Here is a 144179-nt window from a genome sequence, read left to right on the forward strand (position 1 = left end):
GATGTTTTCCAGTTTCATCCATGTCCCTAGAAAGGACACGAACTCATCATTTTTTATGGCTGCATAGTATTCCATGGTGTATATGTGCCACATTTTCTTAATCCAGTCTATCGTTGTTGGACATTTGGGTTGGTTCCAAGTCTTTGCTATTGTGAATAGTGCCGCAATAAACATACGTGTGCATGTGTCTTTATAGCAGCATGATTTATAGTCCTTTGGGTATATACCCAGTAATGGGATGGCTGGGTCAAATGGTATTTCTAGTTCTAGATCCCTGAGGAATCGCCACACTGACTTCCACAATGGTTGAACTAGTTTACAGTCCCACCAACAGTGTAAAAGTGTTCCTATTTCTCCACATCCTCTCCAGCACCTGTTGTTTCCTGATTTTTTAATGATGGCCATTCTAACTGGTGTGAGATGGTATCTCACTGTGGTTTTGATTTGCATTTCTCTGATGGCCAGTGATGAGGAGCATTTCTTCATGTGTTTTTTGGCTGCATAAATGTCTTCTTTTGAGAAGTGTCTGTTCATGTCCTCTGCCCACTTTTTGATGGGGTTGTTTGTTTTTTTCTTGTAAATTTCCAAGTTCCACACGACCGGGGAGACCTCACAATCATGGCAGAAGGTGAAAGACACACCTCACATGGTGGCAGACAAGAAAAGAGTTTGTGCAGGGAAACTCCCATTTTTCAAACCTTCAAATTTCATGAGACTTATTCACTATCACAAGAACAGCACTGGAAAGACCTGCCCCCATGATTCAGTTACCTCCCACTGGGTCCCTCCCACAACATGTGGGAATTCAAGATGAGATTTGGGTGGAGACACAGCCAAACCATACCAGGTACATTACACTATCTTTTCCTTCAAACTATTAAAAGCTCCTTAAGAACAGGTAATCTGTCTAAATGTCTTATTTCATTTTTAATATATCTATCTGTTGGGAACAGGCCCCAAAATCTGGCCATAAACTGGCCCCAAAACTGGCCATAAACAAAATTTCTGCAGCACGGTGACATGCTCGTGATGGCCTTGATGCCCATGCTGGAAGGTTGTCAGTTTACCAGAATGAGGGCAAGGAACACCTGGCCCACCCAGGGTAGAAAACTGCTTAAAGGCGTTCTTAAACCACAAACAATAGCATGAGTGATCTGTGCCTTAAGGACATGTTCATGCTGCAGATAACTAGCCAGACCCATCCCTATATTTCTGCCCATCCCTTTATTTCCCATAAGGAATGCTTTTAGTAAATCTTATGACTGGCTTGCTGTCAATAAATATGTGGGTAAATCTCTGTTTGGGGCTCTCAGCTCTGAAGGCTGTGAGACCCCTGATTTCCCACTCCACGCTCTGTATTTTTGTGCGAGTGTCTTTAATTCCTCTGGTGCCACTGGGTTAGGGTCTCCAAGACTGAGCCTTTCTCAGCATCTACCACATTCTGCTTTATTCTCTTCTCTAGGGTAAGGAAAATCACAATACATGGATATTCAATAAAATTCAATTAGTTTAAGTCTGACTCTCGAGAATGTGCAATTGAAGGTTATGAATATGTCACACTTAAGGTGGTGGTAGAAGTCTCTGGGCACGTAGAAAATGCCTGTTTTAACTTTTAGCTATTTTTTTCAGGTTTTTGTCATTAGAATGTTTCTTCTATTTCTACTGCAAATAACTATCAAAAAGGAAAAGAACAACCAGGATGGCCTCCCCTGTTTATCATTGGCCCTACAATTTTCTAGGAGTAGTATCTTTTTGGAATTATGTAATGTCCTCTGCTAATGACAGCGTATAGATGCTATTACATTTCCTTGTGGGACAAAGTACTGTTGTCTGGACGCTTTGAGAGTAATGTAATACACAGTAAATAAGGAAGCGTTTTGTGTATTCTTAGGTTTTTACATTTTTATTTTAAAACAGAGAATTTCATATTGATTAACACCTACTACTAAACAGGATGGTGCATTAATTAAATGCCTTGTCCTAACTGTTATAAGCTCTGTTAGAAAAATAAACATCTCACAACAAACTACAGTGTCAGCTCTTTAATAAATACATAAAACAGAAGTTAGTAGTCAGAGTTATATGAACAGGTTCATAGTATATTATGTGAAAGTATCATATTCTCTAATATTCTGCATCATTTAAGACAATTTAAGTTACGTATAATTCAAAGCCAGAAATAATAAGAAATAGGTTCAGTGATAATTTGATTCTTTCCTAGAGCTATTTTATATTCAAATATTTAATTTAAAAATATATTCTATATTAAATTTATTTTTACATACGCAGTACTCGTTAGGTGAAACAAAATAAGTTTTTATGTTACTGATAAGTTTAATACATTTCTAATTTTTTTCAGAAGCTCAAGAAACCACAATGAAGTAGCTAATAAATGTAAAATAGTTTAAAAGCTATGTTAAATATACACAAAATGAATTTCTATATTAATATGTGCAAATTTATATTTCCTTATAATTTAGAATTAAAGTATTTTATACTCAATATTCTTAATAAAATTTATGTACCATACTTGTCATTGTGTAGACTTCTTATCAAAATTTCACATTTATCTGTAGGAAAATGTAAAGTTGGTAAAAATTCTTTACACAAATCACACATTTTCCATCCTTGACAATTGCAGTGTTTTTTTAAAAATATTGTTGTATTAGACAATTTTAACTGAAGTAGTTTGTAGAGGCTAGAAACCTGATTAATAGAGTAGTGTTAGACAATTCTAACTGAAGTAGGTTGCAGAGGCTAGAAGAAACCTGATTAACAGAGTTAGCTTACAAAGATAAATTTTATGCAGAAAAGTATTCCAGGTAGATAAAAGAGTAGTGTTATTACTCTCAGGTTTACATTAACAGCTGCCCAGATAGCTGAATAATTATTTCATATAATTCAAATAATTTAAATATGCAGTTTTATAACAGTCGTTACATAAGCTTGAAGTTAAAGTGATCAGGGCCAAGGGGGAAAAACCCACAAATGTAAAGAAGAATAAAAAGTAAGAGGACTCTAGAAGAAAGTTGTTTTTCACAGCACTGATTGGTTTTATCATATTTTTCTCCTGCCATTGGTACAAGACATATAAGATGCTGCAAAACCTAACTATGACAGTTCCATGTAATATTTTTCCAGTTAATTTTGTTTAAAACTGAGATGATAATATAAAAGGATCTCATATAATGGAATAAAAATAATAAAAATTTGTTAATGAAATGTAGACATACCTACCCATTCTTGTTAGTTAAGTTAGGGTTTGCTGAAGTCATTCGCACTCACACAAAGTATAAATGGGGACCTGAAAGAGCTTTTGTAAACTCAAGATATGCGGGATCTGAGCTGATAATCAGCTAGCCTCCATGTTGAGTTGTGCGTGACTCAATTGTCCTGAAATTTTGCCTTCGTATGTTATCATAAATGGGCTCTCAAATCTTTATAAGAAAACAAAATTTGCCTAGATGCATAAACATTTAGGTAAAGTTGGATTAGTGTAATATTTATTCAAGCATAATTTTAAACACTGCGTCTGAAGTGCCAACAGTTGCAAGAAATGTCACAATTTCAGAGATGTTAAATTGAAAAAGTGATGTCTTGGAATCAATGAAATATAAATATGGATATATATAATCAGTTATACATAAAAATTTGCTATACAGGAATTATAAAAGAAAAGGAAAATTATCTGAAAGAATGTTAGCTATATCTCAGTGGTTTGCATTGCATAAAATGGAGTTCTTAAGGTCAATATAAATAAGGATGGTTGTAAATTAAATATTGAGTCAACATAACAGAATGCAGTATGCACATGATTGAGCTCCCATGTAACTGTATTTCACTTGATACTTTTACGAAAACATATATATTCCAAATCCTTCAAAATGAAAAGAAGCTCAAACAGTTGTGAAAATTTAGAATTCTTAGATTTTAATGGGTCTGTCTTTGTTCAGGGGCAAAGACTCAAATGAGCTTTAAGATCAATTAAAGATGTCTGGAAATGAAGAACTTCATTATACCATTAAATTCAGTTATTTTTCACTATTAGGCTTATTAAGCTTGAAGCTTTAGGGAATCTCTTGGGAAGAGTGAGTGGAAAAAACAGGAGTAAGAAAAGAAAGAAAAAGCCTTTGAGTCTAATCTACTCTACCAGGTTCCAGGAAGAATACAATTCTACAGAGAAAATTCTTCATAGTCTATCATATTTCAGTGTCTGATGGCTGACTGTTGTCTTACATAAGGATATCTTCAATGGATATTAAGTAAATATTAAAAACATATTTCAGATTCATTCTTTGAAGGATTGTATCTCATGCATCCACAAATTTTAATGTTGAGTTTTGGAAAACGGCCTCCAGAGATATCTACTGTGTTTAATCTTAGATTTTTTTTGTTATTTTAATAAACCAAAGATAAAATGAACATTTAAGACATAATCAGATTTTTAGTGAATTTTTAAGTCTTCCAGAAAAGTCTATGACTTAATAAATATTAGCAAGTTTCCAAAAATATAGCAAATGTTTATAAATACATGTGCACTGCAGTGCAATGGTGTCCCCAGAGAAATAAAATGCATAACAAAGCAAATGTTATGTTGTAGTGTATGTATGGCACATTTATAAATCATTACATAGTTTAGGGCACAAAAATGCTGCAGTACTAAAAGTGTTGTTCAAGTTCTCAATTCTGTTAACAATTTAAAATTTCATTAATTGTGTTTAATATCAATGAATCTCAAAAGGCTCCTGTGGCCATATTAGTTGAAAATAGACTCTATTTACATACATTATTTAACCTAAGAGTACCCTGTGTTCCCTTACCATTTAATTAATTCTAACTAGTCAAATATTAATTCTCATCTCACAAATCATTACACAGGAAGATATCAATTATTCAAGTAAACTATAAGCCCTACAATCTTTAAAAATTAGCTTTTTAAGTAAAAACAAAAAAGATAACCACAAGACTTTGCAAGCATAACAACAATCATCGTCTAACATTGAGTTGCCTACAAGGAAGTCTGTCCCTTCCTATGGTAACAGCCTTGGTCCACTATAAAGTTAGTGCAAACAAGTGAGGGTGTAAAAAAATATAAACCCTTGATTTTTAAGGATTTCATTTTGTTATACTCTTTTTGGATAATTCATTCCATACGGAAATTTGTTTACTGTTCATAAACATCATAATGTTCATTTCAAAAATTGTCACCATCTTAATTAATGGCTATCTTACACTTTTTTCTTTTGGAGGGTTGTCAGGCATCCATCCATTTTCCTTTTTAAGAAGAATGTTATGTGTATTAGGCTACTAAATCCAATTTTTACATTATTTTTAGTGATCAAAGGTTTCTTATACAAGTGACTCACAGTACTGAATTATGTCAATCTCTCATTTGAGGAAGGAAATGCAGTTCAAGTTAGCATTGAAATTGCTTGGCTGTACAGGACATCTAATAGAGCTGCTGTGTTTATTGGCCCCAGAACAACTTATTATAGGTTTTTCAGTTCTCTTTAGGATAGAATATGAGATGGAGTTAGTCTTCATCAAAATGCTGTATCTAGTACTTTAACTCAAGTGCTGGAAGACAGCAAATCTTGGAAGTTAATTATAAAAAGATATTTCAAATAGATTCCTTTGTTGTCATTGGCAAAACTGTATATCCACACAGGACTGTTAGACTGCTAGCCAATAAAATCAGACTAAGTCCATAGGGATAAGGTAAGTGTAAAGAAATTTCCACTGGGGAAGACAGGGCTCATGGCCCATGTATCAAGGTCTCAAGCTGAGCACTGGAGAACTCCAGGGAACACTGTTCATACAGGCTATGGTGCGAAGGAATTCCCCTGTAGGTATGCCATGCTTCAGTCTCTTAAGAAGCTGATTAGCATGAAAGACTGGAAGCTGATTATGGACAATTCAGTTTGAATTATTCTTTTGTATTTTGCTTTGAACTTTCCTCATACACTTAAGACTTGAGTAAATCACATTGAAAAACATTTGCCAATTGAATATTTTAAAGATTCAAGAGGTAGCATAATATTGTGCAATGAACACTGGCCTGGCAATGAGAAGATAGAAACTCCTTTCCAATGTGGCCACTTTATCACTTGAGTGTTTTTTGAGAAATCATTTAAGTTTTCTGAGGCTCAGTTCCCTAACTCACTAAAAAGGAGAATTAGCAGCCGGGCATGGTGGCTCATGCCTGTAATCCCAACACTCTGGGAGGCCGAGGAGGGTAGATCACCTGAGGTCAGGAGTTTGAGATCAACCTGTCCAACATGGCAAAACCCCGTCTCTACTAAAAATACAAAAATTAGCTGGGCACGGTGGTGGATGCCTGTAATCCCAGCTACTCAGGAGGCTGAGGCAGGAGAACTGCTTGAACCCGGGAGGCAGAGGTTACAGTGAGCCCTGATTGCACCATTGCACTCCAGCCTGGGTGACAAGAGTGAAACTCTGTCTCAAAAAAAAAAAAAAAAAAAGTAGCTTATTTCTAAGATATCATCTATTCTCCAATTTTGTACTTTTATGAATTCTGGCAAGAAGGGTTGGAGTGATTCCGGGAAAGAACATCCTTAGGCTACCTTGAAGGGAGAAGATAATATAGCTTTTCATTTAAAAAATGCTGACATCTACTTGCAATCAAAATCTAAGAAAACATTCAAAATGTGGTACTTTGCTTGAGGCAGAATTTCTAAATATCTTGTGAATTAATGATAAGATAAATGAAATGGCCAAAACAATCCCTTCAGTTTACCAGGTAAGAAGATACAAAACTCCACACCTGTGCACAATGAAGCTATTCAGGTTTTGATGATACTTTACAGTGTCCCCTATTAACATTCAGCTTTTAAAACTAGTATTCTGATAAAGTGACATTGTATTATTAGTTTTTTATGGCAGTAGTAACTTAGCACTTAATTAATCCAGTCATCTGTGACATATATAAACTTATCCTGTAAGAAAGAAAACAAAACATAAAGGCAAAGAGGAGAGAATGCTGGAATTAGTATCCATCTTGCAAAAATAAGCAAACCATAAACACACATGCATAAAACTACACACTTTAAAAAGCAATAATCTTTTAAGATTAAGGTTTTATCTGTTCACCTCTTGAAAGAGTGAAACACGAATCATTTATTCATTTAGCTGTTCTTGTCTATTCAACCACCAACTGTTGAAGTGTTTGGCAACTTTAGAATATACTTGCCAGATTATTTTTTTCCTCACATGTCCAGTGCAGGGATTACTGTACCCTTGTAGTGACACAATGCTAAACTCTCTCACAGCATTGTTCTCTCTGGGAAGCGTAGGGATAACAGGTACCTGTAAAGTGTAATCAGTGCTCTTCAGAGGATCTACATTCTATGCTGATCTAAATAAGTTATATATTACAGTAAAGTGCTACAATGACACTAGTCTCAAACAGTAGTCAGACACATTTTTCTCTGAAAAAGTCAGCAGCTATGTGAGTCACATCATGATGAGGATGCTTGTCAGTCTTCGTTCGAGTGTACAACCAGCAATTGGCATGACCATGAGCAATTTGTCTCCTCCTGTGACTTCTAAAATTATAATCTTTAGGAGCAATTATTAAAAATTCCAGTTTCCCATTAAGTGTTTAAAAATCTTTTTTTTAGAAGTTGCACCTGAAAGTTTCATGAGCATTTAATTTGCTGATATCCATTTTTATTTCTTCAGGCTTCTCACGTCGGTAGGTTACTGCTCTTGTGCAAACACTTTGCAGAATCAACTTATCCTTAATAGAGAAAAAATGTTATTATTAACTAAGGGCCCAAATATTGTAACTAGGCAAGAAAATACTGTTAGCAATTCTTTTTTAGAATTTACTGACCTTTTTTGAGGCCGACACTCTGTAATCTGATGAGGACTTAATTTTATTACTATTCCATTGTAGTATCACCTGTCTGATGATAAGGACTTTAAGCAACCCAATCAAGAATGTAACTATGAAAATGATGAAAAATATTCTCAAGTAGCTTGGGCTGGAGAAACATTCTGTAATGAAGCAAACAAATAAATGGATTAAAAATTGGAATAAGTAAATCAAGGAGTCTATCAAGTAAATAATGTTCACACCTCAATTAATAGTGCCAAAGGTATTTGCAAATCTACATTTTCAAATCAGGGGATTGAAATTACCTTTGATTCAAAAACAGTAAGCTGTCTAATTTTTCTTGCACGTTTACTATGAAAATATTTTCAATAGAAAAACCTCCTTTGGAAAATAGCCATGATTAAGATATTCAATCATATTATTCCTTTTGCAGCTGGATTCTTTAATTGTATTAACTGGAATACGTCCATGTCCCATAACCAAGCATGATTTTATCCAAGGCAGAAAGAGGAATAGTTTTTGTGGTGTGTACTGTTGATCACTAAATGGAAAATAGGATTTTAAAAAATTATTGAGCAGTTCTGGGCCTTAGGATATGTTTCTCTTGTTATGCTTGGTCTTCATTTGTTCCATGCCAGTAATGGAAAATAAAGTAAACATCTGCAGAAGCTAAAATCAAAACTACTCTAATAGGTGAATAAATATTTCTTCAGAAATTGAAGTGTAAATTTTCATTCTTATTATACATGGCTTCTCCAGGAAGTAGGAGTGTCCAATTTGGGACAACGTGAAAATATCATTCTTCATTTTCATTAATTTACTTTTTACTTGTCTGTTAACTACACCTATTCCATTTGCCTCTAAAAATGCACTGTGTATTTTAAGAACAAATAATACTTAGGACAAATAATTACTAGTGGGAAAAAGAAATGTTGTGTTAAGAGAAGGGGCATGCTAGATCTCATTTTAGCACCAGATCTTTGGCACACCCTCATTGCCAAAGATTTGGTGCTTGAAAGTCTATAGGCTCTGTTGTTGCCAGAGGCATTACCCTAATCTAAGAGGAAGATGGTTGCACAATAGGCAAGTATTCCATGGAACTCACCAGCTGCCCTAGATTCATAAAATTACTTTGTGGCTAAAGAGCCATGTGTTCCCCCACCAATTCTCCAGAGTTTGGGGACCTCATCCAAAGTTCCAAGGTCTCCCTGAGAGGGCCACTAGGGAGGTGACCTGCCAAGACTTAGCATAGTGCACCACCCAACCAATCCCGGGTGATTTGGGTCTGAATTTCCAGTGAGGACTAAATATGTTTTTGAATAAGGCCAAGCTCAGTGATAAGGGAAAGGGTTCCTCTCAAGTGAGAAGACTTAATTAAGCCTATTTTTTTTTGTGTGTGTGTGATAACGTACTTTGAAAGAAAGGTCAAAGGCTATCCCAGAGCTACAATTGGAATGGAAACACCAAATGCCAGTGTAGGTCTCTGTTGCTGCAGGTCTCACAGAGAGGGAATCCAAAATATTCTGCTCAAAGATTATGTCTTTTGAGGCTTCCACAGTAACTTCGGGCTCATAACATACAAGCCTTTTGTTCTGACAGACTGTCATTTCCTCTGGTTGATTTAGGACTACTCAGTGAGCTAAGGTAGATCATCAGAGGGGGCACGTGGCTTGATCCCACTTACTGGCTTCTCGCCTGGTGGGAGCTCAGCCAGAGAGACTGAAAGAACAGCCTTTAAGTGCGACTGAGTGGATAGATAATAGAGGTGCCTAACAAATGCCCTTTCCCTCTCCTTGCACAACAGTTGTGAAGGGGAGGGGCGGCCCCTAGCTACTGACACATTTTAGAAATATTTCTAATAGGTTAGAACAGAGGGCATTTTCAGAGCTCAAATCTGCATGCATATTTAAATGCTATGAGTGGTTAAAAATTCATGCCTAGCCCATGCTTTCCTTAGTTTAGGTCAGGCCGGGACTTTTCCTAAGGAGCTTTAAGAGAATACTTTTTGTAACAACACTTAAGTCAAAGTAGTGTTTACTTAAAATAATAAATGACATGTTGATAGTAAGGCCCTATTTATTAGAAAGGCACTTGGCTTTCTGGAGTGATCGCTGCAGCTCCAGCTGGCAGCACATGGGGCTCTTTTCAGAGCCAAGTTCGTTATGGGATAAGATCAGTGTGGATGTGAGGGAAAAAGGAAACAAAACCCTGGAGAAAGTTTACTCTTTTGTGCAGTCTCTCTAAGAGCCGGAATTTTTCTTACAGGTTGGAGAGACTTGAAATAATAGTTGCAATAGGAATGTTTAATAAAGATATAATTTCAAGGTCAGTTTCTTATGCATGTGGAGTTCCACACCTTACCCCTGTGCAAAGTAAGGTTCTGGGTTCTAATAACTTTTGTTTTGTTTTGTTTTGCTTTTGTTGTTGTTTTTTTTAAACAGCTTTATTAAGTATCATTGATATACAAAAACTGCACATATTAATGTATAGAGTATAATGAGTTTGCGATTCAGTTTTTTAAATCTCCCAGAGATGGTACCCTACAACCACTGAGTATGCTTGCTGTGGTGTGGCTGAGTGGCTAGGTTTCTCCTCTCATCCACACAGCTGAATTCCCACGCAATGTACTTCCATGGAAAGGCATCCAAATAAATTGGCTGTCAAGGCCTCAGTGAACCAGAAATATGAGTTCCCCATGTAAACTCATTTCACTAAGAGATAAAATCTGCGGAGCCATAATTTTCCTTCATAATCCAAACTTGCTTCTAGTTCTGAACTTCCTCATGTCTAATCGATATTTGCTTTCATGTTTCAAGTGAAGCCAAAAAATTCTAAGTAGTGATGATCTGCTTTTACAAAATATGTAACTTCAAAAGGACCATTCCTTCCTAGTACTTTTCAGCTTGATAAAAATATAGCTTAAGGATGAGTGATTATAAATGTGACATAATGAAAAGGGTATGGAACTTTTAGTTTGAAGATCTTGATCTAAGACATGTATCTTAACATTACTAGTTAAGAGATAGCCCTCATACAAAATTTCCCTGAGCCTCAGTTTCCCCATCTATAACATGGAGATTATACCAATCTCAAAGAGTTGTATGACATTAAATGAGCCAATGAACATGAAGGAAGTATCTAAGGTAGAAGATGACACAAAAACACACATTTATTATTGTTATAAAGAATAAAGCAATGTTTCATAATTTAAAAATGAAGCCCTCAGTCCTCTTTTTTTTTTTTTTTTTTTAATGGGTTTTCTCTCTTGTTGCCTAGGCTGCAGTGCAATGGCACGATCTCAGCTCATTGCAACCTCTGCCTCCCGGATTCAAGGGGTTCTCCTGCCTATGCCTCCTGAGTAGCTGGGATTACAGGTGCCCGCCACTGCACCTGGCTAATTTTGTATTTTTAGTAGAGACGGGGTTTCACCACGTTGGCCAAGCTGGTCTCGAACTCCTGACCTCAGATGATCCACCCGCCTTGGCCTCCCAAAGTGCTGGGATTACAGGTGTGAGCCACCGCACCTGGCCAGTCCTTTCTTTAGCATGGTTAATTATGGGTCTTTTGGGGGAGCATCATCCTCTGCAGACACTCTTCTGTGCTTTGATTATTAAGCTTTGGCCTACCTGAAGTTTGGTCGACATAATGCTGTTGTTCCATGAGAGCACATGAGGTTTTGCACTGATCAAGTACAGCCTGAGACAAATTGTGAGGGTGAAGGCATTGCATACAGTTCCTGCAAGGGGAAACAGAACTGAAAATATTTATTATTTAAAAAGGTGGTAGACTATCATATTTTCCGCAAGAAAAAAAAAAGACAAAATAACAATGCAGAAACAATTCAAATTTTGATTATGTTCATTAGAACTAACTCCATCATTACATCGAAGGATTGCATTTCCAAATGATTTAGATAAATTGCCATGGATAATTCTAAAAAACTTACTTGAGCTACTAATCTGAGAAAGTCAATGGTTTAAAATGTTGAGTAAAACAAACTGGAAGTTACAGTGTTTAGATTAGAAGTCTTTGTGCAGATCTCAAATTGTTACTGAAAAATTTATTGGCACAAAACAGTAATGTCACCTTCATTTAACGTATCACCTTTCATTTATAAATCACTTATTTCTAGGGTGCGTCACAGACACCGTTGTTCTTTATCATTAAAATATTTAAAATAAGGCTGGGCACAGTGGCTCACGCCTGTAATCCCAGTACTTTGGGAGGCCGAGGTGGGTAGATCATGAGGTCAGGAGATCGAGACCATCCTGGCTAACACGGTGAAACCCTGTCTCTACTAAAAATACAAAAAAAAAAAAAAAAAAAGCCGAGCGTGGTGGCGGGTGCCTGTAGTCCCAGCTACTCGGGAGGCTGAGGCAAGAGAATGGCGTGGACCCGGGAGGCGAAGCTTGCAGTGAGCCAAGATCGTGCCACTGCACTCCAGCTGGGTGACAGAGCGAGACTCTGTCACACACACACACAAAAAATTAAATATAAAACATAGCAGTAACAGCTAACATTTATTCTATGATTGCCATGCATCAAGTACAAGGGTGAATTTTTTATATGAATCATTTGATTCTTTCACAGATATACAGCAAGGTATTATTACTATCCTCACTTTTGATATCAGGAAACTGTGGCACAGAAAATTATAACAACTTGTCCTAGATCACACTATTACTAAATAATAAGCTGGGTAGCAGGCAACCTCTGATTTCAAAAAAAGCTAAGGTAGTGAGTGTTCAGATTTACTCTGATGCTTCCACAGCTATCCAGGGGTCAAAGATTTGAATTCAAATCTTCTAATTCATAGCATTTCTCATTTAATTCTATTTTAGCATGGTGGTCACAATGTATCCAGCAACGTTTAAGATTAAGGAAGTCAGAACAAAAAAGGACAAAAGTAGCTATTCTTTGTGTATGTTTGAGTCAGAGAAATCATACCAGTTTTCCTTGCAGGCTGTATGACAGGTGGGGCAGTGTTCACAGAAGCGGCCGATGCTCCTGGGATCAGTGCACTCACACCTTCCACACACACACGTGCCTCTTCCACTGCATACTTGGCCCTTTGAATTGACACAGTGCTGGGCTGCTGCTGAAGGGCACTGGCACCGATCTCCTTCCCAGCCACTGAAGCATTGGCATCTGCCTGCTTCACACTCTCCATGCCCTGTGAGGAAGACACCGCAGGACCTGTGTTATCTGGATCACTGACTTTGTAAAGAGTTTTCAACCATGGATTCCTGTATCATCTCCATGGAAACGCACTGACAGTCCAATGAATGGAAACAGCATCCCTTTTTTCGTTGGTCTGACACAAACAGTGCTGGATTTAGGAGGATCTGTTTTCAAAGCTGTTCTACTGTAGATAATCTCCCCATGCTAATGCACTCTGCTAACAAGCACGAAGGGCACCCCTGCTTCAGTGGCTGCCAGACTACTTGAATGTCATTGCATATTCAGTTTTACATTAAAAACACACATATCAAGAAACTGCAAATGCCGAAGTAATGTTAACTGCGTGACTTGAAATTAGAAAAAATACAGGTATTTGATATGGGTTCCATCAACTATTCTCTCAGTCTTCTGATGTTGCTGAAGGCCTAGGATAACTTTGCAGGACTGTGAGGCAAACCTTTCTAGTGCTTCAGTACTGCTAGTGCCATGTTTAAAGATCAGGTCTCTTGAGAAGTTGAACAGATGCTTTCATATCCTCAGTGCATTATTTAGTAAGTTAGCAGAGCAGATCCTCCTCTATACTGTGAGCTGTTCTTAGATGGTAAATGAAAAAAAGAAAGAAAGATGGTGTGTGTGGTGGGGGAACATTTATGCATGTGGGGTGAAGAAAACACAGTTACACATGGTTAAATGGACTTTAGACAGTAAAAGTGTCCAAAACTTAATATGCCAATGTGCACTAGAAATCGTCAAAAGGGGGTACATTTCACATGATTATATAGGAATTCTGAAGCTTATCTAGCCACAAACCAACCTTCCTCTTTTCTCCCTCTCTCCCTTCCTTTTTCCTTCCTTCCTTCTATCTCTCTCCCTTGCTTTCCTTTCTTAGCTCCCTCTCTCTCTTCTTTTATTGCTGAGTACCTCACAGGGTAATTGTTCCACAGATTCTACTGTAGGACCAGCTCAATTTGCTAAGTGTAAAACTAATGAGGTCCAGGCCAGACAAATGTCGGCCAAGCCCTCTGTGCTGTGCAGGCTTATGCTGAATCCTCGCCAGCAGGCCTGTGAACATGTGTTTTTATTCCCAAAGGAGACTAGTGGAGAAAGTACATGTCAGTTACAGTCTGCACTTACTACAGAAACAATTCAAAGCAGATTCTCAACTGCTTGTGGGTCAGTAGTATCATACTTGTATAGAAAAGCTAGTACATTCGATATTTCACTGCAAACAGAGACTGGGACAAATACTCAAATGTATTTGAAACTCTCTTGAGAGATTGACAGCTGTGGGACGTGACTTCAGAAAATTCTTTCTCTTCACTGTAAAATAATATTTTTCCTCCCTGTAAAATACAGTAGACAACTGCTGGTTCATTCTAAAGTCATCTATAATCCATCCTACCCATGATGTCAGTTACAGCTGAATAAATGTTTGTATATTAAAATATTCTATGTATGTTATAGAATAAAAAGACAATTTTCCATTGCATCTTTAGGTGATGCAGGCTAAATTTTCAGCTTAGACTACATTAAAACATTTATTTTTTATAGGTTTGTTACGTCCCATATGCTTATGATGACATGTTTCCATTCATCAATAATTTAACAAGTATTTATTTACTAAAATGCAAATACTAAAAAGATGTTTTTCTCAATGAGTAAATTTAGCATATTGTCACAGGAAAATTATCACAGAACTCAGATGACAGGTAGTTTATTTAATTCATTTAAAAACAGTATTTTGTTTTAGTTTGCTAATGTTGATTAGATTTTCTGAAATCCAACCTGTAGGTGGCAGTAAATTGAATGGCCCAAGAGCAATCTTGGTATTTTTATTTTAATTTATTTCATGTTTAAAATTTGGTCTGTGTGTGGCCTCAAGGACGAATCTTTTAGATTACTTAGTAAGGCAGTATTTTCTTGAAGAATGCTGTCCTTTGGCAGTTTTGTTGCTGGTGGTGGCCCAAAATAAACTGGAGAGGCTTAAATTACTGCCAGCTTAGAATACCATTTATAATAATGCATTAAGGTTTTTCATATGAATGAAAAGTATACTCTTATAGCTCACTCCCCATCATCCTGACAGAAATAAAATCCTCTGAGCAAGCTGGAGGGAGTGACCATTTACCAGAATGAATCAGATTCTTCTAGAAGAATACTCTGATTCTTCTAGAAAATGTGTCAGATATCATCAGCATTTCCTTTTCTGGTATATTTCTTTCCAAGATCAAGGAAAGCATGAGGATAACAATTAATTTTAGGTTTTTATTTTGAAGCATTTCCTGTATAAAATAGGTTAAAATATAAATATCAAAATCACGTACTATAAATCTGTTGCCATGCCCTAATTTCATGGACTTTGAAACTTTGAATAACAAATTCAGATTCAGTTTTGCTAATTTATAAACATGTGATTTAAAGATACTTTAACATCTATGCTGGTGTAATAGTGACAAGTAAAAGCTGCCTGTATATATTTATACTCACCAGCACACAGATTTCCATGGTGATATGGACAAGAAAAGTCATCCTTTTCACAGTATTTTCCATACACTTTTCCAAGCTTAATTTTGTGACATGAACATTTCCCACAAACACAAACTCCTCGACCACTGCAAACAGGTTGATCCTTGTGTGACTTGCAACTCTCAGAAGAAGACTGATCTTCATCAAAATGACATTTATTCTCATCACACTGGAAACACTTGGAATCTAGAAAAGTTTCATCTACACACTTTCCTTTAGGTCCTCTGTTGTCCTCACACTGACAGCTGCAGTTTCTGTGTATATGAATTTTAGCGGTTTCATTAAAACCAATAGGTTTGATTATTGCATAGTTTTTTCCTCCTGTGACATCACATTTTTTCATTGTAACTGTTACATTGAAAAGAACCTAAATTTAGGAGGAAAAAGGAAATATATTTATATACCTTAATTATTTTTATTACCAATATTATATCTGTTAATAACTGAATTGATAAGAAACCATCTTAGAGAAATTAACAATATTTGTAAAATAAACACATGTAATCTCTTTCATATATATGCAACATCTTTTTAATGTCATTTATTTTCCAGTTAATGAACTTGAGAGTTAAAGAATATAATGACTACTAATCCCTATATTGCACCATTAAATAGACTTGAGTGCAAGCCTATTTGAAGCATCTACCCCATCGCTGATGATTAATTTCTTAGCAAACATGAGAAAGAATAGGGCATTTTCTAAATTCAGCCATTAAAATGTGGGGTATTGAATATTTGACACTAGAGATAGATCACATAAACCAAAGTAAAGGGCTTCTGCTCTACTGGTTTAAAACCCTGAGATGAGGCCTGGCGCAGTGGCTCACACCTGTAATCCCAGCACTTTGGGAGGCTGAGGCGGTTGGATCACTTGAGGTCAGGAGTTCGAGATCAGCCTGGCCAACATGGTGAAACCCTATCTCTACGAAAAATTCAAAAATTAGCTGAGCATGGTGGTGCGCACCTGTAGTCTCAGCTACTTGGGAGGGAGGCTGAGGCAGGAGAATTGCTTGAACCCGGAAGACAGAGGTTGCAGTGAGCCGAGGTTGCACCACTGCACTACAGCTTGAGTGACACAGCGAGACTCTATCTCAAAAATAAATAAATAAATAAATAAATAAAATTCAAAACCCTGAGATAAGATGTTCAAATGAACAATTTTAATTTTGTTCCTATTTTCTAGGAGCCCAAGTAAAGTTTCAGAGTTAAATTTTAGTTTATACAGAGTTTCAGTGGAGGAAAACCTGTGGCTTTCTCTGACGTTACTCAAAAGAAAAATGTTTAGGACTCTCTTTCAAATCTTAAGACCTCACCACAGGTTATCTATTTGTCTCCGTGGAAGAAGATAGCCCAGAACTAAGGAGGTGTGCTGGCAGGAATTGGTCAAATGTTTTCTTTTTCTCTATTTCTTCTTTTTGCACAACACAATTGATTTAATATGTCTATTTATATTTGTTGGCTCACCTTACCATCTTTAGGTACTTTGGTAAATAAGAAGGTATATTTCTTTCACATTGGATTGAGATCTATTACAATTTAAAATTAATTTGTGCTGAGCTTTTTGGTTGGAATATATATCTATGATATAATAATATAAAGTATCCAAATTTGGCTTATATATACATGAAACATTAGAATTTGTTCCATAATATTAAAATCAATACAGTTGGTGTTATGCTTAAAATGCTTTTGTCTTTGAGAATGCTGAAGCTGAACAGATACGTAAGTTAATGTGGCCACTGCCATCTCTAACAGTAGATCATACTCTGGGGTTTCTATAATTAAGAGGTCATATGACTATTCCTGAGAGTTAAACTATTTATACTATTCAATTGAAAATGAAGGAAAGATGGCATGTAAGCAAATGAAAAGTAAAAAAACAATGTAAAAGGTAAGAAAAACCATTCTTCCAAAATGAGATTTTGAAGGAAATAACTATTTCTAAGACAGTAACCGTTTTTTCATAAAGTAACTTAGTGCTATATTTGCTAGTAAAAAGTTTTCTCTGTAGTTTTAATGAAAAGCCAAAGTGTGTTTTGCAAACTGGTTTATGATATCCTTTGAACAAAATCCATGGAGTGATCATAGAAGAAACCACAGAATTAGAAATTTGCAATAATTAATTTAAAATACACAGCTCTAAAATTCCTAAGATAGAAAAACATATTCTAACTAAAGATTCTCTTTTATTCATTTTTAGAATCTTCTATCACTTTCAATGACTTTTTCTTTTTTTCTATAGCATGACATTACATAATTAATCATCATAGCACTTTAGAGGAAAAGGGGTTGGAAATCTTCTAGTCCAAGTCATTCATTTAAAAATGAGACAATGACTCATGATGTAAATGACTCACTCAAAATCACTTCACCCAAAAAAGACTCCCTTAAAGAGTATGTTTCTTTGTGTTACTCTCTCTGTTGTGCCAATCCTTGGAGAATCTCTGTCTCCTCTGGTGCTGTTTCCTGATACTGTTACAATCTGGATCTCTCTCCTTTACATTCCATTTATTTATTTTTTTTTTTTTGGTAAATGATGACTCTTCCCATTTTGTATTGTTCTTAATAAATTTCCCTACCTCCTTCTATATAATTTAGATAATTATGAGTGTACTGGGGCAATCACAAAGTGAAAGATTTTGAAATTCTTAGCCTTTATCAACTGCTCTATCATTCCCATTCTTTTCTGTGGTATGTGACTTTCAATTTTACATTTACTTTGAGAATTTGTGAATATGAAATCAAAAAGGCATTATCATTATTATAAGCATAGACACTACTTATTTGACAATATGTGATTTCCTAATTTATACCGGTCATGACACCTAAGTTTAAAGTTACTATTGATACATAATTGCTTAATATTACACACACACGCACACACATATACATATTAAAACCTGAGAGTTGGAGAGAACAATCAACTGAGCTAAAACAAGTAGGAACTTTGAGGAGAGACAATGAAAGTTTCCTTGAAGTATAAATAAAATTCTTAGTTAGTAGTAAGTAAAATTTTTCAGAATGGTTTGCTTTTTCTGTAAGAAAGTATGCCAAACAAGTTAGTTTATTTTAAAAGGGAAAAATGCACACCCACATACTTCATCATTGCTTGTCACGTTTCTGCATCCTTCCGTGCCTGGCTTTCTGGACCCATCTGGACAGATCGCGGTAATGTTAAAATAGACGCCTTGTACCTGGTTTTCCAGCTGAACTTTCACTTCTGAAATGAGCTTCTGCAGAGACATTATTTTTAAATTACATATGAGAGTAGTTTCAAATGTAAGCAACAAAGCAGAGTCAAGCTTATTAAATCATTATAGATTTAATTTTAACTAGATCAAAGAGTCTGTTTCTATAAAAGGATGAATAAAAACAGTGTTTCCACATAATGACCCAATTATATTTGAAATACATAGGAAATACTGAAGGATTAGATTATCTGCATTCGAATTGTTCTATTTTTTTTTACATATTTCCATGACTGCATTTTGAGCCCTTCAAAGATATTTATCAGTCTGTTAACAAAATAGTCATTTTTAATCCAGTAATAACTATATTTTGTGGTAAAGTGTAATTAAACATTGAGAACACATACATCACCACAAAGGGTAAATCTTGACACCTTAAAATGTGGAAAATGCTTCTGTCATATGAAGCTGCTAAAGAAATATTTTTGTTTCAAACAATTGAGACTATCATGATAGCTAAAATGACTTATTGACACAGAATTGACAAGTACATTTTAGGGAGGCCATTTCTACACTGAAGGAGCAAGAATTACCTCACAGATATGGTTCTATAAGGCTCTCCAAGAATGGCTCAGAATTTTTCCCAAGTCCCTGGGACTTGTTTGTGTCAGTCAAGCTTGCTGCAATCCTTAATACCAAAATAGGGCCTCTTACTGGGCAGAAAACCATTCATTCGTTTATTCACCCATGTATACACTCATTCAATAAGTATCTATTTAATGCCTATTGTGTGGCAGGCACACACTAATTTCTTTCATTACAATCTTCAAATTCCAAAGGATCTAGCTACCTTTAATGTATACTTCAAATCTGTGCATTTTATTCCATACAACTAAGAGTCTACCACATGCAAAAATCCTTCACTTGTAAAAAAAAACAAAAAAAAGGAAAAATGAAGTATGTGCCTAAAGAAAGAGAGCGAGCAGCGGGTTATGAAATGAAAAATAATTTCCAGTGGCTTCTAATTCTTTACTTGAGTGATTTCTCTTCTTCAATGGTATAATCAACAAAGAAACACATGCTTACTGACAAATAATTGATCATGGAATTCTGGCAGCATATCTTTAGAACAAGAGACTTTCCTCTAATTTCTCAAAGTAAATATTATTTACAGTAGGTAAGACTATGTCTTCCAGAGAGCTCATACACACTGCAACAATTAATTGTATAATTTTGGTAAATCAATATAAACTTCCAGTGGTATACAAGGATGTTGATATGTGGCAACCGGCAGATCAGAAGGAAATGCCTAACACAATGAGCATCCTCAGTTTACCCTTCTAAAATTCTGCTTCTCTTAAGATCTTAGTTGGCCTGGTGTGGTGGCTCACGCCTGCAATCCTAGCTCTTTGGGAGGCTGAGGTGGGTGGATCGCTTGAGGTCAGCAGTTCCAGACAAGCGTGGCTAACATGGTGAAACCCTGCGTCTACTAAAAATACAAAAATTAGCCGGGTGTGGGTGATACGCCTGTAATCCCAGCTACTCTGGAGCTTGAGGCAGGACAATCACTTGAACCTGGGAGGTGGAGGTTGCAGTGAGTCAAGATCTCGCCACTGCACTCCAGCCTGGGCAAGATAGAGTAAAACTCCATCTAAAAAAAAAAAAAAAAAGAAAGAAAGAAAGATCTTAGCTAGTTAGGCCAATGTTTTTCAAGCCTGACAGGAAGACAAATCCTTAAAATTTTGCTCAGTTTGGGGATTCAGAAATCCAACCCCAGACATAATCTTAAGCTTCCCTTTTAGTATCTAATAGGTACAGAGGCAGATTCTATATAATTCTTCAATGGATTGTGAATTGATTCTGTTGGACTGTGAAGACAAAATAAAAGTTGAGAAGATTTTTGATAATATAAACATATATAAAATAATAACAGAATTCCAACTTGAGGAGAGTAGTTAGCCCCAGTAAGTTTTTGTTGGATTTAATATTATTATTCCACTGTTTACAGTTGATCAGAACTACAGTGGGCTTTACATTGCATATATATATATGTATATATAGAATATATATTTTATTTATATTTATTTTATATATATTCTTGAACCCATTTCCATTTGCCACACGCTGGTGTTCCCCCTACCATAAATAAAACAATATAAAAAATAAACAATATAAAAATAAACTACAAATAAACAATAAAAAAATATATATTTATATATTTAAAAGATATAAAAGATATAAAATATAAAATATATAAAATATATACATTGCATACCTATGCTAGGCAAAATAACCAAATGTTGCTGTCTCCTTTGCCACTGGGGCAGTCTGACACACAGGTAAAAATCTGTAAATTTATATACTTTGTTTGGAGTAATACATGGGTTCATACTAAAGAATTTAGAGTGGTTTCTTACAGCATCAGCTCTTGTCTTATTCTGGTTATTCTTGGGAACAGACTACTGATGGGAATGAATTGTAGACACATTTGATTTTCTGTGATAAGTCCCTCTTCAGTCTCACTGTTCTTTTTTGTAACAGTGAGAAAGATGTAATTTAAGATGCTCTTCCTTATTTTACTCAACGTACTTTTCAGACATAAAAAACTATCCTCAGTGAAAACAAATCAAGCAAGATTTATTTTCCTTTTAGAAGATGAAAGTTTAAACAAGTTCTTCATTTTATATCTTGTGTCTACTTCCTGCCTTTCTCTTTTGTGCCCAAGCTGAAGGAAGGTGCCGTCTGGAGAAAATGAGAAGAGAAACCAGAGGTTTTTCCACAATGCTTCGGCTACAATTTAACTATTAAACTCTACGTGTCAGGAAGAGAGTCAGATAATTTGGAAAAGCGAGACTTTATAGTTGGCCCATAAATTCAAGGTAGCATAAAGCATATCTTTTGACACACTGTAAAACAATGAAAAACAGGTGGTATCGCACAGGAGGAAGCACCTGAGGCTTGAAGTAAAGGAACACCTGGATTCTGATCCCACTTTCTTCTGCTTATTAGTTGAACAACCTTTGATGAGTTTGTTTCACTTCCTGAGTCTTGGTTTCTACTAATATACAATGTGAGTACTAACCACCTGCTTTATAGGTCAGGTGTGAGGACTAAATGAGGTCATGTATGGAAAGTGACTGGATCTTAGTGGTAAAAAAGTAGCGGTCACTATTATCGCAACATCTTAACAGAGGTTGTTCTATTCAGGAATGACCCAGGTTGAAAGAACAGATGTTTCTTCAAATTCTTTGCATTGAGGCATTCACTCTTCGTAGGACTGATGACGGCATACAACCATCAACTCAAGAAAACAGAATATCTACTAAGGTGATTCTTTTAATCAAACTCTTTTGATAAAAATGCTAAAGTGATTGTTGAACAATCAAGTGGTTGATCATAGAGACCCCAACAGAGTCCTCTTAATAATTGCTATATCCCAGATAGTTCAACTTCCATGGCAGATTATTGCCTTATGTAACTGTGGACTTCTACTTTATCATTACGGCATAGGAAATGATGCAATTTCATGGTAATAATGGACATTCTATAGCTATGACTTGATGATTCACTGAGCATTGGATGTAGAAGGAAATTTAGATAGCCTCTAGCCCAATCTCTGTTGACTGTCAGTGAGAAAAGTGAGGCACAGAAAGCAGAAATGACTTTCCCAAAGCAAAAAGCTAGTTAGTAGTAGGGCCAGGGATGAACTTCAGATTCCTAATTCCTAATCTAATATGCTTTCTACTCCTCCTTTCGAGATGACATGGCACTACTTTGTACCTTGCCACAGAAATTGGGGTAAAAATTTTATTTTAAAAATTGTATATAATATATATACATACCTGATAGGCTTCCACTACCAAATTATTGAGGTTTGCAGCCTTTGATTCTATTTCACCAGCAATGGTGCCCGGCAAGAGGGGTAGAAGATCCTATAAAACGTATCAGTAGCATTTAAACAATGACAATAGTATGTAATGGGTTAGCAACCAACGAATAGTAAATATTTTTGTAGTTATCAGTTGAAGGTGAACCATTAAATGAATGAAAACCTATAAGACACAAGAAAAATATAAGCAACCTAGTAGAGCAGCCAGAACATATACCCATGTAGTGGTTGTGTGTGTCTGTACATGTGCATGACTGTGTGTGCATCTGGAATCACTGTACATGATGACCTAAAAATCCAATCGAAATGCAGATGAGCATCTCCCAAATATCTTCCATGGAATGTAAAGCCCAAGAGATTTTAAACATACAAAAGGTTTTGAGGGCAAATAAGCTTGGGAAGTTCTGCATATGGTTTCTTCCACTTAGAAACATAAAATGTACATTTGCAAATTAAAAGGTTCAGAGTAGGCCTGCAATTTGCAAATGATTTAACACTATTTAATGCAGCATTTCCCAAAACTTCTTTAGTTAGGAAAAATCATGTCACAAGTGGAAACTTCATGGGGTATGTGTTCTTGATGGATGCTGCTTATTATGGAGAAGACTGTAGGTATTTTTAGGGAGAATGAGCAAAGGCTTTAAAGGTCTACACGAATTGAAGATGAAGCAAAAATAGAAAAAAGCCAATCTGACTAAAGGGCACATATTTATAGGAAATCAGATGGTAAAAAGTTTTGAAATCCATTTATTCTTGCATTTTATTCTATTCGCAAATATCCTTAAGTTCCTGCTGGATGCCAGCCATTACTCAGACACTAACAATTTGGTATCTCAAGTCATAAGGAAAAATTTATCATTTATAGATTTTAAAAATTCATTTATTAGACTTTTATTGAGCTCCTACTTTATACACTTTGGAGATGCCAAATCACTAGGTCACATAGTTTCCACCCTTAAGGATCTCACAAGCATATAAATGACAATTTCTTCACTAAGCACTGTACATGTGAACACGTGAAACAATAGAGATGTGCACAGACCCTAATGAGAGGGATACCTGGCCAGCATTTGAGAGCTGGGGAAGGTTGCCAAGGACTGTTTCCTGGAGGAGATGACTTATAAGCCATGTCTTAAAGTATAAGTGTTAATAAAGTAATGAGGGAGAAGGGCTTCCAGAAATGAGAAGCGAGGGTGGGCAGCAAGAACAAAGGCACAGAGGAAAGAAACAGCCTGTCTGAGTGCTTGTGCACAGGAGGATTAGAAGCATGGCTGGAGGGATGAGAAGCATCCCCGCAAGGCAAAGAACAGTGGGGCAATGAGGCCAGAAAGGCAAGCAGAGACCACATGGCCTCATGTGCCACCTTAGAGATTTGGTCCTCTAATTCAGAGGGCAACGCTGAAACCTTTTACTCAAGGGAGTACTGTGGTCACACTTGTGATTTCAACAGATCATCCTGGCAGCCAGATGGAGGATGGATTATCAGCCATGAGGTTGTTAGAACCCAGGTGAAAGGTGATTGATAAAAAAGATCTCTAGGCAGTCAAAGGAGGTGACTACAAGGGCATGCATGGGGCTCACATCGGAGCTTCCCAGGCTTTGGAGCCAGTTGATTCTGACTTTGTGCATAATTTAATTAATAATAAACCTGTTTTTATGGTTTATCAGTTAATGGCAAATTTTTAAAGGAACAGGAAGAAACTGCTAGAGCCAATAATGCTGCCAAGAAATAATGTTAGAGAAACAGCAAAGAGGAAGCAAAAGCTATAAAAAGCTGCATGGTATTTCAAAGTCAACTATTAAGCTTAGAGGTTAAGAGCACAGGATTTGGGTTGTTAGAAACCCTTGGGCAAGTATTTAACCTCCCAAAATATGATTCCTCATCTTTAAAATGGGCATATTAAGATGACTACCCTCATTTTTATGAGTTGCTAAGAGGATTAGATTAATAAATGTTTACAAACTCAATGCCTGACAATAGTTAAGTACCCAATAAGTGGAAGCTGTTACAATTGTTAATAAAGTGGTTTGGGCCATTTAATTTTGGCCAGAGTCCTACTTCTGCAGATGTTAGTTTGTTGTTACCTTAAAAAGTGGTTCCATGGTATATACATTTGGGAAAACAAGGAATTAAATAAAGTTTCACTAAGTCAGAAACTGAAAGAAAAATAGCACATGTTCTCACCCATAAGTGGGAGCTAAATAATGTGTATACATGATGTGGAATGATAGATAATGGAGACTTGGAAGGGTGAGGGCCTGGGAGTGGGGTGGATGATGAGAAATCACTTAATGGGTACAACGTGTGCTATTCAAGTGATAGATATCCTGAAAGCCCTGACCTCACCACTACACAATCTACACATGTAATGAACTTGCACTTGTACTCCATACATTTACCCTAAATAAATAAATGAAGCTTTACCATAGATTTCTAAAGGAAGAAGTATTATGATTAAAGTAGTGCTTTCAGATGATAAAGTAGGTAGGTAATAGGGAAACTGGTAGGGGGAACACCAGCTTGTGGCAAATGGAAATGGGTTCAAGAATTTATCGAAGCCAAAAACATGTAATTTCTCTGCAGTTTTGAAAAATAAGTAGAAGGCACTGGGGACTGGCCACTGAGGGGAGATGTATAATTAGGGAGTAGATGGGAGAAGCAAAGATAGCAAAGGAGATGAAGGAGACCAAGTGAACAGAGATGCACAATGAAAATTAGGGTGTCATAGCTTCATGAAAATGAGAACAAGAGAGTTTCTAGAGAGAAAGAGCCTTAAAGATTGTGAAAAGAAAGCTATAGCAGGGTTGCAGAGGAGCAGTTCTATGCTGGGGGGTCCATGGCACCTCCAGTGTGATACGGTTGCCGTCTATTTTGCGTGAGGGTCTCACCTGGCCCAAAAGACTCCAGACACCACCAAGATTATTCTTATGTGTGAAGGCTATGACTGGCTCAGACACTTCAATGGCCCCTTTTGGTCCATTATTGAATGACCTAGACCAAAGCTAGGTGTGTCAGTGCTATTTAGAATTAAGCTGATATTCTCCAACTTTAACGTATTATGAGGATATGCTCATGTACTAGAATACGAAGCAGCACTCTAGACATGCAAGATGCAACGATGGATTGTGAACTACTTTTTGCCTGGCAAGTCTTCTCCACTACTGTCACATTTGAGACCACCCTAAGCATCAGGCTGGACTCAAGTGTATCCAATACAATTCTCAGTTCTCAGATTTGGTTCTAGATGTTACAAATCTCAATAGAATTTATACTTAAATGCTAAGTTAACACATTGTAAAGGATACTTTAGTAATACAATATAGAATTTAGATTGTACAAAGTATAATAATTCCAGAATCCTTATCTGTGGTACTAAAGAAATGTCTTAATTTCAATTACCAATGAAAAAAATTTAATTTTCACATTTTCAGAGTTAACATACCTTATACCAATGAAATTGTTTTCCTTGAACTGCAAAGATGACATTAATGTTGTTGTCTATCAATTTCTCTGAAAGTTGGCCTAGTGAGGGATGTTCCTGTAATGAATAATAAAGTAAATAAGGGAGTGAAATTTCATAGCTCCATCCTATTCAAACATCTATCATGAAGAAAACTGTATGACTTACATTAAAATGTACCTGGGAAGGACTATGGTTGTACTAGAGACATTTAAATTTTTTGGAAACATAACATCAATACCCATGTATTAAACTATTTTATAGACAAAATCCCATAAAAACCTGTAACTTAAAAAGATGAAGAGAGCTGAATTCAACATAACTAACAAAGAGTGAACAGCATCTCTTTAGATTAACATTGGACTCCAAGTGATGTAACTGACAGATAATTTAATATTCAGAAATAGAGACACGTTAGTGGCGATCATATTCTAAGGTGAAACTCAGTAACAAGTATTGAACTGCAAATATATATGCATGTATATGTATATGCCTATAAACATATATATACACATACACATTCAAACATCCACATATACCTATATATACACATTTGATATATAACATGATATAGTTATATAACATATATATAACATGATACAGTAACTCTCTTTAGAAGCAGAAAATGCTCTACTCAAGTCCTAGGTTTGTCACCTTACAACAAAAGTTCTCAGTTCCATCCTCTGTAATATGTGAATGATACCTGCCTTCCATGATTGCTGGCAAGATTAAAAAGATAATAATAGTATGTGAACTATTTAGTGCGTTTTCTTGCATGCAGTAAGTGATCAAAAGTAATAGCAATTCTGATTCTTATGTCAACTGCTTATACAAGGTATAGATTACAGATTTCTCAGATTATCATTATGCTCAATATTTTTGTTGTATGATATATTTTATACCTGCTTTACTTTGATAAATAAAATTTATGTTGTGCCAACTGTGCCACTCTTTGTGGTAATGAGAAAGTTAGAGAAGAGTAGGAAAATTGAAATAAAATTTAGTTTAGAGAACATGAGAAATCTGATGATTACATAAATTGCTATCTAGAGTTATACAGTTAGATATACTATTGGTAATTTTTTTCTATAAATACTCTTCTAGAAATTAAAATGATGTCTTGAATAACAAGTTCATAGCTAGATACTTATCAGAGAGATGATGATAAAGTTCACTGTTAGTAGTCTCTCTTCATTCACTGGTGCCTAATGGCATAAGCCAAAGATTAGTATGTAACTGAGCCCAATTAGTACCGTAACATTTAAGTTTAAATTACTCCATAGTTTTTGCTTCTCACTGCACTCTCCAATGTTAACTGTATTGTCTTTAAGGAAAAATCCTGTTAAACCACATTGGTAAACATTTCTGTATTGTGACAGCTATGTGAACTTGGTAAAAGGGCTAAATTAACTAGTTTCACTTGTAAGTTCTAAGTAACAAATAACACTTTATTTCTCTATCTTCTATAATTGTTGTGATAGAAACAAATCAAAATTTCATGAGTTGCCTTTACACGTGATATGAAACCAACTAATGAAGAAGCTTAAAAAGTATTAACACATGGGTCTGCATAAGAAAAGTTTTTCTCAGAGCAGTTCTTAAGAATATAATTTTAAAGCAATGGAAAAAAAAAACTCCAAAAACACAAATTCTGCCAGCTAAATTCTTATTACTTGTTCCTAATAAAAGGCATAATCTTGAAATAGATTGATGACAGTTTGCATAATGCTAGTGAATAAAGAGAACAAGCAGAGGCAAGGTACATCTAGCTGTATTGGAAATAATTTTAATGGCAGCAACTACTTTTCAAGTATTTTTGCTTTGACAAAAGATAGTCACAGCTTGCCAAGCATTCACCCTTCTTAATTTTTAGAAACTTGTGAATTTTAAGGAAAATTTAATACATGTTTTCAACCAGCTTTTACTTAACTCACATAAAATCAATATTTAAATGGCTCTCTAAAATGTAAGCAGGTTTTGAAGACTTCTTAATCTCTTCCCCTTTCCAAAAACAGGAAGTCACTTTGACCAAATGTACACAAAACTTAAATCTAGAAAGTTCTAGTTTGGTCAGAAGCTTATTAAAGAGATCAGTCGTGGTCATTAGAGAAATGCAAATGAAAACCAAAATGAGATACCATCTCACGCCAGTTAGAATGGCGATCACTAAAAAGTCAGGAAACAACAGATACTGGAGAGGATTTGGAAAAATAGGAACGCTTTTACACTGTTGGTGGGAGTGTAAATTAGTTCAACCATTGTGGAAGACAGTGTGGTGATTCCTCAAGAATCTAGAACCAGAACCAGAAATACCATTTGACCCAGCAATCCCATTACTGGGTATATGCCCAAAGGGTTATAAATCATTCTACTATAAAGACACACGCATTTCAATACTGTTCACAATAGCAAAGACTTGGAACCAACCCAAATGCCCATCAGTGATAGACTGGATAAAGAAAATGTGGCATATATATACCACGGAATACTATGAAGCAATAAAAAAGGGTGAGTTCATGTCATTTGCAGGGACATGGATAAAGCTGGAAACCATCATTCTCAGCAAACTAACACAAGAAAACAGAAATAACAAACACCACATGTTCTCACTCATAAGTGGGAGATGAACAATGAGAAGACATGGACACAGGGAGGGGAACATCACACACCAGGGCCTGTCGGGGGTTGGGGGGCTAGGGGAGGGATAACATTAGGAGAAATACCTAAAGTAAATGATGGGTTGATGGGTACAGCAAACCACCATGGCACGTGTATACATAGGTAACAAACTTGCACATTCTGCATATGTATCCCAGAACTTAAAGTATAATAAAAAAAAGAAAAAGAAAAAGATTAGTCGAATTTTCAAGCCTACAAAAACAGATTTTTTTGAGCCCTAGAGAGAAATCTCTTTTAAAAGAAAATTCCAAGTACCTCAAGGCAGATATTTAAAAATTACAAATGTATAACAGATGTTTAAATAAACCACTGTTGACAGGAGACCTGTGGATTAATGAGCATTGCCTAAGCCCCTTCCCCTTTCGTTCATGAAGCAGCCTATCTTCAACAAAGTATTTTATCTTTTATGTCTTTTATTTCACTAGCAGGAGACACGCTCCCTCTCAGCCAACTCTCCTGTTCTGGTGACATCACTGCTGCTGAACTCCAACTCCCTCTCTGTCTAACCCATTACATATTGTTTCTGTAAACTCTGAAAATAATTAATAGAGATAACAAGCTCTTCAGGGGTAAAAGGGAGAAGGAAAGCAATATGCCAAGACAGCTGCTAAGTAATTAAGGCTGTGAGAAGTCACTTATAAATGTCAGAAGGAAAGAGGAGGTAAGAAAGATTCATTGGGGGCAATTTTGGGTAAAGGGATAACTGTGTACAGATGTATGGTGGAATTTTAATAATGTGTATATCTAGGTGGATAAAAAAGCATTTAAGACTCTCTTTATACAAGTGAGATCCATAATATAAATTTTATAATAGAATATAGAATTTGTAGTATGGAATATTGTAATAAGACATAAAAACCAAACAATTTAAATAAAAACCTTTTATCTGCATGATTTTTTAGAGGAAAGAGGCAAATAGCATAGAAGTAATCAGATAGCAGAGATTTTTTTAGAGATGAAATTTTAGATGATGTGTCAGTCAACATCTGTCCTGATAGTTAATCTTTTATCTACATAGTTGTACTGTGATAACTGCATAGACCAGGGTTTCTCAAGAGTAGTGCTATTGACAGTTTGGGCTGGATATATTTTTTATTTGACAAAGGGGCTATCCTGTGCATTGTAGGATGTTTAACAGCACCCTTGTCTCTATACAACAGGTGCCAGTAGCCTCCTCTTTCCATAGTTATGATAGCCAAAATGTCTCAGGACATGCAATTGTCCTCTGGAGGGTAAAATCGCTCCAGCTGAGAACCATACCACCAGCAGGGGCTCTGAAAACAGATCATCCGGGCTTCAACTTCTGGCTCTGCGATTACTAGCTCTATGTGACACTGGGCAGCTGTTTGACCCTTTATGGGATTCAGTTTCCATAGGTATAAAGCAGGTATAAACACTAGTATCTACCATTCAGATGGTGGAGATTAAATAGGTTAACTTCGTAAAGCCTTCACTTACCATTCTGTAATTATTAAGACCAATGATGAGTAGTGGTTCATGTCAAACAGCTCAGAGTCTACTATGGGCACTGCTATATAAGGGTGTGTGACTCCAGACAAGATGCTGATCCCTTTAGCACCTTTTTCCCTCCTCATTTATAAAGTAGAAGCAAAGCAATATCTACATGTCACTGCAGTGTTGAATGGTGTTAACTGAACATAAAGAGACAAACCCCGTAGGTCTGCTCAAGAAAAGACAGTTTTTAACAAATGACTGCTTAATAAGAGAGATTTGGAGGCCTTTCCTAAAGGCAAGATATGCTCTTAGATGTGCTTTCCTTGTCCTATGTCACTTGCTTATCTTTCTTACCTGGCCCTGCAGATGTTTGAGTTTGTGGCTCCTGGCAAATATGACATCAGTTGTAATCACGATACTCTATTTACTGAAGGAGGGTATGCATTGATTTTTGTAAGTTTTTCAATGATAATGGCAACAAAAAGCTTTCTGCTTAAGCATGACTTACCTACAACATCTAATTTAATAATAATATTCCATTCTATAAAAATTTTTATCAAATTTGAATTTTATTGTGTCACTTTTGCAAACCATAATTTTACCCCATTTGAAAGGCATTACACAAGCAGAGCCAGGCTACTTTGAGTCTGGCACAGGTGATTTCTACATGCAATTTTGCTTTCAATTAAAACAATTCCAACTAAATATTGTTTGAAGAGATCCTTTCCAGGCCACTTTTTTTGAGAATATGAGAAGCATTCAAATTAGTTCTCCTATAAGATTACTATTAAAATGTTCTCAGGCCGGGTGCAGTGGCTCACGCCTGTAATCCCAGCACTTTGGGAGGCCAAGGCAGGTGGATCATGAGGTCAGGAGATTGAGACCAGCCTGGCTAACACAGTGAAACCCCGTCTCTACTAAAAAATACAAAAAAAGAAAATTAGCCAGGTGTGGTGGCACGTGCCTGTAGTCCCAGCTACTTGGGAGGCTGAGGCAGGAGAATCGCTTGAACCTGGGAGGTGGAGGTTGCAGTGAGCCAAGATCGTGCCACTGTACTCCAGCCTGGGCGACACAGTGAGATTCCATCTCAAAAAAAAAAAAATGTTCTCATGGTGTTTACAATTTGAAGCAGATCATTCAGCAAGCTGAAATCAGGTACTTTATAGTCTTTCGATGCCCCAAAAGATGGAACAATCATTTTTAAAAGCTGCACATGGACTTAAAACTTTCTAGTTGTATTCCATACCTGGCACAAAATAAGTGTTCAATGAATTTGCATTTTTATTAGTATGTGTCTGAGACAAACAAGCTGAGAAGCAGAAAAAGAGAGAGATTTAACATTTTCTGAAGTAGAAAAGGCCATGTCTCCGTTGGGAAACAGCAAACAAAATTAACAGATCTCTTTATTAAAAGATCACAATTATCTCCTCACATGGAATTCTGTCTGATCTCAACATTAGTTATAAATGTTTTCCAGACTTTGAAAATGTCAGAAATATCTCTTTCAGAAGGAATAAATGTAATAACGTTATGAACGTTTGTTAACTCAGGTAGCAAAGTTATGGATTACATTAGCAAAGTAGCTTCTTAAGCTCTTTATTCATCTGCAGTCCTGGAAAAATTAAGTATAATTCCAAGTAGTTAAGATTCATAGTAAAAGAAAGCTTCCTAAATGGCATACTTAAAAGTCAAGTACATGTTAAAGTTGCATGAGGAGAGGCACAGTGTTGACTGTTTTTGCCAGTGAGAAAGCAAAACTGTTCAGTAATGCCTAATAGGCCTTCTGCAATTCTGCCTCCATAGTATAAGATGCTGATCTACTCAGCAGCTAGTCTATCCAAATAAGCCTGGAGGAAAAGGAATGAACTATGAAGCCAGCAGTAAGGGGATTCTGAGGAGGTATATGATAGGAGGGATGAAGAATCACTGGCCATAATGTGATGACCCATATTAAAGGCTGCATGGAAAAACACCAAGCCTAAACCAGTAAATACTAGTGAATATATGGTATGCACTAGTACATACAATAGGAATGTGGTAGGATCTTGCCAGTTTGAATCTCGCTATTTAAAAACTGTGAGTCACATCAACATCTGAAAATTCCATTGATAAGGTTCATTGGATGACCTCCACATACTTGTTCCTTGGTCTTCTTTCATTGTTACTGAAGACCTTCATGCTATTCTTGGCCTCCACCAAGGGGTGGGTGAACAGTTTCTGGGAGGGCTCTGACTAAGGGTGGAAATAACCCTGGAGAAGCTGGGTGGGGAGACAGGGTGAAATTCCAAACCCTCAGTGTTAATAATCTACTACATCATTAATAATTTTTGTATTAACATCTGCCATTTTAGAAAGAATGTCACATTTCAAATTGTCATTATTACTGGATAAATTATAAAACTATACTACTGCTAAAGTTTTTTTATTGTGGCACTTGATCTTGATGAAAAAGCCGTGGAAAATGTAATTTATTCAATAGTGTAACATCATTTGCCAGCAACCATATACAAATATCACAATGTGTAAATATAAATTATTTTATATTATATGTTGTTTTGTAACTTATGCAAGTCAAATCATCTGGTTATACTTTCATAAGACTGCAACCAGAAAGACAAGAAATGACAACAGGAACATTATTTTTCTTGTTCTTCTACGTTTCAGTCGACAGACCGTGGCAAAGTAAAGAATGCAGATTTTAATATAAGATTGAGACAGACCGGGGCCAGCTCTGCAATTTATTAATGTTTTAGCTGTTTATCCTCAGGCAACTTACTTAGCTTTTATGACCCTCAGTCCTGCTGTTTGTAAAAGGAGGGTAATTATGAGTACCTTATAGAGTTGTTGTAAAGATAAATTTGATGCTGTATGCAGAGTGATTGCTACAGTGCTTTCAGTTGAATACATACTCAATAAAATGGCAGTTGTTATTAGTCTAGGGTTCACATTGACCTTCAGGAAATAGCTGTATGTATAAGCAACAGAACTCTGTCCCATGTAATTTACACATATAAAGGGTTTTTTGATCAATTATTTCCTTTTATAAATACAAAACCCAAGAATCTTGGTTCAGACTCTTGAACCAAGTAGCTCAGATACCATTCAACATTATTGGCATCGGCTGCTGGAGATAAAGCCAAGAAGCAAACTGTTTGATTACTTGTCTTAAACAAAATTTAAAATTCCTCCATAATGGCCAAATAGGGGAGGATAGAGGTCATTTTAAAATGCACAAATAAATATGCCTAGAGTCAAAGTCAAGGTAGCTTTCAATATAGAAGGTTCCAAAGCAGTAGCACATCTTGAATATATAAATCCATGGCCAAGGGATCAATCAAAATGCTTCAGCTTCTTTTACCTAATATGTAGGCAGTGACCCTACAAATGAAGGGAATGAGAATTTTTAGGAAGATAATCCCTTAAAACAAAGACCTGGGGTAAATAAAATAAAAGTATCCTTCTAAGGTGTTAACAAACACATTATTCCTTGGATTACTCAATATACTACAGCAGTGACATGCGGAAGGGTCATTCCTTTAAATACTGGGAACAGTGACCAAGAAGGTAAAAGAAATTGGATGTAATCATCCAATTTCCTGATGTCATAAGGATCCAGGCCCTGTCTAAAATTCCACTGGACTTATAACTTATTTCCATAAGGTTCTATAACATAGTATATGTCTAAAATTATGACAGCATTTCTTTGCCTAGGAAATCCTCCCTAGATGAGCAATAGTATCCTTTTAAATACAGTTATGGAGAGATGACTTCAGTGACTTGGCAAAACTTCAAAAGAATAATACAATTTGAGAATAATGTCATTCTTATTTTCTTCTTAAAAAAATAAAAACCTTCTCTTTGTCTCACAATAGAATAATTCTTCCTGTACCCTCTCCTACTCCCCAATAAATAAATTAGAACTCTACCATTGATCAAAAGAGGTTAAACAGAAGGAAGGATAGATAAGAAATGACTAAGTAGAAGTAGGTGGGTCTGTCAAAGTGAAATAAGGCTGAGTAGAAGAGAGTTATGGAAAGACACTATTGGAATAACTCCAGTTCTTGAATTTTGGAATTCAATCTCTAGTTACCTTTTAAAATCTTTATATTTTGATACTACTTTCAAGAAACTAAAATGACCAAGGGTTGAACTTGTTTCATGTGGTAATACAATTGCCGCTCTAGAATTTCAACAGATCTGGTAGGGTATTGCAGATGAACTGGTGATCTATTTAAAATCTACCCATGGGAACCACACAAATTTCAGCATAATTTTCATGCTTCTGATACTGTGATTCCCAAACTGTGTGTGAGGTGTCTTGGTGCACTGCAGCACACTCCCAAGGATGGCAGGAAATAATTTCAACCTTCAAGAGAAATACAGTGACATTCAGCATGTATCATGTACCAATGAAGAACTAGTTGGAGGGAGTTCATAGTTTTAAGATTACATTTGATTCTATTCTTTTAAATGACATTAATCTTTGCCAAGCTGGTCAACTTGAAAATCAACATGGAAGAAGAAATCAGGGTAGTGATGACCAATCTGATTTCAGGATTTGAAAATTTCCTAAGTTACTTACTAAAACTGAAACATATATCTCTACACTTGATACACTTGCATTATTTTTAAGGAGATACTAAGTTGTTAAGACATAAATAGTTGAGTTATTTGGACTTAACCACTTAAAAAACAGTACTATTAGGTATGTCTTTTGACCCACGGGTGTCATGGAATAAAATTACTGAGAGACTAGGGTCTCATGAACTGAGAAAGTTGGAGAGGTTCTGTTTTAACATATGCAAGAATATATAAATAAGTGTCAACATCAGAAGTAAATGACGCTTTGGACTGTTGATTCTTCACAACTAGAATTAGATAATGCCAGGGAAGATATGGTTCTAGGTTATCATATTAAATATATGAGTCAGAGCTTATACTAATCCTCAGGAAGCAAGCCAGATAGTAACTGATTTAAAAAGAGACCTTAAATAGATAAGATGCAGAGAGGCAAAGTACAAAATAGAGAAAGCCTGCTTTGTTTGACTCTCTTTCTCTCTTGTCTTTTTTCCCTGGTTTCTATTTAGTTTCTACCTATTGCGCTGTGAGGTTTCCTCCTTAAAATGTTTGTAGATATCGACCCCGTAGAACTGGTCTATTTGTATAAAGCAAAGGTATACGTTTTTTCCCCTGTCCTAGAATTACATAAAAAGTAGAATCTTGTATCATTTTTATTTTCAAAAATTATACAGTGCTTTGTCATTCATCAAAGAGTCAGCTACTAGAAATTGTCAAACTGTTTTATTCATATATTTTATTGATCAGTATTTATAGATTGCACTGTTCCATAAATTCTCTCTCATGGCTTATCCTTATTCTGTATCTTTCTTTTTTAGGTAATTTCCTGGTACAAAAATAGTTGAGTTGCCAATTTAAAATTGTACTTCAACCAAAAGAGTCATATCTACTAAGGGGTTACTGCAACATTACCATGGTTGTCGATTTGACGTAGACGTTGTTTTTCAGATGGCAGTTTCCGTCATTGGGCACCACTATGCCTGCCAATTTGCTATCAAGAGCAAGATGAGATGTCTGATCTGTCATCACCAGCAGCAATCTTTTAGCCTCTTTTCGCCATCCAATATGACTCTGAAAAATAAACATGTAATTAGACTTTGTACAATAACACAGATCTGTACTGTGGTTTTTACCTCAAGTAAACATTATGTTTGAGTTGACGAACAGTAAGTCAGGCTAGAACGATGTGCATGGGTACAACGCTGCTGCATAAATAGCTTTAACTTTTATTTGTACATCCTCTATTTTCCCACAGCCATGTGACCACACTAGTTGCTGGCTAGAGATTTCTAGTGTTCCAGTGGAGGAAGAATAATATAGATTAAAAAGTAGGAAAGGCCATGCATGGTGGCTCACGCCCGTAATCCCAGAACTTTGGGAGGCTGAGGCGCGCGGATCACGAGGTCAGGAAATCGAGACCATCCTGGCTAACACGGTGAAACCCTGTCTCTACTAAAAATACAAAAAATTAGCCGGGTGTGGTGGCGGCGCCTGTAGTCCCAGCTACTCGGGAGGCTGAGGCAGGAGAACGGCCTGAACCCGGCAGGTGGAGCTTGCAGTGAGCCGAGATGGCGCCACTGCACTCCAGCCTGGGAGACAGAGCGAGACCCCGTCTCAAAAAAAAAAAAAAAAAAAAAAAAAAAAAGGGTAGAAGAACAAGCTGAAGTGAGGAGGGCAACAGTCTACTTCTAGTTCCTCCTTGGAGTGTGGCGCATGAGAAAAGCAGCCCTTTTGGAAAGAATTTTCACGTGCGTAACCTCTTCTTTCTCTTTTGTCTTTTCCTATTTAAATCCCTCCCCGAATTTAGCCCCTCTGTCCCAAACACATACCGAAATGAATCACCTTGGTGAGGAGTAATAGATAGTAAGATATATTTTCTTCTACACTACGTTTTCACTCCACAAATCAAAGAGAAAATAAAAATTCTAAATTCTTTGAAAGTTTTGCATGTTAGCAAACACTCGATAATGTGAAACGTCTTACTTCACAGACAGCTGCCTGAAGCATGGCGTCAAAACCTCCTTCCGGTGTATCTATGTTTCCAGAGATCTTCTGTTTATGAACTGCTTTCTCAAACTCAGTGATGTTCTCTGTCAAAGACAGCACATGGATGTATCCATGGGGAGGCATGCAGTCTAAATTGTAGTCACTATGTGGGAAAAGAAGAAGTGTAAAGTTTATTTTGCTCTTCTTAAGCATTCTAGAATACTTAACAGTAAAATTGAACAGTTGTATGAAAAGAGAGTAATTCTTTTGTGCCAGGGAAATTTTATACGACAAAAATCTGTGCTTATAAAATTAGAGAGAAGGTCAATACTGACGACAATTTCTTTGCAAGTAGGAAATAAGACTATAAGCATTTGGTATTCAAAAAAAATAAAGATGATTAAATGTGTTTTTTAGTATAGGACAGTTAAGGGCTTTCAATATTTACTCTGCACTGTGAATTTTTAAGGTGAATATAAGAATGTGCAGTGATTTCTTATCATTGAACAGCTGAGAAACACATCTGGAAAATGCTTTTGAGGAATTTAGTTGAAATATGATATTACTTTTTTTTTTAATACTGCACTAATTTTTAAAATGATGCTTGGTGGAATTATTGATGAACATCAAAATTCATTAAAATTATTTTGAGAATCCATGATACCCAGAAAGTAAGAATGATTCCTCCAGTACATTCACCTCAAGAAGGCTTATGAAACTCCATTCATGGATGCATCAATCCTGTTCTGGTACAACAGATGACAGAGCTGTTTCAGTAAATTGGAATGTGTATTGTAAAGCAATCTAACCAATTTGTAGAAGCAAGAAAGATAAAGTCTTTCATGAAAAAAGATCCATACAGATTTATTTTTCTGAAAATTCCACAGGCTAGTGGCAATATTGTGTGAGACACTTGTATTTTTAAGGTTAATTCTTCTTTCATAGTGGGACATATATTATTTAGAATCAGAATTCTAAAATGATAAGAAAAAAGGCTCTTTCTAAACAGTCAAATTCTCATCTTTTGGCCCACTTTCTTTGTGATAGCTGAGATTTCTTTGTAGTCACATCATAGACAACATCATTATCCCCAGTCACAGTACAGTAATGGAGAGATAGACGACGTGTTGGCCCAGACTCTTTAAAATGTGTCAAATCATAATTCAGCAATTTTGGAGCAATCAAAAAATAAAAATACAGAATTTCCAAAGAGGTATTTATATACATGGCAGCCTAACTATTGAAGCTTCATTCAAAGTTACTAACATTAGGTAGGGTTTTTTTGTTTGTTTTTGTTTTTGTTTTTTTTGGTGATAAAAACTGACTAAATATTTAAAGAAATATAAAATAAAAAGCCCACTCTACAGGTGATCTCAGAAGTTTTCAGATATGAACAAACCTCCCCACCTCACCAAATATTTTTATTCTTATTTTATAAGACAAAAATATAAAATTTGGTAAGTTCTTTACGTTAAAAACACAGTGAGCTTTTATAAGCAAAAAGTTAATTTAGCATATCCACATCAAACCCTAGATACCTGCATTGATTATGAATCCTTTCGGGGTGGATGCTAATGTATGGTGAAACTGTTTTATCAACATATGAGCCAAATCCAAGACGAAAGTCACGGGAGAAAAATGCCATTTTTCTAGATAAATCGTTTCCAACAGAATTTAATTTTTCTATATTATTGTGCATTGATGCTGAGACATCAACAAGATAATAAAGATCCACAGGATATTTCTTCAGAGGATGAACTTTCAGCATAAAATTAGCTTCAGCTCCTAGTTCAATAGAAGAAAAACATCATGTAGTCTTCATTTTAAACTTTTCAGGATAAGCTCTTAATAAATTAGTCACATTCTAGCACCTAGCACAATCATCACAAATTTGCACATAAATTTTGGAATACGCTAGTATAATTATAATAATTATAGTACAATTATTATTCTAGTATAATTATAAGGCAATTTGAAAACCATACCAATTTATTGGTCTCCAAATCCTACAGTTCATTTCCCTCAATTCTATAGGCTGAATAGGGATAATAAAAAATGGGCCAGCTCCATATAAATGTAACAGGGTATTGTATCATTATATGAACCTCCATTGCCTTAGTAGCTAGAAAAACACAGTGCAAACCAGCAAGCGGCATTCGATCTCAAGACAGTGCGGGGGCTGTACTTGTGGAATGACTTGAGGAAAACTGGGAAGGTATCTTTAAAAAAAAGATGATCTCCTGTTGGATAAAGGCATAAATTTATTCCTTTGTGTTAAAGTGTATTTACACAGGAGATGAGAAAACTCTGGTACTGTGTAGTACAACAAACTATTCAAAATAATTAGTACCTCATCACTAGTTAGTTGGTAAGATTCTTCAGTTAGCCAAGTGAAGGAATGAGACAGTGGGCTAAAGAATGGTGCCCTGTAGTGCCACATGGAGGACCTGGGGAGGGTAGGGGTCAGCATTTGTCCAACACACAGTAGGTGTTCAATGAACACATGCTAAGGAGGGGTCCCATGAGCGAGGCACCCACCTTCGGCAAAACAACTGGATGAGGAGGGGGGCTGCCACAAGGACAAATGTTGGTAGTCTCCGCAGGGAACTACAATTTTATTTAGTTCTCTGTCATATTACTATTTGATACAAGGACTTGGGTTGTCCCCCCTAACCCTCTATAGAGTTGGTACCTCTACTTTTAATTTCAAGTATATGGTGAAAAGGCATCTATTTAAATGTAAGCAATTTATAATTTGTAAATTTTACTTTTTTAAACTATTAAGCAAATGCTTTGTAAGTCATTATTTTTCCATAAGAATATTCTGAATGGAAAACATTTTTAAAATAAACATTCATTTGTATACATAATTTACCTATTTGAAGAACCTTCTAATTTATCAAATTATATTTTTGGTGTTAGTATAAAACAGCAATATTTTCTTTTCAATTATTTCACAAATCAGATGTTTTTCAGCCAAATTACCTACTGCATTCAAAATAATAAGGTTTTGCTGGTATATAATAATAATTATGGAGAAAGGGACTACTCATTCCTAATTTGCTTTTTCTGTGCAGGCAACCCCTTTAGTGTAATGCTCCTAGGTTTTGGCCCATATTTGAAAGGAGAAATAGGGCACACATGGCCCAGCCCAGTCCATTCTCTCATCCCTTGCCTTCAGAAGGTAGGCTGCCTCCAGAGAGCATATCCTATATTCTGCTCTGCTTTTGGGCTTCTGTTGACAGAAAGAACTGTTCCTGTGGCAGTGTTCTGCAATTTGAGTGGAGAAATTAAATTCAGGGGAATGTTAGACACTGGTACACTGGGCCAGATCGATGAGAAGTAGAAATTTAACACTACTGGGAGAGCGGTTCATGTTCACGGACTTGAACCTTGATGTGTGGATCACTGTTTTTTTGTTTTTGTTTTTCACTCAGACAAAATGTGTCGACTCTCTCTAGGTGAACTGCTGTTGATGAAAAGTATTGCCATCTTTGTAGATTTAAAAAAGATTGTTTTTGTAAACTGGCCACATGGTATCATGGTATTTTTATGTTGGTGAATCGTTGCAGTTTATGGTGGCTCTGTCTAAAGATAAATGGCTGTTTTCAGAGGTATTGCTAAATGTAATAGATGGTCAGCATATTGTGCCAGGGACCCAGCAAAGGTATAGGTTGGTGACCTCAGCAAACAACTAGAGCCTGTACAGCATCAGCAAAGGCACAGTCCTTGGAGGTAAGCTATTCAGGGCCCTCCAACCAAATGCTAGCCACACAAGGGCCCTCAGCAGAAACCAGCTGCTCATAGCCTAGCAAGCAAATTCCAGTCTCACTGGCCTCCGCAAAGAAGGCTGTGAGAAAGCACTGCCAAATGGTTGGGGTGTGAGAGTGTGGGCTGCTGTGGCTTGATTTTGGATTCTATAAATTCTGGCCTTAGCACGTATACCGGCGTCAGCTGAGGCCTTGGTAGAGAAGTTTCTAATAAAGAGGAAAAGAGAGTATTTCCATACACAGGCCTTTTGGTAATTGCTGGCAAGAATAATAATCGATACTTTTACACTGCAAGACCCTTGAGCTTGCTGTGAGGGTCTAGCTTTAAGTAGTCAATTCAAGGTAAATAGTCCTAGCTAGGCTGACCCCAAATCGTGCTCTGCTTGATAAGGAGGAAACCAAAGTGATCAAGCTTGGATTACCATGTCATGCCCATTAGTTTGAGATGTTCCTCATAATATGCTCTCAAGTTGGCTTTGGATTGTATAATTATAAATAAAGGAGAAAACTCTTGGGGGCAGGTGTCCTAGGCATCAGTATTCCACAGTAAGAGGACATAGAAATACCTTTTGGTGGCACTGTGGATATTGTGTCCCTAGTTAACACCCCCACTTAACCTTTGTACGTGATCTCATCATAGAGCCACTTATAAACTATTTTGGACAAGATGCCTGGGCATAATTTTGGAGGAGAAATGGAATAGGGTACAAAACATGGGCTTAGAGTGACCCTGGAAATGATTTAATTAATGAAATGCTATGATCCATTTCAGGGTTTCCAGGAAAATCTCCACTTCCCATCAGCGGTTTCAGAGTTACTACCAAAGGAACTCTAGTTGGCATGGGGACATGGCTATATGAAAAGGACAGCAGAAATGTCCTGATAGACCATGGATCCCTGTCCTGACAGGGACAGCACCCTCAGTTTCATCACGTGCTTAATGGCAATATCCATTGGTTTTAAACAAAGAGCCTGGAAATGTTAGGGAGGGGAAGGAAGGGAAGGGGAATGATTGCTCCTCACTTTTCCTCCTTCCTCCCAAGTAGGACAAGCCCTATGACAATAACCCCCTCCCACATTCACCCCTCCTCAAGCATAATATATGGTTTTCAAAGCCATTTTACCTAAATAATTTTATTAATTTTGCACAAGCCATGTTGAATACATTTCTATTAATACTTTACCACTATCTGGGCTATTCCAACTATCAGGTATTATTAAACAGTTATATGTAACTGAATTTGTTATATAAAGATTAAACTTAACCTGGCATGTGCTCTCCAGATATTTTTAGTTGTAAGGCACCATGGGTTAATATTTGTATTGAATATGAATAGACAATATGTCAGTGTTCCCTTTTTAATTTCACATTAAGTTAATTATAGCTGTTCTTGTCATTTTAGGGGGTTTGGGTGTTGAAGATAAAGGGTAATGATTACTTTAAATTTCTGGTATCTTTCTTTGCCAGTCTCAGAAAGTAACCTAAGTAAGTTTCTACAACAGAAAACGGAATTCTGGTGATGCTTCATTTGTTTTTTTGTTCATGTACTTTGTTGCCATACTTCATTCTTTTCAATAGTTTTCTGTTTTTGGAATACAAGTAAATGTGAAGAATCTATTTGGGTGTGTGTTTATGTGAATGTCTTTAAAATATCATTCAATTCTTCTGAATGCAGACCTATCTAATTTTCCTTTTTTTTTTTTGGAATTCAAATCACATTATCTCGGCAATTTTAGGTCTTTTTTCCTATATTAAACAATCAATTCTTACCACTAAACATAGGTAAGGCCAACTTTTTTTGAGGAAAATAGTTATAATTGACTATAATTTGGGACCGACCATAACATTTCCTTCTTTTTTCTTTCCTTTATGGATGTAGAATTTCTAACACAAGGTAGAATCAGGTTAATTTCGACACTATGTTCAAACTCATTACTTTTGACCCAGTAAAGGGTTTAAGAGTTAAGAATCTAGTAGTTTAGTTTTCACTCACTTTCGTTACCTATTATTCATCAAGTTAAACATTTCAATTGAACTCCTCTAGCATGTCAGAATACTGGGATATTTTTCTATCCATCCTTGCCCTTCATGTCTTTTTGCCTGGATTATTTCCATAACCTCTTCATTTGTCTACCTCTGTCATCTCATTTTCCTGCCATCATTATCTATACCACCGAGTCTATCCTTTTAAAATTCAAAATTACTTATTTTTTGTCAACAGCTCTCCACCAGATGGCCAATGCCCAATGGCTAAACACGTCAGATCGAAGTTCCTACATAATACTTACTCTTGTCTACATTTTTAGCTCTAGCAAAACAAATCTGCTTTAATTCCCCATATACACCCTACAAATGCATACTCCGATGCCCTGCTTGTGGTCCTTCCTCTGCCTGTGGTGGCCCAACCTCTTCTTCTTCATGTAATTACCAGTGAAAGACACCACTCAGTAATCTGCTCCTTCCTAGACTGAGCTGAGGGCCCCGCCCCTGTGTTTCCATGGCAACTGGATCATACCACCATTTTAGTGTTTACCATATAATTATGAAACTCTAGACTGGACATCTTTATCTTTTTTTTTTTTTTTTTTTTAGCAGCTAAGAGCTACTAAATAAGGTAATCTATGTGAAATATTTACCCTAGTATTGCCTATATAGTAAATGCATATGTTAGTAATTATTACTTACTACTACTAGATTCTAAGCAGCACTGGGGTAAGAACTGTTTCTTCATCTCTGAAGCCTCTGTAGCTGGCACATACATAGTCCCCCACAAATGTTTTATAACTAAACTATATTTGAAGCACATTTTGGTACAACATTTCAAATGGCCCAGATATTTACCACAGAAAGAAGCCAGTATCTAGAATTTATTTCCCACAGTGTAGGCAGAGCTTCCACAGAGTTTCTCTAAGAGGAAAAGAGTATCATCTGGCTCCCAAATCTTCCTGCCACCACTTATATTATCTCCAGGAAAGCTTTATCCTCATGCCTTTTGAGATTCTGAGAACTCAGACACTCATTTCCATCCATTAATTTTAAAGGGAAGAAGTGAGTCTGTGACAGAATTAGAAAGAAGACTTGGAGGAGAGTTGATGGCCTACTTAGAGCTATTGCCAGTGATTGGTTTGAATACGAAGAATAAAAAGTGGTTAAAATGAGTTTTTAAACTACTCAAAGAATGGTGTGAGCATCTCTGATGTACTGGGCACAACAAACATGACTGCACACTAGGAGAAGATAAGTAAAAAAATGTTCTGCATAAGATGAAATTTTAAAACCAAGAGAAAATGTGGAAAGCTATAAGTGGAAGAATGATAAGCCAATTTCTATTCATTATACTTCAGCAGGGGAAGGAGAAGGGCCCCCAAATAGGACCAGTTTATAATGGCAAGGTACAGAAGTACATTTCCTAATTTCTGTGGGAAATAAAGTGAGGAATGTGTGCCAAGGGGTGGAGAGAAAATGTGCAAGTTCTGTTTTGTTTTCTAAATTTTGAAATTAAGAAAGAGGTAAGGCATATCTGGAAAATCTTACTAAATCTACACTAAATTAGAAGATTCTTTTTGCACATTATTAAAATGAACCAAGTTTGAAACATTTTCTTAAGTTAGTGAAATATAGGTTAAACTAATCCTTATCATATACATTGTATTATTCCTGAATTAGAATTAGAGAATTCCCTTCTCTGTCCTATTTTCCTAAAGAGTTAATATCCAGTTTCCTTAGAGAACATCAACTAGGATGAATAGTCTATTTCTGTTATCATTTTCTGTAAGATTCATAGGTGAAAATAAGAAAAAGTATATTTTAAGAAGTGAAAAGTAAAGAAAATGTCATTTTTTAATGTCATTTAAAACATTCAATTAAAATGTAGTCCTACTAACATTTTTTAAGAAACCTAGTCAGTATATGACGTAATAAATATATTCATGAAAAATTCTTAACAGATGCTACATTGGAAGTCATAAATTTTTATCAGAGAAGAATAAAGTGATAAATCAAAATTAATATTAAGAGCTCAATGCATTTGCCACTTAGGTATGCATTATATCAACCCCTTGACTCTGATTCATCTCATGGTGAAAAGGACTCTCACATCATGGAGTATGTTTCTATACATCTGGGGTTGCCAAAATTTAGCTTTATATATTATGCCCTAAGATGGATATGTCTTTGATGTCAAATTCATTTTTTAAGAACTTATTTTCAGTTTAATAAATATTTGCTATATATGGGGATTATAAACTAGTTCTGCCTCATGGAGCTCACAGCTATGTTGGAAGGATGACTTACACACGTTAGACAATTATGCTAATTTGCACATAGAAATTCAAATAGTAATGGGAAATTTAATAAAATCAAGCTCCACAATGACTGACATAAAATTATTTCTCTTTTTTTCACTCTCCTACTCTCCATGATCTCTTCCCCACTGCGTTCACTTACCATCTCCTGTTGATGTCTCCTGTTTCTCTTCTATCTCCAAGCCCTATCTCTCCCCTGAGCGTCAGCCTCATATAGCTAAGTCTCTCTCTCTCAACTCAAGACGTCCCAGTTTAAATCAACACCACTTCATTCATACAGATTTCCCTACCACACTAAGTTGCTTGCCAGATCCTGGGAGTCCCACATGGCCTATCAGTCACCAACTCCTGTGGATTCCACCTCTCCATTCTCTCTCAAGTTTACCTAGTTTTCTCCTGTGTCATTACCACTATCATTGCTTGTCTACAGCACTGAAACAATTTTCCAACTTTTGAACTGTTCATTTATAGTCTCAGAAGGACCAAATCATCATTATATCTATAAAAAAGAACAAGCTAAACTCATTGAAGTGTATAAATTATTTGTAACATATCAGTAGAAAAAATGCAACTTATAATTTTCAAACTTATGTATTTAAAAAAGAGCAAGACATTTTAAAGAACATAGTTATATTTATTAGAGGCAAATAATATATAATAAACCTCTGAAAATTAGCATTCAATTAGAAAAATAGGCATATTTGTATGGAGACACAAATCACACACAAGAAAGAGATGAAGATGATTAATAGCTTAGGAAAAATGTTCAGACTTTCTAGTTCTAGGAAAAAGGCAAAAGAAAACAGCTAATGGACTAAACAAATAGCAGACATTAAAAAGAATGAAAGCAGGCATGGTTGACTAGTGAAAGGCTAAACTGAACATCGAATTTTTTGTGTGAATAATGTAACAATCTACATTAAAAAGTAAATACATTGTCATACATTTGACCTAGCAGATCTACTGCCAGGAATGCATGCTAAATAAATATGCGGTTATATACAAAGATACATGCATAACAAGTTTCAGTGAAGATGTGTTTTAAAAAACTGCATTCAAATTTGATTGGGATTGATTGTCTTACATTTATTGATTCACTTGGACTTTGTTATACTTATAGACTATATAGAGAACTGTCATTGTTATGATATTATATTCAGGAGCATAAAATTCTTCTCCATTTATTCATATTTTCTATTAGGTAGCACAATGGATCTTATACTTTTTTAAAAGTTTATTCCTAAACAGTTTACATTCTAGGTTGCTTTTATGAGATAATCACACAATTGATCATTTTTCTTCATTATATTTAATATTACAAGGGAAATTCACTGATTTTTGAATATTTTAAAAAACAACCTGCCAGAGTAAAATTTAAAAAAATTCAATAGTTAGTTTTACTTGATTTGCTTGGATTTTCCATAGCATGATAATTTTGCTTTATCTTTTCAAAATGTTTATAACTCTTATTTCATTTTTTAAAATGTAATCATATTTATGTATACTTTCGAGAAGGATTTTAACATATCCTAAGGGAGTATTCTTCGATTTTGGTTTTGCCAGAAATGGGCACTTAGCTTTATTGAATTATTTTTTATTATCTATTGAGATAACAATATGTTTTATCTCTTCTTGGCAAACCAACATCATAAAAATACATCAATTCCAAAAATCAACTCTTTGGTTTTCTAGCTTAAGCCTATTTGTTTGGTGATATTGTTCTTCTTTTCACATATAGTTAATTTGATTTGCTAAAATTTTGTTAAGAATTTGATAATAGGGTTATGCTAACCTTGTAATAATTAAGTAGCTTCCAGGCATCCTCTAAAGTGATATAAGAGTTTAGGCCGGGCTCGATGGCTCACTCCTGAAATCCCAGCACTTTGGGAAGCCGAGGCAGGTGGATCACCTGTGTTGAGGAGTTCGAGACCAGTCTGGCCAACATGGTGAAACCCTGTCTCTACTAAAAATACAAAAAAAATTTGCTGGGCATGGTGGCAGGCTCCTGTAATCTCAGCTATTCAGGGGGCTGAGGCAGGAGAATCACTTGAACCCGGGAGGCAGAGGTTGCAGCGAGCTGAGATTGCGCCACTGTAACTCCAGCCTGGGTGACAGAGGGAGACTCCATCTCAAAATAATAATAATAATAATAAATAAGTAAATAAATAAAGTGGTGTAAGAGTTTACATACCACAGAGATAACGTATTCCTTCAATATTTGAATGAACATGAAACATTTCTGCTCATGAAAGCATTTAGACCTAATGTTTTTAGGGAGTATTTCTTATTAAGGGAGGTATTTATAATTTATATAATTATAAACATTTATAACTTTTTAAACTTCTTGTATATTAGGTTTCTTATGGTTCTCTATCTTGAGTCAATTTTAGACATATTTTCCTAGAAAATTATCTCAAGACTTAAACAGTTTATTATAGATTTTTGTGCTTAATATTTGTTAAAGTCTTCTTTCTGAATTTTTTTCTATAATTATGGTTTACATAATTAGGTTATTTGATTTTTTGCCCTCTTAATTAGATTTGCCAACAATTTATCTATTTTATTAGGCTTTACAGAGAACCAGCTCTCTGGTTCTCTGGATTTATACATCCATTTCATTCTTTTTTTCCTATTTTGCATTTCATTAATTTTGCTTTGTTTTTAAATGTAGGAACTCTTTTCTCTGTTTTTCTTATGAATTTTTTTGTTTATCTTCCTCTTATATCTTTGGATGCTTAGTTCATCTGGATTCACTTTTCTTTAATAATAAAAGCACTTAAAGTTGTGAATTTTTGTAACAACAACATCAATAACAACCCATATATTTTGAAGTGTTGTTACTGCTATTATTGGCTTATAGGACTGGAGTTTCAATTTATTCTTGGAGATAGAATTATTTAGGAGAGGCTTCTCTGAAACTTGCTGTTATTTAATATTTATTTATTTTGTATTGACTTAAAATTTTATTACACCATGCTTATAGATATTAGCATGTAAGAACAGTTTTATTTTTAGAATTGTGTTTTCCTTCCTAAAGTGTAATTCATTTCTAAAAATATTCCATGGACTTTTGAAAATATTATTTATGTATCAAATGCTATCAATTGAATTGTGTTCCAAAAAATTCATATGTTGGAGCCCTAACCTCCAATGTGACAGTATTTGAATAGGGGGTCTCTGAGAGATATGACTGGGTTTAGACGAGGTAATGAGGATGGAGCCTACATGATGGGATTAGTGCACTTCTAAGAAGAGGTACTGGAGAGCTTTCACTCTCTCACTCTTGTGCATATGTGTTCTCTCTCTTTATCACTTTCTCTCTGCCCTGTGTGGACACAGCAAGCCAGAATGAGACCTCTCACCAGGAACCATATCTACTAGCACCTTGATCTTGGACTTTCCATCCCCTAGAACCATGAGAAAATAAATTTCTGTTGTGTATGCCACCCAATCAATGTACTTTGTTATAGCAGCCAAACAGACTAAGAGACTGTTTATTATTTTTCTGTTCTATTATATAATTCCTATTTACTTCATGTGCAAATATTAAGGTGTGGGTTTTTCAATTCTGCTGTTTTGAAAATCCTGTTGAAGGAAAATGAAGAGTGAAGAGGCAGGAATTGAGAATTCTGAAAGATTTGCAGGAAAGATGATATTAACAACTTACTCTTAAATTCAGGTGTGAACTAGGAAGTATTTCCAGACTCATTTGAGTCAGAAAGCTGAAATACAATTGAATTACATGTGTGCTGAAAGGAGCGATGGCCTGGATTAAGATCCTGAAGAATCAGGTAGATTAACAACGGGAAAGGCCCTAGATTATAGTTTTGCTAGGGATATGGAAATGCATAAGAAATGGGGGATGTTAGAAGTAATCTCAGGCTCATATAGGTCAGAAAAACTGGGATTACAAACCTATTAGGATAACAGGAAAACAAAAAAAAATCATTAAAGATGGTTGGGCAACTATAACGTTAAAATACAGCTCATATTCAGTGTGCACAAAGGAGCATAACAAAAATAAATAAATAAAATGCAGCTTATAATTTTCAAATTTCAAGAATTTAAAAAAGAGTAAGATATTTTTAAGAATGTAGTCATGTTTATTAGAGGCAAATGATATAGGTTAAGCTTCATATATAAGCTGCTGAAAATTGGCATTCAATTAGAAAAATAGGCATATTTGTATGGAGACACAAATTACACAAAAAAGAGAGATAAAGATGGTTAACAGCTTAGGGAAAATGTTAAAACTTTCTAGTACTAAGAAAAAGTCAAAAGAAAACACAGGCAAGAGAGAGGCATGTGTAATTGTAGGAATATCTAAGGACAGAGTTTAGTGGATGTATTCAATTGGAATTAGGTGAACAAGAGCATATAATTTTTGTTTCACCCTCTCTCTTTCTAAAAAAGAATTTATTTACGACACTAAATAATTTTTTTGCAATGGAAGGTGGGAAGAGCTATAATCTTACCAATCTAATTACTTTCATTTTCATATATTCCTTTCCAACTGTTGCTCACAGTGTCCATACTGGGCTATGTCATTATTTAATATGGGAAAGAGCACAGTTTTAATTGGAAACTGGGAATATGCCCAGGGCCAAGGAAGTAATGGATTTTGTTTTTCTGATAATCAGAGTCTGGAAGAAATAGCACAGTTCTGGAATGGGGAAGGGAATGTGTCAAAAATGGTTATTTAAAAATTAATGACAGGACAGGACCACCCACAATGAAATGATGAAGGATTGGATACAATTGTGAACTGAGTTAAACTACATGCATCTAATTGAGTGGTGTGCATCTGTGTACCTTGATTTATCTTACTATATGTAGTTTTTACACCAGGATTCTGTAGCACTGAAGGAAAGTGAGAGTGAATAATGTCCAGTGGCCTACAACATAGGCCAAACTGTGAAATACACTGTGAAGGAAGGGGAAGTACAAAAGAGGTATAGGAGAAAAGGTGTATATTAATCTCAGGGGCCATCACAAAACTGCCCAAGGTAATTATGATAATCATGAATTGCAGCTTTGTGATTAAAAGTCTATTACAAAGGCTCTAAGAACTTTGTAATAAACTTTTAATCACAAGTTGGTTGTGATTAAATCACAAAAATGTTGATTGCTTGATTGATTTAATTTTGGAAGATCCCTTCCAAAAAGGATCAGTCAAGCTAACAAATACTTACGGAGTACTTACTACATGCCAGTGCTCTGCTAGGTATTGGAAAAAGAGAGTGGAATAAACATGTCCCCTTGCTCCTAGGGCTGGCAGTAGAGTAGAAAAACACAATTACATCACAACCTGATCAGATTATGTGAACAGAACACATAATTAGAATATAGTGTGGTCAGGTTTGCAGTGTCTGAAGACACACAGCTGGCTGCAGGCACTATGAAGACTAGAATTCTAATTTCTTGATTCTGAGTCCACTGTGGTTTCTACAGGAACAGTACTGCCTGCCACATAATATTAAAAATGAGCAAATTAAAGTAAATTGCAATTTCAAGTTAAGAATCATTATAGATTTATTTGAAAATGACCAAACCTGGACGCAGCTGGATAGACACTTCTCCTGGTGTCACCTGGGTATTAATTTCATTTTCAGTGGGTATTATAACATGCACAGATGGGTATTCTATTGAATCAACTGAGCAGCCTTTGCTTATTAAATTGGAAACAATATCACAACGTTCACTTCTTGATCCACCTGAAATGAAATCCTGTTTAAAAGAAAGAAAATCACTGATGTTTTTAGTGTATATCATTTCAATTACATCCAAAGAAAATGACATGGCAAATATTGCATTTTTGGTATTTTATATCATTTTAATTTCTTCTAATCCTTATGTTTTTACTTTTTCTACAAGAAAAACACAAGCAAAAATCCTACTCCAACTTTCTGCATCTAAAACCTATTTGAGAAGGAAAAGCTCAGACTGAAGTTTCTCTGGTTGGCTTTTTTTTTCTGTTTCGGAGACAGAGTCTCCCTCCTGATCCAGGCTGGAGTGCAGTGGCATGATCTCGGCTCACTGCAACCTCCACCTCCCAGGTTCTAAAAATTCTCTTGTCTCAGCCTCCCGAGTAGCTGGGAATACAGGCACACACCACCACGCCCAGCTAACTATTGTATCTTTTGTAGAGTTGGGATTTTACCATGTTGGCCAGGCTGGTCTCAAACTCCTGACCTTAGGTGATCTGCCTGCCTCGGCCTCCCAGAGTGCTAGAATTACAGGTGTGAGCCACTGCGCCTGACCTGCTTGGCTTTTTATTGGTTGTTATTTTCATCAATTTAATATAGTATTCTGGGGATATATATATATATGAAAAGGTTTTTTTTTTTTCCTACTCATGCCTGGGTCTTTTTGACTTCCAAACATAGCAGTTTGCACAGAAGTGAGAGAAATCTATCATATTCCCTTTGACAGTGAAACTTTTCCTATCATATATGCTGTGAAAGTATAACTATGCTCCGAGCTCTGAACTCTCACTATGCATGACACCCTGCATCAGACACAACAGGTAGGAAAGGAAGGGAATTCTTCAAGACATATCATGTCTTTCATAGATGTTAGAAAGGAACATGGGGTATTAAACTAGGTAGTATTGATGATGCCGTTTCTATCCTAATTATTTTCCAATTACTTATGTAGTGTAGAAGGAAAGAGAAAGCAAAGTATATGGAATGGCAGATTAACATGCTACATAATAATGCAAGCAAACTGGATATACATCCTGTCTAAATTTTCTAGAGATCTTTTACTTTTGACTAGCCTTGAAAATTATTCAGGCCAGGTTTACTTTGTTACCATTTATCTATCCTAATCATGAGCAGAAAAAAAAAAAAAAGGCCTGCCTCTCCCTTGCCTCTCCTTCCAGCCTTGCTGGTTGAGGAATCATTGGCATCAGTCACATCTGCACCTAAATGGTGAGGGATCTTCCAAAATTAAATAATACATTCTTCCTCTCAATGACGTCAGGTCAGCCTGCAGGGAGTGGACAGCTCCTTCTGTTAATGGCATGGATAGTGGCTGAGTCCTAAAACTGGCTGCTTCCTCTGAGGTTATGTTATTAATGCAGGCAATCCTTCTGGTTTCCTAACCCTGAATGAGTTGTTCAGAACCTTGTCAAAGTTCTATATATAGTCCTAAATCCCATTTCTTAAGCCATGCCTCTGTGCCCAATGCTTCCCACATTGCTTCATTTCATCCTCACAAGACTGTGAGGTGGGTTCAATTTGTATTTCCATTTTAGAGGTATGGAAATCTGAGGTTCAAAGTGATTAGGTAATATGTGCAAGTTTATAACATTAGGAACTGGTGGAAGTAGGATTTGAATCCAACTCAGTGTTTCTTCAGAGCCTGCTCTTCAATACATAAAGTAGGCTGCACTGCGCTATATAGAATATTTGGGGACATGATCACCCAAGTGAGTTTCTGACTGTTTTCCCTAAGATCCCATCAGAAGAATGTCGCCAACAGTGAAAGATTTTCCTTCTCCCCTCCAGCAGCCACCTCCTTTCTCCTTGACTTAGCTCTTTCTATCAGACAACTGATTCCTCTGAATACTCAAAATCCCTCCTTCTGTGGCAGGACTGACAGCTATTCCCAGAGCTGTGACTCTCCAGATTATTTCCTTCCAGTCAGAGGTGTGAGAGGGAGAAGGGGTCCCTCTGAAACCTGGTGTTCTATGGCTAACATGTTACATGTGGCTGACACTGGGCTTCTGTGCTATCTTTTGAAGGCTCTTCCAAACTACCCTCACTAAAGCATTCAGCAGTTGACAGCAAGTTGGCACAAACTTCAGGGCTCTAAGGATTTTCCTTAGTGAAGCAGTAAAAACCTAAAATGAAGTACTGGTTTGGGGTCAGGAAATAACAAGCCATGAAACATTCTTGACAGAGAAAAACCTGGAAGCAGACACCAAATTTGAGGTTATAGAGATGAGGAAAGGGAGATGCTAGAATAAAGTGAATTCTTTTGGTCATTTGGCTCACAGGCAGTGATGGGATCGAACCCAGAAACTCTTGAGTTGTCCTCTCTATGACATGCCTGGCTCCACGGGTTCTGATGAACCACTTTCTAGTTCATGAATGACATCTGGTTTTCTCACTGGTGGAGCACAGAGTCCATCTGGGAAGCCTTTAGGCTATCAGTAGGGAGACTTACTTTCAGACATGCCTACTGTTTCTTGAACCCCTCCCCTGCCTCTATTCTGACTTGCTTCCTAGAAGAAAGTGATATCCACCATCTGTTGCTACCTTTCAACTTCCTTTTTTCTCCAAGAAGTAATAAAGGAGGTTGGAGGGATAACAGTAGGCACAGTTGTTAAGTCAGCGGAGACAAAAGCTAGAGACTTATCTCCATGTCAAGCAAAAAGCCATTAAAGACCTATTTGTTTGTTCCAATTCCCAGGAGCTACATAAGTAAATGTAAAATTATTTAGGCAATCTAATACAAGAAGAAACCCCAAATTAGCAGATCACTTCTTCAGTGCAATTTACTAGATACAGGCAGTTCTAACTCCAGTTTACCGACAAAAGAAGAAAACATAAAACAACCCTAGAGCCAAGAAAGAAGGAACGCACTATAATTGTTTTACTAAGAATTTTGTTATTAGGATTTGTTTCTCTTGGTAGAACAGAAAAACACTTATTTTGAACAGGATACATAACCTAATGCCTCAAGCTGAAGCAAGAATTCCACACCAAAGCCTACCGAACTATTAAAAGTTACTAGCTGTGGTTGCCAATTCTCTCTATAGAACAGATGGAAAACATAAAATGGTTTGCACTTCATTTCAAAATTACCGTAATTTTCCTAATAAAAAGGTTATGATTTATTTTATATTCAGCCAGATATGCTGTTTCCAAGCATAAAACCAAATAAAATTTTCCTTATGTTCAGCAGTATCTTTATTTTTCCTGATGCACCTTCAAGGCACAGAATATTAGGAAAATGAAGTCATGCTATAGCTCAAGTCAACCATGAGAAAAAGAAAAAAAATGGCACACCTCTTGAACACACCATCCACATTCTGGACCGAGCGCAAGGCACCTGGCACAGGATGCTGCATTTGAAGATGCACATCTATTATCTTCTGCAATGAAGGAGAAAACAGTTATAATTTACTCTCAAAATACAAAGTATATATAATTCTAGACTAAAATGAAACAAACAAATGAACAATTGAAACAAATGAAAAACTGAAACAAGAGGACCTTTTATTACAAAAATCTGACAACAAAGATATATAATTTATTGGAAAGAGTTGACCTGCTCATTGTAATTAATAGATACCTGGATAATTATGATTTAGTTATGAATTTAGGAGAAAGAAGAGTGACAAAAATCTGATTTTGGTCAGGTTTGGGGGACTGGATTCACTTCTGCTGCAACAGTAGAGGACAAGGACCTTCCAAATTATTTAGTAAATTTAGTAAGTTTCACTGTATTTCATATTCTCTGAAGCAAATAGGTGCTTTGCATTCTAGAGTTTTTCCTACAAAAATTATTGTTTATAGACATAAATCTCAACATATAAATTCACATTAAATCACAGTGAATGAATTTTCTGAGAAACAATCTTGATGGGCATATAAAGTAATTAACTTGGGAATTCTAATTGTGTTAATATTGATTATTTTGGCTTGAGGCATACCAGAACCAGACATACTGGCATAATTTAGTATTTTAGAATTAAAGTGGTTAAACTAAATGAGTTGTTTTAGTTAATTTAATTTCTTAGATTGGAAGACTTAAGATCTAAGATCATGACCAATTCACATTTCCATAGATTCCTGCACATGTCCGTAATATTTTAATAACAATAAATAAATATTATTTATTTATTAAATAAATAATATTATTTATTATTATTTATTATTTAAATATTAAATAAATATTTATTATTATATAAATAAATAATATTATTATATAAATAAATAATATTATTTATTTAATAATAAAACATTTTAATATTTTAATAACAATAATAATATTTCTAGTTGTGCCTAGAAATTATTTACCTTTATCCCTCTATCCACTAACTGCTGAAACAATTAAAATAAGGCTCATTAGCATAGATTGAAACACAAACTATGATACAGAATGAGTCATACATCATTTTATCATGAGTTTTTAGTAGAACAAACGCATACTTCCTACAGTCTATTCTTTACCATGAGATGTTCTAAGGACACTGGAAGTCACAGTGTGATCTGTCCATCTCACTCAAAGTAAACAAAAGGGACATCCTGGATGTAGGTGGATCACAGACCAGATGAGGAGAGACATATATAAGCAAACAGTATCACATAGTAGAAGATGCACAGAGAGATTTCACCAAAGTGTTAGAAGAACAGGGAAAAGGTGCCTCTCACTCTGCTTCAGAAAGGAATGAGTAGGGGTGGAGGAAGAGGGCATATTTAAGGATTGCTCCCCAGAGGCAGTCACATTTAGTATCTCTATTTGCCATCTCATTTTCTTTCTTCTAATCCATGTTTATCTCTTTAAAAAATGTATTACATAGAAAAGTATGTGTGTGTGCACACTCATGCACATGTGTGTATGTGCCCAATCACACATGGACAAGGACATGGTAATTTTAAAGGGAATAGAGACCACAGAATCTCTAGCTAGCCATATTCCAACTGTTTTCTCTTTTTTTCTTTCTCTCTCAACTTTCCTCAACATTCTGGAAATACAAGATAAAAGCAGTTCTGACCTGGAGGTGGAAGGGGATGAGAGGGGAAGGTAGTAGGAGAAGAGTAGAGAGGGAGGAACTGTGTTTACTCCTGTGTTTACAGTTAGAAGTGCTCACTGGAGTAGTATGGAGCACCCTTCCCTGTATTTCCCCAGACACTCAATGGAGTAAGCAGAAAACATCTTTCCCTAATACCTCTAATGTTCTATTATCTCCTCTATGTATCTCTTTCTATGCTTTGTCCTTCACTTTGTATCAACTTTGTGTATACATTGTCCAAAATTTCGTCACTTCACTAATCTTTCTAGACCTGGCCTGGAACTCAAAGAACTAAAGTTAACTCTAATATTTTGTGCTTCCTTTACCACCAGCTTGGCTACCCAAAGTATGAAAACTCCTTAGCCTAAAAATTTTCCATCTGTTGTAGGCTGCCAAATTGTAAAATCTGCTTAGTACTAAAATGTTCAGAAAAGTGAGTGACCTTTTTAGTTTTGTTTCCAGAAAGAAAACCAATTTAGGTGTAGGCATTAACCACATTTGCAAACTGCTATGGTCTGAATGTGTCCGCCCAAATTCATATGTTGAACCTTAGCCTCTAATGCAATAGTATTAAGAGCTGGGGCCTTTAGGAGGTGATTAGGTCATGAGGGCCCCACCCTTCTGAACGGGATTAAGGCTCCAAAGCTTTTAGCTGTCTTTGTCCTTCTGCGCTTCCATCAAGTAAGGACACAGCGAGAAGTCCCTCACAAGACACTGGATGCTGGCTCCTTAATCCTGGACTCCCCAGCTTCTAGAACTGTAAGAAGGAAATTTCTATTGTTTATAAATTACCCAGTCACAGATATTTTGTTTTAGCAGTACAGATGAACTAAGACACAGACCTAATTTGACTTTTGCCAACTCGTAGCCTTGACTCAACTGAAACATGAAATTAAGTCTATTTCAGTTCAGACTTGACCAAGACTTTCACTCAACAGGTAAGACTTTTGTGTTGGTAGTTAAGACTGCAGTCTCAAAAAGTGGGTAAAGAACATGAACAGACACTTCTCAAGAGAAGACATTCATGTGGCTAATAAACATATGAAAAAAAGCTCAACATCACCGATCATTAGAGAAATGCAAATCAAAACCACAAGGAGATACCATCTTATGGCAGTCAGAATGGCAATTATTAAAAAGTCAAGAAACAACAGATGCTGGCAAGGTTGTGAAAAAAAAAGGAATGTTTTTTCCAAGTGATTATATACAATAGTATAATTGAAAGAACTCCAAAAAAAAAAAAAAAAAAGAAAAAAGACTGCAGTTTCAAAAGTAGATCTACCATTTGATTCAGCAGTCCTACCACTGGGTATCTACTCAAAGGAAAATAAGTCATCATATCAAAAAGACACCTGTGTGCACATGTTTATCACAGTACAATTCACAATGGCAAACATATGGAATCAATCTAAGTGCCCATCAGTGGAAGAGTGTAAAAAGAAAATCTGGTATATATATACACCATGGAATACCACTCAGCCATAAAAAAATAATAATGTCTTTTGCAGCAACTTGGATGGAATTGGAGGCCATTATCCTAAGCAAAGTAGCCCAGGAATGAAAAACCGAACAGTACATGTTACTTACAAGTGAGAGCTAAGCTATAGGTACCCAAAGACATACAAAGTGGTTTAATGGACATTGGAGACTCAGAAGAAGGGTTTGGGAGAGGGCTGAGGGATGAAAAATTATCTATTGTGTACAATGTACACAATTTGGCTGATAGAAACAATAAGAGCCCAGACTTCATCACCATACCATTCATCTACGTAATCAAAAACCACTTGTACCCCTAATGCTACTCAAGTAAAAAAAAAAAATTAAAGGACTGTAGTCTCATGGAAGAGAAGCTGTGGAGTCTAGGACTCCAGTCTTTGTTTCTAACAATTGTCTGACTCTATTCTAAGTTAACCCAGTTTCAAGCTCAGATAAGGCTCCTACTTCCATAGTACACACGGCAAAAACAAATTCACAAGTGAAAATCTGTTTTCTTTGTATTCTGATTCTTTTCTTTGAAAAGTTCTAGTTCCCATCTCTAATCTCAAATTTCAGACACCTAACGATGATGACCCAGAGAGAGAGATATGTTGGTCCTGTCAATACTTCCCAGGTTCCAGGGCTGACATTTCTCAGGGTCTACATAGCTACAGGAAAAAAGATCCCATAAATGGATCTGGAGGAGGTGGCCACATGTTTCTGCAGGACTAGAGGAAGGTCATAAATTGAACTGCATGGGAAGAGTGTCAAACATTATTTCTGGAGAGTGTCATGGTTATACTTCACAGAAGACATGCCAGATACACTTTGGCATGCAGCATTTTAAGAATTTTCTTTCTAATTTAAAAATATGCAGGTAAGTAAAATACCAAATATACCAATATCAACAATTACAGGAATTCTTTTCACTGAATGTTCAAAGTATTATGAATGCTATTAGTCAGTGTGTGCTAGGAATTTCTTCTCTCTCTCCCACTCACGCACACACACACTCTCTCTCTCCTTCCCTCCCCTCCCACAGCACACATACAAACACACCTTTCTGTGAAAGTAAAAATCTTTACACTGCATATACAACAATGCATGACTGCTGTTTACAGACACGGACAGTTTGTCTTCAGCTTCTGGGTCTACCTAGTTCATTTGCCCTCCCATCCAACATTACAGGAAAACTACTTTCCAGCAATGGTTCCCTAGCAGCCCTCAGCACTGCACTGACACCTCATTAGAGGTTGTGCCTGAGTGGGTTTTCCCACTTTATGATTGCGGTTGCTGCTTGTTCAGCTATTTGCCTAGTGATGTTGCAATATGCACCTTATTCTTTATATTCGAACACTGCATTTTAATAAGGATTATTTTTTATTGATCCCAATGGAAATTCTTAAGCCAATGGAAGAAGTATTATAATGTGCTAAAGCACAGATCCTCAGATTCTCCTCTTGTGCTCATTTGTTTTAGTTCTCAATGCCTCATAAAGCCCATGTTATTTAAAAAAAAAAAGTACTGCCTTAGTGCTATCCATGATAGCAAAGACATGGAATCAACCTAGGTGCCCTTCAGTGGTGGGCTGGATAAAGAAAATGTGGTACATATACAACATGGAACACAACACAGCCATAAAAAAGAGCAAAATCATGTCCTTTGCAGCACAATGGATGTATCTGGAGGCCATTATCCTAACCAAATTAACTCAGAAACAGAAAACCGAACAACACATGTTACCACTTATAAGTGAGAGCTAAACATTGGGTACACGTGGACATAAACATGGGCATAGTAGACACTGACAACTACTAGAGGGTGAAAGTAGGGAGGGGAGCAAGAGTTGAAAAACTGTCAAGTACTATGCTTAGTATCTGGGAGATGGGATCATTAGTACCCTAAACTTCAGCATCATGCAATATACCAGGTAACAAACCTGCACATGTACACTCTGTATCTAAAATAAAAGTTTAAAAAAATATACTGCTGGCTGGGCGCAGTGGCTCATGCCTGTAATCCCAGCACTTTGGGAGGCTGAGGCGGGTGGATCACCTGAGTTCAGGAGTTCGAGACCAGCCTGATCAATATGGTGAAACCCTGTCTCTACTAAAAATACAAAAATTACCCAGGTGTGGTGGCGCATGCCTGTAGTCCCAGCTACTTTCTTTGCCTTGCTGTAGCTGTGTGAAAATTTTCAGGAAAGAGCAGGAAGAAAATAGAAATAAAAAGGGTTAGAAAATTGACATCCATTGTGACTCACAAAAAAAAAAAAATGAAAAAAAAGATGCTAATATTTTTATCATCTGGAAATCTGAGAAAAACTGGTTTGGGGCCTAGTTCTTCAGAAGTATAACTGTACCAGCAGTTCTGGAGCCCCTGGGGTAGTTTTATGTCACATTGCTATCTTCCATCTAGAGAAAGTAACCAGGTAGGCCGGGAGCAGTGGCTCACACCTGTAGTCTTAGCACTTTGAGAGGCTGAGGTGGGCAGATCATGAGATCAGGAGATCGAGCCATCTGGGTAGCACAGTGAAACCCCGTCTCTACTAAAGATACAAAAAACTAGCTGAGTGTGGTGGCACACACCTGTAGTCCCAGCTACTCGGGAGGCTGAGGCAGGAGAATTGCTTGAACTCAGGAGGCAGAGGTTGCAGTGAGCCAAGATCATGCCATTGCACTCCAGCCTGAGCAACAGAGCAAGACTCCGTCTCAAAACAAACAAACAAAACAAAATACAAAACAACAACGACAACAAAACCTGCCTTGACAGAAATCAGAAAAAGATTTAATTGTGTATTGTCAATAAGTGTGTATATTCTAAGTAATTCTATTTGTGGATCTGTTAGCATGTGCTGTGTGTCTTATATTTTCTCATTGTCTTACAACTGTAGACAACAGGTGTGATGAGGTAGTGTTGCTAAATAGTTACTGGGAAGAAACTTCCAATGTTCCATAGCACAGCTACTTATTAAGCTAGTTACCTAAACTCTCCAAGTCTCCATCTCCTCCACTGTAACAAAGGGCTAACTATAACCATATCAAATTGCTCATGTGAGGATGAAGTAAGGTAAAGCATGCCAACAGAGTGCTCAGGGCATAGTAGGCATTCGATAAAGAAACTGTTGTAATGTCATTATAATTAATATTATCTATGATGTGTATCTTATCTATATACACATACACACACATATATATAGACACATACATACGTGTATGTTCATGTGTGTATTAAGCTCTATGTTGAAAAAAACAAAGAAAGATGTTATGTGTCCTCAAAGTTGTAAATCTAACATGCTGTCTTTAAAATGCAAGTCCCTTGGTAAAGATAAAGTTTTAAAAATACAGCTAATATATAAAAATGGCTATTAAGTAAAAAGTACTGCATTTATTTAATTAAAAAATGATTCTTAAAAGCCCATAAAGTTGAATATATACACATCCATCCAATCTGTTACAAATACAATTTTGGCATGACTACAAACTGGCTTACTGAAAATCTCTTAGAACATCTGCATTTTATTCAGATTTTGCAACATGAACATTGATTTAAGCTGAACAATTTTTAAATTATTTCCCAGAATTAAATGTTTATGACATATGTGAAATGACCTCTATAGCTATCTGTCATGAAGTATAATAAATATCCATCATCAACAGGATAGAGTACACAAAAGTCAGGAAAAAACATATTCATGATACCCACTTAGGTATTCTTTGTTTTTGATGATGCCATTCATTCATATTATTTTGAAAATATTTAGTTGATAGAAGTGACAGGGGGAAAAAATGGACCAGCAAACTCCCCAAAACTAAAAAGGACAGTAGAAGTTTCAGTGTTTAGAATGGGATCTTTCCATAAATCAAGTGATTGGATCAAGTAAAAGTTTTTAGAGATATTTCTGTTTTTTTCCTGTAGTAAAGTCAATAAAATTTCAACAACATTTAAAGGATGTTCATGGTTATCTGGCAAAAAGAACAATTACAACTGATAAAGACTGTAGTACCTGATATTTAGAATCAATTATTCTGGATTCTTCGGTTACTCCTAGACAAAATGATTTGTGAGAAATGCATTTTTTTTTCCAGGCAATATCCCTTTCCTAATTGCATTTACTATACAAATTAAATTAAATTTGGATAACCGTATAAAGCTACTTCCTTAAAAAAATAAAACAAGTAAACACTGTTGTAATAAATACATGTTCTGCTTTGATAACAGTCAAAATCAGACGAATTGAGCATGCTTAAGAGTAAAGTTTAGAGTATAACTGGGTTTTCCTCCTTCTAGATATACATATCATAGTCATGTAAATATACCTTAAAATACATTACTTGATTACCGAATCTCTCTTTTACAGAGAAATATAATATATGCTATTATTTAATATAAAAATTAAAACAAATAAATACATTGGCATTCTAATCACTTGCCATGAGCTAGTTATTCCAAGTTTTGATGTGAGGTTTCCTAAAGGCCCCTACAAAAATCAAGGGAAGGAGTAGGTGCTTAGGCCTACTTCTTTGAAAATAAGGCACAGGAAACAAAAGTCAGTTAAATGTTACCAGAGATTAAGTAAATGGGCGTGAGAGAAAAGGAGGAAACACAGAAAGCTCTCTGAAAAAGGTGGATCTGAGTAGGGAGGTTCTGAAGTGGTAGAGAAGATATATTACCGGGAAGTTAGTGCCTGAGATGATCCCTCAAAACGGGGAGCAAGGATCTACTTGTTGAAATAGACAAAGAAGCAGATGTCATTCAAATAATGATAACACATCTGTGGCAAAACTTTAGCTACTAAATACCACCAATGCTTATTTAAACTGTGTTCATATAGAATTAATTGAACAAAATTCATGAAATTCAAAATATTTGTAGTTGGCTCCTGAGTTATGCTTTCAGGAAATACTACTCTCTTGTAGTATCGCCCAGCCTAGGCTGGCACATTCCTCTCCTTTGCCTCCACCATAGTGTTTAATTTGTTTCAAACTTGTAGCAAACAAGCATTCAGACCATGGAAATGAAAATAAGTATCTTTATGGGACAAACTATTTTCTCTAAATAATTTTGTCTCTACTTTCACTTAGAAAAACCTACAATAGTATTTATGTTTAGTGAAAACCAGTTTGGATTCCTCTCTATCTTGCGTTGTCTGTTTGCTGTTCCAGTGATTAGGTATGATAGCCTGAACGTGGAAGAGAAGGAGGTGTCACAATAATGTTCAATTCTTATATAGTAGCTCAGGAGGAAGTTGGGGGAATGAGAACATTACAAGAAAAAACAATTGTTTTAATTCCCGAGAAAGACCCTGGAGTAGAGATTGTTAGCAAGTGATTTACTGGGATGGGCAGTGAGGCATGGCAGCAAGCATATACGTTGGTGCAATGGGAGTGTGGCTTCAACCTGACCCCTCCCATAGCTTTGAGCCCAAACGACAACATGAAGTTGTCCCACCTGGAAGCCTGGGGCCTGCTTTCTACCCCATATCAGACAGTCATTGGCTGCAGGCGGCCTGGTACGCGGAGGAGTGGGGTTGGAGCGGGCTGATGTTCCAGGCATCTCTGAGCAATGTGGCTCCTTTTGGTGGAGGGCAATTCCTTTGAGAAAGTGACAACTGTGAGCCATAAACAGCCAGAATGCAGAGCAGCTGGGGATGGGTGCACCAGCCCTATAAAAAGAGCATAGGTGGGGCACTAGCAATGTCTATATAATAATCTCCCCCCAGAGGGTGATAAATGATCAGAGTATTGTAGCACAGATTGCTGTTTGCCAGCCTGTTCTTAACTAACAGAATCCTAAATTTGTTGAAGGTGGCATTGAGAGGAACTGAAATGCCACAATTCCCACCTTCTCTTGTAATGATGATGATTGGATAACTAATTATGATGATTTAAATGGAAGCAGAAGTTTCTGAATGGGGCTTCTGTGAAAGTTTTCAAAAAAGTTTTTTGTTTTCCTTTTTATTCCCCTTATGCCCATCCTGCGTCTTTCTGCCTGGAACATGGATGTAATGTCCAGACCTGCAGCAGCCATATTCAGACTTGAGGGAACTTGTCTCATAGAAGCTGAGGCTAAACACAATGGGAGAAAAGGAGCCCAGGCCTCTCAGAATACCAAGGAGTCCCTGTATCTGCTCATTTACTCTCAGAACTGAGTCTGATGTGAAAGCAAATCTTACTCAAATCTTAGTTAATCCTGTTTTCAAAGACCCTCTTACCTGCAGATAAACACAATTCCTAACTGATGAATTTTCATCTGAGTTTTGAAAGATAAATAAGAGACTCTAACAGAATAAACGTAAATGTTTTAAAAGAAATGTTAAGCATAAAATTACTTTATGTGAAGTAGACCATCCATACTAAAGAGATGTATTTCTTCATGTTTGTTTGTTTGTTTTTCCTTGGAAAACTAAGAATACTAGATTATCAGTTCCTGGGAGGAAAGGTGCTTAAATACATTTTCTTTATATACCCAGTATATGAGCCTCGTACATACACTCAATATACTAGGATACACTCAATAAATGTGTAATTAATAAATAATATTCTAAGTAGAGGTTAATTTGACAATTTAATTCCTGAGTTTTTATAAGTCTTGACTGCATATATTCTTAAGTAATCTTCATTTCCAAAACCTATTTATCACAAAGTCAATGTAACTATGTTTGCATAATGATACATAACTAGATGAATTCATCTTTATGTTTCCACAAACACAGATTACCGTTTTCTTACACTTGGTCTTCTGATATTGTGTAGTTCAGCTGAACTAGCTTATTTTTAAAGAAGTTTGAAGATATAATGAAATGATACTAAGTTAAAATAGTCTTTTTTAAATGCCGCCATCCTCAGGTACAAGATCACCAAATTCACTTACTTTTCCTTATTGCACGGATCTAAACCAAATTTAAATCCATCACATGTTCCTTGTCCCTTGAAGGGTGAGTACCCCCTGACGGAGCAGAATTTTCTTGTAACACCAGTTAGGAAACAGCACTAATATCTTTGGTTCTCAATAGGTAGGTTTTTGAGGCTTTTATTATATATAATCTTTATGTTTCAGGGACAAATTTCCACTTCTCCTGTTACACAGTGAGTAATTTATGTGATTATAACAGGGCTTTATGCTAGCATAAAGATTTTTGGAGAGCAAAAGAAAAACAAACAACATGTATAACCTTGGGCAGGTTAAGAAATGTTAGGGCAATGCAATGCATTCCATTAGTCTGCCCTGCCCTGTTTAGGGCAATCCCAGCATGAGTCAGAGCTTAAAGTGGGCTAGGATGGCATAAATCAAAACTCTAGGTCATGAGGGAATTTACAAGAAGAACCACTGTGAAGCCACTAATGACACCCATGGTGTTGAAATGGGCCATCACAAGAAGCCCAGTCAGATGGGATCATATTAGAACTTTTTATTATGATTCATTTATGCCCATCATAATCAACTTTGCATTGAAAAAGCTCTGATTGCTGCACACATTGGGTGACTATATAATTTATGAACTACACTGAGACACTTTTTAACTTGAAAGGGGCACTGTTGATTGTACCAGTGCAAGACGTGTAAACTGAAACTCCTCAGGAAAGCTGAAGTCTAAGGTTACCCTAAACACAGAGTATTCCGGTGTTGTTGAATGAGAAATCAAAACAATAAACAAGGTAATTCATGATGAGTTTACAGGAAATGTGAAAGGAGAAAGAGAACACCATGAGTTAAAGATACACTCTCTCAACATAAAGGTAGACTTGAGGCTGGTTTTGAAGGATAGGCGAAATGCAGAAATCCAGTTAATAGCTGTTGGATTATCTTCAGATTATATCTTATGTACATCTTTACATGTATATTTGATGTGGAAAGAAGATGACCAAACATAAGGAATATTTGTCATTTGTGTTTGAAACTGATTTTTCAGTCCATATTGTTTCCTAGGCAAAGTAGTTTCTCTTGGCAGCCAAATGGTCACTCAACATATAAGAAGAGTAGTTCTTGAAGAGGAATAAATTCAGTTTTGCAGTTGCTCATTTAGCTGAATACTTCAGTTTGTCTTCTGACACTCACCTGCTGGGAATTTTCAAGAATGGCGGAAACAGGAAGAAAGATGGGGGTCAAAACCATATCATCTATCTGTACAGCTTTTCCTACATTAGACTTGGAACTTGAAAAAGGGATCAAAGTATCAACATTCAAGGAGAGCCCCCAAGGCCCCTCAATGGCAAATTCTGGTTAAAGCTGCATTTGTCTAACTTGGAAAAGCAGTATTAGTCATGTGCTTTGTGTCTTGTTTTCACTGGAAATTTTCCATACATTCCAACTGTCCTGTTTATGAGGCACACTCCCTTTCTATAAAAGCCAAAATATTCACCGGTTTCCCACTCTGTTCCTCTAAATAATGTTTTCAGTCTAACACACTAGAGTTCCAGGGGCTCTTCCTATTTTCATTTCCAACTCTTGGCAGGTATGGGTTTCCTTTCTCCAACTTAAAAAAAAAAGCACTGTTATTCATGTCCAAACTTCAAATGCCATGGTTAAGGAGGTTAAAAAAAATGCCCTAGGATAGTAGGAATGCATTTTCTACATTGTATCTTTTAAACTTAAAGTCACGTTGCAGGTGTGAACTTGATTACAGTAGCGAAGCAACACTCTATATTGTAAGAAATTTAGTGCTAAGTAAAGAACAATTACCGGTAAATTAAAACCCAATATGAATTTTACACCACTTAGTCCTGTAATCACATTTCAAAATTCAAAAATATATTTAATATCTTTTGACTCTGCACTTGAAAATTAAATCTATACATACAGTACAATAAAATTAGAGAAAATTTAAAAAATCAAGTATCTATTACACGATTACGCTGTGTTGGCCCTATGCCAAGCACTTTATATAAATGATCTACCTGAAGCTTCATAAAGCTCCCATGAGGAAAGTTCTGCTATGCCCATTTTACAGATGGAAAACTACAGCTTAGAGAGGCTAAGTCTCACCTAAAGTCACAGAGGTGGTAAATACAGAGACCAAGTTTGAACCCAGTTCTGATGACAGAACCTTTTCTTATAAACACTGTCTTAGGTGGAATAGAGAATAACATAAAAAAGAAAATTATTCCAAGGTATGACTGAAAACCCCTGGCTAATTAGTACTATTATTAGTTCTTAAGTGATGACTCAGCAATAATCCCTAGTACCTCCAGATAATTCTTTAATACAAGTAGTATGTCATTACTTTTCTTATCATCAGTGCTAAGGTAATCCTATTTTCCTGCTCTAAAGATAAGAATGTTAGATTCTCCCTAGTAAGATTATTTTCCATCCCTGGAGTCAGATACTTTCCTAAATACTTTGGTACCCTTTTCAAAATTCATTTTCTTTCTGTGCACAGGGAAACTGAGTTTTAGCGTGAAAGCCCTAGCCTGAAAATCTCACTGAGTGCATTAAGCAGACTGGCTGGCACTTGTTCAGCAGAGGGGAGAGCTGTCCTTTTACAACCATGTGTCTCCAGGCTCTTGCCAGGGGACAGCTCTGAGCTGCATGCTAATTAGGCAGTAGCATAGGAAGTGGTGTTCGGAGTCGCTGTTTCCATTTGTGAATTTCTAGCTCTGTCTTGAAAGCCAAATCTGGAACAGGGGAGAAGGCAACTTGTACTTGTCCTAACCCTGCCTATTCGCTGGCCTCAGCTTCATAAACTAACTGCTGAGGCTTTGCTTCCTCGTTGATGATGTAGGAAAAATGTTCCCCTCGTTGTGTGCTATGTTCGTCCACTGAGCTGAAAACAGTTTGAAAAGTAGAGTGCAACTTACAATGACATGATTGGTGGAGAACATTTGCTTTATAGCATGTACAGTTCTGTGAGTTTATGGGACTGTCTTAAGATACAATTTATAATAGGAAAGATTTATTTTAAAAGGTCACCAAATGCTGGGCGAGGTGGCTCATGCCTGTAATCCCAGCACTTTGGGAGGCCGAGGTGGGCAGATCACCTGAGGTCAGGAGTTCAAGACCAGCCTGACCAACATGGCAAAACCCCGTCTCTACTAAAAATACAAAAATTAGCCGGACATGGTGGCGGGCACCTGTAATCTCAGCTACTCAGGAGGCTGAGGCAGGAGAATCGCTTGAACCTGAGAGGTGGAGGTTGCAGTGAGCCTCTCGGCTCATGCCATTGCACTCCAGCCTGGGCGACAAGAGTGAAAGTCCATCTCAAAACAACAACAACAACAACTTCAATATAGGGAATTGTTTTTGTTTTTGTTTTTTAAAAAAGGGCCACCAAAATCCCTATACATTCAATAAAACAGTTGCCAATAATGCAGACTGATTATTCCCTGTTTTATGTTTTGGCACTGTCAGCAAAGAGGCATGAGCAAATCTTTGGTGGGTGGAAGGGTTCTGTATGTTGACTATAGTGGTACGTATACATCTGGCAAAACTCATCCACTGACATTTTAAATAAATATGATACCAATGTAAGTTTAAGTATCTTAGTAATTAGTACTATTAGGTTGGTGCTAAAGTAATTGCGGTTTTGGCCATTGAAAGTAATGTCAAAAACCACAATTACTTTAGCACCAACCTAATATTGTGATCAATAGTAATACTAATATAGCTTGAACTACACATCAATATTACACTTTATATCCTGTTCTCTAAAGTAAATCCTCTTCTATCCTCAGTGCCAAATATGACTCTAAATATTTGTCTTTTCTAAAATTCACTTTATTTGGAGACTCAGACAAAAAGGAACTCTGAATTATTATAAAATGTGTTAACTGTATCTTATAGGATAGATAATATTCCATAATACTTTAATATCTTATAATTTTCAATTAATATTTGTTCAGTTTAATATCATCGGTAGAAATTTGAAAAAAATATAGCACAGTAGAAGTGGTAAATTCAGAAAATTTTATATTGGTACTGTGTTATGAACTATAGTCCATATTGCCCTATAAAATTCTTATTCCATCTTCTCCATATTTCCCCAAATGATCCAGCTACTGTTTCTCCTTCATCAAAAGTTAGTTTTATGCAGAGTTCATCATTCCTTGGGGAAATGTTCAAACAGTGCTTTGCAAACATATTCTCCTTGTTTCCACTGGCTACTTACGAGATTCTCCCCGACTTCCATCTTGCAACACTTATCAATCTCTATTCTTTCAAAGTTCACAGCTTTTATTTATATGCTCCCCCATCTTTGTTATCAGCACCAGAAACGGCTAAATTTGCAATGTATTCATCACCTTGCTTAAGGTTATTCTGTCTTACCCAAGTCACCCCCCACACCTCACTACCTCCACCATGGACAGAGCCATTAGGAATCTCTGGGGCCAGGAGCTGCAGCAGGAAATTCTCATGAGCTATAGAGGAGTCACTGGATAACGGAACAATAAAACAGTTCTTAGGTATGAAAAACCAAAGAGAAGCAGAATAAATAACAAATTCAAGAGGAGCTAGAGGATGAGACAGAAGGCAGCCTACTGATTCAAGAACTCTTAAAACATGGAGTTGAAAGTAAACAGGAGGTCAGGCACAAATGGGGTGATGCATCGTAAGCAACATCTGATTATCCGAGGCTGCCTTATGGGCACTGCCAGAAGCCTATTAAGAATTGGGTTCCCTCCAAATTTCTTTCTCACCTCATCTAGTTCCTAGACCCTGCTTTCATTAATTTCTTGTTGACTTTCCATCATGTGTTTTCACTTTCACTGTTCTAATTCTTTCTCATCAAATCCTTTCTCATACCAAGTCCTCTCATTTAAGATATGACCCTAACTTTACCTTTATATTATCAAGAAAATCTAAATATATTCCTTCTTTTCAAGTCAAAATTGTCTTTGTTCTCTTATTAGAAAAATATCTCTCCTCATTACCAAGATCGTTTCCTCTAGCTTTCTAGTTAATTGCTCACTCAAAGGCAAATAATAATTCTTAATTACATTTAGCAACTAGCACTTAGCAATGTTTAAATGTCCTGTCTTTCAACAGTGAGTGGGCACTCTATCACTTCTCTCATTCTCAAGCAACTCCCCTTGTTATGTCTTTGGCTATTTTCACATTGCTCTCTCAACTCTACAGCTTGATGACTCTACGAACTAACAAGATTCCAAGCCTCACTTCCTTCAACATGACCACCAAATTGGTACCTTCAGTTCCAAACTCTCACCCAAGCTTCTGTCTTGAACTTTCAACAATCTGCTTGGCAACTCACTCAGATTCCTGCCACAGCTTCAAAATCTTCGAGTCTCAAACATGTTCCTCTTCCTGACTTGAATGATCTATTCCATTAATTACATTATTTTCCCATCTATTCTGATTTAAATCTTTGTGGTCAACCTTGACTCCTCTCTCTACCACAGCCTCAACAATCTGTCAGTCACCAAGACTTTTTGCTTTTACTTTAGTGTCTTTAGTATTTCTCACTCCCTCTTTCCATTCCCATGGATCCATCCTAGTTGAGGCCCTCCTTATTGATCATTTGCTTTAATGAATGTAACAGTGTTCTCAGAATCTCTTACAAACACCATTTAGCACTAAAAATCACCACATACATTGTTGCCAGTTTCTTTTGCTGATACAGTGATCACATTATTACCCCAATAAACAATCAAATCAAAACAAAACAAAACACCTGGAATTATTTCCACCACCCGAGTAGTAAAGTGTCTCAGTCCATTCAGGCTGCTATAACAAAATACCTTAGACTCGGCAATTTACAAATAACAGAATTTATTTCTCACAGTTTTGGAATCTGGCAAGTCCAAGACAAAGGCAGCAACAGATGTGGTGGTATGGCAAGGGAGCCTTCCTCATAGGTGGCACCTTCTTGCTGTGTCTTCATATGGCAGAAGGGACAGACGAGGTCCCACAGGCCTTTTTCATAAGTGCACTAATACAATTCACTAGGGTCCTATCTTCATGACCTAGTCATTTCCCAAAGGCCCCACCTTTAATGCCATTACATTGATGATTAGGTTTCAACACATGAATTTTGGAGAAGCAAAAACATTTAGACCATAGCATAAAGTTCTAACAAATCTACCTGCCATTAACTCCAAGGTGCTCTCTTTTGCTTTTCTCCTAATGTCCTATGTCATGGTCAATGTACATGCCTCCTCTCTGCCTGTGGAGCCCCCTTCAGGTATAATCCTCAGGTGTTGTATACTTCTCAGGCAATCACTTTAATCATCTGGAGTCAAGAGTGTCTTAAGACACCCAAAGAAAGTCCATGTTGCTTTTGCCAGGAGATGGGGTGGAGTGAACGACTCACATCAGAACTAAGTCAGGCTTCCTCAGACCTTGTCTCTTCCTTCCCTAAGAATCAAGAGCAAGTCTCAGAACCTCCCCTTGCTCCTCAACCACTGACAGTATTATCACCACTATCTACCTTGAGATCCCAAAGACTAATCTCACTTATCCCTGTTTATTGCACCAGTTTCTACAAGAAGCCCAGGACTCCCAGATTCACCCTTATTCCCCCAACACATTCTAATCCCTAGAAGGCTCTGCACAGCCCTCTTTTCTCCTTATCTCCTACTCCTTTACAACTCCAGAAACCCATCCCCTGTGCCTTCTGAAATTCATAGTCCATTTCCAGAAGGACTGCCCATATCCCAGTCCCTTATCTGAATGTTCCCTTTACCGTCTTGCTTGAACAGAAATCTGGCTCTCCCCTGAGAACTCGTCTTCCCCTGACCTCATGAGTAATGGCTGATGTTTCTCCCAGAATCCTAATAGCCTTGAGCTTGGAGATGTATAAGTGTCTTCCTGAGTCCTCACTGCTACTCACAGGCACTTCTCCCTCTCTCATCCCCTAATCATCCCACCCCCAGCTTTGACACTTGTGACTTACATTATATCACCCACTATCCTGAATTGTTACAGGCATTCACTGACATTTACCAACCACAGGGAAATGCTTTCTCATGTTCAGAAAATGTTTCCTCCTTGCTTGCTATAATTTTCTCCAACAATATTCCTATGTCAATTCCTGACAATTTTTGTATATACACACATCATCTTTGCAATACAAGATGCATCAGCTCCTTATTTTCTTCTCCTCTAATTATTTTGTCCTCCATCCTGATTTAGCTACTTTGCTTCCATGTTAAGAACTTTAGACCTTGTAATTACCAGTAACTGCAACTTCTCTACAATTCCACTTTCACATATCACCCTGTCTGACCACCACTTCTTCTCTTACAAGCGGATTCACTCTGCCTGGGCTCCAGGTACCAACAATCTGCCACTCCCAGTCCTTCAATCCTCCCACGCATTAAAAATTTCTCACATTGCTTCATAGCCTCTCATCTCTCTACCCTTTCTGTAGTTACCCACAAGGCTAACTCTCTTACCGTCTTGAGGGCTTGGCTCAAACACTGGTCTTTTTTCATGAGGCCTACCCCATCTAATCTACTTGAAATGGCAACTCTGTCTTCCCCCAACCCTGCTCCACTTTTCCACATAGCACTTACCACCTTTGAACATACTAGATAATTATGTATAACCACGTTTTTTTTTTATTTTGTCTGTCCTCCCCCAAAATATAAGACTTGTGGGAACAAGAACTTTTGTCTTTTAGTTTCCTAATGTTTTCATACTTTGAATGGTACTTGCCACACACTTGTTGAAAAATATTTATTAAATAATTAGCACATCTTAGATTTTAGTTAAAATTATAGAATTTATTGGATTATAATGTCAATATCCTCCTAGAAAGTGATATATTATTGAGGCAGATGATATATTGTTCATATTTCTCTCCCTGAGGCCCTGGGAATTGGCTCAGATAGCACCTTCTCAGTGAGACCTTCCTAATTATCCTACTTAAGATCATACCTCCTTCTCCAGTATTCTTGACTACCCATCTGGGTTTCTTTCTTTCTACAGAAGGTGCTAGATACTTAGTGCTGCCTGGTGTGCTATACATTCTATTTATTTAATTTGTCAAATGTCTGTCTCTCTCCATTAGAATGAAAGCTCCATGAGAGCAGATCTTTTTGTTTGGTTCCCTGCCATATCCCCGAGGCTTAGAGCAATAGCAGGCACAGCGTAAGAGCTCAGTATGTATTCAATGAAGGAGGGGATGAATGGGTGTCTCCCCTACATTGCCCAAAACATCCTATGTGCTCTCTCTCTTTCCTTTTACTTCTGTGACATTCGGGTAACTTTCTCCCAATGCTGTCCCTTCTCTTGGTCAACTCTGGAACTCAGCTCAGGGTGCGTCTCCCTGGGGAAGCTTTGTCCTGCTACTGCACTTGCTCCTCTGGCCATTCTGCACTGCTCCCTGCACACACACAAAACACTACTGTTTCCTACAGGTTGTCCCTGAATTTCGCCATTGTGATGTCCTCACTCTACTCATTTAATAAATTAATACTGACAATTCTGTTCTTCCTGTCTTTACACACACATGTAAAAGTTTCTTCTAATAGCTAAGAGCAACGCAAATAATTATATGTACTATTGGAGACACAGCCTGGATTCTGCTTTATGCTGATGCATTTTAAGACCATCTCGCAAAATACACTATGCCTAGAAAAGGTGGACCATATGTATTGTAAAATCTAAGTAGCTGGAACCTTAATTAATCAGGGCTCTAAATTTTAATTCCCTCCTAAAAAATGAGAAAAACTATAAGTATTAATCTTTAGAAAAGACTGCAATGTTCTGTCTTGCATCAGAACACATTTGACCTATTTCCTGTCTGAATCAGAAGCCTAAAGCTCTACAGCACTAATGGCCCAAACCACCCACCTCTGCCCCACAGCACTATCTCGTATTGTATGCCCACACAGTTCCTCAGGCTCAGCCACCCCATCTCCTTGATACCTTACTTCCTCTCTGTCCCCATAACAACTAGTCCAATGTGAAATGCACTGAGCAGGTGCTCAAGCAATGAATTCATTTATTGATTACATGGTAATGGTGAAAATTTGCAAATGTGATCAAAGGATAACTGCAAGGCTTTTTTCAAATATCAAAGGAAATTTAAATGATGTACTCACCAAGAAAGGAAAGTGAACACACACATATTAAAAAGATGTTCAAAAGCAAGAGTCAGAATATAAATGGCCATAGAATTTAATTAATTAAAATATCACCTTTCATAGGCACTCCAGGTGACCAGCATTTTCCTGTAACTATTTTTTACCTGCTCATAGGTACCTCTGTTAGTATTATCAAAAGCTACTTGATTAGAGGAAGAGAATGGGTCAATATTTAGTCAAAAGAGAAAGGACATTATCATCTGGGAGTGGCAAGCAGAAAACTCCACTTCTTAAGGAATTTTGAGATTGTAATAATTTTGATAGCTTCTCCATCCCTGAATTTTTTTTGTAATTATTTAATACTTGCAATTAAGTCATGGCATCGTGTTTTAGGGATAGAGCACCTGCTTATATTCCTGTTGTAGAATAACAGCAAAACTTGACATAAGACAGGACTTAACAAGAGTGGTATGAAATGGAACAGGCAGGGTGCAGCAGGCAGCAGATAACAGGACAACGTCACCTCAAGGGAGAGTGGGAGGGCCAGAGAAAACTTCCTTAAGGAATTTCCAGTGCCATTTTATTACACGATTGCATCTTTATTCTGTCTGGTTCCCAAATATACATTATCTGTTAAAAACCACACAGTATTGTTAGGTTACTACTGGGAGTCAGCCCAGGCAGCTGGATCAATAAAAACTGGCCAAACGGCAGCAAACCTGTTCAGAGACATGAAATTATCTGCCAGTATCCAACATCCCATTTCTAAACTTTGACGTCTGAACCCCTCCACTTCCTACTTAGCTTTCCCTTGGACCTCAGATCTCTTTTGTCTTCTAACATTTAACCCCTTTCAGGTTCAACTCTGCCGTGTCTACTGAAGACCCGCAAGCTGCCTTTCAAAATACATGACCAATTTATATTTGAATAGGAAATACAGGAGTTACACCCTCACCATGACTGAGGCAATAGGACGTCTCTTCACCTTGTCAGACCCACACTGCATATCCATTGATTATGCAGAGACAGCTAAGTTAATCTGTTTCTTCTGGCCTGGAAGGCTCTGCAGTATTTCCGAACAAATGACAACCAAACTCCAAACTTTGTGTTTCTAGGTTTCTGTGCTCTCACATGCAGTGTGAATATCTGTGGCCATTGATTCCTTGGCTCCTGAACAACCTAAAGTGCCCAGATTCCCACCACCTTTCACTTTTGCACACCAATAATTCCGAAAAAAAAATGAATGAAAAATTTTTTGCCAAATGTGCCATGGGTATAGAAGTTACTGGTAAAACCCTCTCAGATTCTGTAATTTCCAGCCAGTCTCCCAGTGTTTATGTGGCACCTCTTGAGATCTTTTGGATGGAAGAGTTTACTGTATATCTAGGCAACATCCAACAACCTGGTCTTGTGTAACCAAATCATTTAGACCATCCTGGGCCACTTACTGTATAGCATCCTCAGAGGCCTAGAAAGGTGAGTTTGCACTTTTAAGGATAATGTTTTTGGGAATCCAAATTACTCCTTAGGAAATTCATGTGTAAGAGTGCCACTTAGGCTGGAGAGGTAAGCTCCAAAATGTTGAGGTAATTCAATATTTCTTGGGACTTTCAGGGTATTTAGTTCCTAGATTGTCAATACAGGGCCCTAACAAAGATCTTCAAGTGGACTGACTAGTTAGTGGGTCCTCTGTCACTAGGGCAGCTTTATATTATACAACTTGGAGGCCAATTCTGGTGTCGTCTGGAGCTTGATGTTCTTTCATATCATGCTAGAAGCATCTAGTTTGTTCAAAGGGCCAGGAATACTCTGGTTCTGCACGTGGGCTTTTTTTTTTCATTAAGATTAATCCCAAAGGAATTGATAATTACGCAGTATAGGAGAAAATATCACATACCACCTGGGCAGTATCTGAGAAGTTTGCCCTGTGAGAAGGAGGAGTGTAACATCCAGTGATCGTTCTGGCTGACCCAACATTTTTACCCCACCAGTAGAAAGCAGTCAGAAGTAACACATCTTTTTTTTTTTAGCTCAAACATATCCCTAAGAGGCAGAATTTGTCCAAAAAGCCCTGATATCTGACTTTTCATAATGCCCAAAAGTCAATCTCTGCCCAGACAAGTCTATAACCAGATAATCCAACCTCAGGCAAGTGAGTTCTGGCATCAATGCTATGCTGACCCCCAAGTAGCCAACTGTCAGCCCCGGACAGCCCTAAAAGGGTGGGCGGGCCCAATCTCCAGCTGGCTATGCTGTCTTCAGTGGGCCACAGGCACGTGCTCAAGAGCCCCCTTCCCTTCTCCCATGTGACCACAGTCCCATCAGATGTTACAAAGTATCATGTGGCCTTGGATACCTTCTTTACAAGGCATCAAACATGTTATATCTTCTAAACTAAAGACTGGTAGTAATGCCATTTAGTTCTCATATTTTCAGTATCAACCTGAGGTCAGGCTCTCTGATTATATACACTGACCCTCACTTTAGGGCCCTTGTTCTAGCTGGTAGTGACTGACACGCTCATCAAAAGGGACCTTTTTAACCAAAACTGAGGATGCCTGAAACTGTAACTCCCTTCTTGAATGTTTCTTTTCTTTTCTCAGTGTTGCCACTGTCTAGATGAATTTTCTTGGAAATTGGGCCCCATCTGTCATTTCTAGAGCATTTTATTTTGCACTTTATGATCCACTTATCTTCAATTCCCCATAAAAATCCAAACCAAATGCACACAAAGACAATGGAGCAATACCTTGGGAGGTATGATTTGTACTAAGAAAGAGACCAGCCAGTCATTTTGCTGCCAACAATGCAGTTCTGCTACAATAGCGTCTTTGTTTCCAACTAGAACAGCCAGTTCTGCAGCAAGTCCTGGCCACCCCAAAACTTCTTTGCATCCTTTGTCCTACTGCAGTCAATGAATACCTTGCATGACTAAGCCTACCCAGCCTGGCCTCTTTGTACCTCTCCAGCAGGCAATTAGAAAAGACATTCTCTATTTGGTACTCCTTAATATAAATCCTGTCAATCCAGTCCTTGTAGAATTTTGAATTTTCTTTTAATTATTTTATTTGACCTCATAATATTCTAATGATTCTTTACAGTATAGTGGTAATCCCTCATTCCATAAGGATGAAGCTTTTCACCCAGCCCCCTTCCCTACCTAGTACCTGTAACAGTTGCTAAGAAATTATCCTAAATATATGGTCATTACTAAAATCAGGAAAAAAATGCCTTTAGCTGGGAAGCTGTTTGTGGTTCAATTCCAAGGAAAGAACCCTGGTGCCACATGTACACATGAAACAGCAGTACTTTTAACTGTGGGTTCATTTACTATGGGCAGATCTTGAAATATCAACCCATTTTATCCTAAAAGGAAGTTGAGTCCAAAACCATGGAAAACACCAAAACATTCCTGGCCCAAATCCACCGCACATCTCACATACCTAATATGACATATTTGGTACAATTCTTCAGAGCTGGAATATTTCTAGTTTTTCATCCTCCTGTCTTCATCACCAGCCCTTCCCTCCACTTCCAAACTTGGTCTCTTCCACGGGCTTTGACTTGAACTAGCCCTTGACAGCTACTCTGCTTTCTTACCCTGTACTATCACGAGACTGTGAAGTTTTTGGCAATCCTCTAGAATAAACAAACTATACCAATATTTATCTGGAATAGCAACAGATTCTGTCCTTAACAAATGTTAACAGTATTTGTTGATTACAACAAAGCAAAACAACGATAAAACACCTGGCAGAGATAGCGCACGTCTAAAACCATTATAGCAGTGATGGTTGGTTCATTGATGAGGTCAGCATGAAAGGCCACTTCATAAGACCCTATATGCTATTTTATAAGATGAACTTTTATATTTTATTTTATTTTAGACAAAGTCTCGCTTTTTCTCTCCCAGAGTGGAGTACAGTGGCACAATCTCGGCTCTCTGCAACCTCCGTCTCCCGGGTTCAGGCGATTCTCCTGCCTCAGCCACCTGAGTAGCTGGGATTACAGGTGTCTGCTACCATGCCCGGCTAATTTTTGTATTTTTAGTAGAGACGGGGTTTCACCATATTGGCCAGGCTGGTCTCGAACTCCTGACCTCAGGTGATCCACCCACCTTGGCCTCCCAAAGTGCTGAGATTACAGGTGTGAGCCACCACCCTGGCCTAAAATGAACTTTTAGTACTTTGGATAATAACACTCAAAATAGAAGCATCTTTAAAAATCATCTTAAAAGTATATATCTGATAAGAACACTTTAACAATGCAATTTTAAGTTAATAATCTTATTTTTGTTTCCTAAACTAATATTAGTTAAAGACTTTTTTCAATAACTGCAGGAAGATAATTTAAATATTATCTGTTTAGTATTAGTAGTTTCCTAGCAAGAATTGATCTTAGCACTTTTGTTAAAAGTGGGTCTGTTTTAATTAAATTATAAAATCCCAATGGAAATCATTCTGACTTTCAATACACTTTGTTGGTGTGTAAATCAAATAATTTACTTACCGTGAAAGAGGAAATAAGGTCACATTAAGATTGACTGTAAGTCAAAAAATAGTCCTTTTACTTCATGAATATAGTATGGCACTGCTTTTTCTATATGGTCATTCACTTACAGATATTAAATATCAAATATATGCCAACTGAATAATTTGACCAAATTAGGTCATTCATGTTAGTAAAATGTTCTTTCCTAAGTTTTTTTTTTTTTTTTTTTTTGAGATGGAGTCTTGCTCTGTCTCCAGGCTGGAGTGCAATGGTGCAATCTCGGCTCACTGCAACCTCCGTCTCATGGGTTCACATGATTCTCTTGCTCCAGCCTCCTGAGTAGCTGGGACTATAGGTGTGCGCAACCACTTCCAGCTAATTTTTGTATTTTTAGTAGAGACAGGGTTTCACCTTGTTGACCAGGCTGGTCTCGAACTCCTGACCTCGTGATCTGCCCACCTCTGCCTCCAAAAGTGCTGGGATTACAGTTGTGAGCCACTGTGCCCAGCCTTCTAAGATATTTTTTAAAATAATAGAGGGAAATAAGTAAAACTAAATTAAGACTATGCGTACATTTGACTCTCATTATAACATGATTTGCAAGAGAGTAAAATTTTGTATAATCTGTACACATCTCAAAGATTACCAAAAGGGATTTAGTTATTAAACTATAAAAACACTTTGACATGAGGTAGTCAAGACTACCAGACTACCTTATGCAATGGCCTCTGGTGCTTTCTTTATCTCCCCCGCTCAATAATATTTATTTGTTTATTATTTATTTATCTATTTTTGAGATGCAATCTTGCTCTGTTGCCCAGGCTGGAGTGCCGTGGCATGATCTTGGCTCACTGCAAGCTCCTGAGATCTAGCAATTCTTGTGCCTCAGCCTGTCAAGTAGCTGGGACTACAGGTGCGCACTGCCATGCCCTGCTAATTTTTGTATTTTTAGTAAAGACGGGGTTTCACCATGTTGGCCAGGCTGGTCTCGAACTCCTGACATCAAGCGATCCTCCCACCTCAGCCTCCCAAAGTGGTGGGATTACAGGTGTGAGCCACTGCATCCGGCCCCCAGTAATATTTAAACTAGTAGACAAGTCTGCCCCTAACTTTTTCAGGGCCAACAGCAAGAACACAAATAGCAGTGAGCATAACAGACTAAATATTTAACAGCCACAAACCAGGCAAAGAAACCCATAGGTAAAATAAGTTCTATCTTCCTTCCTTGATAAATATATATGCATAATGACCTGGAAGGCTAGGTCTGAATTTGGAATATTCACCTCCAGATTTCTAGTTAGGAAATGGGCAGTGTGTGAAGTGTTGCCTCTCCAGCCATTATCTTCCCCTCTTCTCTCCCACCTCTAGATTTACTCTGCAGCACAGGTAGCCTGTTGTTTACCTGTATGGACACTTCAGCTTGCATGTCCAAGCTCTGTTTACTTCTCCTGCATCAGTGTCCTCGGCCATCTTCACTTAGGATTTGGCACAGGGGTGACTCAGTTTACCCCCAGAAGGCGGGCCATAAAAGTAGCCTGAGGCTGTTTAGGCTAAGAATTCTGGAGATGATCTAGAGGGGGTGACAGACTTTACCTGAGCAAGCCCCATGGACTCCCTGCCCATGGTTGAGGTCATGGCCTGAGGACAGCTAGAGCTGAACCTTCCAAAGTTCAAGGTAGGGACTCCTCTCACCTTTGAAAAGCAATCTATATGTCTATAATTATGATTCAGAATGCTGACTCAAACCACACAGATGGGAATTCTGGGACCATTATTTATTAGTTAAGAGATCTTGAAGAAGTTATTCAATGCCTCTTTAATTAGTTTGCTTACCTATACAATGGGAATAACAGTATATAACTAACAGGGTCGTAAGCATTACAGGATATATTATATTTTCAAATAATGTGTCCAGGAGGGTGCCTGGCCTACAGTAAATAATACACAAAACTTAACTAGTGTTATTTTTTAACTCCAGAACTCAGTATAGTGCCTGTCATAAAGCTGTATGTGCTTTAAGAAAGTCTGAATGAATAGTCATTAAAGGAGTTAGAATAGCTTGGATTTTTTTATTAATTTTTTAAGTATTTAGTTGAAAATGACTACAAATTCCAGTTTTTGTAATCTAAATCAAAATCAATTTTAAAGTTGATACCAAGGGTAAAGAATTAGGATTACTTTTTATATTTTATTATCAACAATAGAAATCATTGTCACAGAAAGTTTGAAAACAAGACAGACTTTGAAAAATAAGATTGAAGAGTACTAAGTCTCAGCTTTTAATCTTTGCTAATGATTTGCCCAGAAGGTCAAGAGACTGCTTTCTGGTATGGGCTGGGAAAACAGAAACAAGTGTCCTTTATGGTGTAACCCACTTTTAAAAGAAAACTTTATTTCTCTGAGTTCCAATTCTAGTGAGGCTTAGAACTGATTAGGGAGAATTTGCTTAGCTGCCCAATTTTAGATTGCTCACTATTATCCTCAAGTTATCCATGGGGTCATTTACTGCAGATACTTTGTGAAGACCTACTGTGTACCAAGCACTGGACACACAAAAATACAGGCAGCTTCTTCCCTCAAGGAGGTCACAGTTGGGTGTGTCCATAGCAAGGCTGGGAGGAAGTTGTATGAGGAGCCTGACGGCAATGGGGAGCTAGGGAAAAGTTCTGAGCAGAAAGGAACATGTGGACAAAGGTTTGAAGTGATGAAGACTGCTTAGGAAGCTCATATTACGAAGCATAATTCAAGCTTTCTCTACGATGTTCAAATCCCATCTCTCCTACTTACTAGATAGGTGACATTGGGCAAGTTACTTATCTTCTCTGCTCCTGTTTATTTGTTTGAAAAACAGGGACCTCTCTCACAGTGTTATTATGAAGACTGGACAAGAAGATGGAGTTTGGTTTTGAATGAGTTAGGGTTTTTGCCTTTAGGCGTGTATTGGAGACATGGTTCACACAATTTGCTGCACCTTCTGGAGATTAGATAACAGGTCAGGATTAGAGATAAATTATTCTGGAGGTGTCAGTGTGGAAATGGTATTTAAGACACAAGACTGGGCCGGGCGTGGTGGCTCACGCCTGTAATCCCAGCACTTTGGGAGGCCAAGGCGGGCGGATCACGAGGTCAGGAGATCATGACCATCCTGGCTAACACCATGAAATGCCGTCTCTGCTAAAAATACAAAAAATTAGCCAGGTGTGGTGGCGGGCGCCTGTATTCCCAGCTACTCAGGAGGCTGAGGCAGGAGAATGGTGTGAACCCAGGAGGCGGAGCTTGCAGTGGACCGAGATCACACCACTGCACTCCAGCCTGGGCAACAGAGCAAGACTCCGTCTGAAAAAAAAAAAAAAAAACAAGACTGGATCAGAGAAGTTCTTAGGAGTGGGTCCTGAGCCACTCCTACATTTGGAGGTTAAGAAATGAGGAAGAATCAACATCAGCGATGGAGAAGGACCTTAAACCAAGAGAGTGTGGGTCCAAGAAGCCAAGAAAACTGTTTCCAAGGAGGGCAAGGTCAACAGTGTCAAGTCACCAACAGATGATACATCAAGCAGGATGGAGATTAAGAATTAGCCATCAGATTTGGCAATGTGGAGGTTACCCTGAACTTAAGAGAGTGGACTGCAGAGATGATAAAGAAAGCCTACTCACAATGGATTCAAAGAGAAGGTGAGGGAAAGAATCGGAGACAAGAGTTATGGACAACTCTTTCAAGGACTTATAGCAAAAGGAGAGAAAAAAATAGGAGATAAAAAGGCTTTGCCACATATATGGATATTGCTTTAAATGATACAGTAGATAGGAGAAAAACTAATCATGCACGGGTGGGCAGATCCTTAAAACTGAAACTTTACAAGGTATACCTGCTGTGATTCCATTGGAATAAAACAATTGACATTTGTCTGGGGAAGCAGATTTACTCATGTTGTTTTTCCCTCTTCATATACATGCATATCAAAAAGCTATTACATATCCATACTTTTAAAATAAAAATATTTTTAATGGAACTATAATAGAACTATTGAAAAGTGGTTGAAACTGTGTCTTTCCCATTCCTTGTGTCCTTCTCTTTTGCAGTTGCTTCCTTTAAAAATTGTGAACATTCTTGTTGCCCTAAGTTTCAGTTTTTAAAACAATTCATGCTTTAAGATTAGTTACAGTGTGTTCCTCCTCCAGTAGGTATTTCTATTTACTGAAATATTTTAAAATAAAATGATATGAAAAATTTCTTTCAAAATATTTAGTTGGGAGAAGAGGATGAATTGGGTACCAGTAGGAGCAGAGATGAAAGAAGTTGGCTTTGAGTTGATGGTTAATGAAGCTGGGTGATGAGTATATAGTGGTCCCTTATACCATTCTCTCTAATTCTGTATGCATTTGAAAATTTCCATTACACCATATTAAAAACTTTAAAAAATCATAGGGTTAATACCCTGTTTAACCAAAAAGAATCCACTAAATAGTGAGATTTCAGATAATTTGGTAACAAGAGAAGTTATTTTGGGGCACAGGAATTTTCCAAACCATATCAGCTACTTTGCTGTCAGTTTAGAGGGCAAACATGTATGATTTTTAATTGATCAGAAAGTGTCTCCATTGCTTCAAGATAGAATTAATTTGGGTGCTTATTATGCAAATAATTTAGAAGGCTGAATTTTTTGTTAATGATACCTTGGTTCTTTTAAATATCCGGTCACTTTAGGTAAGCATAAAGAATTCTGGGAACACTTATGCTATGCAACGTTTTGAGGGGAAGTAATGATACGGTCACACAATAATGTTAATCTAGTTGATTGTTGTTGAAAAGAATAAATAATTGACAGTTGAATAAACAGAAGGTGAAATTTCATTGCAATACACAGAAGGTGAAATTTGATTGCAATAATAGTTACCGCTTTTTTAAAAGAAACTGTGAAATCTGAAATTTGTTACACTTATATTGCTATATAAAAATTTAGGTAATGAAAGTTCTTAGTCTTTTAAAATAAGTAAATGTGGAAACAATGTTGCTACATTAACTCTTCAAATATTAACCGCTAGATATACTTTATGTTTTCTGGTTATTTATTAACCATTTTACAGTGCTGTTATTTCTCTAGCTGTGGGTAATTTTCACCAGAGATAGTTAAAAAACAAACTGCAATAATTTTTTCTACATCAGAAATCTTTGGATTTGATTAATAACATCCCCCACTGCTCACTATATATTTGTTATTAAAAGTCTCCTATGTGTTTGAGACCTATAAATTCTGCTTTAAAAATTAAACCCAAAGTTATGCTGGTCTTATGCAGCTTCTGGTCTCTTTTGTATGGCTTTATTGCCCTCAACATTTTCCTGGTGTAAACTACTGAGCAAGGGAACAAGATTTCCTTTGTAACTGATACCTAAATTTCTATTCTGCTTTAAGCATCTAATTTGCATTGTAAAGACATATAATTTGAGACTTGTAGCTATATCACAAAAGTACAGCAGTTTATGCTGATCTCTAATTTTCTTGAGCTATACTGGCTATAATTTACATTTTTTGCATGTTTTTAACTGCCATGCAAATCAGTATACATCAGAAACCTTTGTATATTGACAGAGACTGGGAAAAGGATGCCTTGTTCTGATTTCAGATAAGCATTCCCTTTTCAGGTCTGCAGGTGCAAGTAGGCCCATTCATAATATTTCCTTCAAATCAGTTTTAGATACTGGGTAGAAATGCAATGCTTTTTCACAAGAGCCTGACTAATGTTTATAAGCACAGTTAATGTTTTTTAAAAAGTACTTTTTTTTAGTAAAATGTACTTTACTATTTAAAGTACATTTAAAATGTACTTTACTATTTAAAGTACATTTAAAATGTACTTTACTATTTAAAGTACATTTAAAATGTACTTTAAATGGTAAATTTTAGAGGCAAGTAGGACTTTTTCCTTTGCCTATATGTTGGGAACAAAATATACTGTGTTAACACAAATTTTGGTCATTTTACTAGTGTGTATGTGTGTTTACTAAATCTAGAAAAGCACTTTATTACTTATTGAAACAGGATGAAATTATGCTTAGCGGAAAATTTGCTGCAACAAATGCATATTTCTTCCATTTAAGAGATAACTGATAATGAATGTTACTTTTTCCTTTGCCTTTTCACTATTTTGAAATCAACAAACAAGCCAAAAAATAACCACAAGATAAAGAGATTTACTCTAATTTCTCCATTTCAGATAACTGAGCAAATCTCCCTGAAACAAATATTAGAAAACTGTATATACAACTATTTACTAAAGATAGCTGGATGTTTCCATATATCTCTATATCTATATATATAAAACCTACTTATAAGATTATGATTTGACTGTTTTAATTAGCTTCAGGCAAAAACTTGGCACTTTAAAGTATGGGAGTAAATTTTAACCTACAAAACAATTACAACTATTAATTAAACTCTCCTTGAGCCCAAGAGGTAAGAGAAAGGCTTTAATATAATTTAAGGACTTGGTGACCAAACAGAGAAAAAGTGAAATTAAAAAAAAAAAAAAGAAAGTATGACAATAGTCACTGCATTAGCAAAAATAAATGTTGGGCCTATATTGAAAACCATTAAGCACTCATCCTAAACTCATGATTCGTCCTATTACTTAGTTGTATAATTTTCCAACAATCCAATCCGGTATACCACCTTACATTTGATTTTGTTTCATAAATCAAAAGTCCTAAAACACCTTCTCATATGCTATTTGACTTGAACTTTCCTTTGTGATTTAGAGAAGGCAGGTATTATTAATAAACCTCATTTTACAGATGAGGACAATGCATTTCATAAAGAGTTAACCTCTCCACATCAAAGTAGCTCTGACATAAATGGTTTGCCTGGACAGAAAGCTGTCAATCCTGGTCCGGAGTTCTTTCTGCTTCTCTGTCTCAGAGATTGATCTCAGTGAGGGATCAATTAGATAGTATTTTTTTTTAAGCTGAAAGGATGGTGACTTAAGGCATTAATGTCCCTCCAGTGTGGGTAATTCATTCAGATTGAGCACTAATGATAGTAGAAACTTATATGCTGTCCTTTTCTGGACTTAAAAATTGAAGACTACTCCCATTATAACCAACTTATCTACAGCCTCGAGTTAAAGGCAAGTTAGTCGTTAGTGGACCCAAATGTTAGAAAGATAGGGAGAACATTCTGTACAGACGATGCCCTTAAGAATGGACCAGGGCCCCTAAATGACTTCTGTAAACAGGACACCTTCTTTTCCAAAATTCCTTTCTATTAGGGCTTCGTCAACACCTAGGAGTAACACACAGTGTGTCCTCTGATAATTAGTCCTTGCTGTCGCTCCAGGGCAGAAATGCTTGACACCTGGCCTCTAGGCCATCTGTGCTGGAGGACGCTGCCCCGCACCCGCCCTCTTGAAGTTCTCGGATGACCGCAACTTACCTGGCCGGGATGCTCTGGCCGGGCAGCTCTTCGTGCCAGCCCAAGACCTTTGGGGAAGAGAAGAAAACAAAACAAAAGAAAACAACTTACCACCTTGGCCCAGTCCAAGAACAAGTGAAAACACCCAGGCTGCCCAGAGGAACGAGGCGGGACCTCGCCGGTCGTTTTGCAGGCAGATAAATGCAGCGGTAAAAAAAGCCAGGGCCGAGCCGCACATAATGCAAAACAGCCCGCCCCGCGCCCGCCGCCTGGCTGCCTTCCGGACGCGCGCTCGCGCCTCCTGGGCGCACCTCGGGGCCCGCGGGCCGAGTGTCGCTAGGACGTTTTCCGCAGGCCTAGCAGGCGGACCCCGCGGCTCGGAGCAAGCGGTGCAGGTAAGCGGGCCCGGGCACCGCTCGGCATCTCAGGGCCCCTGCGGCCCTCCCGGCTCGGCACGGCGGGTCCCGCGGTCTCCGCGAGAAGCACCTTCTTCGACGGCCAAGGGCCCCGGCGGCGACTGGAGAGAGGGCTCTGCAAGGGCTCCGCAGCCTGCTCCGGGACAAAGAAAAGAGCTTTTGTTTCTCTCCAGCCCGTGGGGCTTCTGCTGCATAAATCAGCTTAGCGAAGAGCCAAACACAATCAAACCCAAACAAAGCCCGAAGCTGGGGGGGAACCACCCTAATGTACATTCACTGGGTGATGCTGGATCTGTGGGAGGGGACGCCGGCGAGGTCGAGGGGAAAAAAGTCGATGGCGCATCAATCAGCGCAGTTTCTTCCACAGGTGGGCAGGGAGGCCAACTCCACTAGTTGCAGTTTTGCAGCCTCGTCTGCGGAGCAGCGGGCAAAGACAAGTCGGCAGCGTCCTGGCTGGCAAGGGAGGAAGCTCGGGATGCCAGCAACAAGGGGAGGCGGCTCTGGGAGCGCCCTAGAAGCACCCGCCGACACCCGCAGGCACAGAGCGAGGCATCGCCGCTCCCTGCCTGGCGGGGAATGGGGCCTGCGGCTGCGAGCGCAGGAGGGGAGGTTCCGCGAGGTGCCAGAGCCCGGCTTCGCGGGGCGGGGGCTGTGTGCCCTTGTCCTTTTCGCCCCAGTGCGCGGTTCAGGCGTCCCGCAGTCCAGAGCTCGAGTTGCTGGCTCGCTCTGGAGTGCACACGGCGAGGATGCGAGAGAGGCGAGGCCGGCGATGGGCGGGAGAGGGGTGGTCCTGCTCTGGCCCCCCGGGGGGCTCCAGACCTGCGGGTAGCCGGGTGCACTCAGGGCAGAGAGTTGCTAGGAAACCTCCCCACGCTACCGGAGCGCCTCGCCTCGGCTGCCCGCAGGCGCGGCTGCAGCCCCGGCAGGAGCAGCAGTAACAGCTCGGAGCAGCGTGGGCGGGACATTGGTGAGGCATGAAGTCACCGCGGCCCACACTCGCTCTTTGTTTTGCTCACTCCAGCTCTTTTTTTTCCCCCTTGGCTCTGATAGTTGCCATTCCCATCGTTCACAAGGACTCCTGAAGCGTAGCCGCGCAACAGGAATGGCACGCCTCGTTCCCTTCTCCCTCCTCCCCCGAATCCTTGCACCCCAACGCTCGCGGGGGTGGTGGGAGACTCGCTCAGCGCCAGCGGCAGCTGCGAGCAAACCCCAATCTCTCACCCCCGCGCTGCTCGCCGCTTTGTTCGGAGATACTCACTGCCCCGCAGCTGCTGCATACAAAGTGGAGTCAAGGGACCTCCCCTGCCCCCAACGCCCTCTACTCAGCACTTTGCTTGCAGTTAGGAGCTCGTCCTCTACCCCACCACAAGGCTGCCCCGGTCTCCCTAGCCTTTGGAGAGTTGGACTAGTCTGCAGGGGCTGTTCCCGGAGCGACTGGCCGAGATTTCTCGCTGCTCCTTCTCTGCTCAAAACCTTAACCCTGGACTGGACAGCCCTGTTTTTCCCCAGCGTCTGGTGGTGGCTCTGGGCTTTTGCAAGTTACAGTGGGTCTTTTGATCTTAAGCGTCACCTTCCCAGTAAACGGAACAAAAAGTTACAGACAGCAGCAAAGCGGGGAGAGGGGAGCTAAGGAGAGAAAGTGGAAGGCATTTCTGCCTGCTTGCAGCTCAGAAATTCAGGTGCAAGTAGGGTGCGGGTGTTATGCTGGGCAACTGTCCGGGAAGCAGCGCGCCTCCTCGGGTCCTGTCATTACCACGCTAAGTCGAGGGAGGGAACTCAGTCCCCCGCATTGGAAACAAGGCAGTGTTTCCAGTTTAACACGGTGATGGTTCTCTTTTCCCTCTAGGGGCGGGAGCGATTCCCATTCGAGAAGTTTGACCTCTCATTTTAATACAACACCCGCCTCTTACAGGCATCAGACCAGTCCAGCCAGGTCAAGGTGAAATATGCGGGAGTTTCCCCCATTCTTATTTAATAGTTTCCGTCTCCTTATTTGTAGTTAAAAAAAAAAAAAAGTAGGAGGCGCGGTCTCTCTCTTTCTGTTGACTGAGTGAATGGAAAGTACCTGGTTAATAAACCACAACATCGAAACTCCCCCTTTCAGGTGTGGACTGCACAACGGGGTGCACAGAATTAGTTAAGCAAACCAGGAACCCAGCTGGAAAATTAAACGCGCCGTGGATCTGCAAAGCAGGTCCCTTCGAGAGACCAAAGCCGTGATCCCAACCTTAGCAACATAATTCTACTAGAGGTGATGTACTCTAAATAAATAGAAATAAATCCAGCTCTGCTTTAATTTTTATTTCCTTTCCTTAGTTCCAAGTTTGAACAGTTATAGTTTTGTTTTTTGGTTGTCTTAACGGAAAGGCCTAAAAATTAGTTAGGATGGGTATGAGGACTTGAAAATTTGAACACAAAAATATCATATTCAATATCTGATTAGTGACTCTTCCATTGGGCAGCCTGTGTATTTTCCAGGGGTTATGACACAGACCTACTGAATGCAGCCACCCTTGAGACATGCAGTGCTTCAATAAAAAAAAAAAAAAATTAAATCCCTAATTCCCATAAGGACATGTCAGTACTTTAAAGTGTCTATCACATCACCATTCCATAATATTCTAAAATACAACTCTTGTTGCTGGGTTGTAAGTGGCAGTTACAGTAATAAATAAAATATAAATGTATGCAAACGAGAAAGGATGTAACTTTATGAAACTGATGAGGTATGCACTAATTTTTGTAACTCTGTGTTTTTAGGTGTTGATATATATACTAATCCAGACAACCATGTAGTAAGAGGAATAAAATGAAGTTCAGAAATCTGTTTTGGGAAATTTTGAAGTCCTTTAGAAAGAAAGATTTCTACATTTTGTTACATGAAATTCATGCAAATATATGTCAGGTGCCAGTGCTATGGAGTTGTTGAAGAATAAGCACAACACCATTTATTACCACTTCTCAGTTGTAAAGAGGCTGTAACTCTGGTTGTCGAAATAAAATAAAATGAAATATCCTAGATGTGACACTGTGACCCCTGCCAGTTATTTACAAACAAGTTATCTGCACATTTGGGGCGTAAACATAAAAGTAAACTCTCTGAAAGACTGCAGATCATCTTTAGGGTTTTCTTAAAGTAAATACAACTAGTGGCCCAGGAACAAAAAGTTTGCTTGTTTCCAATAAATGTCACTGGTCATCATAACTAATCCTTTTTCCTATAAGGAAATGTACAGCATATTTTAAAGAAATGCAGTATTGTTATCTTCGTCGTATTACCTGAAGAATTCTAATAAAGGAAAAATGTTTCGGAAGATGGTGACTTGATTAATTTGTTTTTCTACCATGTTCTGCTATCTTGCTTTGAAATTTCTGACAGCTAATTTTTCATCATTTGTGGTAATGAGAGGAAATGAAATTCACTAAAAATAACATTTTAGTTATTCATTCCAGGCCTCCTATCATTAGAGTCTTTGAGCTGAGTTACTAAAAAGTCATAATATTAGATGACTTAAATTTCTTCCCTACTCCTTTAAACTTGATTTCTCCCTAAGTGAGTTTATGGTGAGAATGAATAAGCAATAGATAGGTAGCAGGAGTGAGGGAGACACTCAGACTGTTTTTTAAGAAATGGGATCTTGCTGTCTCACTATGTTGCCCAAACTGGCCTTGAACTCCTGGTTCAAGTTTGAACTCAAGCTATCCTCCCACATCAGCCTTCTGTGTAGCTGGGATTATAGGTGTAAGGCACCACATACAGCTGTGGCTATTCACACTTTAACTAGATGTGGCCAAATTATTGATCTCATAGTGGCACCTACAGACACATTTGAATTTTAATGTTACATCTTTTTGAAGTTGAGATCAGAGCCATTCAGTACATTTTGGGTGGATATTCACAAGTTATCTATAAGCTTGCCTGAGACATCTCAGAAGATGATTAATGGTCAGACCAGTGAGATATATTATTGTGACTATGACCTCTAGCTTCTTCGAATGATAAAGTACATAAATTGCTTGAAGATATTTTTCACTGAATTGTTACATAAGGCAGTGTTTCTCATACTGTAGACTGAAGACTGCATACAACACAATCCCCCATAGAGTAATTCTGAGTTCTAATTCCTTGTCTCTATTCCGGGAGATTCTGAATTAGTAGATCTTGTATGGTGCTCAGCAATCTGCATTATACCAAGGCCCTCAAATGGTTTTTATATGCTCTGAAGTTTAAGAACTTCCTACTTTAATGGGTTAATACAGAGACTCCTTAAAGGCCTCATGAGTGTTTAATAACAGAGATCAGTGTCAGGTGCAAATTCAAAGAAAAATGAACTGCTGGAGCCAATGTCTCTTGCCAAGATAGTTTATGGATGACTCAATCTGTGAGATATTAATGTTTTCTGAAACAAGACTTCCATGATTAAGCTTGGGAAATGCTGAATTAAAGTCAAATTAAATCCTTTAGTAGAGGAATTTCCAGAAACTCAATAGAGCAGCATGCCATTAGATTCTCCAAAGGAAGAACCCTGTATGCAGAGAACATCTCACAGATTAATTTTCCTCGAAGCATGCTACGAAGCTAGCCCCATTTTACAAATGTGGAAACTGAGACAAAGATTGGCAAAGAAACCAACCTCACTTTTTCAAGGGAATTCATGAGCAGGCAGAAATCAGAGCTCTGATTCTCCTCAATCATCTCACATTGTGATGACTTTTAGTTTCAAGTAAAGAGTCAGATTGTGGCTGTTCTAAGTAAAAAAGGAAACTATTGGCTGGGTGTGGTGGCTCACACCTGTAATCCCAGCACTTTGGGAGGCCAAGGCAGGAGAATCACCTGAGGTCAGGAGTTCGAGACCAGCCTGGCCAACATGGCAAAACCCGTCTCTACTAAAAATGTAAAATTAGCCTAGCATGGTGGCACACACATGTAGCCCCAGCTATGCGAGAGGCTGAGGCATGAGAATTGCTTAAACCCTGGAGGTGGAGGTTGCAATGAACTGAAATTACATCACTGTACTCCAGCCTGGGTAAAAGAGTGACATGCAGTCTCAAAAAAAAAAAAAGGAAATTATTGAAAGAAAATTGGGAGCTCACAGAATCACAGAATCAGCAGGAAGCTGGGAGACTACGACTAACCAAGGCCAGAAAACACGGAGGCATAAGCAGTGGCAGGAAGTGTCTAACTCTTAAGAACAACTTTGAATCCTCCCTTTGCTTTGGATCACTTGCTCAAGATTCAAAATCCTTGTTGGGAATATCCAGTTTTCAGAATTTTCATCATATCTTAGTACACTGGCTTTCTGAGTGTGAGAAAAGGAGAGAAGGGGCTCTTGTCTTCAGCTTTCTTGGTAGAAAATATGGGTACTTTTGAATGAAACATTTTATCCGTGCGTAGTCTTATACTGTGCACAGACCCTGTGCATAGTGTTATCTTTTTATAGCATGCAGTAAACTAATGCTTGTTTAGCCTTTAACTCATCATCAGAAAGATGATGTCTGCCCTGGCTCACCACTTCATCGCACACAACTGGAAGTCTGTGTCCTAGAAGTGCTAGGGAATGAACAAAACTCCTGGGTGCTGTCTTAACTGTGCGCCAACCAGATAGGAAGTGAGATATAAATACCCCAGCTCCCCTGTTTCTTGTATGAAGTCACTTTAGGCCTTGTGTTCTACACTATTTTTGAACTAGTTTTTAATTTTCAATTTATCATGGATTGATACTTAAATAACAAAGTAAAATGAATTATTGGAAAAATAGTTATCACTAAAATGTCAAATTGCTATAAAACTTTCTTAGTACTCTTAATTTTTATGCATTCTTTGTCCTGGGCCAGTCTCAAACAGTAGAAGGACTGGTACTGCCACATATTACATTTTGAGTAATATTTAGTACCATTTTCCAAAGTTCCCCTGTAGGAGTAAGCTATACTCGGTCACAGTGATAACTGCATTCAAATAGATCCTTCATTGGTTGTCGTTCCTTCCTTCATTTCCCTGTGACCCCCAATATTTCCTGGTGTCAGGGTCTTCTTCTGGAGAAAACTACATTAAGACAAGCAATAAATGTGACTGGAAACTAACCGCTGGTGTTCTGCATGTATGAATTTAAATTCTTTTCTTGTCTAGCTATAAGACAACCACAGTGCAAAAAGCACATGGGCTTTGGAGTCTTACAAAGTAAATTTGAATCTGCTACCCAGTAGCTATAGAATCATAGGTAACTTATTTAGTTTTCTGCAGCCTCAACTCATTTATGTGATGACTATATGAAAACAACTATCAAAATTACAAATTAAAATGAAGTATCACTACACTGCCATTAGAACAGCCAAAATCCCAAACACTGGTAATATCAAATGCTGACAAGGACATAGGGCAATCGGAACCATCATCACTGATGGTGGGAATGCCACTTTGGAAGACAGTTTGGCAGCTTCTCACAAAACTAAATGATCCAGCAATTGTGCTCCTTGGTATTTACCCAAAGGAGTTGAAAGCTATGGCTACCCCAAAACCTGCACATGAATATTGTACCAATTTTATTCATAATTTCCCAAACTTGGAAGTAACCAAGATGTTCTCAGTGAGTGAGTAGATAAATAAATTGCGGTACATCCAGAAAATATAATATTACTCAGGACCAAAAATAAATGAATTATCAAGCCATGGGATGACTTGAAGGAAGCTTAAATGCATATTACTAAGTGAAGGACACCAACCAAAAAGTCTAAATGCTGTTTGATTCCAACCCTGAGACATTTTGGAAAAGGCAATCAGATGGAGACAGTAAAAAGATAGTGTTTACCTGGGACTTCGAGAAAGAGAGAGAGATGAATAGGTGGAGCATAGAAGATTTGTAGGGCAATGAAACTACTCTGTATTGTACTGCAGTGGTGGAATCATGTCATTATGCATTTGTCAAAACCCATGTAATGTACAATACTGAGTGAACCCTAATGTAAACTATGGACTCTGGGTGATAATCGCATGTCAATGTTGATTGATCGATTCTAACAGATGTGGGATGTTGATAGCAGCTGAGCCCATGTGGGGGCAGGGAGTATATTGGAACTCTGTACTTACCCCTTAATTTTGCTGTGAACCTAAAAGCGCTCTAAAAATTAAAGTTTATGAAATACAAACACCCACCACACAAAACTACCCTGTAAAATAATTGTAAAAAATCAAAAGAGGTCATGAGCGAAACATGTCAGAATTCATTATATATTATCCCAAGGATTTTTGCAATGGTAATTAGGACTATTTTAATTTCATAATATAAACAACATTGAAAATACATGAATACTTATTTCAAGACTTGCATATTGTCACAAAAATAACATCAAATATCTTTGGTTTTGCTGAATACATAACTTTTCCTTTTCTGGTAACTATACTATTCTTTACCCACATGAATAGATGTAGTGAGCATGTCTTTTTATAGAAGTCTGTAATCCTAGCATTCTTTATGACAATCTAGTTTTATGTCTCCTTAATCAAACAAAATTGTTCCACAATCTTTTTAGTCTGAAGTCATCTCTGTACAGTTTGATATACAACTGCATGAAAGCTTCACTTACTTGTATGTGCCAGAGACACATATACTTAATACTGCCTTTTATTTAAAATTTAATGTGTTTACACTAATATGTAGCTGGGGGGTAAATGAATATGCAATAAGTATTAAGTATTGCTTTATTGCTCAGATTTCTAAATGGACAGCAGTATAAAGGACCAACAGCTGGTTCTCTCAAATAGAGGTATCAGCAGACATTATAAAGACAACATTTCACCATTGACATAGTTCATCTGTTGAGCCACCGTGGAATGTGGACTGATTTGCACATCATTACACAGCTAAAGGCCTTTCTGAACTTCAATAACTCAGAGGGAGCCCACGACTAAAATTCTCCCTTTCAGCATTTTCTCATGATCACATAGCCTCTGGAGAGTGAAGTCACTACAAAATTTAAATTATTCTAATCAAATTCACATGGAATTTTTATACTTGGAATACTGCCATTCTCAGCCCCCTTCTCCAATTTCAAAATTACTTCATGTTTCACCTTGAAGAATGTGACCTTTTAGCATAGTGAGGAAATTCTTTGCATGTTAGGCACAGGATATTCAATTTAAACATTCATTTAATAAATATGTAAATATTTATTGAACATTTACTATGTGTAAAGTGATGGGCCCTATGGAAAACACAAGCATCAATAGAACCCAATTCCTTTTTTGAAAGATACTATAATCTGATTTGGAAATAATATGTAATAATAATAAAAAAGGTGACTCATTTGGTAAATTGTTTAAAGTAAGATAGCTCAGAAATAGAACCCAATATTAATAGCAATTTAATATAATATAAATCATGCTTCAAAAACCATTGAAGAGGGGATAAATAATAAATGGTGTTGGGACAATTATTAGCTACTTGGACAAAAACTTAATCTAGAAACTTACTTTATATCAAAATATATTCATGATAAACTAAAGGACTTAGTGTAAAATTAGGACACAATATAGGTCAGTATTTTCTGGCGTTGGCAATGAAAGTTCTTTCTACATGTAAAAATAATTTATCCAATTTAAAGAAAACAAATGGACACATTCGATGATACGTTTTTTAAACCTTAGGTATTTATAAATATTGCAGAAATGGGTAAAAATACACACCGTAGAATATGCTCATACAAATGTATAAGAAAACATTTATTCTACAATAGATAAATGTGTAAAGAGGATGGAGAATACAGATGCTTAAAGACATGGAAAAAGCCCAGCTTTACTAGTTATCAAAAAAATACTAATTTAAGAAATGAGATACTATTGGTACTCATCAAATGCTCAAAGACGTAAAAAGCGTGGTGGCTCACGCTTGTAATCCCAGCACTTTGGGAGGCTGAGGTGGGTGGATCATGAGGTCAGGAGATTGAGACCATCCTGGCTAACACGGAGAAACTCCGTCTCTACTAAAAATACAAAAAAATTAGCTGGGCGTGGTGGCGGGTGCCTGTAGTCCCAGCTACTTGGGAGGCTGAGGCAGGAGAATGGGGTGAACCCGGGAGGCGGAGCTTGCAGTGAGCCGAGATGGCGCCACTGCACTCCAGCCTGGGCGAGAGTGCGAGACTCCGTCTCAAAAAAAAAAAAAAAAAAGACTTTAAAAGATGACAGTATTTAGTGCTAGCTAGGTTAAAATAGGAACCCATTTATGGTGAAATTGTGAATTGGCTCTAACTTTTTTTGTAATCAGTTGGCATTATGTAATAAAATCTTCAAAATATTTGAAATACGAATCCCATATCTGGGAATTTAGTCCTCTAAAGGTTCAGAAATATAAGAAATGTATTTATAAAGATCTGCTTTTCAGCATGATATACAATTGCAACAAAAAATGAAAACAATATTTTTGGCCATTTGAACCCTTTTCAATCCAAAGTAGCAGGGAAGTTTATCAAGATTTTAAGTGTACCCCAGGTATCACTGTTCCCTTTTACAGATGTATGCTAGACAACCCCTGTCTTTCATTAGTTTACAAATTATATTAATCCCGTCTTAGTGAAGCATCTGAAATCTTTTCTATTCTCTTTACCTTCTTTACTCCTTAGTAAAACTTCTTAGTTCGGGGCTTTTTTTTTTTTTTTTCGGGTACCCTTAGCCCTCCTTTCTCCACAGTAGTAAGAGAGTTTTCCTTTGGAGACAGAAATCTAAACTTTGTCCTCTTCTTAAACCCTTCTATGGTTCATTTAATGCCACTCTCCAACCTTTCTCCTAGGCCATGAAGAGACGTTTAGCATCAGCTATGAAACCTTGGACATTCTGGCCCCAAATCACATTCCCAGTACCCTTTTCTATGAAATCTCTGCCCTTTCTCAACTGTGTTTACCCTAGCCTCTTCGGAAGAGAATCCTGGTTTTCTACAAGCACTTTCACTTACCTTTTTGTATGCTTCATTCGCAGCCAGACATGTTTTTTCCTCCACTTTTTTTTTTTTTCTCATTTGTCCTACTTTATTGTCAAGCATCATTTCTATTGCCACTTCTGCAAGGTCTTTTCAAATTCCTCTGGGCATGATTTACAATGTCTTTCCTTTTAAGTCATTAAACATTTTCTCATTAAAAAAGTAATAAGTTTTTGTTATAGAAAACGTTACATTTTCATGATGAATCTTATTTGCTTTATTTTTATGTACCTGTGTTCATACTAGATTTATCTTTTTTGTTGTATTTTTTGTGATTATCTTTCTATGTTACGTATTATTCCATAGTGGCTGTGGTGCCAAGTATACTTAAATATGCTGTGTGATTGCACCAGATTCTTGGCAGTGAAATATATTTGGTGTACTCAAACTGGGCAATTTGAGGAGAATTGTCTAATAAACGTGGGGTAGGGTGTTAGTGGTAGCACAGTATCCCTGAGTTAGAAACAGTGTGCATGGGGGCAGGGCACAGAACAGAATGCATCACTATCCTCAGGCTTCAAAAGACAAGAGAAGCATATATTACTGAACCTTAGGGAGATTGAGTTATGTGAAGAGGGCCATGTGAAAGGCTGTTTTACCATTTTACCTTTGTCCAAGAATGGTGGCCAGCCTGAGGCTATCTGCGGAAAGGGGACGGGAAAATAACTACTCCTACTTCATTCTTCTTCTCATCTTCAATTTTCTATCAAGACATACCACTAGTAAAGTTCATTCCAAAGCCAGAAGGTAGTGGAGCCACAGTCAGTCTGAGGAAGGCTGGTCTCTCATGGCGGAAGGCAATTGGAGAGAGAAGCTGGTGGGGCAAACAGAAGACACTTGGCATACATCAATATTGGAGTGTGTTCTGTTTATAGTTTTTGGCCATTTTATTAATAAACATATTTGCATGCATCTTTATCCAAATTTTTTAATATTTAGGATTCTTTTCTTAGGGAAAGTTCCTAAGGTAAAATTACTGGGTCAAAGGTTAGATACATTCTCAAGGCTCCTAACACTTACTGCCAAATAGCTTTTCTTTTCCCAAAGATTGTACAAATTCATCCTCCAACCAGAAAACCATGAAAGCACTTTTTCATTATATTTTAAACCCTGGGGAATGTAACCCTCAGGAAAAGCTTTCTGACAACGAGTAAGAAGGAAAGGGTGGGTGTGGTTGGTTTGGTTGGGAGGAGAGTTGCTAGTCTGGAGGTAGAAGAAGACAGGGCCAGCCAAAAGACCCAAAGAAATAAGAATTAAAGGACTTGATGAGACGCTTTGTCCAGTTAAGATCCCAATACGGGGGTGGATTGTGTACTTTGAAATGGCTTTTTAAGTCAGCCTTCCAGCAGGAAACAGAAAGCAGACAAACTTAAGTAGTTGAGGCCTGTAGGGAAGGTTTTAAGAAAAGGAACAACCGGTGGTGTATTCCTCTGGGACTTGTAATAGTGGGGAACCTTAGCATCCCTGGCTTGGAGGAACAGTAAAAGACAGTATTTCAAGGGACACACACATAAACTCACACATGGGGGATGGGGGGCTGTGTAAGGAGGAACTCCAAATAGGAAGAAGGGATTAAATCAATGGACCAGCAGGGGGAAAGTGGGGCAAATAAATGCCCAGACTTGCATTTCTCTCCACCCTCCAAACTCCTGCCAGTGCTCCCAGATGGGCCAAACTCAATGGAAGCTAGAGGTAAAGTAGTCCTTTAATGCAATCTATACCAGCCAGCTTCCTGGGGGCACAGAGTGAGTAGAGAAGGAAACTCGATGGGCAAATGGAAAATATCCAACAGATTTAGGTTTAAAGGATATCAGATGGCCAAGGGAAAAGCGATTGGCTTTATTAAGGTAGCCATAATCTATCTTGGCAAGGTTAGCAAAAGAAATACAAAAATTGCTACTGAGTCTAAATTTTACATATTTGATTAATCATTAAGTGTTTGTATTTTTGCTAACTAAGGTCTCTTTGCTCCCAAATATACTCCTAATTTTTCACTTGGAATCTTTGGGTCTTCTTGATGGACTAGCAAACGCAAGTCCCAGAATCAAATACAAAGAATGAAAGTGAAGGAAGAGAAACAAAGGCCATTGCATAGTTCTAAAACCCTGTTGTGGAGACTAGCAAACTGACAGTCCACAGACCAAATGTGACCAGTAGATCTTTATTTGGCTCTCATAGCATCATTCCACAGAGTGGTTTAAAAATTAATAAATTTTGTGTAAAACTTAAAAATCAGGATGTTTCATAAAATCCTAGTTTCAGCATCTCTTAATCAGGATATTGAGCCCAACTGGGCCTGCATTTCTTCAAGGCAATGAGCTGGAGCTGTTTTTCTTCCACCCGCTTAAGAAGGGGTCCGAGCTCTGCAGTTTGCTACAACCCTCACCACTCTCTGTTGTCTTCTCAAGAGTCAGCAACCATTTTTTTTTTTTGTGATCATGTTACTGCTTTTCATGTACCCAGGCTGAGTTCACTGATGTATGTTACATGCCCAAGTCCTACAGGCATTTAAGTCTGTGATCTCTGCACTAGTGGCTCATGGACAAAGGGAGCAGCGCCCAGCCTCTGATTCTTTATTTCCTTAGATCAACTCAGCATTTAGCATCAGTTCAGCAGGAATTATATTATTGTCAATGAAATGTGGCATAACGAAAATTTCTAACAACCTCTGTAATTCCTTTAGTCAAATAGTGATTGCCTGTTATCTGATCTGTGTCCTAGCTCTTATCAGTTTCCATCGTACCTCTTAACTCTGTATTTTATTCAGCCTACAGGAAGAAGTTTCAAGTTATAATAGCTTCTCTCCTGTTACATTAGATTGGCTTTTATAAAACTGAAAGTTTCCTATCTTTTTTTTTTTTACAGACTTTTTTTTATTATAATACTTTAGATTTTAGGGTACATGTGCACAATGCGCAGGTTTGTTACATATGTATCCATGTGCCATGTTGGTTTGCAAGTTTCCTATCTTTTGAGAACTCTCTTTTTCTTGATGTTCAATTGATTTTGAATCCTCCAAATATACTCTGTTGTAGCTCTATGAGACTGACATTTTCTGATTTTCAGGTGTTATTTACTGGTTCTCCTGAGAGAAAAACTTGCATTTCTTCTAGTTAATAAATTTCACTGAATCCTGTTATGACACCTGTTTTTAACTTACCCACTTGGGCCGAGCCTAGCGGTATCTTCTTGATGCTCATTATTGCCTCAACTTTTTTTTTTCTTTCTTTTTTTTTTTTGAGATGGAGTTTTGCTCTTGTTGCCCAGGCTGGAATGCAATGGCACAATCTCGGCTCACTGCAACCTCTGCCTCGCGGGTTCAAGCGATTCTCCTGCCTCAGCCTCCTGAGTAGCTGGGAATACAGGCACGCACCACCACACCCGGCTAATTTTGTATTTTTAGTAGAGACGGGGTTTCACCATGTTGGCCAGGCTGGTCTAGAATTCCTGACCTCAGGTGATCCACCCACCTCGGCCTCCCAAAATGCTGGGATTACAGGTGTGAACCACTGCGCCGGGCCTATTGCCTCAACTTTTATCAAGAAAAGTCCGACAGTCCTAGATCTTGCCCATTTGGTTTTTGGTCTCAAAACTAAGTAAGAATATGACTTTTCATCATGGACACTGAGGGCAGTATGAGAGAGGTGCTCAAGAAATGATGTATTTACAACTGGGCAAAATCAAGTTCTGTTGTTCATAGAAAGTGTTCAGTAAGACATTAGGCCTAGTACCTTTAAGAAACTATTAAAAGTACTCTTTAGAATATTAGAAAGATTATAAGATAACAATATTTTGAAGAGCTTAAGGGATCAGTTAAAATTATTTTAGATACTCTGTTTGACAGCAAACAATGTGTCTCTAGAAAAGGGAGATAAATAACAACTGGAAGCATAATTGCCATATAGCTATCCTTTAAAAGGATACCAGAGCTCAAAACACCATTCTAAACACCTTACTCTGTCTTGGCAAAATGGTTTTAGTGATAAGGAGTATTGGAGAAAAACTAATATATACTGGAAAAGATAATTTAGAAGTGGCCTGAGGAAATTCAGATGGAGACATCCAGAAGGCAGTTGGAAATACAGTTCTGAAACTTTAAAAGGGAAGTATGAGCTGTCATTATAGATTTGAGAGTGAAAATATGCTCATTCTTTAAGTACATCTTATGTGCCATGGACTAGGCAAAGCATTTTCTATTCATTATATCTTTTAGTCCTCAAAGGTAATTATGATCCCAGTACTGTTATTATCACTGTTTTTTAGAGGCAGAAACTGAGTTACAAGTGTAAAATTATATGTACAAGATCACATTGTAAATGGTGGGCTTAGGATTTAAACCCAGGCAATGCGATTCAACAACCTGGGCTCACAATTATGACTGCTTTCCAGCACACATGGGCACTTACTCTGTACACTTAGCACTCAAAACTATTACAGATATTCAGCTTTCTCTGTTGTAGATAATGAGCATTAATATGACATTAAGGATTCTTTCTGGCTTTGGCTTTAATGGGAAAGAGTTAAAAAGTTACAGTTTGATAATTATTGAGAAATTTATTAAATTGGTGTTTTCCTTCGATGACTGGATTTTGAAAACAAAAACATGGTTTTGATTTTTTTCTTTTTACCACAAATGTAATAACATGTTCAGAAAATCTCATTGTCATGATAAAATAACACATTTTACTGAGGTAATTATTATAATAACAGGCTATTTCACATTTTTTCCTCTCCACCCAAGTCATTTTGTTTTTAATGAGCCGACTTTTATCTGCTTAGCATCTGAGGCAGATGGCAGGACAGTTGCCTAACTGCTGTTTTTTTTTTTTTTTTTGGTTGGGGAGCGAGGTTAAGTCCTATGCAGAGAGAGAGAGAGATAAACCTCAGCAGAATAACTATCAGTAAACTACTGTCATCGTCTTGAACTATGTAAATATATAAACTATTTGATTTAGCTTGACACTCCAGTAGTAAAATTCTAAGAATATTGAGTAATGTTTTTATATCCGTCTTAGGTAATTAATGGAAAATCTAGTAAACAGCTTATTTTATTGGTGAAGAGGTACACAGCAGACTGAGCTTATTATGACAGAATTGTTTGTTTAGCATTTACTAAAAAATGGTACTACTTAGGGGCTTGAAAAGAATCAATTAATTTTTAAGGTTTGCTTCCATCCCAAATAAGTGCACTAGAATGAAGGAAGAGTCCAGCTCAGGTCTTTTTCTTGCCAGAATATGGCAGACTAAGAGCAGAAGACTATGTAAGGCAGAGGTTTTCAGTAGGGGAACGGAGCCAACAGAATTACCCCCTGGGATTTTTCAATTTTGTTTTCTAGATTTCCCCAATCTCCCCTTTGTGACCTAACCTGAAACGGGTTAGGAGTCACAGTCTCCAGGTGAGAAGTGGCCAGTGCCTCAGTTCTCATGCTTAGCTACTCATTAAAATAAACTAAGAAGCTTTTAAAAAATACTAGCATCCAGTATTTCTAAAATCAGAATCTCCAGAGTTGGGGATTGAGCAGTGATATTTGAAACAAACAAACAAACAAACAAAAAACAAGCAAACTAACAAAAAAAACTTGCCAACTAATTTTAATTTGTAGCCATGGTTGAACACCACAAGCTCACTTGTTTTAGTCCATTTAGGCTGCTATAACAAAAATCCTTAGCCTGGATACTTTATAAACAACAGGAATTTATTTCCCGTAGTTCTGAAGCCTGAAAAATGCAAGATGAACATGCCAGCTGATTCAAAGTCTGATGACAGCCTCCTTCTCAAAGATGGTGCCCTTTCACTCTGTCCTTGCATGGTGGAAGGGGAAAAAAAGTTTCCTTCCAGCCTCTTTTAAAAGAGCACTAATCTCATTTGTGGAGCCTTCATGACCTAATCTCATCCCAAAGGCCCCATCTCTTAATACCATCACATTGTGGATTAGATTTCAACATATGAATTCTGGAGGGACACAAACATCCAGGCTGCAGCAATAGTATAGGTTGAAAATCCTGATATTCTAACCTCCCCTTCCCCCAGCACACACTATTTCTTTAATTCGTGGTTGAGGACGTTCAACCTACATGATGATGAAGACATTCGTGAAAACCGAGTACCTCACTGCTGGGGACCAGAGCTAGGTCAGAGTCTCTCAACCTTGGCACCATTTAGGCTTGATAGTTCTTTGTTTCAGGGGAGGGGTCGTGCTGTGGATGGTGGGATGTTTAGCCACACCTCTAGCTTCTACCCATTTAGATACCAGTTGTACCATTCTCCCCAGTTGTGACAACCATTAAATGTCTCCAGACATTGCCAAATGTTCTGTGGGAAGCAAAATCTCTCCTGATTGAGAACTGCAGACTTAGCCAATTAACTAAAGCAGGACCCAGTAAGTCAGTCTGGGCTGGGGGCGGATCTGGCTGGATAGAATATGAAATCCTTAAATGCAAACTGGAATGCATGAAGGTTTACGTGGGGCTTTACATTTTATCTGAAGAAGATGGGGAAGCATTTGGAATTTGTTCTGTTATTTATTGCTATGTAACAAAACACTATAAAATTTAGTGGCTTAGAACAGTGACAACATAAATTTTATTCACAAATCCGAAATTTGGCCAGGGTTGGGTGAAAGAGCTTGTCTTTTGTCTACTGGGGTGGCCCAAAAGCTGGGGGCTACAATTATCTAAAGTCTCACTCACGTAGTGGTTAAAGGCTGGCTGTCAGTGGAGATTTCAACTGGATCTATGACTGAAAGACCTGTATGTGGCCTTTTCATTTGGCTGCTTGACTTTCTCACAGCATAGTGGCTGGTTTCCTAGGGCCAGCATCCCCAGGGAGCCAGGAGGAAGCCATATTGCATTTTATGAATTGGTCTTAGAAGTCACATAGTGTCACTTCTACTGTAGTCAAAAGTTCACCCCGGTCCAAGAAGAGGTAACGTAAATCCCATCATTTGGTGGAGAGATGTCAATGTCACCTTATAGGAAGAGCATATAGGATGGTATGTTCTGGTGCTGTCATCTTTGGAAAATACAATCTACCACAAAGTTGAAAAAGCAGATCACACAATTGCTTACCTGGGGTCTACAACAGTGTTATCCAGGATTGCTCAAAGGAACACCTGTGTCAATCAGCTGGGGTACATTCATTTGAAATGCCAATTTCTGGACCTTTCTTTCAAGGATTTTCATTTGGCAAGTCAGCCATGGACATCTGGTGTTTGGTTTTTCAACAAGCCCTCAAAATAATTTTTATTCATGTTCAGAATATTTTTTCTTTATACTGATGCCTTAATCATTTACACATTTTCAGTACACATTTCCACATTTTCTTCCAGGAAACAAGGTGGTGATACAGAGATAGCTTTGAGTAATGCAGCTATTTTGAAGAGCTACTTCAAATATTGCCTTTGGATTTGTAAAATGCACATATTACTTGTCAAAAGACACTTTGAAAGTAGTGTTGCTGATTGGGTTTCTGTGGACATTTGATCTGTTTTTGTTTCCATGCCATGTCAAAATGAAAAAAGAAAAGAGATAATATTATAGTCTGAGTCAAGAAATTTGAAATTATTTCTTGGGTCAAATTTTATATGCTTTTATGAGACACATAAATTCTACTTTTTGGGTCAATTTTTACCATAAAATGCTTTTATGTTACATCTGAAAACTATACTTTAGGCATCAAATGAAAAGTCAACATTTATAATTATGTAGTTGAAGTTGTATCACAAGGAAGGATTCTTTATAGAAACTTAAAAATGATAATGTATATGTTAATGTGGATTCAGTTTTCAAGGGGCATTATGAAACTGTGGGAAATAACATGCTAGTGTAGGGAGATTTCCCTGACTTACGTGTTGCTGATTAAGCAGCTTCAATGGCCTAAACTATACTTGAGAAAGCAAAGTGTAAAAAGGCCTTTGTGCAATCAAAATAGAATGCAAAAATTCATACCCTTTACTTGGAGTCTTTTTCTATAAACTTGCATGAATTTCTGATAGCAGGATTCCCAGCTTACAGCCAAGGTAAAGCAGTGTGTTAGAATGAGTCAGAAGTTGATAACTACAGTCAGGCACAATAAGAACTACGGGAAACTGAGGCAACAAAATAAAAATGTAATGATTTCAAAGCATAATAAGAACACACTATTTCTTAAATGCATAAAAATTTTCTGACCATTTAAAAGAAACTTGTTTAAATTGTTTTTGTGTGTGTGTGTTGAATGAATTGAAAAGTAGATATAATTATATATGCTGTTAATTTAAATACATAAAGGTGAAGAAACATACTTGAAAAAGTCTTTTTACCCTGTACTTACATAGAAACATGATGACAAAACAGCAATTTTATTATAAAAGGAATGCATAGTAGGTCTCATGTAAAATAAAACAAGAAATAAACCTTTAGGTGGCGGCCAAGAGCTATGATTATAAATTCCTTAGCCTGTTTTTATGAGAATTTATGCTCTTGTTTGAAAGTGGTCATGTAAAATGGGCTATTTAAACCACAATAATTCAGTGCAAAGCAAACATAAGGACAAAATTAGGCCTAGGAAGGACCTAGATTTGAATGTTAATATCATCAAATAATTAATCAAATTTTAATTTTGATATGATTTGGCAGTTGGTGTCTTAATTATGATTAGTAGTTAGTGACCCAGTTCTGGGAAGATAATGGCATTGATATTGAGTTACAGGATTAATTATTCTTAGCACTGAAGTAATTATTTTAATCTTCACATAAATCATCTTTAAACAAAATGGTAGCTTTGTAAGAACTCAAAGAGTGTTATAAAGATGTCAAAACTGTGCAGATGCTTATTGTGCAATTGAAAGCTCCATTCAAAGTTGACACAGGCCCCAGAAGAAAGGTCAGTTATCTAACTCACTTTTGCAACATCTGGCAGAAACTATGACTTGTTGGAGTACCAGTGTGTTCTTCTTCTCCTTTTTTACTGCTCTCTGAAATGAAAGTTTATGATTATATCTGCCATGTGCCCCTTTCAGTTCTAGAAAAAAAGAAAAGGATAAAATGTTTTTTAAAAGGCATTATGATTTTGTGATGACATGCACTCGTTTCAGCTCCTTGTTTGTTCTTTTCATCAGCATGCATCAATCTAATCAAAAAGTTTTAGGCATCACTATTAGATATTGTCTTGGAGTAATATTTATGTAAAAATTTTCTCATTAACCATTAATTCTGTTAACATTTAGATTCATGATGCACTTTTTGATAAGGCTTTTTGGCAACATAGACTAAATTTGGTAGTTGCTTCTAATTAGTCAGGGCTTTTTTGATGAAGTGTTTCTAGTTGAATTCTTGTCACCTTAAGTAGTACACATTTAGCAATGGCTGTATACACATCCAGCACCATAGAGGAGCGAAAACAAAGTAAACGACAAACTCAGTACACAAGGAGTTGACAAGCTCTCTAGATGCAGCAAGAGAACAGAAACAAATTAAAATAATTCATTAAAAACCACACATTGGTGTTGAGTAATGAAAAAGAAGAAAAGAGAAAGTGTGGGTTGATAGTAATAAAGAAAAGCTCCATAGAGAAGATGAATAAACTAGTGAAGTTTCCCAGTACACTAATGGGAAAGTAAAGATTTTAATTCTTCAGAAACTCTAGTTCCGTTATTTAATGTCAATATTCCAAAATCATACTTTCACAATATAGATGCCAGAGTAGCATGAAAAAACTCCTTTTCTAAATATTTTCCACCACATTAATCAATGAAGATGGTGACATCCTCTCTCAAAAAAAAGCCTACTTAGTATGTTGCTGAATTATATAGCAAGCTGCCCACAGAATTATCTAGAAATTATTTCTGTCCTCTAGTAATTTACAATACAAAATTGTCTAGGAAGAAAATTAAGCTAAAAACTTAGAAGGTTGTATCTATGGAATTATGTGATAGAAATGTAATATTTTCTATGTCGCCCTAAGTAGTTTTAAAACGATATTCCCAAGGCCAGGGATCAGGGGAGCCATCTCTAATCTTGACTCTTAGGGTATATATATGGTAATAAAATTGTGGTAAGGAGTCATTATTTCTGTGGGGGCATTTTCCTTCTCTGTGAAACCAAAGAGGAGAACCAGAAGATCTCTAAGTGTCCCCTCAATCCTAAAATGTTACATTTTATACTTTTACAGAGTAAAGCAAGGCTTCATTCAACATGGTCAAAGCAGAAATTTTTTTTCCATCTGATGAGCAAACTCATGGCATAGTTTCAGTGGGAACTCCAAAATGAATCCCACTATATATGAAACCCCACACATAGGTTGAGAATGGCTCCCTAGCAGTGCTCAACCTACATGATTGTGTGTGTGGCTCTATAATCATAGCAATAAAAAAAGAAGATACAGCTAGTTTCTCTCAGCTAAAATGTTGTATAATAGTGGTTAGTTTTTAAGTCAACTACACTGTCCCCCAGAAAACCTGGAGTCTTTAATCAAGGTAAAAACTTTTAAATGCAAAATCAGTAAACTAAGAAAAACTCAAAGAACTGATTTTCTTGTAGTTAAAATTTACCAAGTCTGTAAGTGCTATGAAACCAGTATATATTATGGTGCGTCAATATTTTTTTCGTAAACTTACAAGAGTGAAAACTTACTTATAAAAAATTCTAAAATAGTAGATGAGTGTGTCTTCTTAGTACTTAATAAATGTAATATGAATTAAAATTTAACTTCAAATATGCCAAAAGCATAAAGAGTCTGCCACTATGCAAAAGGACTTAGTATACATGTATATAGCCATGAAGAATTCAGATATTAGAATTTATATCTCTTTAGTTCAAAGCAATGCATTTAAATCTCAGTGGACCATTTACTTTCACATGCAATCTACTATAGCACACTTTTGAAAATTAGATGAAAGTCAATAAAAGAAAGATGAACATCCAATTCCCAAAACTTAAAAAAAAATCAATTCAAAGTATATGCCTATTTGATGATAGGAGGTTAGAGAAAACCTCCATATTGTGAAAGCTTTCATTATTTGATTTTTCATATGTAACAAGCAGTATAAAACGATGGACATGCCTCCTGTCTCCGATACCACACAAAAGTAAGTAAGAGAAAAAACCTTTCTGTTCCATCTCCCTGCAATAATTGCTTCAGAAACCATAATTAATCTTGGGATACACCATTATTCTGCTGCTTGCTAGTGGACCATACAATGTGAGAAAGTTATTTTTATCTTGAGTAGCAACAATTCAGCAGGATAGACTTGCCAATTAGAGTCCCACTCTTCACTACTTGATTGGGGTGAATGATGTCTGATGTAGACAAGTATAGGAGATGGCAGATCTCATTCATTTTATTCCCTGTGAACCTACAAATGGGACAGATATTTATTTATTTATATATTTATTTATTTATTTATTTTTAAAGGCAGACTATTTAGAATGCTGTTTTCTAAGGCAAGTTTTTTTCACATTTTACTATATTAAAGAAATACTTAAAATCGCCTTAATCATAATCCTTTGCACGAAGTCAGTGGGACTGGGATTTAAACAACTAGTGAAAAATAATACACAGAAGAGTGAGAAAAGAATGTCATCCAAGAACAATACATTTTTTTTTTAAGTTGGAGCAAAATGCCGAACTTCTAACAGAGGGGCTGCAAAGAGAAGAAGAAAAGGTGGTCAGAATGAATATGAACTAAAGGTAAATAAGAAGAATGAAAGTCAGGACAATACAAAAATGGCTAAAGACTGAAGTGGGAAGAGTGTAATGCACAAAAGTGGAGCTGGAGAAAAAAATGACGAAATGTAGAACAGGAACAGCGGCACAGAATAGAAAAAAGGAGGTCAGAAAAGCACAACGAAGGCTGAAGAACAGCAAACAAAGAAGTAGTATCAAATGGAAAGGGAGCAACTGTCTAGATTATAAAGTGGGGGGAGAAAACATCAACATTTGGCAGGGAGGGAGTGAAGAGCCAGAGCCAGGGGGGAGGGCAGTCATTTTGCTTTGTCTTCTACAAGTGGAGTTTATGCCACTTGACTCGAGCTTGCAAATGGATGTGAATTATTTTACTGGCATTCAAAGTCCTGCTGTAACGTTGTTAGGAATTTGGCATGGTAGTGTCAGCCTTAACAAAGGCTATCAACTTTCCTCACGTTAAACCAAAGCAGCTGAATTTACATCCTTTTGCAGCTTTCAAGCTTTTTTCAAATGGCATAAACTGGCAATAGCTAGGCTCGAAAAATTCTGGGCATTAAACAAAGCAAAAGAATCTGATTTTATTAAAGATAATCTTATAATCATTTGCTCACATTCTTATTACTTTATAGTTTTTTTAAGAAATCAAGTTTACTTAAATTTAGATGGTTTTATGAAAATTCCAAAAATTCTTGAAATATGGAAATACAGATTGCAACTACAAGGACCAAATTGCTAAGATAAACTATCAAATCACCATTAAAAAGGGCCCTTTGTCTAAGTAGTTACTTTTAAAATTGCTTTTGAGAAAAAAAAAAAAAAAGGTCTCCTTAAATTTGCAAATAATGACACCAAGAATGATTTGTTACGTAGCAGGTCAAAGTGAATCAGCAGTTTCTTAACTTTGAACTGGAACTAGAAACCTAGATATATTTTCTGTTCTTCTGTTTTCTCTTTCTCCTCCTTAATAGTCTCTGAGCAAATTATCTACTGAGTGAAGTTTTATATCTTCAAGTTCAGCTCTGGTTAGGTGTTCACTTTTGTTTCTCCATGGGAGCAAACACGTTACCATGGGAACTGGGTAGCACAAACCGTAAACAGTACCGAAAGCTTTTAGAAAGAACCACTCTTATAGCACAGTCTTAACTATACAATGCAAGTGCTAGCTGGCCATTCCAATACCTAGCATATTATGGCATCTCAAAAAGAATAACTTGATCCTGTGCCTTATCAAATGATGGAAAAATAAATAAGACAAAAGGAAACTATACTTTTTTCTCATTAGAGAAAATGCAAAAGTTTGTTTTCATTAAAAAAGTTAAAACCCACAAAACATATTAATTGTGATTATTTGCATTGACTTAAAAGATACAGTTAAGTTTCTTTATATGATGAGTGCTTTTTGCACACTGACATTATCTTACATACCATATCTGCTTTGACATATGCTGGGTCTTAAGTCAGGGAAAAAGAAGTAAGAAAGAACAAAGGGGTTAGCACTAAGGGTCTAAAAGTCGGGTGAGTCACCAGCATTCCAAATCATTATATCCCAGGGTAGTGGAACTATGTTTCTGGGCCAGCAATGATTTATCAGGGGTTGGAATCTGGTGGGGAGGGAATGACAACAGCAATTGCAGGCAATGTTAGGGCTTTAGTGCTAGGCAAGGGAAAGATAGGGCCCATTCAGTTAGAAGCAAAGCTCCAGCCAGTGTCTAGGGAACGGAGTGTGAAGTTCAAGGCCAAATACTAGTCATGAGGCAGGGCCCCTGTTCAACAAGTGATTGTTTTAGCTTAGGGTGTGGAGTGGAGGATGCCTACAAGGACAGGCACCCAAAAGTGAAGTTTAGGTAACAGCATTGTTGGATAGCTACAGCTTGCTGACACCCCACAGGCGCTCTGCATACTGGGCCCTGGAATACGTGGTTTATTCCAGACTCGAGTTAAAGATTGTGGCTAGAGCTTTTAATATATTGCCTGGTTTCATTAACATCATTAACATTGACTCTGCGGGTAGGTGATGCTGGCAGCAACTGAAAACAGAAAGGAGACCTGATTTGCTAAAGATCAACCCGCAATAAGACCTCCACATTTAATGTTTAACGTTGGTACACTTGTAGATAGAAAGAAGCATTTGCAATTCATTGGCAAAGGAAGAATGCTCATGCAGGCTGCACTTTTGGTTCCGTGTTCTGAATAGTATGCTATCATGGCAATTATTGCGTGTTACCTTTAGGTGAGAAAATGTCTGATGTGACATCAGTCTCTTTGATAAAAGCAATGAAATAAACTTCAATAAAAGAGTTAACATTTTTTTAAAAATGTTCTTAGGTGCCATCCCCTTACCTTGTATTTTTCAGAGTCCTTCAGTGGCTGTCTGGCAGAGGCTCAAAGCTATTGCAGGGAAACAATTTGAACTGAACTGTGTGGTTCATGAAGTTTGAGATCAACAGACTGGCAACTCTTCAGCTTTCAGAAATAATGTGGTCATGCTGTGTGTGTCTCATTGCACTTCTGGGTTATGGTTTATTTAGTTTTATGGAACAAAATAGGTTTCCATGTAAAATAGCATTTTCACCTATAAATTAGGAGCAAATAAAACAAAATTAATTTTGATGTAAAAATTTAGTCTCCCCTGTAACCCACATGTAAATTCCCATGTTATAATTAGAGAAATGCTCTTACTAATATAAGACAAAAGATATGAAAATAAAAAGGCAATTGCCATTTTAAAAGGAAGTAGAAATTCAAAAGAGGAAGGTGTGAAGTTTAACAAAACATTGGAATTAAAAATGATACCGACAAACTAAGAAAGAAGGAAAGTAAGCTGATATTTTTATTTTATTTTTACACTATAGAATTTAATGCAATGTGTAATGTCCCTCTTATGATTTGGAAGTTGAAACAAAACTAAAGCAATGTGTTAGAGTCTCTCCTCGTGACCCTGTTCACAGCAGTCAGGTAACTTAGTTCCCCTTTCTTTTTTTTTTTTTTTTTTTTTTGAGACGGAGTCTCCCTGTCTCCCAGGTTGGAGTGCAGTGGCGCGATCTCGGCTCACTGCAAGCTCCGCCTCCCGGGTTCACGCCATTCTCCTGCCTCAGCCTCCTGAGTAGCTGGGACTACAGGCGCCCGCCACCAAGCCCGGCTAACTTTTTTTTGTATTTTTAGTAGAGACGGGGTTTCACCGCGTTAGCCAGGATGGTCTCGATCTTCTGACCTCGTGATCCGCCCGCCTCGGCCTCCCAAAGTGCTGGGATGACAGGCGTGAGCCACCGCGCCCGGCCTAGTTCCCCCTTTCTAAGCACATTTAAACGTAAGTTACTTAAACATAAAGATTGCTCTTAAGAGTTATTTAAACGTAAGGATTGATCTTAAGAAAATACCACCTCAGTGGTAGATGGGTACTTATCTGACAAAATACATTGTTTTATTACTTCACTGTATTAACTTGTGAGTAAAGAGAATGTTTGCCATTTCTAATATGGGAGGCACAATTCTGGGGCTGACCTCAGCACTCGGAGTACAAAACAGAACACAGCATAGTGGGTGAGAGTGATAGTTCAATGAATAATGACAATATAGTGCATTAGAAGTAGCTATGAAATGCTGTGAAAGATAAACAATGCTGGACACTAAATAAAATGGTAAGAATTAATGTATATAATTACAATAGGGAAAAGAGTGCAACGTGAACTAAGCTCAACATTGACCTGTACAGAGGTGATTAGGTATTTTAATGGGAGAATGAAGGAGCAGGGAGAAGGTGAGTTGGGACTCCATAGTTTTTCAGGAAAATGAAAAATTACAAAAATCCAGAAAAGAGGTTGGTCCACGTGAAACTCGTCTAGCTTTGTTCACTGGTGTTTATTGAAGTTCGGCTCCTCCCCTCCCACAGAGACTGGAAACGGGATCCTGGTCTTCAGGTGTTGGCTGGAAAAACAGGAAATTCTTTATCAGGCTTGGACTTTAAGTGGGGGGTAGGCTCATCCTAAGTAAACAATGTTGAGCTGTTAGAAACTGTCTTAGTGTTTGTTCAACCTAGAAAGGTAAGCTTGAGGCCTAGTCAACAAGAGAACTCAGAGGAGCCTGACTAGCGTTTGGCCAAGGTGATAACCTTTGCTCATACTAAGGAGAAAGGTGCCTGGGTGGGGTCTCTGAAAACTTCACATCAAGAACCTCTTCAGAGGCCTAATAGGTTTCTCAGTAGACACAATGGAGAATGCCTAGGGCCAAATGATACGTCCTTTAGCAGGAATAGAGTTGTAAATATGGCTTGTGGAGTGGCAGGAAATCAGATCAAAAGGGAATTGGGAGTAAGATCATAGCAGACTACTGAGTTTGAATTGTATATCATAGTCTAGTGCTTCCCAAAGTGTGGGACTCATTTACAAATAACATTTTGGTTGTATGAGGATGAAGCATGAAATCATATTATCACATGATTTAAAAAAATTTTCAATTATCTGTTACCCCCTCTAACTTCAGGAAAAAGGCTTAGGTTGATGCTAAGCTGTGTCTTAAATGCTATTTTTTTTTTTTTTTTTTTTTTTGAGATGGAGTTTCGCTCTTGTTGCCCAGGCTGGAGTGCAGTGGTGCAATCTCAGCTCACTGCAAACTCCACCCCCCGGGTTCAAGCGATTCTCCTGCCTTGGACTCCCGAGCAGCTGGGATTACAGGCGCCCACCACCACGCCTGGCTAAGTTTTTGTATTTTTAGTAGAGATGGAGTTTTGCCACGTTGGGCAGGCTGGTCTCAAGCTCCTGACCTCAGGTGATCCACTCGCCTCAGCTTCCCAAAGTGCTGGGATTACAGGTGTGAGCCACTGCGCCTGGCGTTAAATGGTATTTTCCAATCAGCTTTTCTAACAAAGAGAAAATGAATTTCTGCCAACATTTAATGATGTAGTTTCATTTTCATTAATTAAAAAAATAGATTTCTTTTATAGAACTAACAGTCATTATCCCTTTTAGTAAGTAATATGAAGTTTTCTTTCCAAATATATTTACTTAAGTGAAACACACTGAATCTGTTTAAAGACAAAGAGTACATGTGGTGGCAGGAGGAAGAGTTAGGATGACTCCCTTCTTTCTAGGTTGCTCCAAGAGGGGAGTGGTGGTGTCATTAACTAAGGCAGGAATTATGGAAAAAAAGCCAGAACAAAAGAAAAGAAAAGAAAACCCAAGAATAAGAAATGCCTTGCCTATTATTACTGGATGTGCAACAAAGTTTATTTAAACCAAGGTCCTATAACTTCAACGACATACCCAACACACCCTCACATTCTCTCTGATGTAGCCAATAAAAGCATGTCATAAAACAACCTCATCATTTCTACAACCTGCCTTCTCACAGCCTGCCATCACCCTCAAAATGCTGGGTGATTTTTTGTTCTGCCAGGCATTTACCCTAGGTTACATCCTCGGTTCTTAGGCAATTTGGTCTTGACCTTAAACTTAGAGCTTTCTTTGGTCTTTATTTTACTGCTTTCACTTCAGGGCACGACTGAAATGCTGTACTCAGCCAAGCTTTTGGACCCTTGGGTCAAAGATCCTGGCACCCATGCTCCTCCAGTAACAGGCAGGCTTGTGTATGTGCTTTCTCTCTCTCTCTCTCTTTCTCTCTCTCTCTCTCCCCACATTTCCCCTCTCTCTCTGAAAGGATAATCCTCCCTTTGCATGGGGGAATTATTAGTGTGTCCTTGAAATATATTGCTTTTTATGTATCATGCATTAAGATATCAGATGTCAGGAATGCAAAGATTTTTTTCTTCTTTGGATATCAGCCAGTCATTCTTTTTGGAGTAATTTAAAGCAAATCCCTCTTTTGGAGCAAGACTTTCAACTTTTGTTTTTTCTTTTTGAAGCAGATCTCTTTGCCTTTTGAACTTCTTTCTGAGGCTCATATCTGAAGCTATTATCTCTCTCTTCTGAGATGATGTACCTTATATAAAAATGTATGCTGTGGGCCGGGCGTGGTGGCTCACGCCTGTAATCCTAGCACTTTGGGAGGCCAAGGCCGGTGGATCACCTGAGGTCAGGAGTTTGAGACCAGCCTGACCAACATGGTGAAACCCCGTCTCCGCTAAAAGTACAAAAAACTAGCCGGTCGTGGTGGCAGGCGCCTGTAATCCCAGCTGCTCGGGAGGGTGAGGCAGGAGAATCGCTTGAACCTGGGGATCCGAGGTTGCAGTGAGCCCAGATCGCGCCACTTCACTCCAGCCTGGGTGAAAGAGTGAAACTCTGTCATAAAAAACATATATATATATATATATATATATATATATATATATATATATAGTGTATTGGACATTAGCTCCTTGAAAATGGCTTTTTCCTGCTGAATGTTCATGGTGAGGTCAGTCTGAATTTTAATAATTTCCATTGACCCCTTCAAATTGAGTCTTAAATTGTCTAAATTTTTAAGTACAAAATTAGTTTAGTCATATTTTATTAATCATACCTTATTTGTAATCAAAGTACACCATTATTTCTTTTCAACAATTTTAAAAATTTTGTGGAATTTGGAGTTATGGTGTTGTAACAGATGCACATTTTTAAATAAGTAAAGTTTAAAATTTTTATATAAAACTTATATGTGTAATTAAACCCAAGAATAGATGTTCCTTTCTGTTAATAGTCTATTTTTCAGTTATGGGTTTACTTTGAATGAAATTTTGACAGAGATACTTGAGAATGAAAGATCTGAAAATGAATTACATTTATAAAAGTACACAAGTTCATACTTCCTATATTACATATAAAAAGATATTTTTGTCATGGGATATTTTATGTTAGATTTAAGACTTCCATTTTTTAAAAAAGATGAGTCATTTCCTCTGTCTGGGAGATGACTGTGAGTGGCAAAAGTCTGGGTACATATGTTAAGGTCACAGAACTTTGTTAAGAGCACAGAATCCACGTTCAGTTTCAAATTTCGTCTTGACTTTGAAATAAAGCAATGGTGTTAGATAAAGAAATGAAGGAATGATTTGACTAAGGTAGACCTTTAACTGTATCCCCGGTTACTATCTCCTGTAGAAATAGGTGATATCCTAAGCCTTGGACTTTGAAATTTTCCTTCTTAGGTCTATAATGAACCTCAATTCTTACTAAGACAAACACTTCTTGCTTAACTTTTGATTAACTTGCACATGCAAGGACATGAATTTATATTGAAGAGTGATGTCACAGCTGTAACAAAAGGGATTAAAAAAAAGTAGGCATTTATGCCAGTCTTTTTTTTTTTTTTTTTTTTTTAATGGAGTCTCACTCTGTCGCCCAGGCTGGGGTGCAGTGGTGTGATCTCGGCTCACTGTAACCTCCACCTCCCGGGTTGAAGCAATTCTCCTGCCTCAACCTCCTGAGTAGCTAGGACTACAGGTGTGTGCCACCACAACTGGCTATTTTTTTATTTTTAGTAGAGATGAGGTTTCACCATGTTGGCCAGGCTGGTCTCGAACTCTTGACCTCAGGTGATACGCCTGCCTCAGCCTCCCAAAGTGCTGGGATTACAGGCATGAGCCACCACACCCGGCCTATGCTAGTCTTTAGCTCAGAATTTTAGCAGAGTAAAAGTGGACTCTACTATCTTACTTAATAGCTGTTACTCAGTCTCTTTCAGCCTTAGGATTCACCTGTGTAAAAGAGAGATGATAAAACTTTATTTATTTGTTGTGAAAACTAAATTAAAAAGCATATTAAATGTGGTAATATTTGTAAAATGCCTAGGAGGTCATTTAGCATATAGTTATTGTTTGTTCCTGAGTCCCTCAACTCATTCCTTCATCTTTTCTTCCTTGGAAGACAAAGAGCATATTCTTCCCCTCAGTGTAATCCATTTCCTGATGAAAGATGATGTATTTGCTCTATGAAGATGAGTGATAGGTAATAACGGATAGTGATGGATAATGGCAAATACCAAAGAGATTGTGATCTGGGCAAAATATCTCATTAAGCAAGGTTGCTTTCTGCATTCACATTTATTACACGCATAATGAGATACAGCAGTTTTATTTGCATAGTAGATGGAGAACAGAATTTATTTAGAAAGCTCTCGATAAACTTCTTAAGTGAAGTAAGTGCTTGCAGGTATAGTGTTGGCCTCACCAGGGGTTCAGTAATTGTTGTGTGTGTGTGTGCCATTCAGATGAGATTGTTCGTACACATGGGAACAGAGGAAGACAAAATTAGGAGATGAGAGGGCTGAGAATGGGTACAAGGAAGAGGCCACAGGACTCAGAAGAAAGCTATTGATATAGTTTGGATGTTTTGTCCTCTCCAAGTCTCATGTTAAAATGTAATCTCCAGTGTTGGAGGTGGGGCTTGGGGGGAGGTGTGTGGGTGGGTCATAGGGGTGGATCCCTCATAAATAGCTTGGTGCCTTCCTCACAATAATGAGTGAGTTCTCACTGAGTTCCCGTGAGATTTGGTTGTTTAAAAGAGCCTGGCAACTCCTCCCTTTCTCTTTTGCTCCCTCTCCTCCCACATGGCACACTGGCTCCCCTTTGCCTTCTGCCATGACTGGAGGTTTCCTGCACCTCTCACCAGAATCAAATCCTGGTACTACACTTCCTGCACAGCCTGCAGAACTGTGAGCTAAATACACCTCTGTTCTTTATAACACCCTACCTCAGGTATTCCTTTATAGCATAGCAAGGCAGGTGGACTAACACAGCTCTTCCATGGATAACGTTAATTTCCCATGATCACTGAAGTTACAAGACTGACAGAATGTTTGTTGTAAGTTTTTGTGGATACCAGCAAAGTTATAGTTTCATGTCTAAATGCATGCCAGTCTAACAGATGACACAGAGCTAAGAAAGGAAGCAATGGGGGACCCCACAAGCAAACCCTCAGACATTTACAGACCTCACAGAGAGGATTTGGAGTATCCAATTCAAACTGATGGTTTGAGTGACATTCATGTATATCTCTGAGGGTGAAGGTCTCTGGTGACATTTGCTTTACATATATGGCCACATGGCACATTATGTAGAGTTTATGTTTCTTCCATGTATGACAGTTATCAATGTAACATCCTCACTAGAATAATTTTGAAATCGAAATCTTTAGTATTTAAATTTTTCATAGTAAATAACTTTCTCATACATTAAATAAATAAAGCAAAATTATTTAATAAAGTTCTAACTCTGAGTTATGTTATAGGTCAAATTGTATTTACCTATTGTGATAACAGTGGAGATTCCACCCTGGTCCCTTGTTACCCACATTTTAACAATATTTATTTTTTGGTGTAATCATAAAAAGTCAGTTCTATATACTGACATATCTTGGCTCACAAGAGATTTTTCAAGACTCACATATATACCTGTAAAAACAAAGATATTCAAATGACTAATAAACCTGTTAAATGCAAAAAATAAATATGGGGGCAGAATGAGAAAACACTGTGGCCGAAGGTGACTTTTGGAAAAAAAAAATGAAATGGTTGACTTTTGATGTTGTGGCTGATGGTAATTGATTTGATATGTCATTAAATATATTTGACTATTTTTTAAAGAAAAGTGCATTTTATATAATATTTAAATCAATCAAAAGAACCCTAGAGGTGTTGAATTCTTACTCTGAATCTTAACAGTTCCGCGTGGCAACAGCAAAATTTTTAACCTTAAGGAAAATGCAGAAAATGGTACCTTTTCATTCTCACTGCCATCAACCCAGTTCAGGCTGGGAATGTTTGCATTTCTCTGAGCACCTACAACTGTTCTGTTTGTGATATTTCTCTCCTCCAACATATTTTCTACAACTCTGTGAATGATGTTTGTAAAATTGTGCACTCCATTGCTATCAGATTTAACACAAAACTCCTCATCAGGTTTACAAGGCCCCTTGCTCACCAGTCTCCTTCGTTTACCCTTACAGACATATGTGCAGTGCATCACACCTGTGCTGTGGATGTGTCTCACCTTTAGGCTTTTATGTTAGCTGTCTGAACCTTTCTTCTCCATCTTGCCATCCCTTCCCTGCCTTTTTTTAGTCCCAGTTTATAAATCCCTTCAAGAAACTGCCGTAAGTCCTCAAGAGACTTAATAATGGTTTACCTTTATTTAGCAGTATAGAGGGACTAGAGATGTCTTAATTGAGGAGGGGACATGTAAGTCTTGAAAGACTGGAAGGACAGGCTGCTGAAGCACAGAAAGGGGGTTCAGGCAGGAGAAATGACCATAAGGAGGAAGTGTGAAGGGAAAGGGGAATCAAAAGAACAGATAACAGTTGGTAGAGTGTATGACATTAGAAAGGGGCTGAGGGTGAGAACTGTTGAGAATAATGAATGTCAGACTGTGATGAATGCAGAGGTTTTAGTGCCTAGTCAGGAAGTTACAACATATGTGGGCCATAGAGCATCATTAACAAAAATTTGAAATTTGCATCATATGGGGCAACATGGTGAGCCCTGTTTTGGAAAGAGGGGTGGATGTGTGTGTGTATAAATATATATATATGTGTGTGTTTGTGTATATAACGTGTGTGTTTGTGTATATATACATACAAGTGTGTATATATGTATACATGTATGTATGTATGTATACATATATACATGAATATATAAACTATATATATGTGTATGTGCACGTGTGTATATATATACACGTGTGTGTGTGTGTGTATAAAAGAAGCTAAGAACAGTGGCTGATAGACAAGGTTTTGAGTTGGGCCATGAGCTGGAACGTATGGAGAGAATGGGAGAGAAAAAAAAATCAGTTACAGTCTTAAAAGTAAGATAACAAAATAACAATATATGGCAATATAGAAAATAATCATATGAAAAGTACTGGTGACAAGTGCTTATAGGATTTTAAGCAAATGTATATATTTTCCATGACAGTATATTTGTTCAAGTTCTGGCTGGAAACAACATTCATCTCAAATTGTTCAAATGAAGAGGCATTGATGCAGTGGTTCTCACTCTTGGCTGTACATTGGAAATGCTTGGGAGGCTTTGAAAAATATACATGCCTGTGTTCTACCCTCAGAGGTTCTGCATTAGTTGGTCTGGTTTGTGGCCTGGCTGTTGGGATTTCTTAAAAGCTTCCCAGCTGATTCTAATATGCAGCTTGAGTTGAGAAACCAGGCTCAACCTCTGAGTTGAAAATGAAAGTACTGCTTTCAGAAGTATGGGCAGTGCTAGGAATTAAAGGATGGTAAGACACAAGAGACTAGCTACAGGGGGAAATAATACTACCCTTATGATCAAAGAACAAGAGACACTAGATTGACCTAGTGAAAGCTGGACCAGAGGAGAAGGGGCTATTTTACCTAAGCTATAGTGTGAGAGTGGGGTATGCTTCTATTTCCTGACTTTCAGAGCTGAAGCAGGATGTATGAGGGTTCTCCAGAGAAATAGACCTAATAGAATATGTGTGTGCGTGTGTGTGTGTGTGTGTGTGTGTGTGTGTGTGAATTTTTTAAGAAATTTGCTCATGCGATGATGGAGGCTGGCAAGTTCAAAATCTGCACAGTGGCCCGCAGGCTGGAGACCTAGGAAGAGCTGATGCTGTAGTTCATGTCTGAAATGTGAAGGCAATTTGTTGCCAGTATTCCCTCCCGCTCTGGGGCAAGTCAGTCTTTTACTCTTTTCAGGCTTTATACTGATTCGATGAAACCCACTCATATTATGCAGGACAATCTGTTTCACTCAAAGTTCAGCAATGTAAATGTTAAATCTCATCTGAAAACATCGTCATAGGAGCATCCAGAATAATCTTTGACGACATATCTGGGCAGTGCGGCCCAGCAAAGTTGACATATGAAATTAATTGTCACATAAGGAGGGAGAGAAGAAGAAATAGTCCAGCTTCTTTTTCTTCTCTCTTCCTTTCCTTTGGCCAGCTTCCCAGGACAGAACTGAATGAAGAATGAGTACAGGATCTGAGGGGCAAATTGAAGATGTCCTGCACATACTTCTAACTCATTTGTCACAGGCTTGATTATTATTTTGAAAATGCCTTTTCTATTGTTAAAAGTCTCGTTTGGTTAGGTTGAGCAATATTATGACAGACTCTTGAATTTATTTTTTAAAATTATGCTAAAGACCTAGTGGTTTCTAATGATCTTTGCTGGGATGGTTTCTCTTTAGACTAGAAAAACATAACAATGTTTGTGGCCGGGCGCGGTGGCTCACGCTTGTAATCCCAGCACTTTGGGAGGCCGAGGCGGGCGGATCACGAGGTCAGGAGATCGAGACCACGGTGAAACCCCGTCTCTAATAAAAATACAAAAAATTAGCTGGGCATGGTGGCGGGTGCCTGTAGTCCCAGCTACTCGGAGAGGCTGAGGCAGGAGAATGGCGTGAACCCGGGAGGCGGAGCTTGCAGTGAGCCAAGATCGCGCCACTGCACTCCAGCCTGGGCGACAGCGCGAGACTCTGTCTCAAAAAAAAAAAAAAAAAAAGTTTGTGTCACCAATGCAAATGCAGTTTTTACTAATCAATAAGAGCACTGCTAAAATTTATTTTCAGCTTAAAAGAAAATACTATTCTATTTAATTTTATATTAGATGGTCACCAGGAAGCCATGGTGACCATGAAGACCTCCTGCTGTTTCTTAACTTCTAGCCCATGCCAGTTGACTCCAGGCTTCAGGGGAATGAACAGTTGTTACAGTTAGCAACAGGCAGTATAGTAAGTATGACTAAATGTGGGGATTCTATTTTGACCACTTATCCCTCAGTGGGACCTGTGGGAATCCTATAGATGCTCATAAGAAACCCGTGGTTGATTAGTGGGATTGTGAGGAATGCTTGCTTCCATCTCTTTCCCCACAGGAGTTAGCTGAAATTCCCCAGTAGCCTCATAACACAAAGGTAGCCCCTTTCAATTCTAACAGGGAAGAAATAGGGATTTTCCAGGGGAAAGAAGAATCCCCTGTCTCTTCTACACCATTGTTCAAAATCATAAACAAAGAGACAAAATTACTCAGGTTAGGACATGTATTTTGTATTTTACACCAGAACACATACCCTGCCATTTCAGAAACTACATCCAGGTAGTCCATTTTCATCAGTTTTGTGCATTAATTTCATTCTTACCGAACAGATTATGGCACTTTAAAAATGTTCTTCAGAAAGATTTCTTTTTCATAGGTGTCTCTGGTAATATTTGCTTCTTGCTTTTCACGTTTTGCCACTTCTCCCACCTTCAAAATCTAAATTGGGAGAGCAAATACTTTGGTTAGCACAGACAGTATTGCCAGACAGGGAAAATCATTTCTGCCAGTGGAAATTTATGAAACCCATAGGGGAAGCACACTCCTATTATGTTTGAGATGGACAGTCATCAAAGGGAATAATCTATAGGAAAGAATATAGGAAATGAAAATTGTTAGCAATCTTCAATATCAATTCATCGGCGTATATATTAGGGCATATTTTGGTACCACTGAAAAAAAAAGACTTAAAGTTGCATAAATGTATGCAGCAAACAGTAGGACAATGGTCTTACATAATATTTTATCTACACTTTAAAAAGTATTTTGTGAAAATTTTATTCTCATCCTAGAGTCTTTGTATTTTTTATGGGTATAAGAAGCTATTGATGACCCTTACAAAGGCTTATTTGGGCATGAGAGGATTCTGGAAAGATGGCAGAATAGAAAGCACCAGGCATCCATCTCCCCAGCCAGGCATCTACAGTGGCAGAATCTGTTCGATGTAACTGTTTTGGAAATCTGGAGTCTATTGAAGGTTTGCAACTTCCAGGAGAAGACATGGATGGTAAATTATGGTTAACTTCAGTCAATGTCAGCTTTTAGCTTGACAGCAGCCATCCACCCCATACCCCCAGATTTGTGGCGGGCAGCTGTGCATGTGTTCTTGGAGCAGCTTACACAGGACTTGCAGGAGCCAAGGTGGGCAATAAGGATCCTATCCTCCAATACTGGAGATCTGTGTTCTAATCACTGATAGCTGCTTCTGATTATGGAAGTACAAACACCAGAGATGGGCATCTGTTACTGTTGTACTTCCCTGAGTTGTTGGAAGCCTTTTTCCCTCCAGATGAGGTAACCTCCAGGAGATTTAAAAGGTCAGTATCCCATTCCCCATTCATTTTTCTCTTTTTTTCCATTTTGAGAGCCAGAAAAACTAGGATATTCAAAAGCAATTGCATATATGTGGAAAATTAGAAAGTCACCATAATGCTAGGGACAGGTGGAGGCTCAGAAAAGACCTTGTTTACACATCAGGCTTATCCTCAGCACAGTAACAGCCTACAACAATGAAATCAAAACAAAACAAAACAAAAATGCCTGAGAAACTCTGAGGAAGGGAAATAATCTGATTTCCAGAATTACCACACTACTAGATTTAAATGTCCAGTTTAAAAAAATCATAAGACAAACTAAGAAACAGGAAAATATGTTTCATTCAGAGGAAAACATAAGCCAACAGAACTGATGGCAACTCTACCATACAAAAACTTTTTAAAAACAGTTCTCTTAAAGATGCTCAAATAACTAAAGAAAAACCTGGAAAAGCCAAGAAAGTTGATGTATGAGCAAAGTGGAAATATAAAGTGAAAAGAAATCTAAAAAGAAACTAAAATGAAAGTCTGAAGCTAAAAAGTACAGTACAACAGTCCCCTAGTTATCTGTAGCTTTCTTTTCCAGTTTCAATTACCTTCGATCAACCATGGTCCAAAAATATTAAATGGAAAATTCCAAAAATAAAAACTTACAAGTTTTTAATTGCATGCTGTTCTGAGTATGTTGGTGAAATCTTTCATTGTCCTACTCCATTCTGCCCAGGATATAAATCATACCTTTGTCTAGTGTATCCACACTATACTCTACCTGTCGTGAGTCACTTAGTAGCCATCTCTGTTATCAGATTGATCATTGATGTATCACAATGCTTGTGTTCAAGTAACCCTTATCTTACTTAATAATGGATCCAAAGTGCAAGAGTAGTGATGCTGGCTATTCAGATATACCAGAGAGAAACTGTGAAGTGCTTTCTTTAAGTGAAAAGGTGAAAGTTCTTGGCTTAATTAAAAAAGAAAAAAATTGTATGCTGAGGTTGCTAAGATCTGTTATAAGAATGGATCTTCTAATTATGAAGAAGAAAAAAAATTGTACTGGGTTTGCTGTTGCACCTCAAACTGCAAAAATTGTGCTCACAATGCATTACAATCATTTAGTTATGATGAAAAATGCATGAAATTTGTGGATGAAAGACATGAACAGAAATGTGTTCTGACTGATGGCAATCGGGTTTGGTACTATCTTCAGTTCCAGGCATCTACTGCCTGAAACATCTCCCGTGGAAAACATAGGACCACTGCAACTCAGATGAAAAGTTTTCTAGAGAGATTCCAAGGAAGATTTGAGAAATCAAAAGAAGCAATTGGTAAACATGAAGATGGGATCATTGAAATTATTGAATCTGAAGGGCAGAAATTTAAAAAGTAAACAAAGTACTAAGGAACCTGTGGTATACTATCAACCGGACCAGCATACGCATCTTGGATATTCTAGAAGGAAAAGAGAGAGATAAAAAGTCACAGAATATTTGAAAATTTCCTGAATTTGATGAAGGAAATAAATACAAACGTCTAAGAAGCTCCACTTGTATAAAGTACTTATCGTAGTCAAAATCATAGAATAGAAAGTAAAAAGGTGGTTGCCAGGGGCTGCAGGAAGGGAGAATGGGGAGTTATTGTTTAATAGGTACGGAGTTACAGTTTTACAAGATGAAAAGAATTTTGGAGATGAATGGTGTTGATGGTTGTTGCATGACAATATCAATATACAATTGATTCTTGAACAATATGGAGATTAGGAGTGCTGACCCAAAATATAACCCCCAACACAGCCAAAAATCCAGATGTAAGTTCTGACTCTGCCAAACTTAACTACTAATATCCTGCTTTTGACCAGAAACCTAACCAATAACATAAACAGTTGATTAACACATATGTTGTATGGTATATGTATTACATACTATACTCTCACAATAAAGTAAGCTAAAGAAAAGAAGCATTTTTAAGAAAATTATAAGGAAGAGAAAATATATTTACTATTCATTAAGTGGAAGTGGGTCATAATAAAGGACTTCATCATCAATGTCTTCATGTTGTGTAGGCTGAGGAAGAGGAGGGTGAGGAGGGGTTGGTCTTGCTGTCTCAGGAGTGGCAGAGGTGGAAGAGAATACACATGTAAGTGGACTCATATAGTTCAAACCCATGTTTTTCAAGGGTTACCCGTGCTAGCAAACTGAATTCAAGAGCTTCTTAAAAGTATCATTCACTATGATTAAGTGGCATTTATCCCTAGAATACAAGGATGGTTCAACATACCCAAATCAATAAATTTGATACACCATATTAACAAAATGAAAGACCTGAAGACATTCATACTGGATGGCCATGAAATGGGAGGCATAGGTATTTGCTGAAAATGAGACTGACAGTAATGATCTAGAGGACAATGTAGAGATTTAGGACAATCCCTGAGGGCATATGAAAGGGAGTTTACCAGGAACAAACCAAATGAAAATGAAAGAATTGAATGAAATGACAAAAAACTGTTAACTATCTAAGTTACAGTCTGCTGTCAAGAGCCAATTAGAAAATGCAAGCACTTTGGCTACACCACCGAAACCTGGAGGTTAAAAAAAAGTAGTAAATATAATAACAATTTTATTTAATTTACATTAATGTTTCTATCTATAATTCTGATGCACATATGAAAAAGTCAGTAGCATATTAACTTGCCATGAAAAGAATACGTCAGAAATGGAAAAAATGATCTTGATAATATATTGAAAACTTCCTATATTCCTGAAAAAAATGCAATTATCAAACAATTTAGGAGCAAGTGCTATAATTGGACTGAGTTTGAATCCAGACCTCACAACTTGCTAGGCAAACTACTGTATCTCTCTTCCTTTCTCTTTTATCTGTAAGATCAGAGAGAAAATAGTACCATTCTCAATGGAGTTTTGTGAGGACTAGGCAATAATGCAAAGTGGTTATTTTTTAAAACAATACTTGACATATTAAATACTGAACAAATGTTTAAGCTATTTTTTATTTCTGATACCAATTATAAAAAAAAGTGAAGACAGAAATTTTTCTTTTCTCATGGGAGGGTCATACACATATTTCTCTTGTTCCTGCTGTGCTAACTTTTGTTAGCTTATGTAAATGCTCCTTTGACCACGCAACACTGAGTGTGGCCAACAATAAAAAGGGGTTTTTTCCCTTTAGGCTAAGTGCAGGGGCTAGTTCTAGTAAAGAAAAAAGAAGAAAAGACTTTTATTAGTCCACATTTTTCAAGATAAATCACAGTACTTGCCTGAATTTCCAAGGGAAAAGGAGGTTATGGTTAACATATAGTTTTATTCTACTAGAAATCAGTACTTCAATGAGTAAAGCTATGACTTTCTAAAAAAGTAGAAGAACTGAGAGTAAAAGTCATTTTTCTAACTTCCCAAATAGTGAATGAAGGTAGAAGCAAGGAAATAATGAATCAAAAGACACAACAGTGAGATTTTGTATACTGGGAAGAAGTACACACAACATGGCATGATTTAAGCCACATTTGGAAAATTCTTCAAAAATTATTTTTTCTTTGATCTGATACTCGAGAAGTTAGGTTTGACTATGCTTCTTCTATGCCTCAGGTTCCTTAGATATTTTTCTACAGTGTAAGCATTGTCATTTATTTATTGATTTTTTTTTTTTTTACAATGAGCTAGTGGTATACTCATGTTAATAGGGCTCTGTGGCTGGCATATATGGAGATATATCAAGAGAGAAGGTATAATACAAGACACTGTACTTGAATCATTGCATAACTCCCTCCCCATCATGGAGTGGAGGAACAGATACCACGTAAGAAAACAGTATGGTAGACCAGCAGGTATGTTAAATAAAGAATTAGAAGACTTGTCTTAGATCCAACTCTGTGACTTCACTCAAAAGTCACCCAGCCTCTCAAGGCTTCAGTTTTCTCACAGTTAAAAGGTCATAGCAATACCTACTCCTGGAGTTGCGAGGTTCAGATGGAGTAATGTATTGTGAAAGCACTTTGCATCTGAAAGGCTATAAAGTATTATGATAATGTTTATTAATATCCAGTTTTAAAAGAAATTTCTACTTTAAGATCTGATTCTATGAAGAAAATTTCCTTCTTGTAAAAATATCAACATCAAAATTAAATTTTCAAAAACACATAGCAAATACGTTCCATCTTTTTTTAAACAACAACAAAAAAACCCTGAAAACATAAAGGTTCACAAGTTCCTGGTGATTCTTCAATTCTTCATAGTTAAAATCTTATGGATGTAAGTTTTCAAAAATAATCAGAAAATTTCATTAAAAATAGCAATCTGAGTATATGTGCTTACCTCTCCTGTTTCCACAAAGGCCATTGAAATGACAAAAAATTATACAAACAAAAGAATAAAATCCCCAACTACTCTAGGGCATAATACAGACAGACAGCAGTAAGGATTTCTGCAAATTAGGAAGAATTTGTATTTAATCTCAAGGAGACACAAGAACAAACACATGGATTAAATGATCCTTCGATAGACACAGAAAAGTACTGGTAAAGGAAAGTAAAAGTGATTGATTTTTCCCCAGCGCATCCTAGAGAAAGTCGAATCTCATAGACATCAAGCACAGGATGGTGTTGACTTTCAGGATACTCTCAACTTTCTGAGAGAACAGCTTTATAAAAATAACAAGAATCTTCTGGGAGTAGTGAAAAAAAGAAGGGCTTCTAAAGCATGTGCTGGGGAGGATGGAAGTATTTTCACAATGCAATTAAGGTCTCAGGGGTAGGGGGAGAATTCAGTCAGTACAATTTTTCAGCTTCTACGCTATTAAAATTTTGGGCAGGACAACGGTTGGTTGCAGATGGTTGTCCTGTGCATTGTAAGATGTTTAGCAACATTTCTGGTCTGGACCCACCAGAAGCCAGAAGTTCCCTTCCCACCTCCTATCAACTGTGATAATGAAAAATGTCTCTGGAAATTGCCTGGGGTAAATATCCACCTGCCCTAACCCCACCCCATCCTACCCCAAGTTGAGAACAGTCAGTCTAGCAGAGTAGGTTGATAAAGTCTTCATCTTAGAATTAAAACATCCTTTGTTCTTTCATGAGTACTCTTGGTGAGGGGGTCCCTATTTGTCTGATTGATTCTATTTATGCTCCCCGAAGAAAAACCCACTGACACAACCCTCAATTCAGATAAATATTTTTCCGTTATTTCTTCTTTATTTTCTTCATCACATTTTTCCTGTTGTGTCCATCTGGAACTCCAGTTGAATGTCAAAGGAGCATATATACATTAGCCACGTGGCTGACTTTCCAATATAATCTACTCCTTTATTGTTTTGCTTTAGTCTTTAGAGAATTTATTACACTCCATCTTCTGGGTTTTGTTCAATCTTTATTTGGGTCCATTCTATTATCAACTTTTATATTAAATATTTTATTTTAGTAATTTTGTTTTTAGTATATAGGTATTCTAATTTCTCCTTTGAGGCAGCCAGCTCTTGTTCTGTGGACGTAATACTCTTTTGAATCTTAGTGTGGACACTGATTTTTAAAAGTTTTAAAGTTTTTCTTTGTTTCATGTATTATCTGTTTCCTCCAAATCTAGGTGTTTAGATGTTTGCTTTATTTGTCTTGATCTTTGTCTTTCATGCTTTTGGTTTTTCTCAAATATTTTGTAATCCTTGGTGATCTCTTCCTAATTTTTCTCTGTTACTAGAATGACTGGTAGTCAGATGCTATGAGTTTCCCCTACATTTCTACAAGTGTGTTTCTATAGTGGGCCTTTCACCTGATGGAAGGGCTATTGTGGGCACTGTGTCAGTGAGGGGAAGCTATTGCCTTACACACTTTCTCTCAGGATTGGTAGGCACAAAGTAGACAAGCAGTCTAAGAGTTCTCACATTTGGTAAAAGAAGAAAAAAATGCCATTGAGTGTAGACAGCTTTAGTATATCTTACTGTCAAACAAAGTTGTCTTTCCTTTTAAAAATAACTTCCTCCTCATGCATTGTGGACTTTCTCAATGTTTTTCAGAATTGCCCTCTCTGACATTGATCCTTAACACAAGTCCACTCAAAAAAGATCCCACATTTTGTTTTCAGAGTGCATTGTAAACTTTATCCTAGAGGCAAACTACTATAGCTAACAGCTACAGTTGTATAATGGGGATAGAGAAAGCTATTTCTGCTCCAGTTACCTTATAAGAATATTTTTAATTAAATCATCTTTAGTTATTTACTTTGGTTAATTAATTAGTTAATATATAAATATATAGTAGTATAATTAGTTGTAAATTAGTGTCATAAATTGGATCATAACTCCTCATTTCATTTTTCATCTCCGTGCTCATTCAATCTGAGCTTGGAGTTTTTCTGCACCTCCACCAGGAAAAGTTCTCACCGCAATAGATTTTTTCTGTAGACCGTGAGTTTCTCTCTTTTGGTTTCTGTGTCATTCTTATCCTATCTGCTTTCTATTTATGGAAATTCCTCAACATTTTTGGTCTACTGCTGATACCCTTTTCCTTGTGATTTTAATTATGTAACTTCTTTTTTTCATCATTTCAAAATGACTTTGTGAGAAAGGGTATGTGATAATTGAGATCCATCGGGTGCAAAACAGCCCCAAGCAGATCTCTCACCGTTCTTGAAACAATTCTTTCATTTCAACCTGTGGAACTTTATCTCTCCATCTTTCCGAGCTGTTACCCTTGGCTGAAATCCTATATTGTTTTGCCAATTATTTTCCATTCTTTAAAGCCCAAGTTAAATTTAATGTCCTTTAAAAAATCAGCTCTTATAGCCACTTTTCCCCCAATTAATTATTATTTTCTCAACTGAACTGGTAAAACACTCATTATTTCTTACTTATTTGGCGTTTATCATGCTTATGTTGTCTCTGAAGCTTAGTTACCTTTCCAGGTCTACAGACCTATCTTCCTGAAAGAATTTCTGCCTTTTGGAAGCAAGTACCCACAAAGAGTTTTAAAACCATTATTGTTAAATAGCCAATGCCTTATTCAAGACAGGTGCTCAAAAATTTTCCTAAAAATAATCGACTTTCTTTTAAAAATCCTATAATTATATTGCATCATGTATCATAAGAGAATTTTACTGTTACTAAGCATTTCACTTGGGGACAATGTGTTTTAACATTTCCACAGGGGTGGAAAAAAAAGGCTGGACTTCCAGTTTGGTTGATTTAGTTTTGCAGCAAACTAACTTTTTATTTTATTTTATTTTATTTTATTTATTTTTATTTACTCAGTTTTGTTTTTCAATATTGCTATACTGCATTTATAGAGAAAATGATTGAAACAAAATAAAACCGTTAGGTAAATTAGTGGGATTAAATATTACCGAAGAGGAAATTCACAAGTTTTCTAGTCAGTGGGACTTACCAAGACTCACGACTTATGTCTGAATTTAAATTTACATAATTAAGACAAAACTCAACTTTCTTGAAAATATGTAAGATTGTATTTTGGGGTGGATTAAATCCTGTGAGATATCATACAGAAAACATTTTGATCAGTGTCCTGCAAAACAATTCTTAAACAGTTCTGAATAATATGGGCCTTATTCCTTTTTGGTCAGAAATTGAATTGCTCCAATGTAATTAGCTAGATTTTAAGCAGGGTCTTGTTTTTCTGCTAAGAAAGCATTTGGTGTACTATATCCTTGCTACTCAAGCTATTGTTTCATGTTCATGTCTCAGAAGCTTTAATGTGCACAGGAATCACAGGGGAATCATGTTAAAATGAAGTTTCTTACTTGGTAGTTAGGAAAGGAACTGGAAATTCTGAAATTTTAATAAGCTCCCAAGCTGGGCCAATATTGCTTGTGTCCAGGCCACACAACTGAGTAGCAAAGCTCTAGATGATACACTTATTATATTTATTCAAATATACCATGCAATCGGCACATTTTTCAATTTCATAGTAAGAGACTTATTTTTTAATAGAGAATGCATTCATTAAATAGAATTGAATTAAAAATATATCCATAAACAGCTCTATATTGAAAGAAATTTATATCTGAATTTTCAAAGGTGCTAAAATAAAAATGTTTTAGGTTTGAATTTTTAAAAAATTAATTTTACCAGTTGTTCTAGAAACACATAAAACATCTATGTATCATTGCCATAGATACACTAGTTCTGTTTTTTTTTTTTTAACTTTTATTTTAGGTTCTAGGGTACATATACAGGCTTATTGTATACATAAGTTGTGTGTCACTGGGGTTTGGTGTACAAATTCTTTCACCACCCGGGTAATAAGCATAGTATCTGATAGGTAGATTTTTTTATCTTTACCCTCCTCCCTCCCTCCACCCTTAAGTAGGCCCTGGTGTCTGTTGTTCTCTTCTTTGTATCCACATGTATTCAATGTTTGGCTTCCACTTATAAGTGAGAACATGTGGCATTTTATATTCTGTTTCTGTGTTAGTTCACTTAGGATAATGGCCTACAGCTCCATCCACGCTGCTGCAAAGGACATGATCTCATTGTTTTTTATGGTTGTGTAGTATTCTATGGTGTATATGCACGACATTTTCTTTACTCAGTCTACTGTTGATGGGCATTTAGATTGATTCCATGTCTTTGCTATTGTGACATAGTATAGCTAGTTCTATACTCTGTGTTGTGACTGGTTACAACAAATATTTTCCATGGGCAATTATAATTAAATTTGGAAAATGATGGTGATATATAAATATAAACTGCTGAAACATAAATATGTTTTTATTTTATTTATTATTATTTTTTTTTATGAGATGGAGTTTTGCTCTTGTTGCCCAGGCTGGAGTGCAATGGCACAATCTTGGCTTACTGCAACCTCTCCCTCCCAGGTTCAAGCGATTCTCCTGCCTCAGTTTCTCTAGTAGCTAGGATTACAGGCAGATGCCATGATGCCCAGCTAATTTTTGTATTTTTAGTAGAGACGGGGTTTCACCATTTTGGTCAGGCTGGTTTCGAACTCCTGATCTTAGGTGATCTGCCCGCCTCGGCCTCCCAAAGTGCTGGGATTACAGCATGAGCCACTGTGCCTGGCTGTAATACATTGTTAAAATTGGTGAATAAAAGATCTGTCTTAATGACAAAGGCTTAACTATGCCCTTTCTAGGTCTTACCACATACTTGGGATTCTGAGGATATTTTGAATCTACAAAGAATGTAGCATCCATTCCAAAATGAGTAATAAGAAGAAATGAATGTAGACTTCAAGCATCTATAACTTATTTTTCAACAGATCTCCTTTTGTTTTTGCAAACGTTTGGACGAGTCCCATTGTTATCAGGGCTTGAACTCTTTACTCCTTTCTTTCTTCTCTGGTCTGTATTGTTTTTAAGCCCTCACCAGTGATAGATTTCTAGAAAATAGAATGTACAAAATAAACAAACCACCAGAACCAGCAGCAACTAAAGAAAAATAAAATACAAATAAAGAAACAATGAAAAGTCAAAGCAAGCACCCAAATTCCAAGCCAAATTCAATCTGCAATAAGAGACATATTTAAACAAAATGTAAAAATCAATGTATATCCCTCAAACTTTGTCTATCAGGGTGAGAGATTCAGCTCTTCACTTGTTCTAGAAGAGGCACCATGACCTGAATGACCAGGGAAGGAAGACAAATACTTAATAATTATGTCAGATACTCGATTTCATCTAAGTTACACTGGAAAATGATCTATATGAAGTCACCCAACATAGTGTGAGACTATGATTCTTACCTATGTGTAATTTGTTTTTTTATCAACAGTTTGGTTTACAGTAGATGTATTGTTATTGATTGTATTCCAAAACTTTATGATTGCTCATGTGTTTTCCTTTGTATTAACACATTTATTCCTAGAGATACAACTTAAGGTTAGGAAAAGCAAATATTAAGTAAACATTGGTTTTTACACAGGAGGAAACAGATTCTTATCTATTACCAGTCTGAGGTTTATATTTAACCATTTTTATGAGAGATGTTAACTATTATCTCCCCACCTACTGCTCTAGTTGATCACATGACTCTACCCTACTATAGTCACAGCTAAATGAATCCACAGGTTGACCAGTTGTCTATGACAGTCAATTGTGACAGACTCTGAGCAGACATTAAAGGAAAGAACAATCACATTTCTTTCTCAGAAATTTGGACTTAAGGTTTTGAGGAACACAGATAATTCAGAATTTAGAGTTAGAACTGATAGGTTAGGTAATATAGAGTGGGCTTGTTGCCATAAAGGAAGGCGATAAAAAATTACACATTGAACATATTCATAGAGTAAGATAAAAAATAACAAGAAACTATAAAGGCAGTTCTTGAAAGACCTCGGTTTCTCTACTTCTAGTCCCAGGTCACAAAAAGCCAACTATGCTTCATTTTGTGTCTTAGGATTCCTGGGTATTTTAATATCCTCCAATAAACCTATCTTTTAGTTTTTCTAGTTAGTTTGAGTAGAGTTTTGCTCCTTGCAAACAAAAGAGCCTTCTCAAGAGCAGTGACTTAAATTATTCACTGCCAGTTACAGCATCACTTGCTAAGGGCCCAAAGTGACAAAGACACCAATATTACTTATTCAAGGAAGCAAGCAATGTTATATAAGCCTATACCTTGATAAATACTGAAGTCAAGATTTTTGTATAGTTAATGTTGGAGAACTAGGCACTGTTTTATTAAAAAAAAAAATTTAATTAGAGCCAACAATAAAATCAAGCCTAGCTGTTACATAATCCACAAATGATGTCATACCCTTTCTTTCTCTTTTATTTTCCTCCAATTTTGTCTATAATGAATAATTGGGTCAATTAAGGGGCTGTGAGAATTATTCATGTTTCAATTATATACTCTGTATAATTAATTGTGCTTTAGAAAATTGTACATACTGAGACATACAAAATATGATGGGGATTTTCTAAAATCTGGAAAAGAAAAATTTTCTGCTCTCAAAACAAATACACTATAATAAGACCAGGTAGACAATTTTAGCATAAACATTTAGAAAACAAGCCTATATCACCAATGAACAAACTGTGGACAAAACCAACAGCACTTCAAATATATAAATAGTGAATTTGTTTACTAATTTAATTTCCTGTCCCTTTCTTGGAATAAATTGGATTAAATCTCTGGATTTTCCCTAAGATTCCTCCACCATGTGTTTAAACATCTTTTGCTAAAAAATTGCTGGCTATTTTTAAAAGATGTTTATTTATAACAGTAAGATTGAACATATGCATATTAATAAGTACAAAGCAGGAACATTTGTTCCTGTTTTTTTGAAAAAAAAAAAAAAAAAAAAAAAAAAAAAAAAGAAAAGACCGTATCTGTGTTTTAGCCCTAAATATTACCAACCTGAGTCCTCTTGAGGACTTTATGACAACAATGACCCTAGTTTGGGTTTTGAAACTTTAGGTGAGTGCCCCCCTCTGTTTCCTGATGTTTGTGTTGGCTTTGGGTGAGATATTTTCCTTTTTACATCTCTGGTTTTCTCATCTGCAAAATAATAACCTTATTGTCTATCAGTCTTGTGTTCTCTTTTTAGATGGTAACATAATGCTGATTACTTGAAGTATATCTATTTCTTACTTTCTGAAAAAATTAAATGGCTTGCAGTTAAAGCAAAGACATATGGGGAAAAAAATCCCCAAGCACAGTAATCTAGAATAAAGGAATCAGTCAAGTAATAAAATAAAATAGTAATTACATTTTAAAATGTTCTTACTGATGAAATCACAAAGTACTTCTTCATAGTCAAGGTGGAGACTGAGCTATAGTGGGTTACATATAGTTCTCATTAATATTAGAAAATTAACCAACTAGTTTATCAGGACATATAATCCACATTTAGCTCCTTCCAGAAGCTCTAAAAATTTTTTCAAGAGGATCTTTATTTGGGGAACATAAATGGGATTATTTTTGCAATTTTAGCCATTTAACAATTTTGCTATATATACATATATGTATATATATATTCTAACTTGTTATTATATTAATGCTTCCTTATTATAAATGAGTAGGATTAATAAAGTACCAATTTGTGAAGGTGTATCTAAGGAACAGAAGACAGGAAGGAATAACCATTACTTATCAAATATTCAGTAAAATCTCATGGTGATATTATCTGGGTCTCTTCAACATAACGAAGATTAAATCTTGTCATTTCTATGAGTTAAAAGGTAGAAGCCATAAAAGGAAGTGACCTAGGGATTCCTCAATCTCTAACTTGCCCCATATCTTGTTAAGGAATAAAGAGCTTTCTAGGTTTCCCCAACATGGCAGCATTCTCAATTCTGTTCCAATCCCTGAAGGAAGCAATTAAGAAACCCATGGGGCTCCCCAAGCAGGGAATGTGAGCCAAGATCCCCAACACAAATGGGGAGATCCAGTGGGAATTCACCCACTTCCAAGGGGGTATCCCTTCCCACCTGGGGAATACCTAGGGTGTTACTTTCCTAATTCTAAGCCAGTGGGGTATTTGTTTTCTTGATTTTGCAATGATGACTAACTGCTTAGGGTTATTTAGGTCTGGTTATGACTTCAGATGACAAAACACCTGACTGTAGAATTGAGTATAGTACTTATTCTCTTGTTCTACCATGTGTTTCTATAAAATACCAACATCCTAGTTTCCACTTCTTCAAACTGAGGGAGAAAGAAAGAAAGGGGTGGGGGAGAGAGGGAGGGAGGGAAGGAGAGAGAAAGAGAGAAAGAAAGAAGAAAAAAGAAAAGAAAGAAGGAAATTAAAGAAAGAAGAAAGGAAGGAGAAAGAGACAGAAAGAAGTAGAAAGAGAAGGATAAAAGGAAAGAGAAAAGAAAAGAAAAGGTATGAAAAAGAGAGAAAAGAAAGAGACAAGGAAGGAAGGAAAGAAAGAAGGAAAGGAAAAGAAAAAGTTGAGAGATCAGTGAGTAGGAAGATGGATGAATAATTTGAATTTACATGTAGTTTTTAGATTTTGTCTTCTAGGCCGCTTCTGACTTGTCAAATTATTATGGATTCTTTTGCCAAATCTACTACATATGAATGCAAAACAGCATGTTTCTTTAATGTGTATTATTGCTGAGTTGTTTTGTGGCTTCATCATGAAAGTCTCATTTTAAAAACAACATGAAAGTAAGGGTTCTCAACATAATTGTGAGGTCTCATCTAAAGCTAGAAATGGAAACAAGAATGAAAAACTCACCATGGAAGAAAAATGAAACCACTATATACAATATGACCTAGCCAAAAAATATGGAAATATATTTCATAATTTGTCAGCAGTTTAAGGGACATTTAGCAAGTGTATTTTCACCCCTAAATTAGCTAAATGTCTTTTCATTTCAGGTTTCAAAATGAAACACTTTTTCACTGTTCTAGTGTAGAGTTCTTTTTTTTTTTTTTTTTTAGACGGAGTATCGCTCTGTCACCCAGGCTGCAGTGCAGTGGCGCGATCTCGGCTCACTGCAAGCTCCGCCTCCTGGGTTCACGCCATTCTCCTGCCTCAGCCTCTCCGAGTAGCTGGGACTACAGGCGCCCGCCACCACGCCCGGCTAATTTTTTTGTATTTTTAGTAGAGACGGGGTTTCACCGTGGTCTCGATCTCCTGACCTCGTGATCCGCCCGCCTCGGCCTCCCAAAGTGCTGGGATTACAAGCGTGAGCCACCGCGCCCGGCCTTAGTGTAGAGTTCTTGAAACTGATAAATACTGTGTGTTTTATATTTATTTGGCAGGTAAATAGACATATCCCTATGTATTCAGATAAACATAATTATTCTAACTCTAAAAATTCCCAATACTTTAGTATCTTTTAAAAAGTGTTTTTATTTTTTATTTTGGACTAAAATGTTGCAAAGAAAATGCCATTGATATAAATACCATCATAAATCACTAATTGTTGCATATTTGTAAGTTTAAAATTTCTGACATTATTACTTCCTGCTTTATGCACATTTATTTAATTACCAAATAATGAATATGGCATAGTAAGTTCTTGGTATAACAACATTTGACTTTTCTTTTTGGCAATATTTTGAGTCTTTTTCTCCTTCTGTCTGTCTCTCTTTCTGAATCCAAATTGATGTCTCTAATCCTAGTCCAATACCACAGGCCTACATTCTAGTCTTGCACTTTCCATATATGGAACTCTCAACTCCAACTGTGAGAAACCCACTCCTATTACACTCAATATATTTACTTTTTTGCTTAAGTGCAGAATATATATAAGATAGTTTCAAAATTGCTAATTCATACAACTTAGAAAAACAAACTTGTTAACCAGAGTTCAATATTTCTTTGCAATTTTAAATGTAGAATGTATGTATAGTGAAATACTTAAAATTTTAGGTGTGTCATTCAAAGACTTTTAACAAATGCATGCCCTTAACCCAAACCTCTCTGAAGATGTGGATAATTTTTTTTAATTCTAGAAAATTATCTTACTTACATTTAAAAAACTATCCTCCATGTTTCATTAGTGCATAGAATAGCTATAAGGAAAGCATTATTTATTTTCAACTTTACTATTGTGAGATAATCTGCTAAGCAGAGAGTATGTGTATGTGTATGTGTGATATGTTTGCGAATAGAGAAAAAAGCTAGGCTGAAGGAGGAACATAAGAATTAAGTTCTTATTATATACAATTATAAGATTAATTATAATGAGAAGATCGTTATATGGAAAGATTAAACTTATTTTTATAAGATAATACATTAATAGATAATTATAAGATTGTTATGTGGAAATACTAAACCTGTTTTCTGATGTTTGCATCTGAAAATAGACTAAATAAATCTACCCGTTTTATGAATGTATTTACATTTATATAGGCTATTTTTTTCTCTGAGGCTGTTTAAACATTTCTTCTATACTGTATAATTTTGGGACAATATCATTTCCTTCTAGGAAAATTGATTAACCAGCATTGCTTTTTTTTAGTTTTTTTTTTTTTTTTTTGCCTTCTAGGCATGAATTATTGATTCTCGAAAGGATATTAGTTGTAATTGAGAAGAAGCCATCCTTATTGTCTTATTTTGTTGGGATCATCATCATAAAAAATAAAGAAACAGAAGAAAAATCTTAAGGGTTAATTTTTTGATATTGCAAGTGGCTTATTATTGTGAAATTAGGATAGTCAAAGTTGGCTCCATTGTTACTGAGTCCAAGAAAAATGCCATGAGAGATGAAGAGATATTTAAATAAAGAAGAAAATAAAGTAGAAGAGAAAGATTGAATAGCATGAGAGGGGAGGACATAATTTTGAAATGTGGAGAATATATGTTCGTTCATTGTCTACATACACTTTATTGAAACAAATCTAAAAATATATTGAAACTGACAAAGACATGAAATGTATACACCTGGATGGTGACGCAGAGCATTCTGAGTAACAGAATGTCTGCTGACAAGGATAAAGATAATAAAGAAGTATTTGGTGAAAAAGATATGAAACAACTACATCTGAATTGTTTTCCATATATCACATCTAAAGAGGAATATTGAAACACACACACACACACACACACGCTCAGAAGGAAGTAAAATGACCAGAAAGTATTTCAGGTGGTATTGATTGAAGAGGCCAGGGCTGTTTGTTCCTGGGGAAGCTAGGCTGAAGGAGAAATGTAAGAATTAAGTTCTCATTTATTTATAAGATTAATTATAATTGTAAGATTGTTATATGGAAAGATTAAACTTATTTTTATAATTCTAAGATACTACATTAATAATTATAAGATTGTTATATGGAAAGATTAAACCTATTTTCTGATGTTTGCGGTAACCAGATAAATATATTGTGTGCATAGTTGAGGCAGGTTTTGGTTCAATATAACAGATAATTTCCAGCATCTCAGCTGTCCATAAGTATGACAAGTTACTTTGTTGACAAATAGTAAATAACCCTTTACTGAATGCTGAGGAGGAATTAAGGATATGGTAGAGAAGAATTAGATATCATCTGAGATTCTATAGTGATGGAAAAAAATGATTAAAATTTACAAAAGAGCTTCTTAGCTTTGACATAAAAGTTTAATTTATGGAAGGAAGGATACTCATCTATTACCCTCTGTATTGTAAATTTATATAAAAGCGGCACATATAATGGAAGTAAGTAAATGTCAGTAATATCAATACTTTCCAAGACATCTTCAGATCATGATATATGGAGTATGTCCTCAGCATAAACTCCTACATCTTCTACACTTCTGAAGAGAAAAGATATTTAGAACCATTAGGAAGAATGGTAGTTCCTAAAATTTCATCAAAAATCCATACTTAGAATATAGCTAAGAAAATAGCAAGAGGTTTATAAATAATTGCTGAAATAAAATGAGTTAATCATCTTAGTAAGTTTTAGTGTTTAATGTATTTTGTTGTATTTTTAGATGTTTTAAAATTGACAAACGATGTTTTGTTTTATGTGCTAACACTCTATTAATTATAACATTTGATTACCTTATTCTTCAAACATGCCAGATAAAGTTTACTTAACTCCTCTTTTTTAAATCTGCCAAAAAATTATCAAACAGACTAACATCTGCTTTGCATTATGGAATGACTCACACTCTCTTTCAGCCCCTCCTCTGATGCCAGTACACACACACTAAAGCACTCACAGTCATACCTGCCATTGGTATGTTTTACCTGTGCTGCATTTATGTATACATAGACACATGTCCATCTATATATAACTGCTTGTATGATATGTATATGCATCTGTATGTAATACAGAGAAAGACAGAGGCACCAAGAAAAAAAAACTGTTAGCAGGATCTCCTAAAATAGTAAGACCTGACAGTTGCTGAGTACTTACTCAGTACTAAGCAATATGCCAAGCACTTTAAGTGCATTATATCATAAAGTGGTCTTAATAATCTTTGAAATCCTATTGTTACCTTCATTTAAAATATCTCACAGCTAGTATTTGGTAGGATTGAAATTTACCAACCTAATACAGTCAATCAGTGCGAATGCAGCTATTCTTAACCATTGTACCGCAGGATCCATAATGACACACAGAAACACTATCTTCTTCCTTTCCATACCTAGATATAAATTAATATCTCCATATCACAATATACCCATAAATCTGTCTCTTCCTATGTCTATCAAGAGCGGTGGTTCTTAAATGAAGACCATTTTGCCCCTGTGGGATACTTGGCAGTGTCTACAGACATTTTTAGTTGCCATAACTAAAGGGTATTATTAACAGAGGCCACAGATGCTTCCAACATCCTTGCAATGTACAGAACAACCACCTCCCCAACACACACACAAATAAAATGTACACAGCGAATGTATCTTCCCCAATATATTCATAGTGACAAGGTTGAGAAATCCTGATCTAGAGAGACATATATTTGATGAGAAATGTAAATATTTATGCACATATACTCATATAATTTTCTCTCTTCAGGAGCCTGTTTTAGGTTATTGGAAGACCACGGCTCTTTCAACTAGGCTGTTTTAGGATTTCCCAGTAGGTTACTCTGACTCATCAAACACATTACTGTATTTCTAGTTCAGATAATGATATTCTCACATTGTTCTTGGTATCTAAATATGTTACGTGTCCACGGTGTCTTGTCATGGCTCAGTACTCTTTAACATATATATACACACACGCGCACACACACACACACACAGTTTATATATATAAAGCCTTATCTATAATATATATCTATAATATATAAAAATTATATATATTTACATATAAATATATATAATATATTATATAAATATATAAATGTATTTGTTATATGGAAATACTAAACCTGTCTTCTGATTTTCGCATCTGAAAATAGACTAAATAAATCTACCCCTGTTTTGTGAATGTATTTACATTTATATAGGCTTTTCTTCTCTGAGGCCATTTAAATATTTCTTCTATAATATATATAATATATATATTATTATATCATAATATTATGATATAATATATATTACATATAATATATTATATACTATGTTATAATATATAATATATTATATGTATTATTACATATAATATAATATCTCAGCTGTTATATTTTATAATATGTTATGCACATATACTCATATAATTTTTTTATATATTATTTATATATATAAAATATATTGTATATTGTTCCTATAATATATAATATATACTATATATAATATAACATATACTATAACATATATTATTTTATTATAATATATAATGTTGTAATATTATATATTATAATATATAATGTTGTAATATTATATATTATAATATATAATGTTGTAATATTATATATTATAATATATAATGTTGTAATATATAATACATAATATTGTAATATAATATAATATATAAATATATATTTATATATAAGGTATATAATATAAGATATAAGATATAAAATATATATTTATATGTAAATATTTTATATATTATATATTTATATATGAATTTATATAAATTTATATATGAATTTATATATATTATATATAAATTCATATATAATAAAATATATAGCATATTATAACATATTTGTATATTTATATAATATATCTATATATAATATATAATTTTATATATTAGATATATAAAATTACAGATAAATAAAATTTATATATATAATTTAATATATAAATTAAATATTAAATTTTATATATCTATATTAAGAAAACACAAACTTGGACCAAAAAATGCCTGTTATGAAGTCATCTTTGTCTTAGTTCAACTGGTATGACTTGATTTATATTTGTTAAGAATGAAGCAATATAACAAGGGATAAATAAATCCTCTCTACACAATTATTTACTACTTTGAAACTGCTTGAGGCTGTCTCTTTCCCTTTAAATGTCTGTTAGGGGGTCACATTTCACAAATTCAGATGGCGCAAAAAGTCACCATCAAAGTATAATGCCCACTGACCTACCAAACTTCCTAGTAATGAAAATCTTCTGAAACGGATTTCAATTCTAGACTTTGTAATTTGGGTGATCAACAACCACAAAAGTTTCCAGCAAAAAGAGTTGTTGGAAATGAAAACAGGAACTAACAGGTAGGGAAATTATATTCTAAGTACAGGTTGATGCATGTCACATTGTCAAAAGTTGACATTTTTCATCCATAAAATGGAAGTTTCATATAGTTTAATTTATATTTGGTTTTGATTATTGGACATATAACATAGTGATGAAGTGCAGTGGCTTTGCAATTCATCTGTGTTAATGGCTCAAATCCTGGCTTTGCATCTCATTAGCTGTGAACTTAGGACAGTTATTTAGCCTGCCTATATCTCAGTTAGCCGAAGTCTTCAGTCGACATATTTACTAAGTATGTGTATTTTGTTAGTTTGTCTTCCAAAAAGCAGGGTAGTTACCTATCTTTTCATAGTTCTCTTTCCAATGTTTAGATAATATTGGAAAAACTGGTGGTGATTGATGTATTATAAACATTTGTTGAATTAATGAATGCATGAATGAATAACAGTATTTATGCCATAGAATTTTGAATTATAAGCAGGAATAAGCCAGGTACAGGGTAAAATAAAATAGTCCCAAGTAGCAGAAACAGCATGGGCAAGATCCATTCGTTAGTAGAATTCTTAGAGACGGAGAAGGGGATGAAGGGAGACCATAAGGAGACCGTTGCATTAATCTATGGAAGGGGTGATGATCATCTGTGTTAGGGTGGTGGCAAGGTTAGTGAAAAAATGTGGAGAGATTCATAAACTATATCGAAAGTAGCAACAACAGTTTTCAGTGATGTATTGGATGAGGGCAGTGAACGAGGAAATGAAAGTGTTGGGTTGACTTCCAAGTTCCTGGCCTTAACTGATAACAACATATTATAATCACCTGGAAGATTTTACAAAGACCCCCTGCCTGGGCCCCACTTCTAGTGATTCGATTCTAATTTGATAGGTTTGGATGGGGCTTAGGCCTTAATGGGGTTTTAAAACTCCCAGATGATTCTAATGTGTAGCAGTCAAGATTGAGAATGACTGGTTTAGGTGGCTGTACCACTGATTGAAATATGGAAAAGAAACAGGCTTTGGGGGAAATATAAACATCATTTGGTCACATTGAGTTGTATGTATTCATGAGATATATAATTCATGATATCAGGTAGGCAGTTGGATACATAGTCTGAGCTCAAAAGAGTGGTCTTGGATGATGATGTGACTTTAGGATGATATTTTGTGTGTATGTTTTTAACTGACATATCATAGTTGTACACATTTTGGGGGTACATATAATATTTGATACATGTATACATGTGTAATTATCAAGTGAGGGTAACTGGGATATTAATAACCTCTAACATTTGTGTGTGTGTGTTAGGGACATGACGACTGTCTTCTTGCTATTTTGCAATAACCAATATATCACTGTTGAATATAATTTCCATACTGTGTTATTTAATACTAGAATTATTCCTTCTATCTAACTGCATTTCTGTACCCACTAACCACTTCTCTTCATCCCCGCCTCCCCCTTTCATCCCTAGACTCTGGTAACTACAATTCTACTCTTTACCTCTATGCGATCCACTTCTTTCACTCTCACATTTGAGTGAGAACATGCCATGTTTATCTTTCTGGGCCTGGCTTATTTCGCTTAACATAATGATCTCCAGTTGTATCTGTGTTTCTGTAAGTGACAGGATTTCATATTTTTTATGGCTGGGTAATATTTCATTGTGTATATATACTATATTTGCTTTATCCATTTATCTGTTGATAGACATCTAGTTTGATTCCATATCCTGGCTATTGCGGATAGTGCTGCAATAAATATGGGAGTCCAGATCTCTCTTCTATATACTGATTTCCTTCTTTTTTGGATATATAACCAGTAGTGGGATTGCTGGATCATGTGGTAGTTCTATTTTTAGTTTTAGCTTTTTGATAAACCTCCATACTGTTTTCTATAATGTCTGTACTACTTTACCTTCCCACCAGCAGCGTACAAGCATTCCTCCTTTCTTCGCATCCTCATTAGCATTTGTTATTTTTTGTCTTTTTGATAATAGCCATTCTAACTGGGGTGAGATGACATCTCTGGGATGGCATTTCAAGCATGGGAATTTCCCCAGCTTTGGCTAGAAAGAGGGTCATCTTATTTATAATAAACCACTGGCTCGTGTTTCTTTATGAATAAAACAGAAGTTTCACCACCCTATAAATTTCATCTAATTATTTCTAGTAGTTCCTAGGGATAGCCCATGCAAATTAGTAAACTGTTGTCTCATTTTCTTCTACTCTGTTGCTGAGCTCTGTCCTCTCACAGGCACATGAAAATGATACACGGCTCAACATGTCCAGAGATTGGTTGTCTCTGGATGCTGGCAAGGAGATAGAGCTACACTTCATTAGCTGGAGTTCTCACCACACCAGAGACACATAGGGATCCCTAAGACCCTCTTCCCCACTCTAGGTAATAGCTTGAATAAGCAGCCATGCTACCAGGTCCCACACTAATGCCTCCGTCCTTCACCTCCACCCCTTCTCAGTGCAGTTCAGACAGGCACCCAAAGTACTTCTTGGGAGACAGGAGCCATAAATGAATGAGATAGCTTGCTGTTACCTTCATCCGAATCCCCCAGTCCTCCAAGCACTTTTGACCTTCCTCTGAGCCAAAACCGATCATGAAGCCCCTAGTCATCAAATGTGCTCAAGGCCTGAATGAATCTCAGCAGTGTCTTGTGTGGTTTTTGATAGTGCTATAGTCTATCTACTCTCTTGAAAATGTGGGAGGAGGAGATCTGAAGTTTGATTAAATGAAATCAGAGGTAACCTGGCTCTATATACAAATTTGCATGTTCTCTAAAAGGGATATTCACATCAAACATGGCAAGCAAGTTATTTGATATACCAGAGAGATATTACCAAACAGTAATGGAAATTACATATTAATAAAAAAATAAGTATGTATCTTTTGGAAAATGTTTTCAAAAGCTAAGAATTGTTTCAAACTGTGGTTGTTAGGGTACATTCAATGCTTCAGATATTAACAACATTGAAATAGTTGACACAAGTTGTTGCAGCCTTAAGAGCACTCGGAGTTGTAAAATAAAGTGAAAACCAGTCCACTTTAATTGTTCACTTCATCTGTATCAATAAAGTATGAAACAAAAATCTCTCTGACCAGTTTCAACATGAAACCTGATCTGGTCATTTGAATCTATTACCTGAGAGGGTAAAAAAGTCCATTCAGGTTTACTCTGAACTACCATTTCTGAAATGGCCTCACAAGCACAGAATAATATGACATTTCTAAAGCCAGTCTAAATCATTTCATGAGGCATGAAGGAGCTACCACAAAATCTAAGAATCTCTTTGGAAAAGCCAGCATTCACCTATGGAGGAAACGAAGGAGCATAAGTTAAAAAATGGCCATTCAAAGTTCCATATGCCTGTCATGGTGGACTTTCTAATCTGTATTTGGCACCTTTCAGTGAAGAAAGTTTATGTTTATCTTCATTTTACATGAAATAATCTTTGGGTATTTTCTTTGGTAAGAATACATTTAAAAACACTTTACTGAAGTATGAATGACATGTGAAAGCTGTACATGTTTAACGTATACAACTCGAGAAGTTTGGTCATAAATATATACCCATGAAACCACCACTACATCAAAGACATAAACACACGCGTCACCTCCCAAAGTTTCCTCCTGCCCCTTTAATATTATTTTTTGAAGGGGGCAGGTGGAGGAAGAACATTTTACATGAGATCCATTCTCTTGGCAAATTTTAAACATACAATACGGTATTGTTAGCTATAGGCTCTATGGTGTATAAATGATCTCCAGAACTTACTTGTCTTGCATCACTGAAACTTTCTACCCTTTGACTATCACCTCCCCACTTCTCCTGCCTCTCATCCCCTGGAAAACATTATTCTACTCTCTGCTTTTATGAGTTTGATTATTTTAGATCTCACATGTAAGTGAGATCATTCATTATTTGTCTTTCTGTGTCTGGCTTATTTAACTTAGGGCAAGAAGAAATTTTGGATCTCAGCCCCTACTAGGTTGAAGAGCTTCCTTCTCTTCATTTCAAATAGAATGGAAAAGGGTCACTGAAGACATTTTGCTCGTATTTCTCTTTTAAAAAAGCACTGCTAGGGCTCTTTCAAAACAGCTGAGAAACAGCTATAAAAATTTGAACCAGAAAAGCTGTAGTCTACAAACTCAGCACTAAG

General features: G+C 36.9%; 1 protein-coding gene and 1 non-coding gene across 3 annotated transcripts; both read right to left on the reverse strand.

Moving 5' to 3' along the window:
• Nucleotides 1–1874: 1874 nt before the first annotated feature.
• On the reverse strand, nt 1875–85235 carry ITGB8 (integrin subunit beta 8). 2 transcript variants are annotated; one of them, XM_055272488.2, is made up of 14 exons: nt 85091–85235; nt 53894–53979; nt 50429–50603; nt 38340–38586; nt 36799–36964; nt 35728–35886; nt 26086–26181; nt 22596–22685; nt 18664–18798; nt 15527–15932; nt 12806–13031; nt 11485–11594; nt 7856–8019; nt 1875–7759 (listed from the first exon to the last, which is right to left on the reverse strand). In XM_055272488.2, exons 1-14 carry the CDS (start codon nt 85215–85217, stop codon nt 7637–7639), a joined length of 2310 nt encoding a protein of 769 aa, XP_055128463.1. In that variant the 5' UTR covers nt 85218–85235; the 3' UTR covers nt 1875–7636. The 2 variants fall into 2 exon arrangements, with proteins under 2 accessions (XP_055128463.1, XP_055128462.1); XM_055272487.2 differs by having other exon boundaries at nt 11485–11612.
• LOC129479966 (small nucleolar RNA SNORD56) lies at nt 40231–40301 on the reverse strand. Its single transcript, XR_008656884.1, has one exon. It is a non-coding gene; the product is annotated as a small nucleolar RNA SNORD56 (small nucleolar RNA).
• Nucleotides 85236–144179: the final 58944 nt, after the last annotated feature.

The sequence above is a fragment of the Symphalangus syndactylus genome, chromosome 3 (genome assembly GCF_028878055.3).
Source record: "Symphalangus syndactylus isolate Jambi chromosome 3, NHGRI_mSymSyn1-v2.1_pri, whole genome shotgun sequence".
In the NCBI taxonomy this organism is placed as follows: domain Eukaryota; kingdom Metazoa; phylum Chordata; class Mammalia; order Primates; family Hylobatidae; genus Symphalangus; species Symphalangus syndactylus.

Excerpts from the sequence above, each read along its gene's own strand:
- ITGB8 (XM_055272487.2), bottom strand. The coding sequence starts at position 85,217 with ATGTGCGGCTCGGCCCTGGCTTTTTTTACCGCTGCATTTATCTGCCTG. Across the intron at positions 50,604-53,893 it reads GTGGATGGTGTGTTCAAGAG|GATTTCATTTCAGGTGGATC; the intron begins GTGTGCCATTTT and ends TCTTTTAAACAG. Across the intron at positions 38,587-50,428 it reads GTCTATCCAGCTGCGTCCAG|GAGCTGAAGCTAATTTTATG; the intron begins GTTTGGTCATTT and ends CTATTGAACTAG.